Source organism: Sebastes fasciatus, chromosome 19 (genome assembly GCF_043250625.1).
Source record: "Sebastes fasciatus isolate fSebFas1 chromosome 19, fSebFas1.pri, whole genome shotgun sequence".
NCBI classification, from domain to species: Eukaryota; Metazoa; Chordata; class Actinopteri; order Perciformes; family Sebastidae; genus Sebastes; species Sebastes fasciatus.
The window spans coordinates 8,826,362-8,958,345 of record NC_133813.1 but is presented as its reverse complement, the minus strand read 5'-3'; the positions used below and the strand labels follow the sequence as shown (position 1 = coordinate 8,958,345).

Sequence of the window (131,984 nt, the reverse complement as noted above, 5' to 3'; positions counted from 1 at the left end):
ATACATGTGTAGTACAGTATGTTTGTATGCATTGAAAATATGGAAAGATCCATGGATTACAGTTTATTTCTGTAAATGACTTGCACTGAGTCAACTAATCAATATCATAATTACAATAATTTGATGAAGGTCACACTGCAGTTGACACCTGATGTGTAATCAAACATGTTTGACATGAGACTACAGCCATGCTAGTTGCTCTGCTAGGTGAACTTGCTTTAGTATTAGCGTGTCAGCATGCTAGCATTTTCTAATTAGCACTAAACACACAAAGCAGCTGAGGCTGATGGGGATGTAATTAGTTTTGCAGATATTTAGCCATAACCAAAGTACTGGACAAATTGAAATTTTGACTCCATGATGGCGATGAAAAGTTGTTTTATGTATAACTATTATGCTGATTTTCAGGTGCAGGCTTGTATTTTGGGTTTCTAACTTTTTACTAGAACATGATTACATGTTTTAATGTAATAAAACAAAACACTAACACTATTTTTTACCGAACTCTGACTGTCTGTGTGTCGTGCATTTGGGTTTGAGTCCGTTCTGTGGCACAACAATAATATTGTTATAAAACTTTATTTTCATCCCTGCTGTTGTTCGTTTTCATTGATTTAACATTTTACTATTCCAGTTTATATTTTTTATCTGACCGTTTAAATGTTCAGGTTTGTGATCTGTGCATCATCCTTTGGAAGATAACATTTGAAGACAGTATGCTTATTGAGGTCTACCTATATCATTTGCAGAGTAGAGACACAGGTTTATGGTGTATTCATCCTATAGACTCAGGTACGTATTGTTATCCTTTTCGAAATTGTCTGAGTGAATCAGTTGACAGAGCAGTCTGCATGAAGTCATGTTGAAGTTGTGGATTTATACATTGTGTGGAGTACATGTAATTTACCACTAGATGAGGCTATTGATTGAATTTCTCATTTGCTGTTCTTTCCCCTTCATGTGAAAGCCTCATCGTTTTGGCCTTGTACTCCATCTGCCACCAGAGGACAGCATCTTCCTCTTCAGCCACGGCTCCTATAACCCTCAGTAACCCGGTCAAACATTACATGGAGGCTGAATGAATATTGTTACTCAGAATTTATTGTTTCAAAAAACATTATGTTTCTATATTAAGACAATAACTTCACTTAGTGTGAACATGTTTTAGATTCAAAACACAACTTCACAGTGTAAAGTTCACAAAGTGTGAGGGGACTTTTTGACTTGCTGGAAAGTTTTTTCACCGAGGTTTCCTCCGTCAGTTTGATCTTCTCCCCCTCTCTCTGCTTATTTATGATAAGTGCTGAAGAAAGTGAGAAGAAAACTGAACAAGAACATGGAAATGTGGGATAATCTGGGGCAAAGAATGCCAATATACTAACACAGGTTAGTGTGGTTTTATGTAAAATAACACTGAAACTTCGCCCAATGTCGGCTGGGATCGGCTCCAGCCCCCCCCGCGACCCCTAACGGGATAAGCGGTTGCAGATGGATGGATGAACACTGAAACACAACTCAAACTACAAAACACTCTAAAACAATACCTATATTCACATTTTTATGCAGTTAATCAGTGTAAAAAAAAAATCATTACTAAGAAGATTTATTCATGCTGTGACGCTTAAAACTTCTAAGCATAAATCTGATGTTACACCAGTGGCGGCCGGCCAATAGAGGGCCACGGGGCCTGGCCCCACCCACCTTGAGCCACCAAAAAAAAAAAAAAAATTATAAAATTATTAATTATAAAAATTCTAAAAATTCTAAAAATTGTCAATATGTGTGTTTTTGACCTATGGAATATACCTGTAATATTTGTAAAATAGGATAACTGCGCCAAATATCTGCTTTCCTCCTTGAACTCTCTGCTAGTGCACCTCTCAGCTGCTCTGCTGCACGTGCACTTTCTGGGGCCAAATGGATTTGGCCCAAGGAAGGCGGGTCTAATAAGCAGTACAGCCAATCACTGATTAAAGATATATGATTACAAGCATGAATGACATACAATTCATCCAATCAGCGCCGTAAAAAAGACTTCCGTGAGGGCCAAACTGATTTGGCCCATGGTGTGCGCGCGCACGTTCACGTGTGTCTCTCTCTGTTCTCGTCAGGGCTCATGTCAGTTCTCGCGGGATCAAGACCTTCCTGAGAAACACCATGACACAGGATCGCCTTAATGCTCTGGCTATGCTCTCCATGGAGAAGAAACTTGTCAGGAACATGCCTGACTTCAATAAGAAGGTCATTGAGAGGTTTGCCACTCAGAAGGACAGAAGAGCAAAGTTCCTTTATAAATGATCTGTCGTATGTTATATTAACATACTGAATTGTATGAATAAGATGTCCTTATGTCAGTGTTGGAATAAATGATAAAAATGTAACTGCAAAGTAGTAATGCGTTTTTGATACCTTTGTTTGCATTGAATCGTACTAGGATGTTTGTTGAAATTGATTGGCCCTACCCAAAAAAAATCCACCAGCTGCCACTGTGTTACACTGATGTTTAATTCATGGACTCATGCAAAAAAATGTCTGCCTTTATGGTCTAATATTTGAAGATTTGAATTGAAGATATATTCAGGCTAATAAATGCCACACTGCCTCACTTATACCTCGCTGTAAAGAGAGTTTAAAGTTCAAGGTTATTTATTTGTCATTTGTCAATTCCAGCAAAGCAATTCTTAGCAATGAAAATCTTTGGTCTCAGGTTCCTTCAACAATGCTCAAAAAATATATATACATAAATAAAAGGGGAAATTAAACAAGTAAAAGTAAAAGCCAAATGATAATCGAAGGCATAAAATAGTGCAGTTAAAATATAGGGCTTAAATATAAACACAATATAAAATAGTAATGTAAATTTGTAATTTTGTGGAAGACAAAATTATATTATAATATTTCAGATGGGAAAATTTAATGTAAACAGGATGTACAGTATATGCCCGATGAGAAGTAATGTACTGTATGTACACAGAGGTGTAAACAGTAATGTGGTATGTAATAACGGGAAGTACTAAAATATATATATATTTACAGAGGCGTAGACAGGAATTGAGAATGAATCATTATGTATACATGCAGAGGTGTGTAAAACATTATGTAAAGTATATAAAGGTAATTTTTGGGGGGGGAATTTCGGATACAAATGAGTTGTAAATGCGAGAAAAAAAACATTTTATCTTGGTGTTGAGCCTTTGAAATGTATTTTTTTTATTTTATGATTTGAGCACCACACAAAATTAATTTGCCTGCATTGTATTCAGGTGGAAGCAGAAGGTGGGCGGTGATCGGAGGTGGACATCTCTAACCCTCAAAGAAACAAAAACCTAAACTGTCTGCATGGCTACCAAGGAAGTACAGCAAATGAGTAAACCAGGGGTGTTTCAGGTTACAGTAAAAGTTCCGAGACAAACAAAAAAAAAGTCGGACAGGGTGCATTTTGAGACATACCAAGACATAGGAAAAAATAAACTTTCAGAAAACAGAAAGTTACTGAGGCAGAAAGACAGAGAGCGAGAGAGAAAGAGAGCTGGAAGGGCAGAGCATCAGCCAAACAACAGAAAGGAAGAGATGAGTCAGAAACCGAGAGACAAAGACACTGAGTGAGAGTCGACTCGGATCGTTGGTGTGGTTCAGCATGTTTCCTGTCAGTGATAATAATAGCGCTGTGTGTTCCTCTCTGCGAGAAGCGTGGGAGGAGTGGCGATGTGACACGTGGGATGGCCGCTTGTTACTGTCACTACAGGGGAAATAGCAACATCCCCTTTAACACACACACACACACACACAATACGTTCACACGTATAGACACACTGGCTCTCTGCTCTGACGCGCAAACCAACATTTATTTTAATGCAGCTTCTTTGGAATCCCAGAATGCTCATACGTCAATTAAAGGACCAATACACAACATTGGCAGAGTAAAAAAATACTTTTTGGTAAATGAGGTCAAAGAAGTGTCATTTAAAATCATGCATCGATGTTACCCAGTTAGGTCCTTTTTTGTTAAAGTCCCAAAAATTATATTAATGCACCTTGTGTGATTCCCATACTGAAACTACTGTCCATCTGTTCTGGAAATGTACAAAGTTTTACATTCATAAATGCAAATTTGCAAGAGTTTTAAACCTCATTTAAATTTGTTTAAGAAAGAAGTGGAACTATATATTAAGACTATATCTTCTGCAAAACAAAAAGGCTTGTAAAACGATGAGTTTGTGCTCCCATTTTAATGTTTTTACTTAAGTTACTATTATTTTATTTATAGTAACCCCTGGCATGTTTTGCGTTTGTAACTACAGAAGTCACTTTTTATATTTTTTAAATATATTTTCTGCATGTATGAATTCACATACTCTATTCTGTGAAACAATGAACGGATCGATAAAGACCTCAGTTGTCAGAATGTGACTCAGCCGACATTTTTACAGGAAGTCAACAGTTCAGTGGTTATTTTGGTGCCGTATGTCTTCTTGTGTACACGGAAACACACACACACACAGACATTTACATATATCAGCCTGTCCCCCCTTTCTCCCCCCACCCACAGAAATGGCCTTCACAGAACCAAGTCAGCACTAAATATACCTTGAAATTTAAATAAAAAAACACTTTTGAAACTGATTCAGACGTCATCACTTCCAGCCGTGTGAAAATATTGTAAAACTGAAGGTGATATTGAAAACATGCTGTAAATTTTCCCTTCAATCCAACTTTGAGGGGACAAAATGATGCTTACTAAATTTAACTTTCCATTCAGTTTTCTTCTTCTCTGTCTTCAACTCGATCCAGTTTAAAGACTTTAACTGAACTTACAGGAGGGGAGCTCAATGAGCAAAGTCTCTGCCCCCAAAAGATGTTTTGTTAAATCGAAGAATGGTTAAATGTTGTTAAGAGACTGATCAAAAATTGCCTTAGCTCTGAGAAGTTTTGCAAGCCATCGACACTAACGGAAACATCCAGAAAACATGTTCTATTTTTGACAAACAACAAAAATAGTAATATTCTGAGAATTCAAATATAAGAAGTTAATAAGAAAGATGGACATCTGACAAGCTGTTCTCTTTTTTCAGAAAGCTGTGCTTTTGCAGTTACAGGAAGATAGATTTGTGTTTTTTCCAATACAAAATGACTTGCTCCTTAGTCTCCTTAGTTGCTTTATTAGTCAACGAGATAGATTTGTGTGTCATCTGCGTATTAATTAAAATTACTAAGGGAGCGGTATGTGGTATGAGACAACTGTGGAAGCACCCAACATCACGAGGAAGCAGGTAAGAGTGACTGTAGACTCCTTACTGTGACCTTACTATGTAAACGGAAAATTCTTAAATTCAACCGACAGCTAACGTCAGCAACCATTAGGCCTAACGTTAGCTAAAATTAGCTGTTACACTGCTTGTGTTAGTTAAAGATTACTTTATTTTTGTTATTATATTCATAGAATACTTCATGCCGGTGACCCTGCATTGAGATCGAAACAAAAAGAAGCAATGAAACAACTCATGAGAAACAAATACCCCGTATTTAGAATTACTAATAACATGCATTGTGCAATAAAAATAAAACAAAATTACGGACGGATAAACAATCATCATAACCACAGAGATGACAGCATAATCACATGGATGACAGCGCATTGTTTCCAACTCAAGAGGTCAAATTACGTTCAAGATCCACATGTTGCTGAAACTTGCCTGACAGGGAGGTTTGTTCATGTTTGTACTGATGAATGCCAAAATTCACGACACACAATCATCTTAAGAATGGTAGAATGCCATTTAGTGCTTGCAGATATTCCAGCTGAGCTGAGTGATTTAAACATATTGGAGAAGCATCTCATTGCCAAATGCATAACATTTGCAGAAATGATCCCACTTCCCAAAGGTCAACAAAGAGCCATTCATGGCAACTTGGTATGTGTCCCCTCTGAAGAGCAGGCCTTACCTAGACTTAGAAGTCAATCTCAAGTCGTGAGAGTAAAGCTAAAGAGACGATTGTGCTATAAAGGTCATCAGCTCATCCAAACTGTGACCTGGTCTAAACTATCACAGATAACGCTGAGTTATGTGACCTAACACTTCCTGATAAGGAAGATGATGATACTGATGAGGATGACAAAACGGATGATAGTGATTATAATGTAGAAGATCTGATGGATATTGACAAGTTTGAGAATGATGCGCTTTCCGTGGCAGAAAGTTATCCTGAAAACGATGATTGATAGTCAATCATGTGATGACCATCAACCACAGGAGCAGTCTGACCTCATGGAACAGGATGGTGATGAACCTAATGGCGGTAATGGTCTTGAGTCATGTCTACAGCCAACTGATGTTTCAGAGGAGATATTAAGTTTTAGTGTGGGAATCTACTCTGTTGCCCCCGCTGAAGGAAACAAACCAGTACGGTTTTTCAGAACACCTAAAAACGCACTAGATGAAAACAGGCCTATTAAATTAACACCTTGCAGTTATTTCAAAACTAGGCTTTGTACTGTCGATAACCGTTTTGCCAGAGATACAAACTATTTGTTCTTTGCGCAAAAAACAGAAATACATGGCCAATGTATGTACAATAGATGGCCGCAGAATAAACACGAGGAAAAAACACAAAAGATCTCTTTGCTATGATCAGACGGTTAGGAATTCCCACGTTCTTTTTTACATTTTCTGCCGCCGAAAATGCATTACAGAAATTAAGACTCAACAAGGTGAACAAGTGAATTTTGATGAGCTCAATTTGTCCTCCAAGTGCAACATATTACAAAGCAATCCCGAGACAGCAATGTGCATGTTTGACAAACAGAGGTTTGATCCTGTCACCTGCACAACCAATTGGCAAAGTCATCGAATACTTTTGCCGGTTGGAATTTCAGCATCGAGGGAACACCAAAACAGCTCCGGGACCAGTGAAAGTGGTCCACACGTCAATAAACTTGGTCTAGAACTTGTCAATAGAGGTAATGTAGGTGCAGCCGATAATATTGTGTACATACAATAGACAGAGAGGAGGAGAATGTAAAGCAAAAGGGTGTGATGTGCAGGCAGTTTCACATAAAGCTTGCATTTGCATGTACATTGCACAAGTTTCAAGGTATGACAACTCCTCAGCAGTAGTATCACTAAAAAGCATCTTTGAACATGGCATGACCTATTTAGCTCTCAGTAGAGTAACTTCTCTTAGCGGACTACACATTCTAGATATGGAGGAGTAAACATCACAGCAGCATTTAACAGGCCGGACTCTCTGACAGTCGTCCATTTTACACAGAAGGACTTCCATCTCATATCACTGACATCAAAAGTCACCATGAACTGCATCTCGCGGATGTCTTATGTCTAACAGAAACTCACCTCCAAAGGCCACCCCTTCTTTTTTCTCTGAAAGTCTCCATCTAGAAGGCTACAACATGTTTAAACGGAATAGAAATGTTTGCTACACAAATACCCCTCACATGGCAAACACAAACGGTGGCGGACTCGCTTTCTATGTGAAAAAACATATCCGAGTCCGGAGAATGCTACTGGTAAACATGAATGTAAGTGTCCTTGTAAAAGCCTTCAATTTTACATGAATCCATTTAAAATACATACTCATCCGTGTTTATTATCTACGCCAACCATTTATGTAAGTTACTACGAGCAACCACGGACAGTTAACACGGTTAGCAGACAGTAGAGTCACTACGACTTGCCGCTAGATCGCGGAACAAACAAAGCGGTTGCCGGATTTGTCTGTACCTCTTATTGTTTATTTCTTTTACTTCCTCTATTTCCCTCTAATTCTGTCCTTATGCTTCTGCAACAACCAAATTTTCCCACTTGGGATCAATAAAGATTTATTTTATCTTATCTATGTACACAGCATTCAATATATACGTACTCCACAACACTTATCATAACCCTTTCGGGATTAAAAATCATGCAGTTGAAACAAAATTAAAAAAGTCACTCATCTGGGCACCTGGGTTAGCTCAGTTGGTAGAGCGGGTGTCCATGTATTAAGGCTTGGTCCTGACTGCGGCGGCCCGGGTTCGAATCCGGCCTGTGGCCCTTTCCGCATCCACTCTCTCTCTCCCCCCTTTCACGACTCTATCCACTGTCCTGTCATAAAAATGGAAAATGCCCCCAAAAAAATAACTTTAAAAAAAAAAAAAAGTCACTCATCTGAGCTAATAATTTAACTCTATGCTCTAGTTCGGTATTGTAATTTGCATTTTGAAACCTGCAAACAGGAGGAATTGTAGAAGTTTTCAAAGTGAATGAAAGGAAATGTGTCCCGACATCCTCTTGCAGCACAGACAAGGTTATGGTTAATTAGGTTAATTATAAAGAAATAGCTTTTATAGCCTGTCTGAAATTATTTAATATTATTATTAGCAAAGATTAAGACAGGTGGAGCGTTTGCCATCCTGCTTTAAATAGTCTGAAATGAAATGCTTACTAAATTGTATGGATGAATAAACACAAAAGGGCATAAACCATCATACTGTACAAAGGCAGTCCCGAAACATAAAACAAATGTCAGACATCATTTGTTGAATGATGAGAAACCTGAGCAGTTTCTAAACCCATCTGTTGTCTTACCTGTGGTACCGCTACATAACACCCACCTCCCCACATTTACCCACCACATATTTGCACATACACCTACAGTACATCTTTCTTATCTCCCTTCTACAGACGAGAACTGCAACATGCAAATCAGTTATTGCTTGGTAACTCCCACACAGAAGTAAAAAAAAAAATTATTTCAAGCACAATATATTTGAATATTGTTTGGCTATGTTGTAGACAAGCAAGGCCAGGCAACAGTTTGAAGTGACTGAGGGGGCTGTTACATTTTTTTTCGTAAAATAAAATTTCATAAAAATAATTGATTTAACCATGCGATAGCCTCAGAAAGACAAATTTACATTTGGACCGTAGTTCAACCCTTAGTAGTTTAAAGAGCGAAAAGAGACACACTGGGCCGGAGGGTCCAACAAACACAGACTTTCATCCAGGAGACCGCTGTTCGTGTCCCGTGCGTCACGTTACAATCCGCTGTTCGTTCATGTCCGATGTTCACAAAGTTCAGTGTCATTTTCACTGTCCAAATGTAGTAGTTTTAAGTCCAACCATGTAGTTATTTTTTTGATGAAAATCAAATTCTCAGTACACTTGAATAGGCAAGGCAGCTTTATTTGTATAGCACATTTCAACAACAGGGCAATTCAAAGTGCTTATTTAAATCATTAAGCCCTGTAAAATGCACTAATAGCCAAATCCAGAGTTATTTTCATGCTGCTGTTCATGTGAAGAGACCCAGACCGAGGCTGGACCGCGGCCTGGGATGTGGAGTTAAAGGAAATGGTACTGCGCCTGCTCTATGGATCCAATGGATGCGCAAGATCGCCGGATGATCCGGGTAATTTATCACTCGGCAGTCGAGCCATTTTGGCTTCATGCACCACTGAGCAACTCTCGTAGGAATGAACGGGAGCCCGCCTCCAACGCAGTATCCAGTTCTCTTTATACATCCATGTGTACAACGTACACAGTCAAGAGGCCGTGGGGCTGTGTGTCGCCAATTGCTGTAAAAACCCCAATTGAGCCGCATAATCCGAATGCGCTGTATACATGTCCAAAGACTGCTTCTCAAACTTGAATAATATCGGCATATCCCACATGTGTCATCAAATTCTGAGTAATAATGGAATATTAGTGTGCATGTAAACTTAGTCACTGCTATCAGTTTCACAATGAAACACATGCACAAAAACATGCGCACCTTCCAAAAGAAAAACACATAGATTTGCCCGTATATTATATTAACATCAACTATTAGATAACAAACTGGGTTTTGATAAATTTGCGGTACTTGAATAGGACTCCTGTGTGGGAAAACCTTTAAAAATAATTAATAACCCTGCAAAAACAGTAGGTATAGTCTGCATATTTGGAATTTCCCTTAGTGAGGACGAAAGTCGGCCCAAGTGTGCGCTCTTTCTTGCTTTCCCATCGAGGCTCATTGCCACAGCAGAGAGAGCTCTGCACGAAAGACGGGGAAACTAAATAAAACTGAGAGGCTTGTGGGTTACCACTTTAGTTCTGACGAAGTGAGGTTCATACAGTGGAATGGAATGGCAGATATCACTGCAGAGCTATAGGAAATATAATAACTGGTTGTAATGCCATGTGCTGTGTCTACTCTGGTTACTCAGGCTGGTTCTGTTGTGTAGCTGGATGCTATTTTTGAAATGGAGGAACGAAAATTAAACCGGTCTAAAACCACAGCATTTCATAGGGATTGTCAGTAGTGCAGAATTGTTGATATTCTCCCACAAAGAAAACAAGATAAGTCCAACCAGAACACATTTGTGACAGGTATCTGCAGGTGAGATCATGAATAACATTTTGAGGTGTACTTTGCTCTTACTTTTACCCATTTTTGTCCTCTCTTTATTGCCCCAACATTTCTGAAACGGCTGTGGTCACCAGGCTGTATTCATGGGCGTGTCTATGGTTTTCTCTAAAAGTCTCTGGCTTTCTGTTAAAACCAAGCAGCTACAGAAGGCAGGAGTTTAAACACAGCAAGTCTGTATCACCACATGTTTGCTCATCCAAAGCAAAGGTATTTAAAACTCTCATTTCAGCTTCATAACAGTTAGGATTGTGTGTGTGTGTGTAAGAGAGAGAGAGAGGTAAATATTACCAGCTCTACTTTTTGTTTAAATCTCAGCACCAAGATGGAGTGTTTTAGAAGATGGATTTGTTTATCTTGTGGCAAAGTGATCCAGACTACACAGACGCTGCAGGCAGACGCGCTGCGGTGGAGGAGGGTTCGGTTTCATTCACTGTAGCTGCCATACAGTCACAGAGACGGTGTGATTACTCCCTGTGCTCTGACAAAGAAGAGCCGCAGTAAATATACTCTTCCTGTCGAATGACTGATGTTCAAATTCTAGAGTGACAAAAATAATACCCCATAAATGCTACTGCAGGATGAGCAGTCTGCCTTTTAGATAAACAAAACCGTTGACAATACATGAGACAGTAGAGATGATTGCTGAAAGCAGGCCTAAAGCCGGATTCATGGTCGACGCAACTGGTTCAAGTTACTATGCGGAACTTTTAACTGGTTATGAAACAGTTTCAATTTCATACTGATGACTCTGTATGATAAGCAAATGAGATCACCAGCGAGACTGTATATTTTTTTAATTCTTAATGCCTATCATCAGTGCCACCGGGTCATACTCCGCGCAAAATCAGACAAAATCATGCAGGTTCACCGGAAACTCCTTCGGCTCAGACTCCGCGGACAGACCCAGCAACACGTTCTCATCCCAACTCGTCACATACAAAGCAAGCCCCCCAGGAAGAGCGCCGGTGGTACTACAACTTCTGTGTCCCGTCACGTGATGCCATTGGGCCCAAAAATACTTTTTCCCATAGACTTACATTGGGAAAGAGACGTCTGTAACTCGGGGTGTAATTTTTTTTTTTAGGTGAATCACCTTTCTAGTACGAACACTTGAATAGCTCTTATTTAAATCGTTAGCTCCTAAAAGTTGTAAAATGCACTAATAGCCAAATCCAGAGTTATTTCCCGTCCTCCGTTCATGTGACGCGGAGTTAGTAAGCCGTGACGACAGCGTGACGGCTGTGACCGAATCCAAACATATGTCAAATTGCATTGGAGTCTATGAGATCTTTGGTTTTCTATCCCCCAGAAGAGGGCACGTGCTTGACTTTTTTTCCAAAGTACCTGTATGTGCTGGTCTGATATATGGCAACAACAACAGTGGCCAAATACGTGCAAGTTTTTTACTTTTTGTCGAGGGAGCCCGTGCAATTCTAACGTCTGGGTTGGCCTACAATAATGTGTTAACCCTGTAGCACTGAGCTATAGCAACACATCCACAACAACATGCTCATTCTCTCCAACACTTGGATGTAATAAACACTACCTGGAGGGTATTCAGACTCTTATTAGTCACCGTAAACCACACTTAGTTAAATAGGCTACAGGTTAACTATTGTGTGTGTGTTTGTTTATCACATAATTGCTGACCAGATGTTAGAAGGAGTGGTCCGTCTACACTGTAAAGGGGAAGTCATGATGATCTGGCTGCAGTCATACAGCCAGTGAAACTTGATACACTCATACATAATGGTCTCACGATATTGTGATTTCTGGTGAGGATTCAAGCAACCCAACTACCAAAATGCGGCAAATTAAGGTTAATGTAACACCATAAAACGGTTAATGCAGCGAAGGAGTGCTGTTCGGCCATGTTTCTTGTCTTTATATTGGCTTACTGGTTTGTGTGTCTGCCTGTCTGTGTTTGTATGAGCGCTGCAGCCAGTTTCTCTTGTGGTTGAAGGGAGGGTGTCATGACACTTTATACAGTAGCTCTGAAGCGGCAAGCCAGGAAGTGAACTTAACTGGGCTGAAGCGGAGCAATGCAGGGCTCAAACCACTGATGACAGACAGAGGAGCTACACAGCTGACGCAGCACTCCATGGGTGAGTTTAATTAAAACATTTTAACAAGACTTTATCCAAGATGTGCGCTTTTATTTTCTATTTGAATGGATTGCTGCTAGGTTTGTTTAAGCACTTGTTGTGTTTAGCTTGCTCTCTACAGACATGCCATTCAGATAACCTTTTTGTGGTTTATATGCTGAGTTCATTTTCTGTTTTTGTTGGTTTTAATGGACCAACTCATGAATCAGAGAGAAAAGCTACGCAACCAGTTTAGCTCTTATGCAATGTGGTATGGAAACTCTGAATCCCATCCAGAGTAGGACAGAGCCGTTAACGTTGCTTTAAACTTTGATATGGTAGCATCTGAGACCGTGTTAACACGAGCTTCCACGGTGGATGTGCCAGTCCAGAAGGCTTTACTTAACCTCCCCACATAATGATGTCTTTAGCTAACAATATGCCAACACAAATGCTGCCTTCAAATGGGGTCGTGTTTACCGTGTTCACTAGTAGAGTCCATATGGACGCACCTCTCTTGTGGTATTCACTAACTCGTAATTTTCCACTTGTGCAATTTTGTTAACAGTCTGTTTATTGTCAATACTGTATATACTGCACCTATTTTTATACTTCCTTCTATTTAAATGGTTCATATTTTGTTACACTTTGTTTTACTGTGTTAGCTGATGCTTCTTGTTTTTTGCACTATCCCCTTTGCTGCTGTACACTGCAAATTTCCCCACTGCGGGACTAATAAAGTTGTATCTTATCTTAAGTGGAAAGTTTCTGAAAGCTCAGAGTTTACGAGTTGTGACATGTTTGTTGATGTAGTCAGAAAGGTCATTTTTCGGTGCACAATAGGTTAACATATTGTAATTTTAGTCGTATATTGTTTTGGGTTTTTTTTGTTGTAATTTTACACTATGTCTGAGGAAAATGTTGACATTCCAAACGGCCTCATCTTTTTCCTCTCATTATGCTTTTGCATTTCAAGCATTACCTTACCTGCTTGCTAGCTTGCTAAATTGTTAGCCTCTGTGGCTTCCAGACCATGGATGTATTAAAAGAACTGGCTACAGCGTTGGAGGCGGGGCCCTGTATTCCTATGAGAGTTGCTCATTGGCGTATGAAGCCTAAATGGCTCGACTTCCGTCTGGAAAAGTACCCGTATCTTGGCGGATCTTGGGCAACTGGTCACGGGGTCCCAACGTCACGCCGTCGTCACGGCTTGCGCTCCAGCCTCGGTCTGGGTCTCACTCACATGAATGGAGGAAGGGAAATAACTCTGGATTCAGCTATTAGTGCATTTGACAACTTTAAAAACTTAATTTTTTAAATAAGGGCTATTAGAGTGTTTGTACTGGGAAGTTGATTCACCTCAAAAAAAATGATCCGCTGAGTTACAGACGTCTCTTTCCCAATGTCAATCTATGGGAAAAAGTATTTTTGGGCCCAACGGCATCACGTGACTGACACGGAAGTTGCAGTACCACCGTTTGGCAAATACGAAAGTCTGGATTGTCGACCGGCGCACTTTCTGGGGGCTTGTTCCTGTAGAATGGAGAACGGACACCAGCAGGAGAAGAAACAGTTGCGATTTATTCTCTGCAACACCAATGACTGCACTGCCAGCTCACACTGATTTCAGATAAGTGTGATATTAGTCACTACAGTATGGGCAGTAAACTGACTCAGTCGTTGTTGCATGGTAAACAAAAGGCCTTGTGGTGTCAGACTGGGCAGATGACTCACTGTTACAGGAACCAGTAGTCCACTCACTAATATAAATATCATATGTCACACAAACTATATTGTTACATCATATATAGAATCTGTAGTCTGAACTAACTAACTAACTTGTTTATCTTTATGTTTATGTTTTTCACACTTGACGGATCTGCAAAGACATTTTTGTCTTTTATGTAATTCCATTTTCTAATATTTTTTACTTCACAAAGATATAAGGTTCCAAGACATTGTCATAAATTGCTGGTTGGGGCTTTGTTTCACCTTTTGATCTGAATGATCACCATTCCAGACATAACATACGTTAAAAAAAAAGCTATAAAGCAATTATTTTTCAAATATGGAATCATTTAATTGATCTTGGAAAAATAGGTGACTGACAGATCAACCCCCTCCAGCTCCAGCACCAATCGTAATGACATCTAACTGGAGCTGAGCAGGGCGATTAAGACAGGATGCAGCAAACACTGGGCACCAGCCTCCTCTTTAGCATTTACCGATCAAACTTCCTCTCGGTCAACCACCTTACACAAATACATCACAGTGGCTTTCTGCAAATTTGCAGTTGACCAAGTTCATTTGTCAGCCATGTGCAAATCAAACTATTAAACTGTGTAAGTTAGTCACTCAAGATGATCTTTCCCAGGTGTTAACATGACAATCAGAGGTTCAGTGGTGTTATGCTCCAACATGTGTTTAACTTCAGCTTCCAAACATCCATGATTCCCTGCACTGTCACAATAGAAACATTGTTGGATTGGCTAGGCATCAATCTCTATTAGCAGCCCGTCGCACAAAAAGGCATATGAATGGCGTACAAGATAATGTGCAAGGCATTTAGCGTACAATAAGACCGTTGTTTCTTGCTTTTGGTGTGTCATGTAGCCTGTGATGACCGCTAATTAAACTAAGGCTGTCAACGATAACGCGATAAAGCAACCATGTCATACTAGCTTGTCGCGAAGGAGGCTAAATAACGCTCCAAACTTGCGCTACATTTTAGCAAGGAAAAACTGGCATGGCTATTTTCGAAGAGATCTCTTGACCTCTGACCTCAAGATATGTGAATGAAAATGGGTTCTATGGGTACCCATGACTCTCCCCTTTACTAATCACTGATCACATGCAGTTTGGGGCAAGACATAGTCAAGTCAGCACACGGACACAAAGAAAAGAAGAATATCTTTGTCAGATTTATCAGTTAATTCCTCTTTCTATCATTCAAATGTCCAAACAACATCTGCAAATGATTGTGAACTTAATTGTTTAATTGACTCACCAAAAAAGCAGCATCATGTCCCAAAGATAATCGATATTGGATGGGGCAATGAGGCTTCTAAGACACCTCAATCAATTTCACCATCAATACCCTCCTAACAAACAAGGCCACCTGAGTGAGCTTTTTCTATCACATAATTGTGTTCAGGAAAATTGCAGAATTACACTGAAAAGATGCTCAAATTGAACGTAAATTACAGAGATAAAACTCTATCTCTCAGACAAAATGTTTCTATCTTTAGCACAACGATCGTACAACTGCTTCATTCTAATGCTGTATGGTGCCAGCCTGAACCCGTGGACATAATCTGTCAAGTGTTACTGAGTACGGAGGACTGTATACCATCAGATACACAGTCTCTGTTGACCTTTAATCTTAAACCCGTTGATGCAGCAGCAGCAAAGAACCTGCTCTGTTGTTGGTTTCAAATTCTAACTTTAGTGTAACACCTCACAGTTTTAGCTGGGAAAGTGGTTAGAAGTTAGAAGGCCAGTTGTGATGGTAACTGTGTCAGAGTTGCTGTCTGCAAACTCGTGAGACTCTTGATTTCTTGCTGCTTCTCTCCTCTTCTCCTCTAATGGCCTTTCTTGACATTTTCCTGGATGGACCAGGTAGAGGATATTCTTCAGCGCGTTCAGCACATTTGACTGGACTAATTTCAGTTTTCCTGTTGAAACCGTCACAGTTGAGCTCACTATTCTTCTGTTTGTGTTCTTCCAGCTCAGACAGACAGGTTTTCTTCTTTCTAGCGCAGATGCAGGGCTCAGTCCGTAGCAAGTGTTCAGCCCATTTGACTGCTGTTGCCATCTTCTTTGTCTCCACTCTCTGCTTCTCCAGCTCTTCTTCCACCTTCTCCTTGTCCTTCTGCCACTGGAGCTGTCCAGTCTTAAGCTCCTGCTGAGCTTTTAACAGAGCAGCCAGGAGGGTGGTATTTCTCTGCGTTTCGCCTCGCTATCCTTCAGTTCACATTTAAACAGATCTTCCTGTGAACTGAGATGGTAATCTTTTGAGGGGTTTAACGTCCTTGGAATCGAATTCGGTGTATTCCAACATTTTAGCTGTTTTTCTCCCCTGTCAATGTTTTCGCTGGCAAAGTGCACCTTCTGTTGTCACTTTCAAACTTCTCCGAGGGAAATGTGTTCCCTCAACTGTGTTCAACTGTGTTAATTTTAGACTGGATTATGTGTTTAACTTCTTCGTATTTGTCTAATATAGTTCGCTCTTCCTTTGTAGAATGTGCCGCTCTGCCTGTCTGTCTGCAAGTCTGTAGACTTGTCCATGTCTGTGATTGGTCAAATGCTGCAAACCCCGCCCCTTTTTTATGTGAACACGCAGGACCGTTCAGCGGGATCGCAGTTGTTAGGGGGTGGTTAATAAGACGGGAAGATATCCCGAGTATGTTGAACTCGCTTCGTAGTACAAGCCTCAGGAGACATTAATGAAATGATTCAAACTAATCTTTCAAACAGGAATTTGTAGTAGGGAAAATACTTCACATACCAACTGATTCTTCCACTTTACAACCCTAGAGAATGTGTTTAAGCTGAATAGGAAGATGTTAACTGGTCTACAAGATGGATGCAGGATCTATATATGGTACATATATAATGTAAAGTGTGTATGAGGACATATAAGGACACAGGAAAGTAGTCTGCAGTCTGCAGTAGATCACTTGCATTTACACACTTCAGGTTTTACAAAATAGAAACTTCTCCTGCGACCCAACACAGGAAGAGTTACGTTTTAGATCGTGTTTGTGGCCGTGTCAATATATGTTTATGTGTGCGTGCATGTGTGTGTGTGTGTGTTTGACCTATGTATTGTTCCAGTCTTAAGAGATGGAAATTCCCCCAGCCTCTTTCTCAGGTCCTGTGTGTCCGAGTGTGAAGCGCGTGTGTGTGTGTGGTGTGGGTTGTATCCGGCAGCCAATCACATACTAGCTCTGAGGAAGCAGGAAGCAACATGTTGCAGCCGATCGACCAATGAGAAGCCGGGTCTGGAGGAGTAGCCGACCTCAGGAAACCGCTGGCAGAGTATCAGGGGTTCAGACCTCCAACAGACTTCCTAACCAACACGACTGATTGTTCGATCTTCCCGTCCGTCCACTTCTTTCGTTTATTTTTTCTATTTACAGTCACTCTATTCATCTTTCCCTCCATCTTGTTGTATCCTTGCTCTGTTCTTCCAAATCCAACCACTCCTCTAATCTTGAATCGGCATCTCTATCCATTCTGCCCTCCATCCGTGCTCCGTTCGCTCCACGCGGTTGAAAAGTATGGTGGTATTTTGCGTCGTTCTGCCGCCGTCATGTCCGCCGACATGTCCGCTCAATCCTTGAGGAAGACGAAGTCATTTGCACGGAGCTCCAAGCCGAGCGTCAGGATGTGTATTCGGGAACAAAGGGATGTCATGTAAGTTCTTACTTCGCTCTCCCGTTAGACTTTGTGTTGTTGGCTCCATCTTCTGATGTTCGTCTCGTCTCTGATGTCCACTTTTTGTTACTTAATGTGTGGAATTGTCCCCAGATAAGTTGTCTGGAGATTGTCCTTACCTGCCTTTGTTTGGTGACCCGTTAAGACCTGTTTGAAGGAGTGAAGGGATATCTTGTAGGTTGTCTCTATCTTGGATACCTTCTGGCATTTAGTGGTTCTTTTCATCAACTTGGTTATCAAGTGTGCTTTGCAAAACCACTCCGCTGCAGGTTTACATCCTCTGTATTGGTTATGGTTTGATTTGGTAAAGTTTCTTCCCTGTTACAAGAAGTCAATGAAGCAACTGAGGGATTTCCTGTCTTTGCCTGTTTATTGGAGTGTGAAACCTGCAAATTGTAGTTTGAGAGTCTCAGTGAAGTTATTTTGTACATTACTTGTGTACTGATGCGGTTAATGTACAATTATTCATCTGATGGCTGCTGTTTCTATCGTGGCACCTTTCAGTCTGCAGTATTGAGAACCAGTTAGGAAGTGAAGAGGTCAGAAGTAAACACGTATGCATTTTCTCACGACACATCTGAAATAGTGGCATTTTGACAGCTTTCACCGGACGTGAAACTTTGAGTAATGTCCATTTGAAGCAGGCTGAAGTGCAACACCTACAGCAGCAGCAGAGACACATACTTTACTTTATATACTCCGTCACTGTGCAGTCAAACACACTGCAAAGAAACAAGCACATGGTCAAGTACACTCAAGTTGATTTAAGTCAACCTTTGTTCCAAGAAAGAAACTCCTCATTGAGCGAATGGAGGAAACAGTTAGGTGTTATGGCGCCATTGATACAATATCTACTGCAGCAGAGCGGAAAGTCAACACAAACACAAAAAGGGGAAGGTAAGAGGGAAACTAACCTGGTAACTTTAAGGTTGTTATGCTGAATGAGGCCTGATTACAGAGGCCGAATATGATATAACCACATTGCAATCTACATTATTACGCACACAAGCAGCAGCTTGTGCAGTAGGTCACGTCCTATTTTTGGATTATCTCGGATGCTAGTTTTATCCAAAGGGACTCTTTATATTATGGGGACATATCATGAAAAACTCCCTTTTTCAGTGCTTGTGCACACACATTTGGGTATCTTGAGTGCCTACCAACCCACGAACTGTGAAATAAGACAACCCAGTCAGTTTTTTGTGGGCTGTCTGGATCAGAAAATATGTGATGCAACAAGCCATTCAGATTTGGCACCCCTACCTAGGTCACATGACAACACAGTCTCGCGGCAGTTCGTGAAATAGTCACGAAATTGAACCTATTTGATTCGTGTACATACACACAAATTTCTCTCTTTTTTTTCGTGACGCTCAGCACGATTTTCATCTGCGTATTTTATATGCGTTTTCCTAAGAAAGTCAAGCAACACGCTCCAGTCTTTTCAAAATAAAGTCGGCACCGGTTCACAATTACGTGGATTGCATACGAACTGATTTTGTGCTGACATCACAAAAAAATTTGTGTCTGTGTAAACGAATCAAAACATTACATTTCGTGACTATTTCACAAACTGTTGTGCGACTGGGCTGCACATGCAGGCTCATTAGACTGTATTTTTATAAAATATTTTTCTCGCAAAGTCAATCAGAGCAGACACTTCAGCTCAGAGACAGGCACTAAAACAGAGCGTTTTAGACAGAGGGTGAATACAGGTATAATCAGACAGACAGTATGAGAAAAATAATGTGTTTTTTGAACATTAAAGCATGTAAACATGTTCTAGTAGAAACCCAAAATACAAATATGAACCTGAAAATGAGCGTGATATGTCTCCTTTAAGACCCTAAAGGTGAGAACATATGTCTGAGTAAAGTACAAAGTGCCACAAATGGGGTTTGGTTTACATATGCAGCAAATAGTTAAGTGACACATCCAGTTTTCACCAGTATTTTATACTCAACACTTGAATATGTAAACAAAGCCTGACGCAATCATCAGTCACAAATCACATCTGCCTGGTGGTTTTTCTCCTCAGAGACACACTCATTTTGTTATTTTCCAGTGGAGATAACACTCCATGATGGTGCCCCAGTCATGTCAGCTGTCAGTTGCAACCACGGTAATTCCTCAGCAAGGTTCATTTACAGGAAATGTGTTCTCATTGTCGACCACGTGTCGGGGGGGAGGGAGGGTGGGCATGCAGTCAGAGCAAAATCTCAACGCTCTTGCTGTCTCTTCCTGCCTCTGATTCTCTCTCTCTCCCTCTTTACATCTCTGTCTCTAATTCACTGCCTGTGTAGTTTTGTTATCTTTGTGGTTTTTACTTCAGAAAGGAAATACGCTACAGTTTTTGAATATTTGAAGTGTGTGTGTGTTAGTCTGAGAGGAATCCTTCCTGTAGCCGTTATGGAAGTGTGACAGTTCCTCTGGAGTGGAATTGCCATATTTGGACACAGGAAATGATGCATAGGAGAAGCCACAGGTAGAGAAAGAGGACCTGGTTTTACTATTTCAGCTTACATTAAGCCAACTGCTGCAGCTGTGTGTGTAAAGTAAAAGTCAACTTTCTGTTTCTGTTCTGTTTTTGTTTTTTGAGGGGGAACCAAAGAATCCCACACTGTGCGTCACTTGTAGCCTACTCATTTTATCAATGGTCTTTGGACCTTCATCAGGTAGAATCCATTCAGTCAAACAGCACCAGCACCATGCAAACTAATTGTATTTCCAAACCAAGTCAAAATTTACGTGCAACATATTGCTTCTTACACATCAGAGACGCGATTTTGGGCAACAGAAAAAAAAACTTTTGGAGGTGTTTTGATTCTTCCAAAATTTTGCTGGCACAAACATATGGAGGCTGTAACCTCGTAAAAATAAATGCATAAATAAATAACTCAATTTATAAATAAATATGTAATTAAATGTAGCAAAAAGAATATTAAAAATAAATATAGCCATTAATTAATTGATAATTTGCTTTTTTATTTATTTATCTTTGTATTAATCCCATTATTTATTTACTCTTCTGTTTAATTTTACCTTTTATTTATTTATGTACTTATTTTGATACATTTTTAAATAATTAATTTTTGCATTCATTTTTAAATGTATGTATTTATGCATTTATTTATTTATTTATTTATGATTTTCCCTTTGCATTTCACCCTTTATTTATTTCCCCAAACTTATTTATTTCTTTATTTCTTTTTTTATGCATTTCTGCCTCATAATGCAAATTAATCCATAAATAAATAAAAGGGAAAATTAAACAGAAGAGTAAATAAAGAAGGGACGTAATACAAAGATAAATAAATAAGCAAATTAAAACAGGAATATCAATTTATTTCACATTTCATCAATTCATTAATGGCTACATTTATTTTTTTATATTTTTGCTACATTTAATGGCATTTATTTATTTATTGAGTCATTTTTTTATTTATTCATTTATTTTTTATTTTGGCAGGTTCCGTCCTCCCTACAAATAAGCGTGAAATCTGTCTGTTTAAAGATGTTATGAGACTGTTTCTCAACCCACATAGTCAAATCTTGTTTTATGAATGATCTGACTCATTACCACAGGCTGAGATCACCTGCAACAACAACAATCAATAATGGTATTTTCAATAACGCTTAAATTCAAAGTCATTCATCTGATTTTATGGCGGTTTTCCTTCAATGTCCTCAGTGTGCAGACATTCTGTCACAACCTCACAGTTAATCATCCATCTGGACAAATAAACCAAAATGTAAGAGCAAACACTCCAGAACCCCTCAGTTTATATTCATGTGTTCACTACTACGTATGAAAGTGGCAGTGAAAATGTGCAGCTGAACAGCAGCGGAGGAACCGTTGTGGTCGGTCGTCGAGGGGAACAGGAAGAAAACGCATCTACGTCTACTCTGTATGACGGTTTCTGTTTCCTGTGCTGGACGGGAGTTTCTCTGCAGCTCGGACAGCGGTTTGCGTGTGTGTCTCGGGGAGGCGGTGGGTTCTTGATGATAACACACACTTTGTTCACTGCACAGAAAGGGCATTGGTTAGCCACACACACACCTGGCAGCTGTTGAACATCTGTCATACCATCACAGATGTTGAGGTAGCATGAACACCTGTCAATTTAAATTTATTTTGGTCCATCAATAATTGCACAAACAATCAGGCAATGCCGTTCTGGGCTACTGAACATGGCAGAGGACTCGCTCCCTATGTAGATAGAAACGACTCATTCTAAGCTAACGAATACACAACAATTCTTCGTTTCAGGTGATTAAACACAAAAAAATATATACATATTAATCGGCCTAAATGTTACACATTTGTCATTTAACTATATGTCTTGTAGGCTATTCTCCTGCCACTGTCATGTTGTCATGGGGGGAATTCAACAGGAATATTGTCCTGTGTCATTCATCTGGGGTTTTCCATCTCACCGCCGCACTAGTTTCAATTTCAGTTTCTCTGGTCAGTCTATAGTTGTCAGCCTGCTCTTCAGATTAGAGGTTTACAAACTCAGAAGAGATACTTCCTCAGAAGGCCTTTTATTCACTATATAACAGCAGTGGGTTGTAAAGTGCCCCCTGTAGGATCTTAGGGATGAGGACATGTTGTCAGCAGTTGAGGATCGGATTTCTGTAGTCTAGCAGCTTCCTTGCTGTCTTCTCAAAGGTGTCAGTTTTAGACTTTCTTTGGTTCAGATGATAACACCTTATTTTCATGGAGGACGGAACCTGCCATAATCAAAAACAAATGAATAAATGAAATGATTAAATGCAAAAAATACATAAATAAATACATGCATTTAAAAGAAATAGAAAAGAAATAGAAATAGAAATAGAAAAAATAATTAAATAAATATAAAATTAATTAATTAATTGATAAATAAATAAATAAAATAAATAAACACATTTTGACAATGATAAAAATAAATGAATAAAGGAGGTAATTAAACAGACGAGTAAATAAATAAGAGAATAAATACAAAGATACATAAATAATACTTTTATCAATTAATTAATTATTTATTATTATTATTATTTATTTTTAATATTATTTTTGATTAGTACATTTAATGGCATTTATTTATTTATTTACTGAGTCATTTATTCATTTATTTATTCATTTATTTTTTATTTTGCCAGGTTCCGTCCTCCAGATATTTCAGCATTTAAAAAGTCCAGAAGATTATGCTCCCATGTTTGTCAAGTTCCCACCCTAAAGCTTACCCGTCATTCCTGACGAGCTGTCATATTTCTATTCTTTCTGAGCATGTTACATTTCACCTGTAGTTGATCTGACGGTCTGCTCTACAGCCACTAAAATAGTTTTTCCATAAAATGGATTCAACATCACAGAGATACAATCTTAAAAATGAACGCCACTTTAAAACCCAGACATTGTTTTACGTTGTGTGTGTGTGTCCAGGGAGGAAATGTGTTTGAATGAGTCTGGCATGTGCTTCCCTTCCTGACAAACAGCTGCTCTCTGATTAGCATCTCTGGCTCATAAACGTCAAGTCAGGATGGAGAACTTAAAAAAAATAAAAAATAGTGGGGGTGACGGGGTTCAAAGCCTCAACACACTTTTATTCTCTTTAAATACAACATTAACAAACCATGCTGTATTTTAGAGCAGTGTACACAAGTAAATGCACCAAAGTGTAATGAGTCATTTCTTAATGTTGGAGTTTCTCAGCATATTAACAGTATTCTTGTCATGATGATGTAAGGAGAGGTAATGGGACCTGCGGAAAGTATAACTCACATGCGGCAACTTGTCATGTTGGTGGCTTCATGTTGCAATGAGAGGAAGTTGTTTGGGTAAAACCTTAACACCTAGAAATCCTGTAACCCATACTGAGAAAGTTTGTATTTCACTGTTTCATTCAGCATTTCCTCTGAGAGGAGGAAACAAGTCATTCACGCAAACAGAGTCACATTCACAGGATCCATTTTTCTGTGTCTTCTCTATATTTTTTTCTAGTATTTGTTAGTTTTATATATTTATCGGGGGAAAAAATGTATATTCTATTAACCCAGGTGTTCATTGTGAAACTTGAACAAAACTGCCACAGAGCTACAGAGCCCCTGTTTTATGTTTTGAGGAACAAAAATCAATAAAATTGTAATTTCAGCTTTTCGTCATTTTCTTTTTCTGTGATAATTACCTTTTTGTAAAAATAATTACCTTTTTGTTAAATTACACCTTTATTTTTATAATAGTATAACTATCAGGGCCACAAAAGAAAGAGATTTTGAGAAAAAAAAGTTGAGAGAGAACAATAGAGTTTCAAAATATTACACATTACACAAAATATATTATGACTTAAACAACAATATTCTCGTAAAATGTAATAATATTAACATGGTGAATAATACTGTTATATAGTAATATTATTAATAAATAATATGAATTAATAATAATTACAACTTAATTCTCATAATATTACTTGTTTCTCAAAATATTACATTATTCTTAAAATAATTCAGATTTTTCTTTACAAACAGGGACTAAAAACATCACACAAAACAAAACAGATAAAATGTCAGATGCAGAAAATGTGTGTCAGTGTCAGTTGAAGCGCTGAAAGGGTTTGAAGTGTAAGAGCCAAAAGAGGTTGAAATCAGTTAAAGTGTATTCACGGAAAGCATTTGGAATTTGCATTTAAAGGTTATGTAAACACTGAAAGAAGTTGAACTGTAAACGGTGAAAGAAACTGACATTGCAGTTGAAATGTAAGAGATAGTGTGTGCACTGTAAACAGTTGAAGTGGCAGTTGGTACGTAAGCAGTGACAGCAGTTGAAATGGCATGTGATACGTAGACTTTCAGGCCATTTCCTACAGAAAACATGAAAGTGCAGAGTCAGAGTTGCTTCAGTTTTTACTGCTGGCTGTGTGGTTGCTCTGCTGTAGCTGAAAGAGGACTTCAGGAAATCCTCCTATCGATGATAAGCAGCTGGTGAACATTGACCTCATGCAGACTGAGATGAGGTTAAGTTAACTTTAGTTTATCTGTGTGTTGCGGCCTGTGTCTGCCGGTTATCAGTAAACATTACATCGGACAATCAGAAAAACAAACCACATGAGAGCCTTTGCGGGTCTTCTTGAAGTCCTCACACACACCAACAACAGGTCACTCAGGGGTCAGCAACAAGCAGCAGCTCCACCCCGCTGATTTATTGTGTCTCTGCCTGCTCTTTCGGCTCCGTTTTTTATCAGCTTTCCGTTCTCACTCCCTCCTTCTGTCCACACTCCCATATTTCCAATTTTTTTTCTTCTCTTCTTTAATTCTTGAAGCCTGACGTAACATCGCACTTTATGCCAATAGGGTAATTTAAGGAGAATGTTTTGCACACATTTTTTTGAGCAGGGTGTGAGAAAGGTGACATTGCTTGTTTACTGGCCTTGAAATGTGTTGTGAATATAAATGGTCTCCAGAGGATGATTCCAAATGATTTATATAAGTGCCCCAGTGATTTAGTATTAAGCCCAGTCACTTCTGAGCAGCACTGTAAAGTTCAACATGCTGGTGTTAGTCAGTCATAGTAGCTAGTCAACTGTCAGTTAGCGACTAGCTACTGTAACTAACCGGACGATAAGTTCAAACAGTTCATTCACTAGACGTATTTGTGCCATGGACTTGTGTCTCTTAACTGTTTGCAAACCTGTTTTGTGGAGCAGTTAATGCTCTGTCAGTGGAGGTTAAATAAAAGTTGATGGTAGGAGAATGTCTGGTTTGGGGACGTCAGAATTGTGTCTCTGCTCTTTGCAGATGATGTGGTTCTGTTGGCTTCTTCAGACCGTGCCCTTCAACACGCACTGGGGCGGTTTGCAGCCGAGTGCTAAGCGGTGGAGATGAGAGTCAGTCAGTACTTTCAAGTCTGAGGCCGGAAAACCCCCAAGTGAGGGAGTTTAAGTTTCTCAGGGTCTTGTTCACGAGTGAGGGAAAAATGGAGCGGAAGATGGATATGCGGTTCGGTGCAGCGTCTGCAGTTATGCGAGAGCTTTACCGGACTGTTGTGGTGAAGAGGGAGCTGAGTCGGAAAGCAAAGCTCTCGATTTACCGGCCCATCTACGTTCCAACCCTCACCTATGATCATGAGCTTTGGGTAGTGACCGAAAGAATGAGATCTAGGGATACAAGCGGGTGTCTGGGCTCAACCTTAGAGATAGGGTGAGGAGCTCAGACATCCGGAGGGAGCTAGGAGTAGAGCCGCTGCTCCTTCGCGTCGAAAGGAGTCAGCTGAGGTTTGATTCGGATTCATCTCATCAGGATGCCTCCTGGATGATTACCTTTGGAGGTTTTCCAGGCACATTCAACTGGTAAGAGGCCCCGGGTTAGACCCAGAACACGCTGGAGAGATTGTATATCTGGTCTGGCCTGGGAACGCCTCGGGGTTCCCCAGGAAGAGCTGGAAAATGTTGCTGGGGTGAGGGACGTCTGGAATTCCCTGCTAAGCCTGCTGCGCCGTGACCCAGGCCCGGAAAAGCGGAAGCAAATTGGTGGATGGATGGATGGAACATAGCTAATAAACTATGATGTATGTTATACAATGTCAAAACTGTTTACTTTCTGTGGTGCAAATTTGCATGCTAAGGTTAACCAAAGCGGAACTCTGAAAGATTTGCATTTTACAAGCAAATCCACTGGTTGGAGTGATTCCATTGAAGTAAACAACCTTTCTACTTTCTTGTAGTACAGTTGGTGGACTTGCAAGAGTCTGATTAAAAGATAGATTGCTCAAATTTGAAGCAGCAGAGGTTGAGATAACATGACTTTTAGTCCCTAGTGTGGAACAAATTCAACAACAGTCTTGCACACCAGGCAGTATTATTTACAGGTGTGTCAGATTCCTCAGATCTTCATCAGGAAAATGCACTTCAATCTTGAATTTATGACGGTATGGATGCATGCATAGAACAGTTTGACAGTGGAATCACTGGTTGCGTCTGACAACTTTTGTATATTTCCGAAGTTTTGACAGCCTCGTTCATTTGAAACATACTGAGGTCTTATCCATGACAGAAATTGACTTTGGCATGAAGAATCAATGGAGTGCAATCATATCTAATGTCAGCCTTCCAAACGCTGCATGTCAAGGTCACTTCACACATGAAGCAGGTGGTGGAGGAGGCAGATTAATTTCAGTACACTGAGTAGACAAACAGCCATTCCTGCAGCTTTATCTCAGTGAAAGGGAGTGGGATTTGGCAAGAAATCCTGGTAGAAATGGAGTTCTTCATTCCTGGGCTTCACACAAACACACACACACACACACACACACACACACACACCCTCTGAGGTCAGTAGATGCTGTTGATAGACTGGAAGTTGCACACAAACACATTAGAGGATGAAGAACTTCACTTGGGATGTTTATTTTGACTGCTGCTCTCTATCACACACACACCCAGCAAAATTACTCAGGACATGATGTGTTTCCTGTCTAAACTGAATGTGTGTGTGTGTGTTCATGTAGAAATACTACACTATCTCAGTTTGAGCCTGTTTATGTGAAAGGGAGGGCGAGAGAGATAGAAATCAACAAACCAGAGAGAGAGAGAGAGAGAGAGCGATGAGCAGAGACTGAGGAAGCATCAGAGAGTGAAATGAAAAGAGAGTGTGATCAGAGGAGTCAGAGAACCAGACAGACACATCCCTCTCAGTTTGGATCTGATGAGGCACAACAGTGAATCCACTGAGGACAGAAAGAAAAAGGAGTTTGATTCCAGTCGGCTGTCTGTTCAACGTCTCTGTCATGGACCTACTGCCAGCGTTGGCGTCCACGGCGTTAGCCTCCACAGTCAGCCTGCTGAGGGAGAGCGCTGCCGTTCAGAGCATCAGCAGGAGGCTCAACAGGAGGTAGGCAACACCTGAGAAGGTCACACCTGACGGTGTAAGAGGACGACCTTCTAAAGATACAAAGATTTCCCAGATTGAGAGAAAAATGAAGATTGTCCCACTTTTAAGAGGATTATGTTGTTTCTCCACATGGATATGAAGTAACTGTTCATAGCATCCGTTCATTATTGCCCAGTCGCACAGCAGTTCCTGAAATAGTCACGAAATTGGATTCAATTCTCTTCAAATACCTCATTTGTATTTATTCTTAAGGTACAGCAAAACTAACTTCGCCACAAGGAGTCTGAACAAGAACAGGGTCTATTTTGTTGTTGTTGTTTTTTGCTGGGATTCAGTCCAACATTTCCATGACCTTGTGCGAGTCCTAATATGACTGCCTTCACTGGTAGATCTGTCAAACAGTATTATAATAATAATAATAACAACCTCCTCTGTTTTCCTCTCTGGTAGAACCATGTCGTCTCCAGAGATGTGCTGGCCGGTGCCGATGCGGGCCATCGGGGCTCAGAACCTCCTCACCATGCCGGGAGGAGTTTCCACTTCAGGATACCTGCACAAGAAGGGAGGCAGCCAGTTCAGCCTCATGAAATGTGAGTTCATAATGAAAGGAGTTTCTTCTCTTTATTGATCCAGCAGCAACTTTTACACCTCAGTCAATCGTTCAGTTTCATGCCGCGGGTGGATGGTTGGAAACGTTCTTAATATCTGTTGTCTGTCTTGCAGGGCCACTGAGGTACATCATCATCCACAAGGGCTGTGTGTACTACTTTAAGAGCAGTACCTCTCCTGCACCACAGGGGGCGTTCTCTCTCAACGGCTACAACAGGTCAGTGAACATTCTTCAGCTGCTTGACAGTCCTCAATCAGTAATCTTGTTTTCTCACAGTTTATATGTAAGGTGTGCTGAGACACCTGGTTTGTGACTGTAGTGTAGCCTACATACAGTACATTCAAAATATATCAAATTGACTTGACTTGTGCACAGAGTTTCAGGCATTTGTATCACAAGCAGGGTCTGTAATTATCACCCGCCACCCGCCAGATGCGGGTAAATTGTTGGCAGTGGCGGGTGAAACCATTAGGACATCCGCCACTTTGGCAGGCAGGGAAAACGCTAGTGATGGGAATAGAGAACTGTAGTTGTCTGATTCCTTGGCATGTCATGCCTCCGTGACTATCGATTCCTCTTATTGATGCTTTTCGACAGTTAAGCATGCACAATGACGCATACGCACGCTGTATCATGTTTCAGTTTGTTTGGGACCATTGTTTCCCTTCATGAGTAGGACGATTTCTGAGCTTAACACATGTATCGTCTTCCACAGAGTGATGAGAGCAGCAGAGGAGACGACGTCCAGTAATGTGTTTCCTTTTAAGATCGTCCACTTCAGTAAGAAACACAGGACGTGGTTTTTCTCTGCAGCCAGCGAGGACGAGAGGAGGGTGAGCTCAACCACACATGCACATATATACATATATATATATATATATATACGTATATATATATATACAGACACCTTCTGAGAATTATTTTCAATTGCTACTTTATGCCTTTTAATATTAATATAACTATTTTTCAGAGCATTTCACACATAGAATTTGTTCATCTTATATAGTAAATTTAAGTGTAGGTAATTGTAATCAAGAAGAGCTACCAGGTTTGAATTCCAATAGTGTTTTATAGCCATATATGAGCTCATATATTGGCTCACAGAGTGTATAGTGGCCTCTCATCTGCCAAACTTCTTTACTATATATTGTTTTTTCTTTTACAGAAATGGATGCGATTGCTGCGGCGGGAGATAGATCACTATAACGACAGAAAAGAGTCCCATATTCCAAGGTAAATACAGCAAATCAAATATTTCCCTGCTGAATAGACTGTCATACTGTAGCATGTGTGATATAGATTATATTTAAATTAGGAGGTGGAGGTGCCTTTATCAGTGAGACCTTGGTCACCTTCAACGTTTGACTGAGAACTTTGCAAACTAATCGTTGTTAGGTTGCGACAGCCAGGTGCAACTTTTTCCCAGCAGACTAATGGCACCTCCAGTTTTTCCCCAACAGAAGCTAATTCTGCTGGCTAATTTATAATTTATGTAGGCAATTAAAATGGCCTCTTGTTTTTTGATTACCAAGCTACCAGCCTGGAGTTACTTAATTCAGAACACATACTGTTATTGGGGACTGAGAACATTAGCAGCTCTTTAATAGCTTTTTCATTATAATGAGTGTTGCCGTGTTGCTCAGGGAACCTGATAGGAAATTGATTTACTTATATGAAAACAAAGTCAGGTTTACCTCCCTAACCTTAACTAAAATCATTTTTTGTAATTCACAGAAATACAAATTTGTTTAAGTGGCGTAAGAAAAACTTTTTTTTTGTAGGATATGATGCCAATTTGTTTACATTTTCTAATAACCTAACCAGCATTAATGACTACGAGAGTCTCATTGTTGGAGCTAAACATTAATAAGTGGAACAACGCAATAAACAGAATCATTTTTCTGAATATTATGTATTCATAATAACATTTTCTTTGTTGCCATAGCGACTCAGATTCAGATGCCGACAGTTTCTACGGCACGATTGAGAAGCCCATGGATATTAAACACTCCGTCCATAACGCAGAAGATGGTAAGATCCCCCTCAATGAATGCATACACGTGACACACACGTTATACCGGTGTGTTATAACACTGTGGGTTCTCTTTCTGTCTGCGTGTAGATTACGTTGAGGATGATGATGATGACGATGAGGAAGACTATCTGAAGCCAGACAGCGACTGTTCGCCGACATCGACAGGTGACGCCCCATCCAGCACACACACACACACTAGCTGACTTATATACAGTCCGTTACGAGTACAGTGAACTTCAACTGTTACATCGCTGGCATCAGAACTGATAATAATGAGGTCAAAGGTCATATCCAGAGACCCTGCAGTTTCTTTGTTACTTATCATGTAAACTAGGAGTTCCTGGAAATGAAATACAAGCCGATGTGAAAGCGACAAATAGAGGAAAATAACTAGGTTGAAGGAAGCGGAGACAATAAAGGGAACTGCAACTAGAAGTGCACATGCACACATAAAAACACTCTGATAAACATTCTGAACATTTTTCAGTGAAAATTGATAAAATTTGGAAACTTCTTGAGCCTTAATTGTATTTAGTTGCATTAAATTTGCAGTTATGTATGTATGTAGTATTAACAATTTCACATATAGTGAAAAGTTTGACAAACATATAGGGAAGCAAACATTAACAAAAGAATCTTTATCCAATACAAGAAACCAGTCTGATTTCTTTTTTTTTTTTTTACCTCTTCAGGTCGACCCACGGGTCCGCCCCCCTCCTACCCGCCTCCCCCGGTGCCGGCAGTGTGCCAGCTCCGTCAAGACTCCAGTCCAGGTTTCCACAAAGGCCCGCCTCCTCCCATTCCACCGCAACACAGAATCCCATCCAGCCCGCTCCCCAAAAAGCCTCCGCCCTCTTTCCCCCCTCCCGCCATACTGAAGGAGCCTAACAAAGGCCCGCCTCCTCCTCTCCCCTTCGCCCCCCACCTACCCAGGTCCGTGTCCCCCACCCCTCCGCCTACTCCTCCCCCCAACGCCAAGAAAACTCTTCAGAGCAGGGCGACATCCGTGGGGGGGATCGACAAGAGAGACTGGAGGCCTGTGCCGTCCCTATCGGTGCAATACCCCGCCACTCTGCCCTTCTGCGACCAATTAGAGAGCAGGATGGTCTTAAATGGTCCCGCCCACTGCAGCCTTAATGCTGGAGGGAGCCAATCGGTGGGCTTCAAACACCAGGGGGTGATGAGCAACCACCGCAGCAAGCCGAGTCTACCTCCTCAGTATAATACTGGAGGGTCCAACCTCAGACCTGTGATGTCAGACTCCCTGTCCCTGAACAAGACGTTCCCCAGTCACCCACCACTGCCTGGCCACCCTCCGCACTCTCCTCTACTTAAACTACACAATAAGCCAGCGATACCCAAACCTCCACCGCCAACAGTCAAACCCCCGCTGCCTGCACCCAAGTCCAAGCCGCCAGGAACCCCTATCCAGTAAGTCATTCAACACAGAATACTGAAGTGTCCTCTGAAATAACAGAAAAAGTCAATTTGGATGAACCCAACTCACTAAGACGCATTTTCTCCCCAGAAGAGCATCTCCAGACGGCCAGAGCTTCCGCTCGCTGGCAGACGAGACGCCCACAGAGTTCAGGAGGAAACGAGACAAACATAGCGGAGGAGACGATTCTGACGACGACTACGAGAACGTAAGAGACGCTGAAGTGATGAGACAACTGACACTGCAGGCCTCTTAGTCACTGTGTATAGACGTTGTCATGTTGACATGTTGATCTCAGACCAGGTGTACTGATTTTTTTCCGAGCACATTTCTCAATCTAAAGATATTAATGACCCTTATTAGAGCCAATATCACTGCTTCAATAAACACATTGTGTTTAGCCCAGTGGGCTACCTCCGGGTCTGAAAAGTGAAGCCAATGCTGAAGGGCCTTAAGCCTGCATTCTTCCTAATAGCCAACAGGGGGCGACTCCTCCGGTTGCAAAAAGAAGTCTGATTGTATAGAAGTCTATGAGAAAATGAGCCTACTTCTCACTTGATTTATTACCTCAGTAAACATTGTAAACATGAGTTTATGGTCTCAATCGCTAGTTTCAAGTCTTCTTCAATACAGCATGATGTTCATCTAGTAAATTATGGTCCCATTTAGAGTGAAATAGACCATAAAGCAGGGGATGCTTTAGGGCGTGGCTACCTTGTGTTTGACAGGTCGCTACCGCAGCATTGTCCGGTCTGGTTGTCCGTGTTTTTTCGTCTTAGAACTTTAACCCTTTCACAGTGTGTTTTCAGTTCATGAAAGTTAATTATAACCTTTTTGGTCGCCTAAAAATGTCTTATTCAGCGTTCGGTTATACTTAGCTCCACCGTCTTTAGTCACTTCTGGTTGCAAAAAAACAAGATGGTGACGGTTAAAATGCTGAACTCAAGGCTTCAAAACGGCAGTCCACAAACTAATGGATGACATCACAGTGACTATGTCCACTTCTTATATACATTCTATGGTTTAACCAGGTGTTTTCTGTCTGCAGGTGCAGCTGCCAGACTCTGTCTTCATTGATACGACTGAAACCAGTTTCATAGAAAAGTAAGACTGATACACTTTTTTTGTAATGTAGAGATAATAACTGAAATATTCCTTCCACATGCCACAGCTCTGCTGCACTGCAGAGCATTTCTGCCCCCTGGTGCATAATTCCATGCAATTATTTGATTGACATTGTCTTCATTTCCTTTATTCATGAAGTGGTTATGTAGTAGTTGCTACATCTATTCTTCTTTATTTGTAGCAGAAGTTCCCTACAGTTCAAAAGAGACACACTTATGTGTGATGATGTGTCTCTATTGATAACCTGTGATGCTGTTTGTACCTGCAGGTTGTTCAAAGAGTGCCCCATCCCTCCACAGGACGGACTGTACTGCATCAGAAACTCAGGAACCAAAACATCAAAGGTAAAACTTAAAAAGCTGCTGTGACTTCAAAATGATAATAATAATAATAATAATAATAATAAAGTTTTTCCTGTCCTCATACACAGTTAAAACATTTCAGATCTTATCATTAAATAAATAAAATCATGTTGTCCAGGTGCTGGTGGTGTGGGACATCAGTATATGCAAAGCCAGAAACTACCGACTGTTTGAAGAGGTAAGAGGCCTGCTGCTCTCTGTCAGATTTTAACTATATATATATATATATATATATATATATATACAGTTATGATTAATTGTGTGTAGAAATTAGGCATAACAGCAATGTCACATTTAAAGTCTCCTGTTGACTGTGGGTGTTTTGCCAGGTGGACCGCGTGTTTCTGGACTCTGAAGTCTCCTTCCCCACTCTGGCAGCTGTGATCGAACACTACTACAGCCATCCTCTTCCTCACCACGGCTCACTCTGCCTGCAGAAGCCCTACGTGAAGAGCTTCGGAGAGTCGGGGCTGTCGACATCCATCTCCGTCAGCGACGTGTGGAGATGAGCTCACTGTATTAGAACAGATCATACCTCTCACGCAAGTGGACGCTTCATGTTAAACAGCAAGGACAGTAACCTTTCCAGACTGCTTGGACACCAGAAGAAAACCCCCATTAGCAATCAACAGTTAATGGAACATTATTTAACGTACTTTAAGACAAACTACACTCTTATTTCAACACAGCAAGCCTTCCAAACCTTCCTTGGTGCACTGAAAACATTGGTTACTGTAAATACACGTCAGTTATTAAGGGAAGATTTTAGTCACGACGAAGATAAACTTGTTCTACGATTCTAGGAAACTCTCTAAAGGACCTGAAATCTTAATAAATTCCTGCTGCTTTATGCAAACTGAAGAACCGGTATGAAATGATAGTGATGAAGCACAAGAGCCAGAGTGGCCAGTCAGATGGATGTCATGTATTTTGTCCACAGAAGGGCGCTGTGACACCAAATGACAAAAAAAATCCATCCAGCTTCATGTGGGATCCTGGGGATCTTACCTGCGGTTCCTTTCGGTGTGGACACAGTGAGACCATCCCGACACTCATGACAATACACAGCTCAGTTGAGCTCACATGGTTTTATTTTTTTTTTTTTCACATAAAGGACAATTAAGAATCAACCATACAGTTGAATCATGTTATCTGTGTTATCTTTAGAAAAGGATTTCTCTAAATCTAAATTTTGCAATGTCAGATATGTGCCATTATGCTAAATCCCATAAAGATGAATAGATTTGTGACATTAAAGAGGACCTATTATGCTTGTTTCCTTAAGTGTGTTATATAGTTTTGTGCATGTAAAAGCTCTGTGGAGCTATAAAGCCCAAATTCCCAGAAAACCCAGAGACACTGCTCCTGAACTGCCCAGAAACGCCTCGCTTGAAGCCCTGCGTTATCTTCCGTAACATGGTGATGTCACCAAGTAACACATTTGTGTAATACCTGCCTAGCGGCTAGTTTATGCACAACCTCAAACAAAGCTAGTTAGAGCGGAGCTGTAGCAGAGTCTGAAGAGTATGCACAGCCGGTATGAGAAAAGTTAATTGTTTTTGAACATTAAAGCATGTCAACATGTTCTAGTAGGAAACACAAAACACAAAGATGCACCTGAAAATGAGCATAATAGGTCCTCTTTAAGAGATAACCCTCTCAACTTTTCTATGTCTGTTGATAATTGGCAGTCCTTTGTGGGTGCATTACTGCCAAAAACTGGACCGGTGTGAGACTGTGATGAATTGTGGGAGACACCTCTGAATACCCCTCTGAAGCTGTACTAGAGTAATGTGCAGACATGGAACACACTTGCCTACTACCTGGTGGTGCATGGCAGGAGCTTAAGTGTTCAGGACTAGCAGTGTGGGTATTGGGACAGTTGTCTCTTATCTTCTCATCGTGTGCCCCAAAACGACTAAAATCTGGCCAGTTTCAGGACCAAAGACGTTTCATCCCAAACAGACGCATACTGAAACCTTAAGGGCGAGAGCGTCTTGATATATTTCACAAATCTTTGTCCAGACTTTGTACCCCTATCATCTCTGTGTAATCAATGAAAAACATCTCACTTATTTAGAGCGCAGAACACATGCACCAAGTCTAAAAACTGCAGTTGTGATTTATGCATCCCAAGGACTTGTAACGCTTGAAAAGGTTGGACTTTTTCTTGCAAGTCCTTGGAGAGTAGAAAAGATCTCACTTATTAACAAGGAATAAAAGCAGACCACAACTGGTGCAAAATGTCAGACTGAACATTAAGAAATTCTCATTTTATTTCTTCTCAACTGCAAAAATGTTGACATTCTGCACTGACTTTAATGCTGTAAATCACTCTATATTTATATGTAAATGCTGTATGTACTGTAAAAACATGTTTGTAAAAATGTAAATATATTCTTTTCTACAGAAATATATGTTGTTTATATATAGTGTATAAAGGATTACTCAGAGCTTCCTGTTGTTTTGTCTTTTTAATTTCTGTATCTAAGCTTCCTGAGTAGTGTGATGGAATTTTCTATTAATTCCTCTCTTATTGGTCGGGAGGTCAGAGTGTTTGTCAGAGTGTCCCTGTGTTGACATTATTGGGTTGGAGTCCTGTCTAGAGGAGCCACCGTTATCTGTACAGCTGTGTCTGTAGTGGGGACCGTAGAGCCAGTCGCTGGGGCAACCAGGGTCAGAGATGCCAGAAGAACGGAGTAAGTCAAAACATGATAAGGGGTAAGACACTGAGCACCAGGGAGGAAGGACAGAGTTGTGAGGCCTTCACGCAGAGAGCACCTCAATGGTGGAGACCTGACGATTGATCCTTGATCAAGCTTCAATAAACCTTCTGTGTAAGACATCAACAGCTCCGGGGCCTCTTCCTTCCTTTAAGTTAACTTGTGTATCAAATATTCCATCACAAGTAGTGTCCTGTAAAGAAAAAGTCACAGGATTGAGCATCATAGCACACATCTGGCACCACTAGTAACTCACACAATGTAAAAAAAAAAAGAAAAATAAGAAGAAGATAAATAGATTATTATTTTGGTTTATAATTAAACTGTACTTTTTTTATTAATCAATTATTCATTTAATCCAAAAAATGTCAGAAGGTTCACTTCAAAAACAGCCCAAAGATATTTGATTTACAAATTTACAATCCTCACATTTAAGAAGATGGAACCAGAGACGTTTTGCTTGATAAATGATTTTATTTGTCAAAATAGTTTCTAATAATAATAAAATAGTTTCCTGTTGATTGACTAATCAATCTATTATGTATTTATATACATACTTGATATGCTTCCGTTTTGATAAATTCAGTGTTTTCTTCTTCCTGACGCTTGGCCATTGTTCTGTCAGTAAAAGTAGCAATAATGCAGTGTAAAAATACTTTGTAATAAAAAAGTAAATAAAAGTCCTGCGTTCAAAGTCTTATTTAAGTAAAAGTTCAAAAGTATTAACATCAAAATATACTTAAAGTATCAAAAGTAAACATCCTCATTATGCAGAATGGCCATTTCAGATTTTGAATTGAATTATAATTAGTGATGCATTAACCTGTGGTAATACATCATAATGTTTTTTGATCGTCTATGAATAATCTGAATAACTAGTAGCTAAAGCTGTCAAATAAATGCAGAAGAGTAAAAAGTACAATATTTGCTTTCAAAATGGAGTGGAATAAAAGTATAAAGTAAGATAAAATGTTGCTCAAGTAAAGTACAAGTACCTCATAATTGTACGTAAGTACAGTACTTGAGTAAATGTACTTAGTTACTTTCCACCACTGGACTACAGTCATTGTACTTTCCCACGTATTGTAAAATAACATGTACTTTCATTATTTCTGTGGTCAATCCTGAAGCGGCTGCTGCAGCTAAATATTCAAAATGTTTTTACTAAATCAGCCTGGAGTCTGTGTGAAACAGCAAAACCGAGTGATATGTATAGAAATCTCTCGGGAGGTCTTAACAGGCCTCATTGATGAAGTTTCAGATGCTTCAGTGGTTAGATGTGGACTCGGGTCTTTAGCTGTTTGGATGAAACTTTAGATCACACAGGTGAGACGTCACTGTAAAATCATGTGTGCACTAAATGGACATTAAGGATTCCATGGTTGCCATGGTTTCCCTCCAGGTGCATCATTTATAGAACAGCATTATTTAAACACATAAACCTCTAACCGAAGAAAAGTTTCACTTATCACTCGAGTAGTATCACTCGACGATTTCTTGCAAATTAACGCATCAACTGAGGATTTCTTGCATCCTGAAAAAGACTAAAGACTCTCAGAGACTGACGACAGCCACACAACCAACTCCCATCATGGAAAATGTGAGATTTGAACACTTTTAAAGTTTCTGCATGGGAGAAGTTTTTGCATTCAGGGTTTTCAGGCAGAAAGAGTTTATTTGAACCCAAAACATTATCTTTTATCTAAACCAAACTAAAACATAAGCAGATTTCTGAAGGTAAACTTCTCCCATGTGAGGTGTTTTCTGTGTATTTTACAGTCGAGGCCTTCAGAGCCCTCATGATAGATTGTTAACTGACTCTGGGGTCCCATGGTAGGCCTACTTGTGATTTCATGTGCCAAGTTTTGTTAACCTAAGTAATTCTCACGTGAAAATGTTAATTTCACATGTGAAATAGTGATTTTTATTTTTATGTGTCATTTTTGTAACATTTGACATATCTGTATATTACAAAACAGAGAAATGAATAATGGCGATTCGGCGACTAACAAAGTTTTTCTGATGTTTGAGTTAAAGTGAGTCACTTTGATGGTGATGGCAACAATAGCATACATGCCAGTATCTTTACTAAAGTGAATCAACTAGTGATGAATACATGAATCATACGTCAATAATAGCCTAATTTTACGCATTATTCATGATGATGAAGATACAGAAAATATAAATGCGTGGCAAAAATAGCATATTGTCAATATTTCATGTTATCAGGGGAGCTTGTGTGTTATTAAGATGAGCCAATAAACTCCCCCTGGCTCCTCTATAGGCCACGTCTTGAAAGTAATCTCATTTTCTAGAGGAAAGTTGAATTTTTGCAGAAAATTTCAGAATGAAGTTCACATTGTACAGTTGAATTTCTCATTCTAACATGAGTGTGTGTTGTTGCAGTGTGCTGATCCGATCGCCCTGCGGGATCACGACTACTGCAGTAGAAAAACAGTCTCCGAATGCCAGGCAGAGAGAGCAGGAGACGACCAGGTCGGACATTTGATTTTCATATTTTGGATAGAAAAAATGTCCCAAAGTGTTCACAATGTAATCCTCAAGATCTTCTGCAGTGCATCTGATGTGTTTTTCTGTTGTGAGTTAACTGACATCCTCTCGTGTGTTGTTGACCTTCAGGTGCACCACCACTCTGCTCCCACTGCCAACCCTCCCTCCTCTGCTGAACATCCAGAGGTGGTGAATTTTCTTCCTAGTCCTCAGTCCTCCACCTCAGCTGCTGACATGCCTGGGCTGCTGGATTTGGTCCCAACATCTTTTGCGACCATCCCACCTGACGAGCTGCCGCTGCTCTCCAAAGTGTCCCCCATCCCCCAGTCCTCCTCCGCTCCACTGCTCCATGACAACGACCCCGTTAGGATCCACAACCACTCTGTGGAAGACTACCAGAAGATCTACCATGAAGTGGTAGACAATATGCTTCAGTATGTCTTCAATAATTGCTACAGAACTATCTATCCATCACTGATTTTTTCCCATTTTTAATCACATGAATCATTATGATTAAATGTCTGTTTCTTCCGTCTTTCACAGCTACAAGAGTGGCCGGGTTCGTCCGTACAGTCTGGAGCTTGGACGTTGTATAAAGCAGAAGCTGTGGGAGCGACTGAATCGTCCCTCATTCACGTCCTCAGTCGGTGAAGACGGGCTGGTGAGTGTGGACGCGTCATACGGGGTTGGACTCTATCCTCCCCTGTATGATGTGGACACTTTTGGAGAACCAAAGCCAAAGACGTCACCAGCAAAGAAACCTAAGACATGTTGACATGTGACAGTTCAATAAGATGAACTCTGTAAATATTATTGAGATTTAAGAAATGTGTAAATAATATTGTGATTTCAGGAAATGTGTTAATAATATTGTGTTTTTAAGTGATCGATCCTCCACCAACAGCCTGTTCCAGCAGCTACAGACCGAAACTCTGCCTTTATACTACAGCAGCCATCTGCTGTCCTACTGTAGCCTCCACCTGCAGACAGTTGGAGACGCATGCTCCACCTAAAACCTCTTCTGGTCACATTCCAACATCTGGTCCTCCGCCTCTAACAGCTAAACCAAAAAAACGTCCAACCTCTGTCAACCTCCACCTGTAGCCTCTGCCAGCAACCTGCAGCCGCCTCCACCTGCAGATTCTGGTAGACAGCTACAGCCAAACCTCCACCAAAAGCCTCTGCCATTGACCTACAGCCGAGCCTCCACCTGTAGCCTCTGCCAGCAACCTGCAGCCGCCTCCACCTGCAGATTCTGGCAGACAGCTGCAGCGCGAACCTCCACCTGCAGATTCTGGCAGACAGCTGTAGGCCAGACCTCCACCAAAAGCCTCTGCCATCGACCTACAGCTGCCGCCTCCACCTGTAGCCTCTGCCAGCAACCTGCAGCCGCCTCCACCTGCAGATTCTGGCAGACGGCTGCAGGCCAAACCTCCACTAAAAACTTCTGCCATCGACCTACAGCCGCCTCCACCTGTAGCCTCTGCCAGCAACCTGCAGTCACCTCCACCTGCAGATTATGGCAGACAGCTACAGCGTGAACCTCCACCTACAGCCTCTGCCAGCAACCTGCAGCCACCTCCACCTGCAGATTCTGGCAGACAGCTGCAGGTTTAACCTCTACCCTATAGTATTTTACAGGAACCTGCACCGCCACCTCTACCGGACGATTCAGACAAAGTGCTGCAGCCCGAACCTCCACCTCCAGAATCTCCCAGCATCCTGCAGTCTCCGCCTGTCATCCCGAGAGCCTTTGGAACATCATGAAGACGGTAAGACACACATTTTAAATATTTGCAAGGTGAACAGAAATGTATTTCATGCATCCTTATTAATGACTAAAACGCAAATTTCCTCTTCAACATTTACAGAGAAAATTAGCTATTTTCATCATGCATGGAGGTGAGAAGATTATCTGCATACTGATAATGCTGAGGAGGAACTATCCAATTTCCATGTAAAGACCTAAGTGGCAAAGCAGAGGCCAGAGACACTCTCAGTATGGTATATATAACATTTTAGATAACATGCAAATAGATAACTGTGTAATATTTCTACTATTGACCCTGACTGTAATGGGATATTTTAACGGCGGTTTGGAGCTGTATGATATTTTCACCTGACACATTTTCTTTGTGGTATTTCTTCAGGCCCTGGTGGACTTCACAGACGTCCTGGAAGAGGATCTCTCCTCTGGTTCTCTTCCTGATGTTTCTCCCACATTTTCCCTGTTAAAAGGTTTTTTGGGGGGAGTTCTAAGATAATTCTTTCTACGAGAGCTGTGCATCAGAGATGCTTGTTCCTCCTCCTCATCCTCCATGTTCACCTCCAACTGGTGCTCTTCTCAAGGCTCAATAAAAATCCATCAATCTCTACATTTATCAGATCAGTCATTTGATTCCACAGAAATTAGTAGAAAACAGATTCTTTAATGTTTGACATCTTTTTGTAATAAGGTTTCATCAGTGAGGGACTTTTAGGGAAATTACAGATGCTGATCAGCCTTCAATTCCAATTTTTTGTTTTAATGGTTATGACATATTTTTAAGAACGATGAAGTGTCGGCTGCTTTTCACAGTCAATTCTGACTAGAAGGTTTTAAATGAGATCCTTATGACAATAGAATAGAAATAATTTTGTTTTACGTTTGTACGGCACATTTTAGGCAAACGTTTTATTGCCGTCCAGTAGTCGTTTTCAGTCCAAAATGGCAGAAGCGTAGCTTTGCTGCTGGGTGTTGATGTTGCAATGGAACCAAACAATTGACTTTCACTTCTTGGCAATATACGTTCTTTGTTAGCGGCTAGTTTGGCGCACTCTCAAACAATGCTAGATAGAGAGGAGCTGGAGCGGAGTCTGAAGAGTTTGGTTCAGTTGACCAATCACAACAGGAGGAGCTCAAACAGAGCGTTTCAGACAGAGGGTGATAAGAGGTGCTGCAGCACAGCCGGTATGAAAAAAGTCACGTGTTTTTTGAGCATTAAAGCATGTAAACATGTTCTAGTAGAAACCCCAAATACAAGTATGCACCTGAAAATGAGCATAATAGGTCCTCTTTAAGTGAAATACATTCAATGTTGTGTTTCACAGCTCATTTTGGACTAGATGAATCATTCTGGTGTGGTATTAAGACACAACAGAACCATCTCTCCCTTCTCTGTCGCTTTATTTAAGGGCTAAACAGAGAAAGAAATAATCCTAGAGTGGACTATACCAGCGCTCCTTCACAGAGAGATAAAGAAGCCCCCCCCTTTGGCAACAAACATCTTCAGAAACCTGGCCCAGATCTGGGCATGATTAAATATCTGCTTCCAGCCAGTGGTGAGAGTCCCCGCAGCATCCTGGTGAGACGAGGATAAAGCTGTTTGGTCAAAGGAAGTGTTGATATCTGTAGGCTGTGTGCAATTCTCTGCCGTATAAGTGTCACTTCTCTGCTGGATTTTAACATGATGAGATGAAAATGGAAAAACCCTGCCGGGGCCCGGTTTTTATAAACCATCTGGAGTTCCTTCAGTTATTTCTCCCTTTTTGTTCTTGATGAATCTCTGTTTTAGCTTGTTTTCATATAACTAACTATAAAGCTGCTGTTTCATTGCACTGCTGGACGCTTACTTAACATTTCTCCCTGCTGTCCTGCTGTGAGCCGCTCCACATGGGCAAGCATTTTAAAATTAAATGTGCCAGAGTGATTACGCTTAAAGCCTTAAAGGGTACCTTCGGTATATTTCAACATGGACCCTATTTTTCAATGGGTTTGTGTCTAACTGACTAATAGCGACAACAGTTTCTGAAATTGGTCCAGTATTGAGGCAGAGCGCTGCAGACGGCAGCTGCTCACATGCTGCCATATGGTGCCATTGGGGCAAGCTGGCATCATCATTTATGTCCACTAAAATTGTGTGTTTTTGCTACAACAGGCTCTGATTGGTATAATGTTTTACTGATCAACAGTCAAATCACATTTTCTTCGACGGGAAACACGTATTATTTCTTCAAAGCTCTAATCCTTTCTGGTATTTATAGAGCTGATTATCAAGTGAAATAAGGAGAGCTAATGGATTTAGATTTTTGGAGTCATCTTCACTAATCAGGTCCCGGCTGGTGAGCCTGCAAATAATGATTTTCCATGGTTGTATTTCATAAGAGACTGGATTTACAACCGTTAGATCTTAGTGTGTGTTTGGGGGTGAGATACTGACAGTCAGAGTGAAACAGAGACACTTCCTCATACAGAATTGTACAGTGGTTTGCGTGTGTGTTTTTTTCAGGGAATGTAAAAAATCTGGGACAGAATGAGCCTTGGGGTGTATCAGCAGCCATCAGCCATCACTGAAGATGAGGCTCAGTCCTCTGATAAGAGCTGATGGGAGCCTATGAAACCTGGCATCACGCAGCCCTCTGGAAAATCCACAGGCCCGCTGATCAAAATGGGGAGAAATAGCTTCAGACAGACAGAGGGAAGAAAATGTAAGAGATGTAAGATTTGGCATTCAGTCTTTGAAAAATGAGACACCTGCTCTTACAAAATGATCGGCAATAAAACCCCAAACTAAACATATGGTGCTTTTGAACTGATAGCTATATACTCTAATTCTTTGGTTGTGAAAATGATGACACATTTGATCTTCTGTAATTTTGACATATTGAATGATGAGCTTCAGGATATTTGGATACCTGATAAAGAACAAAAAATCAGACATCAGAGAAGCCTTTAGTATGGAGAGCACACATGGGTACAGTCTCCACCAAAAAAAAGTAAACTCTGCTTACATATCGCGCCATAAAGTATGGAGGAGGTACAGTGTCTGTGATGTTGTCATCCATGCTTATTCTGAAGATGAAGCATCTCCAAGGTCTTCAGCTTATACCATACAGCCCGAGCCTCCTCACACAAAGTGTGCCAGTAGGTCAGAGAATCTTGGGAAATGTAGGCTATAGAAAATTTAATGTGACATTGTCCTGTAACACTTCTGGTCACAGTGGCCATTGTTTAGCAAATACGCTTACTTAGTTTTAAATTGTGGATTTTTTTCAGTTTAGAAAGGAACTAAAGTCATTAACCTTTTGAGACCCACAATAGACCCGTTTTTGTCTTTTTTTAGGGGGGTCCAGGGGTTCTTTAGGGGGAGATAGCAGGTCAACAGTAGATGTCACAAAGAAGTTGTGTACATCATCTGAAAGCTGGAACCAATTTATTTTTCACTCGATCAACTAATCGATTGACTAATTGTTTCAGCACTAATTCGCATCCTTAAACTTAATTAGCCTTATATTAAATATCTGATATCAGTCATTTTGCCCTGTTCCAGGACTATTTATCGCTAAAGTGAAAAAGACGTGGTTTGTATTTACTGTAAATTGATGAGGCCTTTCTCTTTAAATAGAAAGGTTTTAGTGAAGATGCATGTGTTTGGGAGGTAGTGAGCATACTACTGGATAAATGAGACTTGGATTATACTGCACGAGTTGTGAGTTTGTAAATGGATGTTTTGCTGTAGTTAAGCTTGGCCCCCTTTGCAGTGCAGCATTACAGATAGCTTCACATTTGAGAACCTGGAAGCAGCAAATGTTTGGTGTTTTTAGCTTGATGAATAATTACAATGTTTTTTATTAAAATTGTTCAATTGTTTTTAATTGGCTCAACTAATCAATTGACTACTGGTTTCAGCACTAACTCACATCCTTAAACTTAATTTGCTTAATTAAATAATCAGATTTCTGTATGTAAATAAACTCTACATTATCAGTTCATTATTATTCCATGCGGATAGTGAAGGGTTAACAATGTTCCAAGACGTACTGAAGGAGGAAAAAAAAGAAAAACCCTCCTCAGCTGTGACGGGCTCTGTGTGTGTATAGTAGAGCACCACCACTACCAAACCGGTTACCGGGGCCGCTCGTTACCGTCAACTTTTAGTGAAATGGATTTCAGCTTGAGAGAGGAGTGACCGGCCCCCACCACGGCGCGCGGTTGTAGATCAATCAAAAGGGGCGCGTGGTCTGCTGCTCTGACGTTCCGCCTCCTCTCCGTTCCATTCCATTCTTTTCAGTTGTGTGTGTGCAGCGCGTGCTGCTGGTGTGAAGCAGGGAGCCAGCGCGAGCCAGCCAGCAGGAAGGAAAGGAACGGCAAACCCGCGAGCGCTCAGCAGCTAGCAAACCGTCCACTGCTTGAGAGAGATGGTCACGTCCACACCGGGGTTCCTCCTGCTGCTGCCGCTGCTAATATGTCTCCAGCACTGCACTGTTAACGTCCACGGTAAGTCTTTTTTCCCCCTTAATAATGTGTGTTTGTTATTTGGGAAAACACGCACCGTGTCCCGTGGAGGAGGAGGTTTAGGTTTAGCTATAGCCGAGGAGCTGTACACCTGTCTCGGCTTCTCCTTGACGGAATGTCCGTGCGTCATCGACTCTACACCTTTCAGTTTAGCAACGAAATTAAAAAAATAACGTCTTTTAACGGCTGGAAAAGAGCCGTTTACTGGCTTTGTGTGCTTGAATTGTATTTATAAACGTCTTTTAAGTCGTTTAGCTTGAGTGTTTTAGCTCTATATGGGAATAAAAGAGGGGGGAATGGATGGAGAGAGAGGAGAGGTTAGTTAAGCTAGCCGAGGAGCTGTACACCTGTCTCGGCTTCTTCTCCTTGGCGGAATGTCCGTGCTCCGTCGACTCTACACCTTGGAGCTTAGCAACGAAATTCAAAAAAGAACGTCTTTCAACGGCTGGAAAAGAGCCGTTTTCTGCCGTTGTGTGTGCTTGAATTGTGTTTTATAAGCGTCTTTAAGTCATTTTAGCTTGAGTGTTTTAGCTCAATATCTTGTCTCTGGGATTAAATAAAAGGGGGGATGGATGGGGAGGAGATGAGAGAGGAGGCCTGTGGTTTCACAGCAACTGCCTCGTCTCTGTACTCATTCACGGCCAATTAGCCCTGCGGTCAATTAATTTTCACCACGCGAATAAATAAAACCCCTCTTTGCTTTGCTCCTCCTTGTATTACTGTGAGTCTGTGTCTGTGCGTGTCTTCCTGCCTTCACCACCACCACCAACCCCAGCGAGCGAGCTTGGTAATTTATTTATTTATTCCTGAAGTGGGAAGCCGACAGGGAGAAGAGAAAGGGAAGGGGGGTTACAGTGGATTGATATGGAGAGATGAGACAGTACATGGGTATAGGCAGAATAGGAAGCAGTAAACCCGGTAGAGGAGCATGCAGCTGAGGGTGAGGAGGGTGAAGGAGGAGCGACCGCGGTGATTACCAGGTGATCCCAATGAGGGCATGATTATGAGAAGTGAGTGGCCACGGTTAAGTTATTATTAACAACTGGGGGTAATTGTAGAGCAGTTTGCACCAGTGCTGCAGCTATTGATACTTTCCATTATCCTTTAATCACAAATAACAACAGATGATTGATGATTGGTCTATAAATTGAGTGGAATGATCCCAAACTACTTTGATAATAAAATACAGGTAGTGGATACCCATAGAACCCATTTTCATTCACATATCTTGAGGTCAAGGGACCTCTTTGAAAATGTCCATGCCAGTTTTTCCTTGCCAAAATTTAGTGAAAGTTTGGAGTTGTCTATGTCTATCTGTCTGTCTGTCTGTCTATCTGTCTGGCCAGGGTTATTATTACCTACTGGTGGTAATTGTAGAGCAGTTTGCTCCAGTGCTGCAGCTATTGATACTTTACTTAATCATCAAAATGCACTATATCACTGCACTATATATGACTAGTTGTTGGTGCAGCCCTACAGATATCTTCACATTTGATAACCTGGATGCAGCAAATGTTTGGTGTTTTAGCTTGATTAATTACAAAGTTATTTATTAAAATTGTTCAATTGTTTTTACTTGGATCAACTAATCAATTGACTACTGCTTTCAACACCAACTCACATCCTTAAACTTAATTTGCTTAATTAAATAATCAGATATCATCCAGGCATTTTGCCCTCATCCAGGACTATTTATCGCTAAGTGAAAAAGTTGTGGTTTGTATTTGATGTCAATTGAAGAAGCCTTGCTTGGTCAAGTTAAATCCTGATTTTTAGTTACTTTGCACTCACCTAATGTAATTTTTCCCTTTCTTATGGTTTGCTAAAAAGATTGGCTGCAATCTAATGAGTTTATTATTACCGTAACTCATTTTATGGGCTGTTCAGTTTCTCTTTCTCTTGGAGATAGAATTGCAGGTCCATGATACGTAGTATGACAGTCCTGGGTCAGGCCTAGCTGCTGACATTGTGGGACTTTCTTTCTGTACCCAGGTACATAGAATATGTATGCACATAACTTTGGCATAGTATTTATGCAGTCACTAATCATTTCAGCAGTAGTTTGCACGCAGGCTAAATTATAAAACAGCTCAGAGAGGCAGAGAGCTGTGTTTGGCTGCTTGTGCCTTGCACAGATCTCTCTTACCTCCTACCTACTGTGAAAAATGTCCTTTAGAGGAAACGGTGAATCAAAACTAGTGCTTGTAATGTGCACACACTAGCATATACCCACCACCTCCTGCTCATTCTCCGCTCCAAACCAAACCCAAACACACACGTACACACACACACAGATTGAGATTGTGCGAGCCTATTTGAACAAGACGTAACGCAAATTAGATGGCGGCAAGAGCAGCAGCAGCAGCAATGCTGGCCTGATTAAAATGGATGTATTTTTCCTCCACGGTTACTGTGATACCATGCTAGACCCAGATCCTAAGCTACATGAGGGGGGGGGCTGTGTGGGGGTGCGCTTGTTTCTTGAAGTGGGCGGAGTGGTGGACAGGGAGGAGGAGGAGTACACTGCAACCATTTCTGTTACTGGGGAAAATTGCATTACCGTGACCTCCAGTGTGACAGCATTTCTATAGCGCACAATGATCTACTATTTTGGGAGGTAGACTGTTCATTGCAGCTCCACGCCTGTTGAATCTATGGTTTCAAGCACATGGGGAGTACTAGCAGGTGAATAATTCTCATGTGAAATAATCTGCGGTTTTAAAATTGCAGTTAATATCAAGATAATTGGTTCTTTAAGTCAATATAGACTTCTGATCAACACATTTGTATGCATAACAGTGTGTTGAACATTTAAGACTGTGTACTAGCATCACTGTCAGGAAAAGAGTAGGGCTGTCAATCAATTAAAATATTTAATCACATGATTGTCCATAGTTTATTGCGATTAATTACAGATTTTTTTTTATCCGTTCAGAATGTACCTTAAAGGGAGATTTGTCAAGCATTTAATAATCTTATCAACCTGGGAGTGGACAAATATGTTTGCTTTATGCAAATGTGTGTATATATATATATATTATTGGAAATCAATTAACACAACAATGACAAATACTGTGCAGAAACTGTGCTGCATTTAGCATAAAAAATATGCTCAAATCATAAACATGGCAAACAGCTGTCAGTGTGCGGCCTTGACTATGATTTGCCCCAAACTGCATGTGATTAACATAAAGTGGGCAACCCATTTTCATTCACATATCTTGAGGTCAAGGGACCCCTTTGAAAATGGCCATGCCAGTTTTTCCTCGCGATAATTTAGTGCAAGTTTTGAGTGTTATTTAGCTGAGCCTGCTACAACCTAAGTTGCGTTTGTGTTAAAGAAATTAGTGACATTAAAACAAATTTGCGTTAAATTATTTACGCACACTAAATGGCTTGTGCATTACCATGGCATTTATAAACCTTTTCGTGCGAACGGGCTGAATATTCAAGCCTGTTTTCTATAAAATTCTGGATTCACTCAATAATTTTTAGCGCACGTTTTTGCGGTTTGCACTTTCTAAATGCAGCCACAGGAGACGTATTGCTGTATCTAGCTCCCAAAAATCTTTTAGTCATGTGTTCTTGGTCATCATGAACTAATCTTGCAATAATTTATGCAAAACGACAACAAAAAAAGCACACAAAGAAGGATTTTGAAGGCTGTTTGCAAGACAAAGTGGTGAAAGCTTCCTCAGTCCTTTTTATTATATGGTAGCAGCGTACAGTTTGGTGAGTTCCGACTTTAAATGTCAGCTAAAAATTGAGTCCGACACTGCAGGGAAAAGGAGAATACTCTTGTACGGGTTTATATACTTCAGGTTACTATTGAAGTCTGTTGTTGTGCTGATTGGATCAAAGTGCAGGGTGTGCAGTTTTGCAGACAGCAAGTCAATGGGTTTGTGTAGAGACACTAGGATAGTAACCCCAGAGAATACACCCTTAAAGAAACGAAACACAGGAATATATCATTTTCTGCAGCTTGGGTTCTTGGTTACAGTGGCTTTGCATGTTGCACGCTGTTTACTACATCTAACATTTACTTTACAGCAAACCACTTTGCAAACTGTGCTGTTGTATTAGATTTATAGATGCATTTTTCAGTACAGGGTGTCACCCAGGAAATTACTTAGTAGAGGTGTTAAATGCCCTTAAAGTGGCAAAGTGACATTAACATCATTAGGTAATGCTAAATAGCCTTGAGTCAGTTGCAACTTAACCCTCTGAGACCCACAATAGACCCATTTTTGTCTATTGTTATGGGGGTACAGGGGGTCTTTAGGGGGAGATAGCAGGTCAACGGTAGATGTCACATAGAAGTGGTGTACATCATCTGAAAGCTGGGAACCTGAAGATTCATTTGAGATGCAGAGCATCAGCGCTGTGTCAAGTTATTCTAGTCATAAATCAGAAAGAAACATTCATTAATAATTCATTAATTTAAAAAAAAATGTTGACTGTATAAGGGCTTAGAACATGATGATATAACTATGCTGGTCATTCTCATGCTCTATTATGTCTCATAAGTTTAACATTTGAGAACTGGCTTTAGTTAAATGCATAAAAGTGTTGTAAAAAAACACATTTGTTGAAGTAAGTTAACAAAGTATAGCTTAGGTATTTGTCCCAAAACTCTGGTAAGGTATTGGCACAGCTCTATAGCTGTCCTTGTGAATTACTAAAACAAACATGGGTGAACACTGATGGATGGACTCAGAAAAATTAACTATATTTGTTTCATCTGAAAACCCTGCTGTATCTTTACGATACTTCCGTGGTTCATATGGTGATTTGTTTTTGATCAACAGAGGACTAAGCAGTCACTGGGCGCCTGAGGCTCTCTTTATATCATCATTATCGCTTCTGCTCTGTCAGCATTAAATGTTCGTCAGCAGTGAGCAGTCGGTCAGGCTGATGCAATGAGTCAGGACTTTTGCGTTTTGATATGAACTTTTTCCCTCATGATGATGACTGGTGTGTTTACTTCTTATATATTTTAGAGTTTGCACTTTTGCAACACAACTGGAGTGAGTGGTTTAAAAGTAAATACTGTGAAAGGTCACACCAATCTGAATGGGTAATTTTGTTATGAAATTACTGTGTAATTTGTAGAATGGAATGCTGCAGGGATGACGTGTTTGTGTAGGCAAACCAGGAAGTTAGCATCGCCCTGGTTCCCTCGACAAAAAGCCAATGGGATTTTTTACATTAGTATAATTGCAGAAAAAAAGCATATGTCTCTTTTTACATTTTGTTCTCTAGGATAAGAGTTTGAATTGTGGCATATAAGTGAAATGTAGATTGCCTCTGTAGTAGATCATTGAGCTGGTTCCCAGTGTTTCTGGCATCATGGCAATCCTTGTCTGAAAATTACAAGATATACCAAATTTTTAAATTGGCCCAGTGTGTCTGGAACGTCTAGATCACGGTACAATCATAACAAGGTGCTGGACAAGGTCCAAATTGCATTAACAGTGGGATACTCTGATCAAAAGCTTGCAAAACTGTACTTCAGTTCAATTAATGCAACATTTTTGTCTGGCAATGATTTTAACATTTCAGTGAATTCCCAGAGCACCTTTGAGCTCAATCTACTGTATGCATGGCAGCAAGCCTCCCAAAGCACTTTATTTAATGAGTTTTTTTCTTTTTTGTTTTCCTGCTAATCTGAATCATCAGAAAAAGAAGGAAGTTTTGTCATTCCTTGACTCATTTGTCTGTTTCCTCTTTCCCCAGGAAGTGTCTTGATCATGGTCAGATGTTTTTTGTTTTTTCTCCGATCATTTACAAAACATCTTGATGTTAGTAAAGTTTAGAAGGAGATCTTGTGGTTGGAGGAATCTGTATTTTGGCTTATTTTCAGGGTCTGAAATCAAGTTGTTTTTTTTCCTTACCTGCCACGTCACAGTTCACTGAACATTTCTACTGGCCGCTCAATGTTTCTGCCACTTGGGAAATCTAGCCTATGTACAACACTGTAGAATTGTAAACTGTTGTAACAGAGAAGTAGAAATATGGAATATATCATGTAACCTTAATCTTGGAGTTCTGAATAAAGGGCATGCAATAGGCAGGCAGCTATCTTTAGCTGCAACTTTCTTACTGAGGAGCTACGCTTGTTTCGTGTCCCTATTATCTGTCTGTCAGTGGTTCTTTGTTTGATGGGTTGATGTGCTCATTTTCTTCTGATTAAAATGCAGGTAGGAACGCTGTGATCCATTATGCTTTGATTGTGGTGATTGAAATGGTAATGTGGATGAAAGGTCAGCGTACTCTCTATTCTCTAACATGACTGTGGTGTACAGCTGGCGTAGGCTTGGTTGAATAAAAGTCTGCAGGCTGTTGGCACTGTTGGCTGTATATTTACCTCCTCCCGTGCTGTAAAGTTATAGGACTCGTATCTAAGCTGACCTTGGCCAAAGAAATTCTTAGTCGACTAACATTCATACGATTTTATCGACTAATCGATTAGTTGATTTTGTCCACAAAGAATTGCAAAAAAGCACCACTTTAAATCTTACGTTCACCAGAGATGTGCTCATAAGTTCAGGGCTCAACAATAAGGATTGCCCGCTTGCATGGTGCAAGTAAAATGCCATATCGGGCTAGTAAATTCTAGGGCTCTGTATTGGCAAGAATCTGGTTATACGCATCATGATACAGGAGTCACGATTCAATACATTGCGATACTGTAAGCAAGGCGATATATTGCTATTTTTTAAATATAATTTTAGGAAAACTGTCATAGTATAAAGAACACACCACCATATGCATAAAATCTGAGTAAAGGTGAGTCTACTTTTTTATGCAGTCAGGAGGTTTGTTAAATGCAAATATACATCCCACTGTTCTAGCATGACTTTGAGAGGACACATATACAGAGAGGTTGCATATCTTTGCAAGTGTGGGCTTTTAAGGTGGACCAGCTATTCTCCTTTAAGTGACTAGCCGCTCCACTGAGTTTTGTTCAGCTTTTTAATTATTATTTCTTTTAACCATTTAACCTATAAAAAAAATTCTTAATGTCGGGTAACAGTTAATTATTACATCCATAGTAGAAGCATTCATTCATGCAGGTTTTCATTGGTGTGTTGCTGCATCAGTTGAAGGCCTGAGGCTCCTCAGGTTCAAATCAAAAGGAATTGTTTCTCTTCCTTAAGGAGCTGCTGACCCACTTAAAACATTTCCCTTCATAATGCCGTTTCAGTGACTAAATGCAGTTTTTAGAGGCTTTTTCCATCTTGACAAGGATACAATTCTGGTGTAAATACCTGCAATCCTTTTGGCCTGAAAATGTGGTCGTTTTTTTAAATTGTCTTCTATTTTAGCAAACGCTAAAAGTTTTTACAGGGACACTTGTGACCTTTTAATGAAAAGTAGTTGATCTCTCAGTGGCAAATCGAGTCAGCGGCATCTGCGACCCCCTCCTGGGCTTCTATCATCACTGTGTGCTCCATTTACCCACCTGGACAGACACACAGTCCAGACTAAAGCGACCGTCAAGGTCAGACTATGTTATTTTAAGACCTGGAGTCGTCTCGTCACTACCTCCAGTACGACAGACTTGCTTTTGCCGTGCAGAGTTTTTCTTGTTGAAGGGTAATTAAATCTTGGAGCATTTTGTTTCCACTGCAGTTTCAGTATTCACCAAACTGAGAACTGAATGCAGATGCACCCAGACGTCAGCACATGATGCTGCTTTGACGGATATCATGATTTCTGTGATAGCTGTCTACTCTTTCTCCCTCCTCGAGTTTCTGTTTTAATCTCTTCACTCTCCTTAATCCTCACTCTTCTACCGATGTACTTTGTTACTCTCTCTGTGCTGTCCATATCATGTCAGACTTGCTATTTTTATTTTGGAATGCAACCTCGCTGTTTGGATGGTTTGTGTGATCTGTTCCTCCAGTGTTGCCAGATCTCACGGGAGATACAAGCAATCAGGTTTATAGAAGCAACTCTCCCTCCCAAAAGAAGCGACCTTACCTACTTACCACAATATGAGAGAGAGGCAGCCACTTGATTACCTGCATTTCATTTCATTTTTGCATCCATTCTTAGCTTGTAACTTTACATTTTTCTTGTTATAAACTTACTTACTTACTTACTTTAAAGAAGTTGAACATTTAATTTTAATTTGCTTTTCGTTTTATTTTTGTCAAGACCGTGAATCCAATGTTGGTAAGCTGCCTTGAAGAGGACAGTGCTGCGTTTCTTTTATGTTTTTCAGTGCTAGCATGTTGAACCAGATCGGCATGATGTGTGTGTGTATATCACACTTACAAAAATGGCAAACGTTGTACATGGTTTTGGATAATGGGAAAGCATTCCTAGTAGGTTTCGTTTTTTTTTCTTTTTCCTCTACATCACTTTTTCTACATCGAATGTCCTTCAGACGACAGTTGAACAGATGTTATCCGGTAGATATATTCAGGATGCTGAGCTTTAGTTCTCCACTAAATTATTTATGTCACTTCATCTTCAGTTGCAAACACGGGGGTGTGAGTTCAGACATCAACGGCGTGAGTGTGTTTCTGAGTGCTCAAACACAACATTATTCAAGGAAGGTCTTTCTCTCCCGTTCATCGTGTTTATAGAGCTGTATAGATGACACAGCAAACAAGCCAGGATGAGTTGCACAAGTGGAGCTTGATGGAAGATATTTCACCACAATTCCCAGATGTTGTGGTGGTGGTTAGCAGAGGTACAGTTGGGAAAATGTAAAGCAAGTTTGTCAGGAGGCAAGAAGAACTTCAAGTGGAGCTGGCGTATCTCCGCGGTGGCTCAGTGGTGGCTGAGATCTGCTCTGACTGCCAGCTAGTTCTGTTTAAAGCAATTTGTTTCATAATTACAGCACTGCAGGGAATCCTGCCAGGACTAAACAAAAAGCAAATTATATCTGAACAAACACTAAATGATAATTATGAAAACATTTGAGACTATAATCACTTCCTCATACCCCTCTGTGTGTCTGTTTTCCTCTGTAGGTACTAGGACAGAATGTGAGGCCAGCCAGTTCCAGTGTGGGAACGGCCGCTGCATCCCGTCCGTCTGGCAGTGTGACGGAGACGAGGACTGCACCGACGGAAGTGACGAGAACTCCTGTGGTGAGATGCTAAACACACACTGCTGTCACACACACATACTGTACTTTGAGCACAGAGAACTGCATCACTGAGACACACATACATATACACCATACTCCATTGTTGCCCAAAAACTATTAAAAACACATCAGTGAGCCTGTTTTACTTTACTTTGTGACGGTAGTTTTGGTACGCTAATGTTGAGCCGGCAGCTAGCTAGCTAGCTAGCTTGCAGAAGCTAGTTACGCAAGTTACGTAAACAAACGCTATAAAGTGGGCTTCAGAATAAAGTAGTGCTTTCAGAGTTTATTTTCTTAGCGACCCTGTCTTTGAACAGTCTGAATGAGGCAGCAGAGGAGGAGAGACGGGTGATCAGTGAGGGGAGAAGACGGGAGATGGGGAGACAGTCAGCTGGACTCAGTGCCTGTCGGAGGGCTCTTCCAGTGTCACTATAGCCAGTGCTGCAGTAACTTACTGATCTGTTTCAGCAGCAGTTTATGAAATGAACTGTTTTGTCCTTAGTTTTAACATTGTAAAACTCATCTTTACATCCAGGAACAATACAATAGTGTCCCCCCTTTTGTTTCCTTATGTCCTGTGTCTCCTCAGTCTCCGTCTTTCACGGTCTCTACCGTTGTATCTGTGTAACTTAGCCGAGCTAACCATTTTTGCACACAAAAAGATGAAACCTCTTCTTTTTTCTCTTAAATGCTGACATTTGTCATGTTTTTTTATATAATAGTTCATTAGAGTATAAATCCATTTAGTAAACCAGCTTAACTTGGTTGAACGTTTCATTTCCTCTTTAAAGATTTACGTCTTCAGTAGGAACCACAGGCAGGGAGAAGTCAAAGTATTGAGAGAAGGACTAACACATGTTGGTTTTGGTCATTTCATAGGATTTTTTTTTTGACAAGAATGATGAAATATAATAGAAGCCTTATCCTTTTAATTTTCATCATAAATGCCCTCCCTTTCTTACTTATTAGCCTCTTAAATGTTGTGATAATCCATGCTTCTTAGGATGTTATTGTTTGTGCTATTCTTTCTGTGTGGATCAGTTGCCATTTCCATTGCTGCAGTGCAGTACGTGGGCTGGAAATTTATTGTATTTACACTGTTAATGTGGCCTTTGATGGGAGTGTGGGCGAATTGGTGACAATTCATCTCGGTTACAATTGAGCATGGTTTCCTGAGTGCCAAAGTGAACAATATGTAAATTAAGTTGGAAATGGTGTCTAACTTGTATCTTGAAAGGTCACCTCACAGGGTGCCAGATAAACTCTTTACATTGGTGGGACTGATGCCAGTAGTTCTTCTCTCTCCAGTTTATGGAGCAGCATAGGGTAAGGGTATTTAACTGTAGCCTCTTCCTGCACAGTTGTTATACTGACTAGCAGATACAGTCAAGTAAAACATACTATTTTTTTTTTTTTTTAATGTGCCCACAGAGTATAGACTAGATGGCACATGTTCCCACTTCTTCACATTTACACACATGTCACATGACATTCAGAATCAGAGCCTGCCATGTTAGCTTGGCCCCATCAGGAGACTTCCCAGCATCCCTTGGGACAGGATGACCCGGTGATGGGAAGGTAGCAGATAGAGCAGAGCTAAATATGGATACGACAGAGGTTTGTGTGCGTGTGCATGTCCAATACATTTCAGATCTTTCCATTTTCTCGTGTCCCTCGTCTATCTGGGTCATGTGAGACTGGGAGGGAGGAAAGAACAAGCGACGGGAATGAGTGAGGAAAAGGAAGAAGGCAAGGGATGGAGGGGGAGAAAAAAAAAACAGCTGATCCTACTGCAGGGTGATGTGAGGGGAAAAAAATCCTGATAACCAGAAGACCCCCTCAGATATAAATATACAGGATTTCCTGCAGGGAATTAATACTAGTTGGTAACGGATGAATTTGCTGTACTGAAGCTCAACACTTCTTGCAGATTTTTCAAAATAAAAGGCTGCCAGAAATGGGAGGGAATGTACTCTTTGAGTAATTAATGCTGTGGAAATGTACATTATACTTAATTTATCTAGAGGTTAACACGGATAATGTTCTGCCAATCAAAACAGTGGCTTTTCTAATGATGACAGTGACGCGATGATGGACCAAAACAGATTGTCTTTCTCTGTCCATAATCCGTTTCACCCCCTTCACTCTCTCTCACATCCGCTGACATTTAGTTACGTTTGAGTCTCTGTCTGTTATTCTCTCAGCGGGAGATCAGAGTTGCTTTGACTTTCAGCCCAGACTGAACTAAGACGTGTGAAATTTGAGAATCCCAAATAATTCATAAAAGAAGGTTGCTAATGAGGCCCGCTGCGACTTGCTGCTCTCGTGGCTCAAATTGTAGTTGGTTGTTTCTTGGGTGCATATTTGTATTCTGGTCAGAGAGACTGAGGAGACGGAGGAAAGGCCTCAAGGAGACACTGAAGCCTTGCTGGACATGGAGGTGCTGAGACTATTGGAGGGGGTTTGTGTTGTGGTATAGATTGTTCTGAGAACCCAGCCATCTTGAAACACTCCATCGTCTCTGCTCCTTACAGACCATCAGGAATACTCTTATCTCCATTGAACCATTTATTTATGTTTTCAAAGTCTGCTTCATTTCTTCCTGGCTTCTTCTTTTTTGGTCTTTTTTCCTGTTCCCTTGATTTGCACAAGACCAACATATCCTGGAGATGGGGCTAAATCATTCATCGTTTTATTTCAAAATTGCGGCGGCAAATTATAATTCAAATTGCAAGAGCCTTGATTCTAATTAGAACTTGCATAATTAACCATGTCTTAATAAGCTGCATGAGGTGAAAGGTTTAGTTGGAGGCCGTTCAGTTTTCGGCTCCATATATATACTGTTAATTGTTCTATAGTCTACTATCCTCACTGGAGTTCAACAACTGCATTATTTAATCTGACTGTATTCATGTAGAAACAAAATGAATTTAAATTGCAATATTGGTCAGAAAAATGGCAGTTGGATATTTTTCTTGTTCAGCCCTACCTGGAGTCGTCCAGTGACTTGTGGAGGGTTTTTCTTAATCCTTTGTTCATCTGCCATGTCCATTTGTAAAGCAAGAATTCACAGCAAATGTGATCTACCTCATGATCAAGACTGGAGTTTTCCTTTTTTCTCACTTGGGTTTAAACTTTATCTGTTAGATGTGTTTTCTATGATCTTCCTCCTTTTGATGGAAAATGAATGCAGCAGTCACATCTCCAGAGGATGGTTTTGAATGCAAATGTGGAGGTTGGGCTTTGCTTAATCAGAAGGCAACAAATTGTAAACTCGTGACCTTTTCACCTGATGATAAAGAGGCTCGGATTGGGCGTACTGCAATTCATATTCATGAGGCATGGCGAGTATGGCTTTGTTCTTTCCCCCCCTCTCTTCCTATTATTCATGAGTTTCAATTTCTTTGATGGGAGATGTTTGATTAAAGAACATGAAGCCTGTCTGTCTTTTCTGTATAATGAATCCATCCCTTTTCTGTCTCTTTCTCTCTCCAGTTAGAAAGACTTGTGTGGAAGTGGACTTTGTGTGTCGCAACGGCCAGTGTGTCCCGAAGCGATGGCACTGTGATGGGGAGCCGGACTGCGAGGACGGGTCTGACGAGAGCGTGGAAATCTGCCGTGAGTACATGGTTTCCTCCCTGACAAACATGACACAGGTTTCAAGTCGGACCATAACAGACTTCAGATATATTTCATGGCTTAAATATTTTTCGATTACAAAATTGACATTAGTACTTCCCAAGAACTTGAGAACTTAGGTTTTGCATTGATTTCCTAGCTTTCAAGCCTTCATTCAATTGAGTTTCACTCATTTCAGTACGCTATGTAAATCCACTTGTTGGAGACTTGAAGCTTGTGTGAGAGATGTCATTTCAGGACATTTTTGTATCTGTAGTAGGGCTGTCAATTGATTGAAATAGTGATTATTATTTTGAAATAGTGATTATTATTTGTATCTGTTCAAAATGCACCTTAAAGGGAGATTTGGCAAGTATTGAATACTTTTCTCAGCGTTGAAGTGGACAATATGCTTGCTTTATGCAAATGTATGTATGTATATATTTATTATTGGAAATCAATTAACAACACAACAATGACAAATATTGTCCAGAAACCTTCACAGGACATGGCAAACTCAAGCCCAACAGGCAACAACAGCTGTCAGTGTGCTGATTTGCCCAAAGTGGGCTTGTCTGTAAAGGGGAGACTCGTGGGTACCCATAGAACCCATTTTCATTCACATATCTGTATGAGTCATGAGATAATGAATTGTGAAAACTGTTTCCTTGAGGCTGAAAACAGTCAGACATACGGTTGATTACTTTTCAGGTTGGCTGAGCAACCAGCTGCAGAGTTTTCGGACCATCTGAGTGCATAGAGATTTCCTGCTGTTTCTAACTGTATCTCACTGTTGCAGAAATTCAGCAAGGCACTTAAAAGCAGGGAAGGGGGGGGTGTCCCCTGTGAGCTTCCCTGTCAAATAAATAAGTTGTTTAAATGGAACTAAGGAGCGCTGCTGAGCTTTAAATGGTATAGCTGTGATGTGAGGCCTTGCCGAGGTGGTTGTTGGAATCAAAGAGATGAGAGATGATGGAAAGTGTTTATACTGAAGTCATTTTTAATGAGAATATCTCGTTTGCGTTGCCTTCACTGTGCCGTTGTAAAGACAAATGGACTAGGGCGTCTCCTCAGGTACAGAGATAAACATCATAGGAAAGATGAAGGCACTTCATCAAACACATGTTGGTTTGATTTTCACTGCTTCCTGAAATCTTCCTGAATGCTGGAAGCATTTTTTTTTAAAGTCAACTAAAGAAAGCTAGAAAGTCTTTCATCCGTGGTACTGTATGTAAATCTATTCCTAACTTGAAGACCGCAAAATGCAAGGATGAAACCAGCATCAGTGGAGGACAGAAGAAAGGCTCGCTGCAGGGTTGATGAGACATTGAGCACTTATTTAAATATATATCTTAGCAGTAGAAAAGACAAGTGTTTTTTTCTTAGTGTGCCAATGCAACATACAGCTAAATGAGTTGACAGCAATTTCAAACAAAGCAATAAATGCTTACTGTTTATACAAAATGATCAAAGAAAAGTCATCCTTGAACACCTGTTTACAGAAAGGTGCATAGGGAGTATAATTAAAGAGAAAAAATCCAGCATTACTCATTGTAAATGTATTAAATAGCTTCAGTACAACCACCTTCATCAGGCATTTAATTTAACAAGTGACAGTAAGCACATACAGTAGATACACACTACAAGATCAACTGGTGACGATGGTTCATACCCAGTAAAAGTTAAAGGATAATAATTTTTTTAGTTCAGTTTAAAAAATAAATAAATATCAATAACCATATCAACAGATATTTAAAAACAATACGTGCAACTTATACGGCACTTTTAAGCAACAAGGCAAATCAAAGCGCTTTACATAAAACATTAAAAGCAAGTATAAAATACGAAAGCAGACTGGAGTCTTGTGTCTGATTTGATGGTCTAAGGATAGAAGAAATTGTATGTTGTACACATCGTAAAGACCAATTTGTGATTTTTGGCTATTTACAGTAAACAACATTGACTTGACTGCTTTGGCACTTTCGATTTATAATGTGAAGTAATTAACAATAGTAAACTACAAGATGGACTATGTAAAATGACAGAGTATATTGAAGGTCTTGGGATTAATTTTGGGAAGTTACCAGCTGGAGATTTGTTGTAGGAAATCTAACATGACTTTTAAGTTCGAAGGAGAGAATGGATGGGAAAGAATTAGAACAAATACACAAATAATACCAACAATTCTTGAGCAAGACCCTGAATATAAAGCAGAACCTGAGTTATCCACACTTCATCTCAGTGTTTGTGAAGTGATATTTGCTGGGGGAGCAGAGGTGTGTGTGTGTGAGAGACAGGGTTATATGCCAGCTGTTTTCACAGAGAGCAGTCCTCTTTGGTTTTTTGCTGCAGTGTGCCAACGCAGCAGGTTGAGTGCTAAAACCTGAAAACAATGCGAAAATAAATTCTTTACCTCCTGGCTGAAAAGAAAACGGCACTTCTCTGAGTCGGGGCAAATCCCTCCTGCACTCTTGGATGGAGATCTGTGGTGCTTTCTGCCAAAATGAGAGCGGTGCCGTTTGGGGAGTCGTTTAAGCACTGGAGTTATTCAAAGCCGCTGGCTGTGTTGTGTTGCCAAGACCTTCCTGGGTTTCAGTGTTAGAAAAACAAAATAAAGTTGTTTGGTGCAAAATAAGTAACTGCTGGATAAGCAATATTTCTATTCTAATGTTCCATTAATATCCCAGATGATGGATGGAGCGTTGGTTTGTCCCGTATCGGCTCAAAACCTTGTGGAGGAATTTGTCTTCTCCTTGAAAACCTCTGTTCTGTGTCTGTCCTGTCTTCTGTCATCTCAATTTGAATGTTTTTTTTCACCTTTAGAGTCTGTTAATGTTTGAGTTTATCACCCTGTCTTTTGTATGATCCACCCTTTGTCACACAAGACTAAGCTGACCCTGCCCATTTGCACGAAAGGGCGTATAAAATACCACGGAAATGAGCAAGGTGTTTAGCATGCAATAAGTACGCCTTTCTTGATTTCCGCGTGACATTTGTACGCCATGTATCCTGTACTGACTGCAATGTAAATGCTTATAAATGCTACGATAAGAGTTGGTGACGTAGTATTAAAAGTGAGAAAGACACTTGTGGTGAGTGGGTGGGTGGGCCCAACAAACACTGGACTTTTAACCAGGTGACTCGTGTTCGAGACCGTTGTTGACCGGTGTTTTGTTTACGTCACGTTGGTGATGTTTGTCACAAGTTTATTTTTGGTTGACATTTGAGCGTTTTTCGTAGTTTTTTTCAGTACATATTGTACTTAGTTTACTTACTTATTTTAAACCCAACCATGACGTTTTCCTTTACCCTAACAAAGAGGGTTTTTGGCGTACAAATGACACTCGAAAAGTCTCTGTACTCATGACACGTGGAATGTCCATGTAATGTCTTAATTTATACACCTTCCCATGAGACCGGGTTGGCTGACCACCTGTTTGGAGCCATTTGGGTCATAAAAGTCCTGAAGGGGCAAAGGATGATGTTTCTTATAATACATCTTTACTAGTTGTTGTCATTTGATCTTTCACTCTGTAGACTTGGCAACTTTCTGACTGCGGTCTGTGCTAGTGTAGATTAAATGGTACAACCTGTGTGTGTGCTCATGTTTCCACTTGCTCTTGGAAGTGTGTCTGCCAACTGAAGGTCGTCAACAGCATTCCAGTTTGTAGTTCATATTGTGTGTGTGTATTTTAAGAGGTTGTGTTAAGTTCCAGTCATAGCTGCAGTGGTGTACGTGCAGTTCAACCCAGCTACTATAGCTGTTATATCATTGTACTGTTTGACCAGCTGCTACACCTGACTTGGCACATGGGAATGGAATCTAAAGTGTGTGGATGCATGCAAACGTCATCTGGCAGTGTCTGTGTGAAGGACACGTGCTGTGGTTGTTTACGTCAGTTGTCTTGCATCAGTGTTGAATTAAGGAAGTGAGCTGCAGCTTTTGTCCACTTAGTCATTGATAAAAATACAAGCAGGATGTCAAGAGTCCTCCAATAACTCAAGTTAAAACCTGGGATTTAGCTGACCACCTGTGTTTTGTTTACACAGGCTCTGAGTCGCTGTGAGGTGAAAATCTTTATCTTGTCTACTTTTATGGAACTGAAAAAAAAAAAGCTACCAAAATACCAACAGAAATGTGTCCATGGCATCGAGTATTGACAAGTAGCGAAAGTTGAATGCTAGTGTCAGATCAGTTTAAATTATGTTTTTATTCCTTGAGTTAAGGTGTTAAAAATAAGTATTGGTCCCGAAGCTCAGGTGTCACATTAGTACCGTATTGAATATTTCTAAATGATGCCCAGCCAATTAATCACTGAATTGGTGTACCACTACAATATGTGACCTTGAATTCATCAAGGAGTATGTATGGAGAATAGATCACTATATGATCAGTTATAATAAATTCGACTTATATAGCACTTTTCAGGGACTCAAAGACGCTTAACAATAAAGCAAGTAAACCAGTCAGAGACATGCTGATGAAGAGAAAGCAGAAGGTTATATATTGCCATACATTGACTTAAGTGTAACGCTGAGAGACGTGCAAGACACCAAACTGGATTCGGAAATATGGCAGCATTATTGTTACCTGGCCGTTATCAACAAAACTACGTCCTCGTAGTCCATAATGCACGCAGCTGTAGGAACCACTTTTCAATTCACCTTCATCTGCTGCTCCACTGAGCAGCTCTTATCACAGCGCAGTCCGATTTTCTGTGCCACACTGCTCGTTATCTCTCTCCACAGTGGAAGATCGCAGGGATAAGAGGCGAATCGGGTCTCGAAGCTGAAATTTTATGGAAACAAGCACTATGGGATGAATATGTATACTGAGATAAAAAGTGGTTGCTAATGATGCAGGAAGATCTTGAGTTTAACCTCCAGGTGACTGATATTAAAGACTGATATTATGTCCCTTATCTCAACAGGATATCAGTTTTTTTTTAAACTTTTTAATTAACAAACCAATGAGACAAAGGAAATATTACAGGCCAGATGGGTTCAAAATAATATTTAAATGAATATTCAGTTGAACTAATGGAAAATATTTACACTATTTACTTGAGAGAAACAATGACATTGTTGCATAAATACAATTTTCCAGACCTCAGCTGTTGATGTCCCAGCAAACTGGATTATGTAACAGCTTGCAGCTTTCTGGTTGTCTGGGCATTGAGTTAACAGAAGTGAGGGCTTTATGTTCACCATCACTCCTCATTATAACGTCTTTCTTTTGACAGGTAACTCATTGCTCAACATCACCCTTATTCTGCCAAAGGCTGCTCACTGTTTCCAACACAAAAAAAAGTCAGTCATGCTGTGTCCTTGTTCTGTCCTCTTGTTATTTTTGGCCCTGCTGACACGGGGGGAAATGCATTCAAAAGGCAACAAGTAGAGCCACTGCAGCTGTGTTATCACACCATACATGATACCACTTGAACATGTTGCTTCATTTTTTCACACATTTAACTGACACAAAAATATGTGGAGGTGACAGTAAGTTTTATAAACCTGCATGTATTTGAGTGAAAGAGGACTAGGACCAATCTAGACAGAAAAAATTTGGTGGCTCATAGTTTCAGCTGGGAGATGTGTTTGAGTGGCGAGTTTGCTACGTTCCACAAGCTCTCTTAGCTTTTTTTTAGTCTGAATTAATCATACATTAACGGTTTGCTTTGCATTTTTGTCCATGCAGACATGAGGACGTGTCGTGTGAACGAGTTTAGCTGCGGCGCGGGCTCCACTCAGTGTATCCCCATCTTCTGGAAATGTGACGGAGAGAAGGACTGTGACAACGGAGAGGACGAGGTCAACTGTGGTAGGTGGACCAGCACACTTTAACATGGGAGGGATATCTGTCCACATGTCTGCCTCAGAACGATCAGTTGCAGTACACAAGGTGGTAGAATTAACTTTTCTAAATCACAACTTAAACTTTTATGTTGGTTTTGTAGTCATGTGGCACAGGAAGTGAGTAGGGAATATTAGATGAGTGATGAGAACGGCAGGCAGCATGTCTTTGCTACTTACTTGTCCATCGGTTGGCTCCACGGCCAGGCTGAACCTTCACATCCTCCCCAAATGGTCCAAGGACCTAAATGTCCTTTTAGGTTTGGTCACTGTAAATTCGAACTTCCAAGTTTATTACCAGCCAGCTGCTGTCAAATGACAAAATGGTAAATGTAGTGGGGAAAGCTCTTGATCACCCATGTTTACAGTAAGGGTTATGACACCTGAGTTTATATCTATCTAGCTTTGATTTATCTGGAAGGCCCTGTGATTAACCAGGACAACCAGTGGAGCGTGGCCCCCATTATTTACATTCTGCTGTGGCTTGTTCATTTGGCCGGATAATGTCATGCATTTTGATTGATTGATTAATGAGCACTTGAAGGTAAAAGACCTAGGGTGACTTACGATGTGGACCTTGAGTTGACAAGGTTTGTGTGAACGGACCTTCAAACAATTTACCTGCCTGTTGGCATCATGGATTATAGGATACTAAGAACTGCAAAAATGCTGTCCTGCAAATTTGAGGCCACCTGTATTGGCTGCATTTGGACATAAGGGGTGTCGGAGTGAAGGAATTTCCCTTGCAGTGATGATGATTGGCTCAACAGTACAATATTAGTGCAACTTTTTTTTACAGATTACTTAATTTATCCTGATTTTAGTGCTGTATAAATAAGCTTTATCGTTAGGCTATGATTCGGTATATTGTTGCTTTTTAAATGACAAAGATGACAGTTTTAAAATGAAATACTTTCTTATTGTTAATGCAGAACACAGAAGAGCAATGAGGCATAGCGTTTTTTTCAGCTGAAACGCTTTGATTTCGTCTGGTTGCTATGATACGGAATATCAAAATGTCGGCACAAGGTAGAGGATTTGCTCTGGATGAAGGGAAGAGAGGACGGACCCGCCGGTCTATGTATTCATTCCTCCCTCCTCCATTGTTGTTGCTGTCCAGCACTTATAGCCTAGATGTAGGATGTGACGGTTGGTCATTGTGGAGTTTTACCCAAAGTTGAAAATTTTTCAACTCTCGACAACCAGAAAAAAAACCACCAAATTTGCAGTGCTCAGCACAGAGTACACGCTCAGCACCTCGTCGCGCTGCTGCTGTTTGTAGCAAAGTGTAAAAATGTGGGGCCCAAAGAATTTAAACTAGAAAAAAGTGAAAATGGCGGTTGTGGCGATTGCTTGCCAACCCCTGCGGTTGGCTTGTCAATATTGCGGTTATTGTGACAGCCCAATTGAACAGTACTTTGAAATGGGACTTTCCCCCCTGATGATGCCTTTGTTCCTATAATGCAGACTTCATAGGATGTGGCCTCTGAATTTGAATGCAGAAACTTCCCTGTAGCATCTGATTCGCTGAATGAATTTCAGATGAAATCATTCTTGATTCCTCCATACAGCTGCAGCTGTGCTATACACCCTTCTGTCTGATTCATATTGTCAAGGACAGACAACTTTTTGCACAAGCACACAAGACTGTTATGGCTTGAAGGAGTGCAGTGATACATTTTTTTCAGAAGTGATCCAAGTACTACTTAGTGTAACAGCTGTTGTCCTGTACTTGAGCGCTGAAACTGTTTCATGGATGTGTATCAATTACTTCTCATCCTCCAGCTGTTTATCTTAAACACTGTGCAGCATAAACACACTAACTGCCCAGGCAGAGCTGCATGCTCTGCGCAAACTAAAATAATTGGATGTGACAGAAGACACTAAAGCAGCCCGTAACATGCTGGTAAATTGTCTCCATCCATCCTTTTTCTAAGCGAAGCAGTCCAGACGCCCCAACAACACTTTCCAGCTCTTCCTGCCAGATGAGACCTATCAATTTTAAATGAAGGAAAAATGTGATTCCAGTAGAATTAAAAACAAAAACGGCAATTTTAACCTTAACAACTGACAGATAATCAGTTAATTAAGTAGTGATTGGATTTGTACACTTGACATTACTGCTGACGATGGAAGATGTTAATCACTTCAATGAATATGACGTTTAATCTATACCATGCCAATGTATTAAGACTGATACCAGTGCTGTAGATAATAGTGTCATCACTATGTATATTTTAATACTCCAGCAGCTGAACTCACTAGATTGTACCATCCTTTCTGGCTGAAGATGCTAATCAGCTGCTTAGTATGAGGAGACATTTGTTAATTGTTATCTTGTTTAACAATAAAGGTCTGTAGCAGGATGCTTTACTGCAGGGTCGTGTGATGCATGTTTTTAGGCAGTGACCTTTAACCCCCCCATACCTCTTAAAGTCAGCTGCTACGGGCCCATAACATCAAACTCTTGCGACCAGCCTCATCCGTTCTCTCATCCTCCAGTCATGTACGACTCCCACTCCCTCCCACTAACACTAGGGTTGTGTTTTTATTAAGGGAGGCAGGGAAGTGCAAACATGGTACCATCATGTTCTCAATATGTCAGTGTAGCAGTAAAGCTATTTTCACACTGCCGAAAGTATGGGGACACCCGGAAACCATGGGTATTTTGAAAGGTTCCCTGTGGAGTTGCTGTTTTTCTATGAGTGGTTCCCTCTTTCGTTTATTCCATGCATGTGCACAAGGACACACATGCACGTGGGTGACAGTCCTGCCAATGCTTTCACGCTATTCTATTAATCAATAATTTACAGACAGATAAAAATGTTATAGTGGATGAATTAGTCGTGTAAATTGTAACCTGTATTAAATACAAGGTTCTAGATACTAGGAACATTTCTGATAGTCAGATAAACAATTGGACTAAAATTATCTTGTAAAACGGCTTTTTGTGTATTTTGTTTTGTTTTTTTAGCGAGTGAGCTATTACAGCACTCTCACATTCACTTCCTCTCCCTCTAACCGCCTCCAGGTAACATCACCTGCGCTCCAAATGAGTTTACGTGCGCCAGCGGCCGCTGCATCTCCCGCAACTTTGTGTGCAACGGCGAGGACGACTGTGGCGACGGCTCCGACGAGGTGGAGTGCGCGCCTTCCTCCTGCGGCCCCAGCGAGTTCCAGTGTGGAAACTCGTCGTGCATCCCGGCCAGCTGGGTGTGTGATGACGACGTTGACTGCCAGGTAAGAGGATTTTAGATATTACTAGTTGTGGACAAAAATGATTAAAAGAGTTTACATTTTTGCACCATCAGAAGATGGTGACAGAAGCAGGAATTTGTCCAGTCATTTGTACATTTCATGGATAATGTTTCTTATGAATCGTCGCCATGCCTTTTTATTTCAGTCATGCAGTTATTAATGCAGCAGACAAGCCTCGTTGGATGGTTGACAATAACAACTGATTACACTAGAATGGCATAGCAAGAAGATGTGGGACTGAATGTCCTGAGCGTGGAAGGGAGCACAAGTCCACTCCTCTTCTGTATACTTTATATTAGACATGGATTGCTGCAATTCAAAGCACTGCACCGCTCCAAATTACAACTTCCCAAGATGTTCTCATCAGTAAACCTGGCCTGTGACCAGTGTGGTCCCCTTGAAACAGAAGCCTTACATACTGAACATATCGCTGTTTTACTTGCTGGATTTTCCACTATGAGACATTGCCAAATGGATGCACTAGCACCTCACTGTTTGCTATCGTCACGTGACAAACTACCTGCAATAAGTTCTTCTTTGCTGCTCTAAAACAGTAGTTGCCAGTGGCAGCCATGATACATCCAGGGTGACTTTATACAGGCAGCACACACAAACACACTCCCTATTTATTTTCTAAGTAGATTCGGCCTCACTATAATTAACTGTCCGGTATGATAGCCATAGGCACATGCACACATACCAGTTCTGCAAGTTCAAGTTTTCACAACACCCTGTGGTTATTGATCTGCCTTACACACACACACACACACACATACTTTGACACTCCCAACACGTTTTCACACACGGCAGGACAAGTTCCACTGAGTCTGCAGTTTACCTGTTAATTGGCTGTGTGGTTATCACTGTGATGGCCTCGCAGGGAAAATGAAAAAAAAAAAACGGACGGCAGCGCTCACACCCACAAACATGTAAAACGCTGTGTTCAATGGGAAGGTCATTGTTATTCACTCTCGTGCTCGCTTACACCCCGCCAGTCCGGCCTCATTGTTAACGGTGCTGGAGCTTCAGACACACACACAAACGCACACACGTTATCACACTCATTAATCTGCTCCCACATGAGTCAGTGACTCTGTGAGATGATGAAAGTGTGAGAAACTCCTCCCGCTGCTCCTCTTGATCCCATTCCGTCTGATTGCCCAGTTTTGATTCAAATTAAAGTGGTAATCATCTGCGAGATCGGAGTCCTAAAAGCTCTATCTGTCATTTTTGCCCTGCACATCTCCCAGATCACCTGTCTGTTAATTCTCTGTTAATGATGTTGGCTCTCTCCTTCGGTGGCTGATATCTGAGCAAAGCCTGGAAAACTCTTGAAATGTGTGTGATATTCAAATGTAAAGTCCTTGAATAGAACATGGACTCTGACAAGACTGCCTTCGATCAGGGCAAAGAGAGCAAGCCTCCTAACACCCCCCCATTGGACATTTTTAATTATTTCACCAAACTACATACTATAACACAGCAGATCCACTTCCCGGTCAACTTGGCTTACTTGTTGTCTTCTTGTATGCATGTGGATTTCTTAGCTTGTGTGTATGCTAGAGAAATAGGGGCGGTAGGAAGTAGGTATCTCGGTGGGTAGAGTTAGCAGGTCGTCCTTTAACCAGAAGGTTGGCGGTTTGATTCCCAGCACCTACTGTCTGCATGTTGAAAAGTTCGTGAACTGAATCCCAAGTTGCTCCCTGGGCGCTTCACAGCAGCCCACTGCTCCTAAATGCTTTGGATGAGTTAAATGCAGAGGTCAAATTTCATATGTTCCTGTATGTATTGTGGAAGTCAATTGATTAAAATATTTAATCGCATGCTTGTCAAGTATTTAATACTCTTATCAACATGGGAGTGGGTAAATATGCTTTCTGTAATTTCATGCAAATGTATGTAAATATTTATTATTGGAACTCGATTAACAGCACAAGTGTGCCGACTTGACTATGACTTGCCCCAAACTGCATGCGATTATCATAAAGTGGGCATGTCTGTAAAGGGGAGACTCGTGGGTACCCATAGAACCCATTTTCATTCACATATCTTGAGGTCAAGGGACCCCTTTGACAATGGCCATGCCAGTTTTTCCTCGCCAAAATTTAGTGTAACTTTGGAGCGTTATTTAGCATATGATGCCAGTATCTTCACTCTAGCTGTAAAACTGAGCCCACTACAACCTAAAAAATTGCAAGTTGTGAAGAAATTAGTGGAGTTAAAATGAATTTGCGTTTGAATGCTTATTCGCTTTCTTGCCAAGAGACGAGCAGATCAATACCACTTTTCACATGTGTACTGTAAATATGTACTTACAGCCAGCGGCCGGTTAACTTAGCTGAGCATAAAGATTGGAAACTGCTAGCCTGGCTCTGTCCAAAGGTAATAAAGTCTGCCTGCCAGCCCCTCTAAAGCTCAGTGTAGTGACTCCGGGAAGTCACTGTGCCTGGTAAAGTAAAAATAACCTGGACTGAAAAATGAGCCCTACTCTGAACCGGTGTGTTAATGTTCTGTCCCACACATTTCTATTCAGTCAGAGGGCCATACCAGGTCAAAACATCATCAAAAAATGCTCTTAGTTTTCATTCTAACTGGTCTTTAAAAGTCTTGTTAAGTAAAATGACAGGCCCCCTGCCAGGAAATGGCTTCAAGGGGAGCAAGTGTTGATAACAACAAGTGAACAGCAAATGGAAAAGCTTTCATAACTGAATGTCTGCTAAAACACAGTGGAGCTAACATTCATTAACATGATTATATTACCTTTAAAGTGACAAACAGACAATTTTATTGCCATTCTGTTGTTATTGCAACAGCTTTGGTTTACTTCCTGTCTGCTACTGCACTAACAAATATTGTAGCTGGGAATACAAAGGGGCCCATTTTTAATGTTAAGTTGTCAGGTTTGGTCTATAGCATCCGTTTCCCCATCCAAACCTGTAAATCTCATAGCGCTAACTCTTAACTGTAGTTTTTCAGCCGAGGCATGATCAAATTCTCGTCTCTGTCCCGTGCAGGACCAATCTGATGAGTCTCCGTCTCGTTGCGGCCGTCACCCGACGCCGCCTGCCAAGTGTTCGTCCAGTGAGATGCAGTGCCGCTCCGGAGAGTGCATACACAAGAAGTGGAGGTGTGACGGAGACCCTGACTGCAAGGACGGCAGCGACGAGGCCAACTGTCGTATGTACACACCAGCTGTCATCAACACATTAAAAATGGAGCGTTTTAAAATCATAAATTTATTTTTTATTACCACAGTTTTTAAACTGTATGTGTTGGTCTTCCTTTAAGGGATAATATTTAAGATTGCCAAGATAAGTGAATGAGTCAATGATGAATATGTTTGTCTGAGATGAGTTTGGGAGTTTAGGGATGTGACGTGGACTTGAAATCAAAAGATACATAGAATTGACATAAATAAAAGCAAATTAAATTCTATATCCTCTAAGGCAAGCAAGTTTCCAGTATTATACAGTGTACATAATTTGTTATAAATCAGATTAAACATGTAAAAATACAAAAGTTTGTCCTCAAGGAAAAGATCAGTATTGGCGGTTGAATTTAAGTGGGTTTTATTCAGAAATGTTTGATTTGTTATCCGAATCAGAAATACTTTATTGATCAATTACAGTCACTATTATATAAACATAAAGAGCTGTAAGAAAATAGAAATAAAAGAGTAAGTAACATGTAAATTATGTATAATCATGTGTAACTCAGGTGTGTGTGTTCTTGGCAGCTGTACGCACTTGTTTAGCGGACCAGTTCAAATGTGACGATGGAACCTGCATCGTGGGCAGCAGACAGTGTAACGGCCTCAGAGACTGCGCTGACGGATCAGACGAAGTCAACTGCAAAAACAGTATGTGCTCTGTGTATGTGTGCGTCTTTACAAATGACTGTTTTTAATTATCCAGAGGGCTTTGTCAGGTGAAGACGGAGTGTACTTTCAGCTCAATCTGTTTGGTTGAATTAAAAAAAAAAAAAAAAAACTCTCCGTCTTAAAATTAATGTGTTTATTTACAATACTGGCACCAGTACGATACTGGTGGTATGGAGTTTGCTGGACAAGTCTTTCCATCAGTCTACTGTAGTTCTACCCAAGAGAGCAAGGTCACAGATAGAGGCGTGTTTGGCTCTTCTGAGCTATCTAGTCTAAGAATGCAGAATCAGACAGTCTGCACCCATGCTGGGCAGAGTAGGTCAGTTAACCATGACAATGCAGAAATTGATATATTTAAAAGTAATGTTTCTACCATTGTTATTTTTCTTATTTTTTTTTGTCTGTGGATCTGTTTCTATTTTTACTTTCCGCCTCAGGCTGTCCTGAAGCTGATCCTGTGTTAGTGTAGATGCTGTGGGCATATAAATGGTCTTTACGCATTTTCCATGTGTTTTTGCAAAGAAAAAAACACATCACGATCCACCTCAGGTTGTGCTCAGGTACAAAAGCGAGAGTGTTGGTTTACTGTGCGTGCTGTGATGTGTTTAGAAGGCCTTTTGTCAACAATCCAATGTGGTATTGTTTTTTTTTGTGTGCTCATCTAGAAGAAAATGCATCAAACAACCACTCCTGGTTTTATCTTGTTTCCAAGACTTTCTGTTCTTGCTCCGGTAGCATAAATCTTGGCCTTGAAACAGACTTTAAAGAGTGACAAGTTTCTGCAGATTCTTCACTGCTGAAAGAGTTGTCACTGTTCACTGCTCAAAACCCAGTGAGGTTTTTCTTGCTTAAAATATCTTGTTTTCCTCACACATTCAAGCCTGTGGATCTCCTGCTGGCTCGCGTTCTGAAGTTTATATGAAGTTGAAAGTTTTGACGCTGTAATGAAAGTGTCAACCTTAAAGGAATAGTTGGATTTTTTGGGAAATTGCAAAAAACAAATGATTTCTTTGAGTGAGATGAGAACATCAATATTGCGCTCATGTCTTTGTATTAAAGGGATACTTTGCTGATTTTCAGCCAGCTCTGTGCCATCTCAGTGTGGGCAGATGAACAGTGTTTGGCTTTCCTCTGTGTTGCCAGCGCCTGGAGCTCCCCACTCATTTGCCAGCAGAGGTCCGCCAGGTGACGCGAAACGGGCGCTAGCGGCAAAGGGGGGGTTTGGGCGCCATTCGTCTGCACACACTGCGATGACACAAAGCCGGTTGAAACTTGGCAAAGTACGGCAATAGATCCGGGAGGCGCTTAGTTTAGCGTAAAGACTGGACTCAGGGGGGAAAAGCTTTTCATGAAATTTTTTTTTTTTCAAAAGAAGGTCTTGTGTAAGCAGTTACTGCCCTTGATGTGTCAAACACTTTGTGTGTCTCTCCACAGTGACTCAGTGTAACGGACCAGAGAAGTTCAAGTGTCGCAGCGGGGAGTGTATCGAGATGAGCAAAGTATGCAACAAGGCCCGAGACTGTCCCGACTGGAGCGATGAACCCATCAAGGAATGCAGTGAGTAAAAAAAGAAAAGCTTTTTTAAAAAGCTAGTTGATTCTTATCTAAAGCTCAGAAACACTCTACATTGAAGCAGGATTTTTGGCGTTGGTGAGGTAACTTCAGGGTTAAGCCTGGGTTTTCCGTCCTACGTCGGTGGTTCACTTCTTACCAGGTAGATCGCCATGGTAACTGATGGTGAACACATGACCTGTTCCGGAGCAACCCTCCCAACTGAGTGGCAGAACAAATGAAGATTGATCAACATGTTTGATTTTTGTATATTATTATTATATTTGCACTAGAATCTGTGTAAATATGAATGATCTTGTAGTTTGAGCTGTGATCAACCTACAGTGTGTTTGCCTACTGTAATCTGCAAATGTCACTTGTTAAAGTCTTGTAGTGTTCCCCCAGCTTGCAGCTCTAAATGTCAGCGACTTGGAACTGTTTGAACTAGATATATTTGAGCTTGAGTTCCCAGAATGCTCATTCTGTACATTGATGTGATACACCAAAGCAAAGAAAGGTCCAACGTTTAGATTTCTCTGGACAGTCCGCTCTGTCACTGTTCAGGAGACAAATTGCTTTTCAGTAAGTTCAGATGTCTTTTCCTGTCGGCAGGAAAGTGTCCTACCTGAAAGAAGAGTTTAATTTGGGCAAACAGGGTAAAACTACATTACTTTCCTGTCTGTTGCACATTGATTTAATCTGATATGTGGATTTTTATATTTTTTACATAAAATTCCAACTCGTACAGCTTTAATGCATTTCAGCGTGTGAGAACGAATCGTGCTTCTAAATAATTCTCTTTCATGGATCAAAGAGCTCGGCCAAAAGTGATTATGCTCTCCACTATCAGAATACTGAACGACCGAGTTTGAGTTGTACTACGCCTCAATCGGAGAAAAAGATTCGCACATCATATAAATGATAAATTTAATGGATCAAATAACTCAAAAACTGAAAATTGTTTTATTTTCAAGTTTAATGTTGTTCAGATGGTGATGAGCTGAATAATCCTGTTTCAAGAATGAACCGGACATACGTACGTGATATCTCAGGAACGCCAGGAAATCTTCAAATTTCGCACTAAGTCCACTTGGACCCAGTGATGAACTGATTAGGTTTTGGTGGTCAAAGGTCAAGGTCACTGTGACCTCACAAGGCACATTTTTGGCCATAACTCAAGAATGAATTCATATCCTTATGACAATTGCATTGTGAGATGTGTCTCAGACATTAGAAGTGCGTACTTCAACTCTTCAACAAAGCCCTGTTTCCTTCATGTGCTTCAGATCTAAACGAGTGTCTCCTGAACAACGGCGGCTGCTCTCACATCTGCAAAGACATGGTGATTGGCTTCGAGTGTGGCTGCACACCTGGACTTCAGCTCATAGACCACAAGACCTGCGGAGGTAGGTCACCTTTACATTGCGTTGTTGTTGTTTGAATGGTAACTTTAAAGGGTATTTTTCAACCTGGATCCTATTTTCACATGTTTTTGTGTCTAACTGACTAAAAGAGACAACCATTTCTGAAATTGGTTCAGTATTGAGGGAGAGCGCTGTAGACGGCAGGAGTTCACAAGCAGCATTGTAAATCCTATCGGGCAAGCTGGGACCGTCATTTACATCCACTAAAAGTGCTTGTTTTTGCCATGGCAGGCTCGCTGATTGTTACTATAAGAATCTGACATTATAGAAAGTGTCTCGCTCAAGGAGAAGTCTTGTTCTGAAATCTGAGGAGATGCCATGCTGCCTGAACACAAATACATATGTATATACAAATACATCCATGGTGGAAATGTGAGTGCCAGAAAGCATAGCTCAGTGTTATCTAAAAGATTTTTAATGGCATGGCTGAATATTTAGATGATTCCAACATTGTGAATGAGGCCATTGAGGAATTTATTTGAGCCAGAGTTTACAGATATTCAGATTTCACAACAAGACTTCTTCTTGAGCGGAACTTGAACACAATAACAAACAGACCGGATCAAGAGAAAGGTAAGAAAAAGTTTTTATTTCTGTAGGGTCTTTTCCATAATATTGTCAGACACTTATAATAACAATCTGAGCCTGTCAGTGGCAAAAACAAGCAAGTTTAGTGGACGTAACGTTACATTAACGCTGCTCACTTGCCCTCGCAGCTCGTTTAATGGCTGCTGGTTATAGCATTATGATGTTATTTTCCAGAGCGTCAGTACTGGCATTACAGGAAAATCAAAAAGCATCTAAGAGCAGCATGTAAGCCAAATCCAATAATTATAATTACTCTAAAACATAATAATCTAAATTTGATTATATGATATTCATGTGTTTTTGATGTTCCTCAAATGTAAAACTTTTGTTTCCTTGCTTTGGACAAACAATTTGTGGACTGTGAAAACAAGATGGTTTTTTTTGAGTGCTCTCAACCTCTCGTGAAATGTTCTTTTATCTAACAGAAGAGCAACAATAAGAAAACATCCCAGAAATCAATGGGTACCAACAAAAGAAGAAAAAAATCATGTATACGAAAAAAAAATAAGAGAATTTGTTTGTCGTGTCTTGCATGAGGCCCTTTGTTGTTCACTGACATGCATTTAGTTCTTGGCAGCCATAAACCTCAGCGGTTTGAAAAGTAGATCAGACAGAACCGTCAGCTTTAAACATCACAAGCACTCAAAATGAATCCCAAATCACAATGTCCTTGTCAGGTTATTGTCCTGTAAGGTTTGAAAAGAAAACCTTTACACTGGAGTGACTGAGTCTGTAGATGTGTTGCTATTTCTGTCTTTCTTAGAAATCACTAATCCAACAGGTTGGGTCATACATACCGTAGGCTGGTACATGCTCTTATTGTGCACGTCTGGCCTCTGAAGGGTTCAGCGTGTAATGTGATTGGCTGTGTTATTTTTTTTTAAGTAGAAATCCTATTGGTTCTGTTCAGGAGGCACTGATCTGACAGTTTTTTTATTGAGCCAATCTTGGCCTCAAGCACAGCTTTGGATATTGGGAAATGGGTATAATCCCATCTGGAATGAATCCCACTGGTTGCACAGGCGCTTAATCTGCTCCCAGGTATAAAATAACCACCTGGAAACATCTGTATAGTTGCGTTTAATTCTGATGAGAGCAGCTTGTTGCTAAAGAGCGTTCTGGGAAAACATCAACAGCAGTTATAGTGGGGTATAATTTTTGGTGTATCCTAAGCACACATCAGTTCAGGAATCATGGGAATGTCTTAGAAAAGTCATTGTTTTCAAAAAAGCTTTTCAATAGTTTTGCAGCAGAGCCATGTGAATCGTCTGATTGCCCAAATTGAAGCATTCAGCAGACTTGATTAAAGTAAACATGTCAGATACCAGCTGTATTCCCTCTGTTTTCTCCCTCGGTGTGCAGACATCAATGAGTGCCTGAACCCCGGCATCTGCAGTCAGATCTGCATCAACCTGAAGGGCGGATACAAGTGCGAATGCCACAACAGCTACCAGATGGACCCGACCACCGGAGTCTGCAAGGCTGTCGGTGAGTCAACAGCTTGGAATACCCAGAAATATCAGTGGTGGAGAATTACACCAAATGTTTACTGCTTTTCTCTCCGTTTGTCTCAGGCTTTTTTGACTTGATTTCGGATCAAGAAAACTCAAAATAGAGTACAATTATATAGTACAAAAATATAGTTTTTAAATGTCTTTAGAAGCACCGCAGTGAACCACACCAGGCTACAGTCAGGCTGTTTGGCTTGACTGAAACTGTATTGGAGACAAAAATGCTGTTGCATTGTAATGAGTTATACTGAGAGGGGTTTCCAATGTTTTTTCCACCGATTTATCAATGTAGGTAGACAAAATATAAAATGGTTTCCAACAAAAACTCAACATCGTGACTTGGGCTGTTGTATTGGACTGCTGGTTTTTTTGCTTGATTCACTAAGCTGGCTGCTGAATGTATGATGCAGCTTCCCTGTCACGAACAAGTCCTGGAAAATGACCCGATATACCAAAATGTCCTGGAAAACGATGTGTTGTCAGAATAGTACTGTTAATTTACTGTCTGGCAGTGCCCTTTCACAGGGATCACAAGCTCGTAAAGTCTATTTTTGTCTGTGGTCAGAGATGAAGTAAAGTTTAAATTGTGGGTCATCTTTCAGCTCAATACTCATCTTGAGCCACTGGACTCATTGTGAGCATAGACCGACCTGATGTATGACCCTTAAATAACACTTTAGATAACACTCAAATAACACACTGACGGATGAATTCACAAAGAATGGATTGCGGCCACTGATAGCACCATGAATTGAGCATCACTTTCAACCTCTATCTGCCCCGTCTTTAGGTCTGATTCACTAAAGATATTGCGCTAATGATATTGCAGTGCAGTAAAGTTTTGCAACCGAGTGCAATTTGCCTTTTTTTGCGGAGCGAGAGGAAAGAAATAATTTGTTAACCTTATTTTTTATTTTTTTTCTTATTTTTTTCCTTCATGTATCATAAAAGTGACATGTAGGGGAGCTTTACATTTATTTTTCATGACACAACTGTCATTGCATCCTGACACTGCATCCCAGAATAAATGAGTTTGAGCAGAGCATCACGATGTCTTCGCCTGGCTACAATCACTGCTGGGCGTGGGCGTGACACACATATATACTACCAAAGCTCTGGAGATTGTCTGAATTGGACTGTTTTTGCAGTGAGGCTCATTTGCATTGAAAGGGGCCAATTTTGTGCCAAATGTTTGCATATTACCTCATTTAAATATGTGCAAGTAGCACAGGAGCACAGAGATGCTATTTGCTTGGCAGCTCAGTTAGGGGTGCATTACACGGTTTCTTTTTGTCTTATTTGTGCAGGTTTTTAGCGGCTGCACAAGGTGCGCAATCCTTTTTGTGAATTTGCCCCATTGCGTTTCTTTGTTGTAAAAAATGTAGATACAGTATGTATTTCTTGAAGGAGACCTGCATAGGCAAAATCATTAGCATTTTATGTAAAAATAAGAATTTGAGTAATGGAGAAAAATGCACATTGGTGTGGTAGACATATCCTTTTTTTGAAATATTTTTTTAACCCACCCGACAGGTTGAGAACCACCGGCCTCATACACACTGAAGTCAGTATTTAACCTGAGGATTAATAGTTTAAATCTTAAATGTGGCCAAGTACATGAGTAAAGTGAACAACAGTCACTCACTGAGAGCTGGCTGAGTGAAAACAAAAGATGCCAGAAGAAGTTGTAGAAATGAAACTCAAATATCTTCATGTGGTTATCATTAAATGATAAACTGTAAGATATCACCAGAAAGGCTCTGGAGTTGTCCTGCCGACGGAGATGCGGATGTCATCCTCTAGTCTGGAGATCACATGCTGTTTGATTGTTTCTGCAGTAAAAAGACTTTATTGTGTTGTGTTGCCTGTTGACAAAGACATCACTGTATCCTTCAGCCTGATGGTTGTTGCAATGATTTGTCATCCGATCCTATAAACTCATATTTATATTATAATTCCTCTTCTATCACACCACAGTAATCCTCATCTTCTTCAAAAATGTCACAAACTCAAACAGATTCTGGGTGACATGAAAGAAAAGAAAGAGCCCACACACTTCAACAACACATTTAAACATTTGATTCAATTAGAGCTGTAAAGATTAATTAAGTTAGTGGTCAACTACTATTAAATTAATCAAAAACTATTTTGTTTAGTCATTTTTTTAAGTAAAAAGTCAGATTCTAGCTTCTTAAATGTGAATATTTTTTACACTTTATAGACCAAACAATTAATCAAGAATATAAACAACTATAGTTGTAGTTGCAGCCCTACATTCAATCAGAGATTCATCATGTCTAAAAGGTGTGAACGTCTCCAGCATCAGCAAGTGGAACAGATCCGGAGGTACATTTTGAAGACATGAGTTGTCCGATTGACCTTCTCTGTGTGTCTCTTATTTAACCATGTCTTCCCTCTCCTCAGGTAAGGAGCCGTGCCTGATCTTCACTAACCGCCGTGACATCCGTCGCCTGGGTCTGGAGAGGAAGGAGTACACTCAGATTGTGGAGCAGCAGAGGAACACAGTGGCTCTGGATGCAGACTTTGACCAGCAGATGATCTTCTGGGCTGACCTGAGCCAGAAATCCATTTATAGGTAGATTATTATTATTATTATTATTATTATACACACACATGTTTTGTGGAAAATAAAGCAGGAGTTTAAACTAATGTGACCATGTGTGACGATTCAACGGTCAACTTTTTCCTCGCAGCACTGTGCTGGACAAACGGGGGGACGTCGGCACTCACAACAAAGCCATCGACAACGTCCAGACTCCCGTGGGAATCGCCGTGGACTGGATCTATAAGAACTTGTACTGGTCTGATCTCGGCACCAAAACCATTTCTGTAGCCAACTTCAACGGAACCAAACAGAAAGTTCTGTTCAACAAAGGCCTCAAAGAACCGGCGTCCATCGCCGTGGATCCGCTGTCTGGGTAGGTGGAAAAGCTTGTGTTTTGGTGTCAAGTGAAAACCTTTTATCTCCACTTGACAATGTACATTTATACAGATCTGTTTTGTTTGTTTGTGTGTGCATGTGTGTGTTGGTCCTGTAGGTTTCTGTACTGGTCTGACTGGGGTGAGCCAGCCAAGATTGAGAAATCTGGTATGAACGGAGTGGACAGACGGGTTCTGGTGGCGACAGACATCCAGTGGCCTAATGGAATCACCCTGGGTATGATCACACACACACACACACACACACACCTACCTGCCTTATGATTGACAGTTCGCTACCACGGAGTTGTCCGTCTTTTCGTCTTAGAACTTTAATCCTTTTACAGTGTGTTTTCAGTTGGTTGCCTAAAAATGTCTTATTCAGCATTCAGTTATTCTTAGTTCCACCCTCTCGTGTCACTTCTGGTTGCAAAAAAACGATGGCAATGACCAAAATGCAGAACTCGAAGCTTGAAAACGGCGGTCAACAAACCAAAGGGTGACGTCACGGTGACTACGTCCACTTCTTATATACATACTTTAATCCTGCTACTACACTTCAGCTTTCAGTATTTAAATTTCATCTGCCACGTACATTTTGTTATTCTTTCGGTGCTTCCATTTACTTTATTACTCATGTTCAAATATACATTTCAGAAGCTCCAAAGTATCAAACCTTTTGGACATTAAAGCACTTTCAAATGTTTGCAATGCAAATTTTTTTAGCTGAAGTTAACACACACACATTTTCCTCAAAAAATATAGCCATTTGTAGTTTTGTATCATTTTCATGTCTCCACTTTCTGAGATACATTTACTAATAACTAAGTTGACAAGACTGAACAACGCAGCCTCAGCACATAAACCTTTATCATTGTGAATACTCCCCCGAGTAATCAGTGAAACCTATTAAAATATCTCCACTCCTGGAATACATTGAAGTATATCACTGTATCTTATAATACTGTTGGGGTTTCTTTATCCATACTACCACCAGATCATATAATCAAATGCTGTCCTTTGTTCGGTCTCTTCCTCTTTCTCTACGTACATCCCCCACACTGGAAAAGTCATCGATTTGTCCTTGTTAATGAAATGTTGTATTGATTTTGATTCTCTCTCTCCCGTCTTCTTTTCTCCTTATCTCCGCCCGCCATGCCTCATCTTTCTCCACTCGTCTTCTGCATTCATTCATCCCTCCCTTCTTCAACTCCCTGCTCTCATTTCCTCTGTCAACACACCTCTATTCAATGTTCATCTGGGCTTCTCCCTTCGATCACTAATTATTCTCTCCCTCCTGTCTTTTTCTGCCCTCTGTCGTCTCTCCACTCTTCTGTTATTTCTTCCATCTCCCTCTTTCATTTCTCTTCTTCCTCCCAGATCTGATCAAAGGCAGGTTGTACTGGGTCGACTCGAAGCTGCACATGCTCTGCAGCGTCGACCTGAACGGAGACAACAGGAAGAAAGTGCTCCAGTCTTCAGACTACCTGGCTCATCCCTTCGCTCTCACTGTTTTTGAGGTACTGCTGCTGTTATACTCTCTCTTTCACACACACGCTCTTCATTCTCTCTGACAATGAAGGCGACACACAGGTTATAATTGCAGTGCTGATGATATTGCTGATTCGGTCTTGATGGATTGGAACGAGTTGGACAGAATTTGTTCCAGTCTGGGTCAGTTGGTGCAGATTAGAGATAACATCTTACACGTTGTTTACGGATTGTCTTCTGATCCAGTCAGTCGTTATCATTCAAATGAATTGTATTCGATTTTTACGACATGTATGTTGGTGGTAGTAACAATGATAGCTGCTGGTTAAAACCTGCACTCTTATACAGTATATATCATTACAGTTTCTTTCAAATGTAATCTTTCCGAATCATAAAATCACGGACATGTGGCTCTCTGGCTGTCTCTCTCACCTCCACCCACTCACACAACTGCTAACTCGCTCTCTCACTCAGACAGATGACACATTTATTCACATGCAGGCACATGTGCTTATGCTACAGCTCATGTCTGAACTCTATAGTGCACAGTTTTAACATTCAGCTATAATGTAACACAATAACAGTATAGTTAAAGTAACAATTGGTAACCGTTTTTATTAAAACCACATTTCGCTTCTTGCTTTTTCCAACTAATAGAAATGTGAACCAACTTATAATCGGTCCATGAAGCGCTTCATGTTCAGTGCTCTCATCTCTCGCAGCTCCTTCATGGGAAAAATCCTCTGCTGCACAGGAAACTACATTTTTTTTGTAGATAAACGTGAAGAACAGGATTAACATGTTAACATGAGAAGTGAAAGAAAGCCAGCAAGTCTAAAGAGACCAAAACAGAGCATCATCTAAATCAGCAGAGACATTAATTTGATTGACAGGTGGTCCCCGCAAAGTGCAGTGCAGGAACGCCACGCAGATGGTCTTCGCACACAGATGGTTGAATTTGTGATGTAGTCTTTCCATCTCCATTTTGCACAGTATTTATGCTCTACAATTCCCTCCCACCCATTTGTGAGTGGGAATCTCAACTCAAGAAAATAATCAAATATCATGTATGTTTTTGAAAGGGGTTCTTTAAAAATACAATACTGGTGAACCTCTGATCAATCTCCTGGAAATTACTTTATTTTTTTGAGATAGGAAAATAAGCTTTGCAGGGAAAAGGCGGTTTAGAGCAGCAACGGCGACACACCGTCCTCATCTTATAGACCTTTTCATTGCCATTTTGTTGTTAGGGCAACAGCTTTGGTCCAAGTTTACTTCCCGTCAGCTGCTGCATTAACAAACATTGCGACAGGAAACACAAAGGAGCCCATTTAGAAAGTTTATGTTGTCAATGTTTGAAAAGGTCTGTACACAACTCTCTCTCCGTTGCTGTTGTAGCTGACCGGGAACCTGCAGGCAGGTCTTCCAGCTCCGGCGTTTAATTTTCGCTCGCCATTGCGTTACTGACTCGCACGCCAATCAGCTTTTTGATTGATAAACGTAATGTTCCACATTACGTTTATCAATCTACACACAGTGTATCCTGTGTGCGGCTGCCTGCACGCATGTTCAGCATGAATACACAACCTGCCTAGTATTTAGATCATATAAATATTAATACCATGGCCACTGAAATTCTTGTTTCTGATTATCAGGATTCTGCTTCAAACTGCTGCAAGTAACCATGGCAACAATACTTTGGTTGGTTAAGCCAAAGATGCTCAGAAAAAGGCAAAAGAAGTTTAACAATGAATGAGTTTTCTGTTTTATTGTTTTCCTTTCTTTGGTAAATGGCCTTTGTTAACGAATTCACTCTGAGGTATCCGGATACAGCTGTTTGTGGCGTTCTGCACTTTGGCCTCGTCTCGTATTTTCTTCCATGGACACAGCTTCGGCATTGTAGTTATTAAAGGGGAGCTACGCCCATTTAAAAAAATTCATACATGTTGTTCCTATGGTCTCAGACAGACAAATTTGAGACTTACTTCTCTGGTTTCTGGCTTTGAGAGAGTAGCCATGTTCAAAAATATTGGTTGAACTTTTTCAGGCCATGGAAATAACACATTGGAATTCTGTCTCTTTCTGTCCTCTCTCCAGGATCGAGTCTTCTGGACGGACGGTGAAAATAAAGCCATCTACGGTGCAAACAAGTTCACGGGCAATGATGTGGTGACGCTGGCAAGCAACCTGAATGACCCCCAGGACATCATAGTGTACCACGAGCTGATCCAGCTGTCTGGTAAGGAAAACCAGCAGAGAGACAAGAGGAACGGACAGACATGACTGGTTGTTGAGCTGGAAAGTCTTCTTATTCATCAGAGTCCTGCAGACTCAGTGAAATCACAGCAACCTCAAGTTCAAAGCTGCCTGTGGAGACTTTTTTCTTCTTTTTTTATGTTAGTTAATGAAGGTTAATGATGAGAAATTGCTGTAATTACACATGATTCGGGTACAGGGAGTATGATGATTATCATTTAAGTTGTAATCATGCAGCCATAATTGATACAAGTCTACTAGCTAAAGCTGTATGGGAGGTAGGAACCAATAGGTTTTTGCTTTTTGACAAAACAATCTTCGCTTACTAGCTTTCACACGGCCACCAGCGTTTAGAGTTTGCTCAGTTGAGCTTGAAAGTTCAACTTTTAAGCCAACACATGAGAAGTCCAAAAAAGTCCAAAGTTTGAGTGTTTACAATTCCATAACAACCAAGGCTCAACAGTAAGGGTTGCCATGTTGCTCTTTGAAACCATTTTAGAACCAAATTTTGGCAACCAAATCTTTGCCTTTGGTGGCCATCAGTGGCAACCACTTTTTAACAACAGAATCAGACCTATAAACACAATCGATAATGGTATCAATAAAATCATGTCAATTCTCATCCCCAGTGTGTTGGTATGTTTACTCGCATGCTCACAAGCATCTGATTTAGAGACGCAAATTTAGTTGTATGACTGTGGGGTGAAAGGTTTGATTAACCCGTCAACATCACAAACAAATGTGCAAGGGTTAGGGTTCGGCAGCATAGCAACCACTTTTAAAAGTTAGTGTTGAGCCCAGACAACAGCAAAATGGCGTGTGATGTGACTAAATGCCTTGGAACAAGCTAGTAAGTGGACCTTGGGTTGAGATTGTTTGGTCAATCTGCTGTTTCCAAGGTCAAGTGAACTTTGTTAAACAATATCAACAGCAGAGGAAAGAGCGCAATTTAAATGTATGTTTCACTTTATTTTAGATGGCATGGATAGCAAAAACCTGTGGTAGTCTAGGTCTGATCACATATCTTAAAGTTCTGTATCTGACCAGATCAGATTTAAAACTTAATTAAATATTTTGGGACAACTTGTATATCATCATGGGTACATGTGAGATATCAGCTCCTTCCAGTACTGGCTTAATCTTATGTGATTGATGATTTCTGTACTACAACCTGATAGCAGATTTTCTATCTATTTTTGTCAAACTAATCAGATCTGATCTCAATCTTGTGTTCAGGCACTAACTGGTGCGCAGAGAAAGGCGAAAACGGAGGCTGCAGCTACATGTGTCTGGCCGCACCGCAAATCAACAAACACTCCCCCAAATACAGTTGTGTGTGTCCGGAGGGCCAGGAGCTGGCTGCCGACGGCCTACGCTGCAGACCTGGTGAGTCACTTATTCATGTGTGTCATGTTTGCACCTGAACCAAGAGCATCAAGATCATTTCTTCACATTCATTTTGACAGGTCTCTATAATCAAAACAAATGCCATACTAGTGACCTATGCACGAGCATTTGAGACCATCTGTAGCTTCCAAGTGGTGTTTCTTATGTATGCAAATCTGAACATTTGAATATTAGTCAAGGTTCATGAGGTGCATTTAGCTGCACGCACAAAGGCGATCCTGTGCATTCCTCTCTGCTTCCTTTCTTCCGTTTGCTGCGCTGCTTTTCTCAAATGTGCCTTTTCTTAAAGAATTGATTTTTTTTTTTTTTTTTCTGAAAAAGGCTAAAGGGAGATAAGCAAAACACAGAATCAATTGTAAGAAACAGAATTAATTGAGTCTAATTCTTTGGGTTAAACTGGCTTTGATGCAAAAAAGTTTCATCACTCCCCCCCTCTTTTCCCTCTGCTTCTCAGCCGCTCAAGCATGTCTCCTTGGTGTGAGTGTGTTCCCGCTGCGCTTGTCTTCTATCTGTATCCATGCCAGCCACAAACCCAGCTGTCTTTGTGTTAGCAGTCACAGCTGAGTCAGTTGTTGTGATCCAGTTTTTTCAGCATCTTCTTGGCAAGTCTCAACACCGTCCTCAGCTGCAAGCTCTGTCTCCTCACCTCTTTGGTTTCAACGTGTCTTTGTGGTCTCATCCTGACAGCTGTGGGTTCCCGAAGTTGTTCCTTCTTCCAGTCGTTCTTGGGCAGCTCTGTCCTCTGGTTCATTTGTGCCTGTTGGCTTCAGTCCTAGTTTGAGCTGCCTTCAGTTCTCTGGACTCGTGAGTGGGATGTGACTGTGTTAGTGCCATGACAGTTGAATTTATGGGGTAGAACACACATATGTGATGAACATGTCATTTCAAAACAGCCTCCAGTATTCTGGGAAGGTTTTCTCAATATTTTGGAACCTGGCTGCAGGGATTTTCTCTCTGTAGCTGGCTTGGCTCGCAGTCGGAGTTCCAGTTCATCCCAAAGGTGTTGGGTGATTGAGGTCAGGGCTCTGAGCAGGACAGTCCAGTTCTTCTCGCCAAACTGGGAAACAATTTCTTTATGGACCTTTCTGTACAGTGGCATTGTTGTGTTGAAACAGGAAATGTATGTCACAAAGCTGGAAGCACAATTGGCCAAATTGTTATTTCAAACATCGGTATCGGCCCAGAGTTTTGCAATCGGTACATACCTTTTCTTTAGTGTATAATAACTTGAAACTAAGAATCGTTGTGTTTTCGTTACCTTAGAATGAGCCGTTTATATTTACATAGCGAGCGGGTCCTCTTCATGGAGCCAGCTGCCATGTTTCTACAGTAGCCCAAAAAGGACAAACCAAATACTGGCTCTAGGGCCATTCATGTTTTCGCGTCTGCCATCGTAGTTCTCCTACACACTTCGCACACGGGAGAAGTTTCAGTTGGTTGTAATCTGCATCCTCACCGCTAGATGCCGCGAAGTCCTACACACTGCACCTTTTAATACTAAATATTTTGTTTGTAATTGAAAACAAGGAAAGGACTTGAGCGAACAGGTCAAAAGCGACAAAAGTACTTGTTTGATAATATTACTTCCAATGTTCTGTTCAATATGATCAAATAAACTGCTTTTTTAAATTAAAGTGAAGCCCTGCCCTCCATCAGTTTTTGTCTTTACTGCGCAAAAGGTTGCTGGGAAACGCTGTTCTCTCTCTTTCTCTGATCGACTCTGCCCCAGTTGTTTTTGTCTTTAGCCGCCCAGCTCCTTTCTGCGCTCCCACAGATTAGCCTTTTCATACTGAAGCGGCGTCGGATAGGAACCTGACAGCTGAATTCAGTGCACATAGTCTCCTAATTGGACTCAAACTGTAGACCGAGACACTGGTGTACACAAAGTACTGGAACATCTCCCTGGCAACTCTGTGCACCATCGTCCTCCTGCCCTACTGAATGAGAGTCTGCCTAGTTAGCCTGTAGAGTTTTCTCCTCGATTTCCAAGTGAGAACAGTCTGTTTCCAGAGTTTCTTGACAGTTTGTGCAGCCTGTCTTCCTTTTGAAATATCTTCTCCTGCTCCATTTAAATCTACCTCAAATGTGTTTGTATATTGGTGAAATGGGCAGAATTTTCGGGTGTTTCTCTTTAGTAAATTAATTTTGACCATCCTCATATGCAGAGAAAATGTAGACATTACTTATTTAAAATAAACAACATGGGGCTTATTTTTGTAAAGAAGCTGCAGTAGCCAAGGTTTTACTGAGGAAGAAAAAAACTTAAAACACCACCTTGTTGTCCTGAATTATAAAGAAGAGCTGCAGAGTTAACTGATGCTCTAGCTTGACCTGATTTATACTAATCAAATTCTCACAGGACAAATCGATTCAAGTTTGGCTTTTACATGGTTCACAAGTTAAAAATAGGGCTGTCAAAGTTAACATGATAACGCAAATTCGTTTTAACGCCACTAATTCCTTTAACGCATTAACGCAACTTGGGATTTTTAGGTTGTAGGGGACTCAGTTTTAAAGCTAGAGTGAAGGTACTGGCATCACGTGAAATCAGAAAACCTAAGGAATCCATTGGTACCAACCATGTCATACTAGCTTGTCACGAAGGAGGCTAAATAACGTTTAAAACTGACATGGCCATTTCCAAAGGGGTCCCTTGACCTTTGACCTCAAGATATGTGCACACATAGCGGTTGTGGCGGTTCCTTGCCATCCCCTGCGGTTGACTTGTCAATAGCAATATTGCGGTTATTGTGACAACCCTAACCGACACCATGAGTCTATAACTGCATTGATTTGACCACAACACCTGACCTATTTGAATCTTTAAAAAAAAATCCCAGATATGGGTGGCGATAGAGGTGTGTAATCAGAATATGATACGGTAGGATGAGATGAACTCTCTGCACCAATAACAATATGCCAGCTCTGTAGCAGGTCTACAGAAGGTTTACAGCCTGCCTGCTCTACAGAAATGTAATGGCCTTCTTATAGTGAGAGTCCCTGCAGCCTGATTCGCCTCCTCACGGGCTGTTTGGGAATCTAGAGCTGCCTCCAGGCTCTTTACAGCCGCTGTGATAACTGAATGTACCACCCAGACTGTGTGTTTTTTTTTTTTTCTTTTCACAATTTCATGCAGCTTGTGGGTGTCTTTATTCCTGCAGTGTCTGTGTATCTGACGGTGTTCGTGCAAGTTTTCGTGCATGCTCAGGTTGTCTTGTGAGTGTCATGTATGTGTTTGTACAACTGTGTTTACACGCCTGTCTGTGTTTCTGGTACACTTTGAATACCAGAATAGTGTGGGAGGGGTTAAAGCGGGATGCCTGTCACTCCCTGAATGCTCCTCCACCTTCCTCCTAGTTGGGCTGTAGCCAAAGGCCTCGCCGCTCTTTACTAAACCGCCAGCTAACATATTTATCCCATTTTACAGCCGTTGCAGCTGAGACGAATAGGAACTGTAGAGCATTGTGCGGTTGCAGCTTTGACCGGCTCTAATCTCGTTAGTGAAAGAAAGTAATAAGAAATGCTCTTCTCTTCAGGGGTTGAACCTGAAACTACCACTAAGGGGTTTATATAACAGCCTTTAGAGGCAGCTGAGGAGTGTTTTCCTTCAGGCTGAAATACAGGATGTCGTTGGGACTCCTCTTAGTTCCACACTTTCTGTTTCCTAGGGTATTATTCATCTTTAGTCTGACCTGTCTGTAGTTTCAGATTGAGGGTTTTACCCTTACGGTTTGTCAATATTTTATCCAAGGTCTGAATCAAACATGCTAATCAAATACAAATCCTTTCCAATCCCTTATTTGATTAATTTAGATTTAGCTTTAAGCAGTCTTCAAGGTTCCCTGTGAAGTTGTTATTGTGAACAGCTATGTTTGCACACGTTTCTGTACAAAAAGCTTTAGCCACATTCAAAGGTAGGGCAAAAAGCCCACCAGCATAACCTCCTCGTCGCTGCATCTTGCACCCCCCCTGGTGTTTCTCCAAGAATTTTGTGCATTTTGCTCGTCTTTGTGGTCTCAATTTGATGAATTGTACAAATTTTGCTAACAGCAGACACTTTTAGACAGTCTGTTCTCAAAGACATTCATGGTGTTGCAGTCGGTTGCACACGTGAAAAGTAACAGAAGTAGGTTGTGTGAAGAATGAAAAGAACAGTCATGGATAATTGTGGGTAATGTAGGCGCCAGGTTTTGACAAGGAAGAAAGACTCTGTAAATATCTCCAGTTCTGCTGCATCGATTTTGATCCTTTTGTCTAAAACTTTCTACTGTGCATCCACAGTGCTAAATTGGTGGAGTACTCTCAATGTTTTTGCTTGAAAAATGACTTAATTGATTAGTAAAATTGCCATAATTTTCTGTAGATCAGCTTACTGATCAATTTTTTCAGCACTAGTATACAGTAATGTCCTGTAGATAAAGGCTGTGGATACTGTTTTAGTCTGAATCAGACTGTGCTCACTGTTGTATTGTTTGGCAGCAACATGATATGCATCCATTATCAACTCCTACACAGGAGACCTAACAGTAAACACAGCAACACTCTGCTGCCTCTGCTAATCAAGGCTGCATTGATTCTCCTTTAAGGATTCTATTGTAGCTGCAGCTGTCTGTCCTGGTTGTACAGATGCAGATAGAGACGTTGTAATAGATGCAGTTTACAGTGCGATGTGGCTTTAAACCTCTTCAATTGCTTCTGAATGTCGTCCCCTCACTTTTCCAGCCTTTGTGTGCATCTGGCTTTAGTGTGAACTGTATCACAGCAGGAAACCCATAAGGATTGTCTTCATGTAAATATGTAACGCTGCTGCTGTTTGTGTATATTGTCTCTTAGCTTGGTGATGGCTTGCTTCTTTCTCTCCGAGCAAAAATGGATCCCGCTTTCATCCATCGAGCGTCTATTTACTAGTTTAGTCTCCTGAGGTCTGGTCTATTTTCAAAGAAGGCCTACTTTGCGTGTGTGCAGTTTAAAAATAGGACAACTTGTGCAGCCTGATGTTTTGTTTTCAAAAGCATGACTCTTGGCTCTCTGTGACAGACCGTTCTACCAAAGGTCCCTCAAAGGATGATGGGAAAGCTCTGACACAGCCACCCCCAGGTAAAGCCATCAGCTGCTCCCTGCTCTGCTGCCTGCCTCTGCTGACTCGCTTTAAAGCATGTTTGTTAAAAACTGAATTGTTCTCATCCCTTACTGTGGATTCAGGAGGTGTTTTTCCATTTTAATTGTTAAACTGGACATCTGTCCTTTTTAATTGTTTTTTGCTTGCAGCCTTCATTGCATTTCATTTGTCTTTTCCTGCCCACATGTGCTCTTGAATCAGCCTTTTTGTTACTCTACTGCATAATTAAATGGTAAAATCCCTTCTTGTGTCCACGGTGCCGTGTAGAGCTTTTTAGCATTCTGGGTTTAATGTCTTTTTCCTGCCAAGCGTATCTGTAATGATGGCTTCTGTCTGTGCTTTGGTGTTTGTTGTTGGGTTATGATGCACATTCAAATGTGTTTCAGGCCCCTGTGTATTTCAGATAACTGATTTAAGTCTGTTTATACTTAATTTGTAACACATGGTCAAGTAGCCTGAGGTATTCAAGGGGTAATTCCATCCCAGCTGTCCTCTGGTCTGTTATTTAGGCCTGAATGTTGTGAGCATAACAAAATAATTCAGTAGTTGATTATAAGATGGGTGTATAAGTGTAGCCCACGTTACTCTTTAGCTGTGTCCAAACCAATCCCTTGTTCACTCATTCACTACCTTCCAGATAATAGACACTCATAGTTGAGTCCATAGTGAGCAGTAAACTGAGATTTTAGGCGCACATAAATCATCATTATACGTCATAATTGACAGGGTTTATTGTCTATTATCAGAAAATAGTATACACACCATGGACACTACTTTATTTGTTCCATTATTGGAATTGAGGGCAACTTGTAGTGGATAAATTACACACTCGGGTCAATGTAATGCAGTCTGACACAGCCACTGACTCCATGACATTATACTTCCTGATTACATCAGCCAAAGAATGATGGGAACTGTAGTGCCAAAACTCAGATCAAACACTCAACCTTGAATTCTTTTGATTCATTAACAAATATTTCAGCACAAAATGTTCTCTTCATCATCGCTTCTAACTTTGATTCAACCTTTTGACAACCTGTGGCTGTTAGTAATCTTTACTGGTGTGCTGTTTTGCTTTCCGATAACAGATTGTCTTGTCCTTTTTCGATTTTACTCATACAGTATGTTTGCTCAGGCTACATTTTCTCCTTGTTTGTTGTGGTTTTTGAGATTTATTGTCTGTATCTCAGTGCACAAATGTGTTTCCTTTCTTGCTTTCTACGTGTTTCTCATTGGATTTAATCACAATGCATGTTTAATCTACTCACAGATAAAAATCAGTAGATTATAGCTCTACATTCAATTTTGTGAATCCAGTACATTTCAGGTCTTTGTTGCTTTTTTCACAACTATTTTGCCAACCTTGGCGTAACCTATGTATGTGCTTCGTGTCTGTCTTGGGTCAGATTTCTGGCTCGACTTCAGCTTTATGTGGATTTTGCCACATTGCTCAGTCCCGTCAACGTTTCAGACTCACATGGGATCGGTAAACTTGTGCTAGAATGAAGTGTTTGCTCACTACCTTTGTCCTAATCCTCTGAAAAATGCAGTTGGTGAATGAGTTTAGAAACAGGGACTCTAATCAGAAACACAGGGTTTGCTGATGAGCTCTTGCTTGTTTCTGATTACAGCGCTGGTTCTCATGACTTTTTTTCTTTCAGTTAGTTTGACCCTCGATTTTGTGTTTAAGCCCATAATGTTGGTAAAAGCTGTCCGCTCTCTTCTCCCTGCTACTGATGCTGTCGAGTTCATCTGCACAGGGTGTGGAGCATTTTCTATGTTCTGATCCTTTGCTACTGTAGAACGAGTTGGTGAGGAAGGTTATCTGGATATTAAACCACAGATCAACATCAAACTTTGCACTAGCAGATGTTTGCGTGCAAGCACAGCTCAGGAGCAGCACCTATTGGCAGAAACAAGGAAGTACAACCTCATCACCAAAACCTATTGCGGATCCGTGCAACTTCCATTATGGTTATAGTTAAATGGAAGTGAGATTGTTGCATTACTGCACACACACAGGGGTTATGACTCAAATCCTTCTGGAAACTGGAAGTTATGCAAGAAGAAGTGGAAAATGATGCAAAAGAAAATGAGTCTGAGACTTGCTGATGTGCAACTCTGATGTCAGCTTTCCAGGGAACACAAAGAATGTATGCCTACACCAGACTTGCAGTGTTTTCTTTCCCTCCTCCATGGAAACTCAAAATACAGCCCCCGATTAGAGCATTGTCTGCAAAGTATGACACAATTGGGTTGTAAAACAAATCCTAATCTTTTTTATTGTCGACAAACTCCAAAAAGAGCCCAAAACAAGCCATGAACTGATCCCACTAACAAGTATCAGTGTACCCAAAGCCTAATAATTCTTCTTCCTCTGTCCAATAGAGCTCCATCGTTGTCCAAAAACTATTAAAAGCACATCAGTGAGCCTCACTGTTGTACTGGGTGACCTGTTCCTTCATTACCATGAACACACACACTGTAGTTTATTGTGATTCAATCCCACCATCCTGCTGCTGGAAATACTCCCTAGAGCACCAAATGTGGGTTAATCCGCCACTGAAAATAGCCCCCAACAAATGCACTGTTTCCTCCTGTTTGAGCTACGTTTGATTTAAAAACTACAGTGCCCAGCTGTTTTAGGAAATTATATATTTGTGAGCGGTTTTGTAAAGATTTACAAAGCGAGTACCACAGATGGGATGGAAGTCGAAGTGTTGAGAGGCTGACTAACACATTTATGGTTTTGGTATTTTCATGGTATTTGTTGACAATATGAAAAACTTGACTGATTGGCAGAGGCATACAACTGTGAGGTGGTTATTCTAGTTTTTAATGCATTAAATGTTGTAGTATTTAAAATGCAGATGACTAAATTATTGTGGAAGTAGAATTTCTGGTGTATTTGTACAGTTAAGATTTATTGTTTATCATTAGTTTGGCCAGTCGCTCTGTGTCTTATTCATTTTGTGGCTGAGAAGCATGTTGATGACATCACCAAGCCAGTTGGCAGCAGAGCAGACTGACTGGCAGGAAGAACACGAGTTAACAAACCCTGTTTTTTTTTTTATCTCTTTGTCCTGAAGTCTTTCAGCCGAGCTGTTTGCCAGTCATGTCACTCACTCGTCGCTGTCACCAAAACACACGGCCTGCTGGATAATGTTGACCCAGGGGAAAGAATAAAACCATTCTTTACACAGTGATGTAACAGAGTTTTAAGCTTTAGAGTTTGGAGCCAAACTGTCAAACTCGCAACTTCAATATCGTGACAGGATGTGAAAATGAGATTTACGGCAGCTGACATTTTCTCAGAATGAAACAATTCAGTGTTTGTACCCAGAATCTTTGTTTGCTCTCTCTTCTATTTTTTTCTTCTTGAACCTCCCAACCCCACTCCACTTCACTCCACCCCCTGACCTCCATACCTCTCAGTAGAATATGTCAGTCTAACTTCTGACTAAACCTTCTTCTATTCAACATGTTAACATAAGTGTGCAAGAAGATGTCCTGAAAGTGTGTGTTGGGTTTGAAGTGTTGAACTGTGGTTTGTTTCGTCTTTCAGAAGCCAACGTGAGCACGTCGATCCAGGTGGACTCCACAGCCAAAGGGTCTGCTGCTGCCTGGGCCATACTGCCTGTCTGTACGTAGAAATCACACACACTCACTCAAGACTATCGTATGTACTGAAACAAACACAGCTACCACGTAAATGTTGTAGTTACATACTAACATCCAAGCTTCCAAGCTTAAAATGCACTTATGGTAATATAACTGGATCTGCTCTTTAGCTGCCGCTGTGGAAATTACTTTTAATTTGAGGGCACAATCTATGAATTACACATTTGGGAACTACAGCCTCTCAGCCCTGATACTGAATATTATGGATTATCTGACTGTTTGTGTCTGTCCTGTCTGCTCAGTGCTGCTGGCAATGGCAGTGGCGGGCGGCTACCTGATGTGGAGGAACTGGCAGCTGAAGAACCAGAAGAGCATGAACTTTGACAACCCCGTCTACCTGAAGACCACAGAAGAAGACCTCAACATCGACATCACCCGGCACGGCGCCAACGTGGGTCACACCTACCCCGCGGTGAGTAAACACATCAAACAACCTCAGAGCGTAGGGCATCTATGTATTGAAACCTTCCTGTCGATGTTTTGTCTCCTTTCTTGCTGTCACAGTAATATTTTCCTATTTCTTCATTACTTCATATACGGTTCGTTTCACAGCAAGATTTCTCGCATAGATTTTGTCGGTAGCTTCTTGCCACATCTTCTGCTTGTGCGTATTTTGTTATGGCTGGGTTTAAACCTCTCCTCTCACCCTGACCCTGTGGCCTTTATTAATCCTTAGTGCATTGAGAGCACGTCTCTCTGTACACAGATTAGAGATTAACCTAAACCCCCGGCCAGAGCCACAAGACGGACACACACACCTACTGCTGTCACCCTCACAGCTGCAGCGCACACAAAGCAAACTAACAGGTTTTATTATGCCTCCGTGCCGGCGACAGCCATGGCCTAATCATGACAATTTCACACTAATGTCTAACAGGATAAAATGATGAAGTGATGACATTTTGAACAGACATGGATGTAAACTGCAACTTGACTGGTTGGCGGAGGCAATACAACTGCGCGGCAGTAATTCTAGTTTCCTTTTGTTTGCAAATGTAACAAACGAGATGCAACGTGTTGATTTAATGAACTTTTAGAGGTGTTTGTAGCTGTGTTTTTCACGTTGGACAGACCCTTCCAGTATTAACTCAACTCTAAGACAGAAATAAAACATTTGATTAAGCCAACTCTTTCTCTTCTCTCCTCCCTCTCTCTGTCTCCAGATTTCGATAGTGAGCACAGATGACGATTTATCATGATCGTCTTGGTTTTTTGGGGTGTTTTTTGTTACGGCAGCCCGTAAGCGTTGCATGGCGCCACCTCGTTCCCATGCCGACGGTTGTCCGTAGCAGCAGCAGCCCTTACAGTACGACCACATGCCTTCTGAAGTGCATTATGTCATTATCTGTGGAGAGGATGACTTGATGAAATGTTATTTATTATGTGAATACTACAATGAATTACGTGTCCATAACGGTTTTCACTCCAAAGTATTAAGGATTTTTTTTTTTTTTTTTTCATTTGGTCCTTATTATTTTCGGGACACAGCTTCCGGTCTTTATTTTTGCCCCGTCCTCTCAAAGGAGTCCGACGCCATCTTTATACAACGGATGAGAGAAACGCGGTGAACTTCCACAATTTGATCACATCTGACGAGGTTTTCTGTGTTCAAACTGAAGTGGAAAGCTGATAGGAGGACACAGTATTTCTCTCGACAAACAGATCGACTCTGCTGGACAGGATTTAAAACAGGATCTGAGCTGTCAGTATTCAACGTGTTGAAGATAGCGCGGGACTACTTTTTGTCATTAAGAAGTGAGGCGGAAACTTAATCCAAACTTTATTTCTTGCCTCCTCTGATCCCCAACAGTCTCAGATGTGTGAATATTTATGTACGATCATGTTTTGGGCAGTAATATCCAAGATGTAAGTTTTCTTTTATTTGCTCAGCTTTATTTTGTTATTTTTATGTTTTCTGTCCAACGGTACCTCCTGGAGTGCATTCTTACAAGCTGTTTTTTCAGTCAGTGTTTATTATTATTATTAATATTATTATTATAATAGAAGCTGAGTAAGGATCACCACGGTTACAGCATTTGTAAACATTGTATATATTTACCCGTCATCCCTCAAAGACATGACCGTCAATCAGGACTCTCTTCAATGCACTTTGATCAAATGTTCCTCGTGTAAATAAGATTGTATACATTTGACTTGAAATCAATTTTTTGCTATGGTTGGGCATCGTACCAGGGTTAGAGTTCAGATGTATTTAACATGAAAGAAAAAGCTAAAAAAAATGTAAAAAAAAATAACAAACAACACAACTGAATTTGGTAAAACCTATTTTGTATGTTTGTGTGCTGTTGCTGTGAACTTTTTCTAGCCTTGTACAGTGAGGGAGGAATACTATTAAAATTTAAAAGCTCTGTATCTGTGAAGAAACTGATTTGAAAATCACCTGAGAATTAAAACCTAATCCACAACGTTGTTCAAAACATGGCTTCCTGTCTTTTCTATCATGCATGCGAGTGTATGTGAGGATACGCTGTATAGACAGGGGTGTGTCTACATACTAGTGTAGTTTTAGACTGCGGCTTTTTTTCATGGTCGAGGCACTTTAGTTCAGTAAAGGGAAATCTTAATACGACAGAATTCAGTGATATATTTTTGACAAAAGTGTTTCCAACTTCAACCAGACGATGCCCCCATAGGTGTGACGGCAAGAAGTACTCATATATGGAGGACAGAACCTGCCAAAATCAAAAATAAATGTCATTAAATGTAGAAAAAATAATATTAGAAATAAATGTAGCCATTAATTAATTGATAAAATGACATGAATTGACATCTCTTTTTTAATTTGCTTCTTGATTTATTTCTTTGTATTAATTCCCTTATTTCTTTACTCTTCTGTTTAATCTTCACTTATTTATTTATGGATTTATTTTTATTAAATACACAAATAAAAATTCCTCATAATGAGGCAGAAATGTATACAGAAATAAGTCTGGGGAAATAAATAACAGGTGCAATGCAAAGGGAAAATCATGCAGAAATAAATAATTAAAAACAAATACATAAATACCTACATTTCAAAATAAATATAAAATACATAAATAAATAAATACATTGAATAATAATGAAAAGACGTGAGGGGACCCAACGGGTGGCCTTCGTCGCTGCTAGTTCTTAGTTATCGGCTCGGTGTGTCCCCAGCTGAAGGACAAACAGGAGGAGGCATGTTTGTCCAGTGGGTTGAGACGGTGTGAGAGCTGTTGATTTGTTTAATTTGGAACGAGTCCGGCTCCATCCGTTTCATTATCCCTGTTTAACTGCAGTAGGGATTAATCTCCACCTATCTGACTGCTTGAGTCATCAGTTGGACAAAACTACGTCATACACACACTTGGATTAAAGCAGAGCTATCAGATATGTAGGTCTAAAGAACATATAACAAAGGACACGGTGACAGTCTGCCTGCATATTTATATTTCGGCCTCTTGTGGCCAAATTGAGTATTACAACAACAAAGACAAAAAAATATTCTGACGGGGGGAAAAAAAATCACCTGCCAAATTTTTGATTTAGTAACTTATAAAGATTACCCTTTTTTTCTCACTTGCCTCTCAGGGCTTCCATACAACCCTGAATATGTTTTTTATTTTAAATTTTTTTTATCAAATATCTCCATATTTCAGTCAATGATTTCTAAAGTGTCAGAAGCTGCAATAAGTAACTAGTGAAAAGATGACCAGGAGCCAACTGCTCCAGCTGTTTACTAAATTCAGATTTACACGCCACTTAACTAAAATGGGTTGCATCCCACAAGCTAGTTCAAGTTCTTACCTGCGGTTTGATAACAACCACTGCACAATGAGTACTTTCACTTTTGATTACTTAACATTTTGCTGATAGTACAAACTAGAAATAACGGCAGAATACTTTGTGTTAACATGCTAACACGCTCAGCTGAAAAACATTATTTGACATTTTGAAATATTAATTTGACAACTATATGGGATAAACAGATTTGTAAAGATGGTTGGAGTAAGTGGGAGGGGAGAGAGAAAGAGATCAAGAGATGGATAAAAGAGGATAAGCACCCAGATCATCTCAGTCAGCTGCATTAGAGGATGAGAGTCACTTCCTACCTCATTACTGTGTTTGTGGGTCATCTGTCTGAATGTTGACATGGTTCCTTTCAGAATCAGTCTGAAAACATTTCCAATCTGTGCATGCATGTTTACTCATTTGTACATCTTGTGTGTGTGAGATCAAGGTTGTGTGCAGGATGCCAGCTGTGTATTTGGTGTTGAGAGTTGCCAGGATGTCTCTCCGAGCAGGGTAATTGATTTTAGGTTCAAGCACGTACGCATTCAGCAGCACCATGTTGACCCACCTCAGAGCCCGCAGCAGGAGTTTGTTCCCCAGCTACAAGCCCGGCAGCCGGACTGAAGCCCTCGAAGATCCGGTTGACTATCTGGACTTCACCAACACCTTTGTTAAGCCATGGAACTCCATGCAGGTCAGACACTTTATTTATTCATGTTATGTGTGTTGTTTTTGTTCATTTGTTCTATTTGTTCTTTCTCAAAGCTCTACTGCTCTTCATTTTACAGGATTTTGTTTTCAAATGAGAATAAAAATCATGTCACTTTGTCAAGGTTAATGTAGTTTACTTGAATAAATTAACATTTTAAATCTTCAGAGCAAAATACAAAACTGTACACAAGACTGTTATTGTTGATGTGTGAATGGATAAATCACAAAACTGTTTCAAAATCAACACATTTTTACTGTTCATTGGTTAGATATCTGTGGGGCTACTTATGAATATTTTCATAATTATATTAATGTTCCAGAGCCCAAGTTGATGTCCTCAATTTGTTTGTTTTGCCTAACCAACAATCAAAACACAAAGATATTCAATTTGCTATAATATAACTCAGAGAAAAGCAGCAAATTCACATTTTCTGTCAACATACTGATCAGTTAATTTACTAATTGATTTAGCAATTCAATTAGCAAATCAGCAGCAATGTTTGTTGTTATTCTTTCTCTTTTGTCTTGGATTTCTGTCTGTAATTATTCTTTAGTTAGTATGATTCTCATATTTTGTCCATTTCATACCCAGTATTTGCATCCATTTTTTCAGTTTTATTATGCTTAGTTTGACCTTTTCTTTATATGGTCTGATTCATCTTGTATTCAAACTTAAAATGCTGAATTCATCAACGTTAAGTTGTTGTGTTATTTTTGAAGGATCTGGGCAGAGACATCTACGATCTTTATGCCGAGTATGAAAATGAGGGGGAGGAAGATCGACTGCCGGTGTCTCCCTCCCACCTGCTGCTCTCTCCAACCAAACACTTCTCTCTCAACATCAACGTTGGAGGATCGGTAACTACTCAACTTCTACCAAGAGCATACTGTTCAGCTAGATGTGTTGAAAACCAGATTGATATAACCTTTTTATCGCAACTCACTCACAAACTCACTCGTTCACATTTAGCAGGCTGCAGATTCTCCACCAGGCGGAGCTGTTCAGTCACTGTCACAGCAACTCGGCACCTTCCCGAAGGGTTGTGAGGAGTTAGTTATGTGTTTATTTGTGTTTTAGAACATAACCGCCGTGAAAAAATCAGAGAATAACGTTTTAATTCTCTGATTCACTGCTTTGTTCTCATTAACGCCGCTCCCTCTCTTCATTCACTCTATAGCTCGCTCCACCATCGCTACTCTCTCTCTCCCCCTCACTCGCTATTTGAGCCGTGGAAGAGTGGCTAACTTTTTATCACCCTCGATAATCATTTTAAAAGCCTTCTAGTGTGTCCCAGCGTCATTCTCAAAATGTTTCAAATTCTTTTACTTGCTATTATACACATTTATTTATTTATTTTATCTGTATTTCACTTTATTCTCTTAATTCTTCCTCTTCTCCAGGTGTACTACTTGCCCTACAGGTTAGCTGCCAGGTATCCGAAGACACGGATTGGCCAGTTGGCCACGTACACAGACCACAGCAGGAAGTTGGACCTGTGTGACGACTACCTCGTCCATAGCAACGAGTACTTCTTCGACCGGGACCCTAAAATCTTCCACAACATCTTCAACTTCTACAGGTTAAAATAAAATACATTGTAGTAGTGACTCTCCCCCTTCTTTAGATGATTTCTTGGAATAATTCTGGACCTCGTTCTGCTGTCTCCGTCCTCTCCATCAGAACTGGAGTGTTGTGCATTAAAGACGATCTGTGTCCCCGCAACTTCCTGGAGGAGATAAACTACTGGGGCGTCAGGATCAAGAACAGCCAACGCTGCTGCCGCATCTCCTTCGAAGAGAGGCAGGACGAGCTGAACGATGAGCTGAAGATACAGAGAGAGCTGATAGCAGAGGTGGGTTGGACATGTGTGTCTTATAGTTTAGTAAGAGACGTAGGGACGGATGGTTCTAGATCTCTGAATCATTGTCAACATGTCCACACATTTGTCAGTAAAACCTCAACTGGTGTTCTGGTGAATTTCCCCAGTGGAGAAACAACTGACATAATCAGAGCGTTCGTGAGAGGCAATAAAGTTTGTGACATTATTAGTGACACCTTAAACACAGCATTAGTTACAGTCATCAGTTACAGCTTATTTAAAGGGCACATATCATGCTCATTTTCAGGTTCATCCTTGTATTTCTACTAGGTTCACAAGCTTTAACGTTAAAAAAACACATTCTTTTTCTCATACTTTTTCTCTCTCTGAATAGGCAGCCCATTCGCACGAAAAGGCATATAAATGCCACAATAATGCGTGTTTAGCAGGCAATAAGTACGCCTTTCTTTATTTCCGCGTGTCATTTGTACGCCATGTATCCTGCACTGATCGCAATGTAAACATATCCGCATATTAATGCCACGGCAAGAGTTAGTGACGTAGTATAATAAGTAATAAAGACCAGGTGGGGAGGCAGATGGGTCCACAAACACTGGACCTTTAACCTGGAGACACGTGTTCGAGACCGATGTTGACCGTTGTTTTGTAAGTTACGTTAGTGACGTTTGTCACATGGCGACGTGTTGTGTTTTCTGTAGTTGCTTTACCTTGTTTTCGTTTGTATTTTCTTAGTTTACTTACTTATTTTAAGCCCAACCATGACGTTTTCTTGCCTAAACGTAACTGTGGACGTTTTGTGTCTAACGTTTGTGTGGCATACAAATGACACATGAAAAGCGGCATATAATAGACACTCAAAAAGGCTAAAATGCGTACTCATGACACGCGGAATGTCCGTGTAATGTCGTGGTATTTATACGCCTTCCCATGAGATCGGGTTGGATATATACCTGTATTCACCCTCTTGTCTAAAACGCTCCGTTTTAGCGCCTGTGTCTTTAAGACCCCCTCCTGAAAAAGCCCAGTGTGCTCTGATTGGATTGTGAGAAAAAAATATGGTGTTAAGGCAGTTATAATGCATGTGACATAGGAAGGGGAGACCAATCTGAATGTTTTCTGATCTAGGCAGCCCAGAAAAAACTGACTGGGTTGTCTTATTTCACAATTTGTGGGTTGGTAGGCATTCCAGATACCTAAATGGATGTGCACAAGCCCTGAAAAGACAGTTTTTCATCATATGTCCTCTTTTAAAAGACCTATTTCTCCCTTTAGGCTCCATATGTTTAAAAATACTGCAAATAAATATGTCAAGTTCAGCAGTTTATGTTTTGATATTTGTACCTGTGAGATTTAGTTAGTAATCTGCTGGCTGACTCTGTTTCTGGCTGACCTACATTATAAATCACTGCTCCGCTCCGCCGTCTTAACAGATGGAGAGCTGAGCGTAAGCGTTTTCTTGGCACAGATTTAGACAGATGTTTCCATCACAGAGGTCTCACTCTGATGCAGTTTGTTGTACCAGTTTCTTCCCTGTTGTGTTTTCTTAATATTTAGTTTTTGCTTCTTTACGTTTTAGCGATTTGGACAGTTTGGTTGTTTTGCTCTGCCCTCATTTAAAATTAGATGTTTTTTATAAACCTTTAACTCTCATTTATTGCTTAAATACATGCTTAGTGTTTACCTACTGTACTATCTTACACTTAAAGAGTGTTCTGTTTTGTTTCATCCTTCATAAAAATTACATATTCTAGAAAAGAAAATTCATTTTAATTTCTATGACTGGCCACAGTTGGCCACTTTTTAAAATATAATAAATAATAATAATAAATATTAATAATAAATGTAATTAATTAATTTATATATAAGTTTATTTATTAATTTATTTATTGCCATGAAAAAGACCTTTCCTCCTGTTTCTGTCCTGTGACTGGGATGTATTTCTGTCCCGTGTCGCCCAGCTGGAGATGGAAGAGAACGAGGTGTTATTCGACGGCTTGACCTTCGGGTCGACCCGGAGGAGCATCTGGAACCTGATGGAAAAGCCGTTCACCTCGGTCACCGCCAAGCTGATGGGCGTCGCCTCCTCCATGTTCGTGCTGGTCTCGCTGGTCGCCATGACGCTCAACACCGTGGAGGAGATGCAGTACAAGGTGTGTGTTTTACTTTAAGTGTGTGTGTGCTAGAAGGGTAAGAAAGCAAATGTGTTCTGATCAGATTAGCAAGAGTGATGATCACACAATACTCTTGTGAATGTCACTTTAACTTTATATTAAAAGTTGAGCTGTCAATTGATTCAAATATTTAATCGCGATTAATCACATGATTGTTCATAGTTAATCGCGATTAATCGCAAATTAATTGCACATTTATTACAGTTTATTCAGTTTATTACAGTCCTGTGACAACCACAGTTTACAGAAAACAATTACATCATCAGCAAACAGTCGAAAACAGGATTAAAAAAAAAAATTAATAACTATTATTTTCTCTTCCAGACGGCGTCGGGCCAGCTCAGCGGCAGATTCTATGGCGAGTACGCGGAGTCGTTCTGCATCACCTTCTTCACCCTGGAGTACCTCCTGCGCCTGCTGTCCACCCCCGACCTCAAGTGTTTTGGACGCAGCGTGCTGAACATCGTCGACCTGGTCGCCATCCTGCCGCACTACCTGCAGATGGTCCTGGAGCGCTTCGAGGACGAGGACATTCACCCACACTCGGGGGACATCGAGAACGTGGGGCGTGTCGGGAAGGTAAAAGAGGGGGCTGATGGGAGAGGTTGGGATGAGATGATCAGATTTATTTGTCTCTCATTGGTTCTTCTTCTGTGATTTGTCTGTCTATCTGTAGGTGGGTCAGGTTCTGAGGATCATGCGCTTGATGCGAATCTTCAGGATCTTGAAGCTGGCTCGTCACTCGACGGGCCTCAGAGCCTTTGGCTTCACGCTGAGACAGTGCTACCAGCAGGTCTGTCGAGGAGGAATAACTTTTTCTTGCATTTTGTGTTCAAGTATCCACCAAATATAGTGAGAATTAAAAGACATTTGTAGGAGATTGTTGCAAATGTTCAAAATGCCTTAGAATCTGTGAGTAGAAATGGCCATGGCCTGTATGGATAGATACTAATGAAGACTTCTACACCTCACAATTATGAGCAAAAACATGAAGTTGACATAAGGAGTAAATACAAAATAAAACGTGTTTGTTTGTGTGTGCAGGTGGGCTGTTTGCTGCTCTTCATCATCATGGGCATCCTCATATTTTCAGCCATGGTGTACACTGTAGAGCACGACGTTTACAACACCAACTTCACCTCCATTCCACACGCGTGGTGGTGGGCCGCTGTGAGTCAACACTAACATTCAAACAAACTGTCAATCAACCCGCTTTCTATCTGTTCTCCACCCGCTCTCTGCGTGTACAATATAATACAGCAGCCAATATACTCACTTTAAACAACACATGGACAAGAGGCTGCAATGTGAGCAGCATTCGTCACATCTTTCCTGCGTACTTTGTGTGTTCCTGGAAGATTCAAAAGTGAATCCACTAGGGGGCAAATCAGTGCTGAATCATCCCTGACTAACACAAATACCTGAATTTTGACTTGAAGGGATAGTGTGGGTGTTTTGAAGTGGAGTTGTATGAGGTACTTATCCATAGTCGGTGTACCAACACCGGAGCAAAGCAAGAGGCTTGTATCAGATGAAGTGCAGCATCCCATTTCTGGAGTTAAGTCTTTATATTTTCTGTTTTTGCTCTTTCATCCTCCAGGTGAGTATTTCCACGGTGGGCTACGGCGACATGCTCCCCGAGACCAACCTGGGCCGCATCTTCGCCTTCGCCTGCATCTCCTTCGGCGTCATCCTCAACGGCATGCCCATCTCCATCCTCTACAACAAGTTCTCCGACTATTACACCAAGCTCAAGTCCCACGAGTACGCCGCCGTCACCAAGGCCCGCGGGAAGGTGCAGTTCGCCAAGAGGGCGGCGAAGAGGTTGGCCGAGTACTGCGAGGACGTCGTGCAGCCGAGGACGTCACACCTGCAGTGTGAGCCAGGTGTTAGATATCCACAGTAAGATTTGTCTGGAATGTAGGAGGGACAGTCAGGGATGGGAATTGAACCTGTGACATTCTGGACAGGATATTTTACCATTAAGTGGCAGAGCTGGACTGCAGGAGTCGTGGCGGGTATAACCTATAACCTGCTGGGAAATCTCCACCTGTCTGGACCTCAGTTTAAAATGTCAGGATGGTATTTTTCCTGAGGGGACATTTAATTACGCATCTTTTCATCCATCCGTCCTCCATAGCTTTATATTCTTGTTAAGCCTATCCCAGCATGCATTGGGAGAGAGGAAGAGACACACCGTCTGAGTCAGTGGGGTTTGGACTAGATTGAAAGACCACATTTTGGTACATTCTTTCTTTTCTTATTTTATTTTTTATTGCCAAAACGCTATAAACTCATTCTTATATTCTTTTTAATCTACATACTGTACATCTGCGCTAAAGCCGTCCGTACCACCATCATCACCGACCGCTCCTCTTCCTCCATCCACACTCTGTCCATTAGTCCCTAAAGCTCACAAGTAATCCAGGATTCAGGAGGCAACAGAAATAAATCATAAGTTGAAGACCCGACATCTGGACGATGGATATTTGACCTGTTTATCTTCCTCGTGCGTCTCTCTCTTTCTAATAATAAACCTATGTCTCTTTATCTTGTCGTCATAAAGCTGTGCAGCTCTCTCTGAGTGTGTGTGTGTGTGTGTGTGTGTGTGTAAAGGTAGTCTAACTAGAGCAGGAAATGCTTAACACTGAATCCCCGAGCTGAACTGATTATACTAAATCATCAGTGTCACTGGATCAGTAGCGTTGCAGTTGTTGTCGGCTCTGCTGTAATAACTTCCTTCCTTTGTTAATGGTTAATAACTGGTTTGTAAACCATCCATAAACATTATTTGGGTGTTATTAGCAACTGATGATTATAATACCTTGTTAAATGGTTAATAAATACTTTATAAAGCATCTATAAACATTATTTAGATAGATAGTTTATACTTTGTCAATAGTTAATAATTAGTTTATGGTCCATCTATCTATTTAATGTTTAAAGATGTTTTACAAACTATTTCTTAAAGGTTTACAAATCATTTGATAATGAATAACAAATTCTTAATACAATATATAATTTAAAAACTAATTATTTCATATTACACTAACTAATGATAAAAACGCATTACTAATAATTAGTAAACATAAGTTATTTTACTGTTTACAATGAAATTAACTAAATTCAATTAACCATTTATAAATGATGGTTATTATAAGGAACATTATATAATGAACGTTTATATATAAACATATCTTATAATGAACGTTTTTAATTATTCACCATCTGGTTAAAGTACAAGACACACTTAAGTACTTACAATAATGTTTATTTTTGCAAACATGTTAATAGCTGATACAATTAGCACTCACAAGGTACAAAATCTTAGAACAAAAATCTGAAACTGGATGGCACAAACAGTCTGGACTACTGGACAGCTAGAACCTGTACAGCCCTCGTTAAAGGGCCAGTTCACTCAAATTACCACAAGAAAACCTTGAGGGTGTATGTTGCCATGGAGATGGTTTTGGTTTTATTTGTCCAGGTTTTGAGATTATCTGTCCGTCTGTTTTGTACTGAGCTACAGGAACTGAAATACCGTTATTCTGTTATAGAATTAATCGTATTTACTTTGCTGTTATTTTTCATTCGGTGTCAATGAAACTCAACACTTCCTTCAGATGTTTAAAAAATAATGTGTTTTTTGAACATTAAAGCATGTTGTAGTAGAAACCCAAAATACAAGCATGAACATAGTTCTTCTGTTACCATGTAAGCTTTTAAGTGAAAGAAATGTTGAGTTTTACTGAGTGCAGCTTGACCGTGATAGAAACAAAAATGGCAAAGTATATTATATGTTGTACGTTTACGTTATGTGTACTGTTGCTGCTTGCACACAAGCGGCATCTGTGTTTTCTCGTAGCATCACCTCGTCCACAGAAACATCTTTATTTCATTATTCACAGATACAATTTCACGTCCATTTTTCCATCCGGGACGGTCATGACATAACGGTGCTCCAGGTTGTATCCACTTCCTGGAAACGGTCCCATTCGCAGTCTCGTTGGCGTTTTCTGTGAAAAAGACCCACTGCTGCTGCGCAGGAAGTGATGCGTTTACCATCACCAGTCTGTTTGGAATAAAAAAAGTCTACTTGTTCAGATTCTCCAGCAGGATTTCAGCTCCTTTGTTGTTGCTGATGCTGCTGAGCTCTGATTTGATGGTCTCCAGCGCCGCCTTCACCTCCGCGGCCACAGACTTGTCGTAGCTGTTCAGGAGGCTGCGCACAAAAACACGGGCAAAGATTTCAAAAAGGTTATTATACAATAATATTATTTAAACTATTTAAAATGCCAATCATTTATCCATGTCTCTTGGAACATGTAAACAGTGCAGCTCATGTGATGTCATGGCTTCTAGGTTTGATTTGGCTGTTAACCATTTCTAGTTATCGAGAAACAGACAGGAGCACCGGAGAAGGAAAGGGCTGTCTGACGGCAAGATAAAGTGGTGAAAATATTCTAAATATAGCATACACTTAAACGGATATCGTTCTTTTAGGTGGCTACAATAAGTTGTTCTGCCGTCCACAGCACTGTATTGCTTTGCTCCAGTGCTCCTGTCTGTTTCTCGATGCTGGGGGCGTACAGACCGTCATCTACTGTAGGTAATCAACCTACTATGGATAAGTACCCACTTCAAAACACCCGAAGCATCCCTTTAAGTAACAGCAGTGTATCGTGTAATCAGACTGACCTGCAGAGCACCATGGCTCCTCTGTTGACTTTGACCCAGCTCTTCAGTGTCTCTGTCCCAACTGTGTCCACCAGTATCCTGCCGAACCGCTCTGAGAGGACAAGCGAGGTAGACGTCAAAAGGGGGAAGGATAGAGAGAGAGAGAGAGAGACAAGGTATAGTTATAGATAATTTAACTTCTATTTAGCCCAAGGAGGTTCTGTTTCTGTCACCTTTGTCTTGAAAACTTCATTGATTTCAATGCAATTTGGTGGAAAGTTGGACCATGGGTCAACAGTTTTTAGTGCCCTCTTGTGGCCGTTAAATCATTTTACACTTTCACATAATCCTGTTTGTGTGTGAGGCATACAGACAAAGCTCTTTAACTTTCTTTTTAGTTTCTCATCAGACATGTTTTCTTGTGATTCTATTTTCTATCCCAGTTGCCGTACATTAAGTTATTTTGTGAGCGTCTTTCAGCGCACCAGAAATTAAATTGACTGACAGAAAAAGTCTTCAAGTCTCTGTAGGTTCATTTTCACAGCATGCTGACATCAAATTGACATTGAGAAGCAATGTTTACCTTCCTTGCCGGCCTCTGCCAGTTGCATGTCCTGCTCCATGAGCCATTTCAGCACCAGGTGTCCTGCTGGATGCTCCGCCATGTGAAGCTGTGGCAGAAACAAAAACTCAGAGTGAAGAACTGCCCTTCTGCTAACCATCCTACCAATAACACACACACACCCACACACACCCTACCTGTCCATTGGTCCCTCCTGGCACCAACTCATGATTGGCCAGCAGAGCCACGGCCGTCATGGCGGGCCGCAGGTCCCCGCAGGCCGACGCCAGGATGTCACTAATGGTGACGCTGGACGCCTTGTCCGTTACCATGGTGGCGGCGTTGTCACGGAGATGGTCCAGCAGCGGGGGGGAGACGACTTCCAGCAGCTCCCTCCTCCGAACCGCCATGTCCTTTTTACTGAAGAGAGGAACACGGAGCTGATCTCACTGTGGTTCATTTGGGCCTTAAACAGTTTGTCACCATTTACATCACTCTCGACTAGCTGATGCAGCAGATTTATTTCCTTCAAGAGGCCGTTTGATTCAGGTCATTATAAATATTTCATAATGTCTCATGTATTCATTTAATATTGAACATTTTGGAGCTTCATCATTTTTCAGTGACTATGATCTTTTTGTGCTTCATGGCTGTTAACATTGTACCTCCTTTCCTTTCTTACTGACAGCTGTCACACCTTTAGTTTCAACAGGATTTGTTCGGAAGGTCGAGTCTATCAACACACACACACGTGGTTGTTACCTGTGAGTGTTTCCGTCTCCTCGCTCCAGCACCTTGATGATCTCCGGCAGCAGGTGAGCGGGGTCTCTGGGGTTCAGCAGGTACAACAAAACCTTCTTGCCGTATTTATTACCGATGACCTCATCCAGAGACAACAAGATCTCCTGAACAGGTGAGACAAGATGTTTCTTTAACATTAACTACAACTGTTCTCTTTTCACATCATACTTCTTTTATTTTTTTTAGGAAAAAGTGCAGTCACTATGGAAATAATCAGGATTATCATTGAGTATCATGCAGCATCATCAAACCACATGACATCAGACTTACTGAGAGCACGGCCTGTTTGACCAGCTTGGTGTCGTCCACGCAGTCGAACATGGCCAGAAGAACCAGGTGACCAAACTCTCCCTGTGGACAGATAACAATCAGTCTGAGGAGGTTTAACAGCTGACACATGAACAACAGGAGTTTAGAGGAAAACTTCAAGATCTGACTGTTTGGACTGATGATTGAGCTCAGATATTTCTACACATGTTCTCAGCTGGTAAGGTAAACCTTTAGCCTCGGTTGAGACCACTTCTAATAATAATCATTTAGTTTCTGATCGTCTCTAAAATCTAAAGAGCAAATAAAGCATTGACAGCGTGTTTCTAGAATGAATGAATGGAGCAGCAACTCACCGTGGCAAACTTCACCATGTACGTCTTCATAGTTTTGATGATGACTTTTCTGTCCTGAAACGTGGAAAAATAAAACGTTTGCTCAAAACAAAGACACTTTGCACCAGACATTTATTCTACTTTAATACTTTAATTTTCCTGCCATTGAAAGGCTAAATGTCCTCATCTTAAAGGTACAGTGTGTAGGATTTAGTGGCATCTAGTGATGTGGTTGCAGATTGCAACCAACTGAGTACCCCTCTGCTTACTCCTCCCTTTCCAAGACTGAGGTAATGTAGCGAGTCAAAATTGTTGTCATTGATGTAGTCCTGTAATCTGTGTGGTTGATCCAAACTAAATTTCCTTCTGGACAATAATAAAGTTAAATCTTCATTAAAAAACAGAGTGTGTTGTCTGCTCTGTGTGTGTGTGTGTGTGTGTGTGTGTATACACACACCTTGGCCGTCCCGTGCCACAGACAGTGCATAGCCACTCGTGCTCCGTCATGTGTGTGAGCCATGTAGACGACCGACTCTCTGATCGACTCGATCATCTCCTGCTCACATCAGAACAAACACAAACCAACGAGAGGAAACATGTCAGTGGTAAATACAGTCAGCACTAAATACACTTATTAACCTGTCTTTTATTTTGAAATTCATTCATGCTCCTATGAAACTAACATTTGTCTTCTTCATAGGTCGAATATCTGCACATTTTGTTTTGTTTTCTTTACTTCTTTAATTTTCTTTAGTTGCATTTTGTATTATTTTACAGAGAGATGTATTGCTGCTCAAATATTTACAACATTATGTGAGATGTCAAGGACCTGCTTACCGTTCTCGGTTTTTCGGGTGCTAACAGGAAGAAGTCCAGGAAGACTTTGTGGACCAGAGAGTGTTTGATGACTTGTTCTCTGAAACACAACAACAGAAGTTGTAGTTAGATGGTTTAAATTCTGCGCATTAATAAAATACAATCAAAGTAAGAGAAAAAAATGATAGAATATTAATTCAAATGGAATTAAATCAGATAAGGAAAAGGGGGAATGAAAGGAAAAAGTAAAACAAAACTGACCAAAATTGTGTTCCAAACTCATTCAAAGCAGCTCTAGTTCTGACATTAAAGCAAATGTAATTTTCACATTAATCCAATCCTCAACTGAGTGAATTTCTCTTCTCTTCCTTGTCGGTGATATTTTACCTGCAATTAACATGATATCGCTTTGTTCTCTATTTGTGTTTCTATTCTTTTTTTGACGTAGCGCTGCAGCTAACCATTATGTTTCCCAAATAAATATTTAACAAGACAGATAAAATGACAGAAAACAGGGAAAATGGTCATCACAAGTGCCCAGAACCTGAGGTGACGTCTTTAATGATGTGTGATGAATGTGTGATTAGGTTTTTGTTTTCTCGTCTTACTTCTGAGCCATGGGCGTAAGACTCTGCTTCATCTCATCGATGATGTTGTTCAGCTTGTCCGGGTTCGCCTCTGCAACTTTCTCGATGGTGTTGCACACCGTCGACTGGAGGCACAGGCAGAGAAATGTTCATAGTTAATCCAATACAAATATCCTGGAGTATAATAATATCTGGAAGCGGCCCAACACTATTGCACGTGTGTGTGTACCTTGCAGATAGTGAAGGTGTTCCCGTACAGCCCCTCGGTGAGCATGAGTCTCTGTGCGAGCACGGCTTTGTCGTTGTAGGCGTACTCGATGATGGACGAGGCGGCGGCGTGGCGAAGCATCGGCCGCACGTGACCTTTAAATTTGACCATCACAGCCGCCACCAGCTCCTTGTTCCTGTGTAGAAAATACAAACAAACAACTCGTTCACACATGTCCACACACAACTGAAACGTCATCTATATCTTTCAACTGAACCACATTGAAGTCTGATGTAAATATGGACTTCTGCTGATTCTGAGCTGACTCACCCGTACATCAGCATTTTTTTCACCACGTGTTTGCCGTACTGCGACTTACACAAACCGATGATGTCCTCTGCGGGAAACAACAAAGCACAGACGATTAATGTTTGTTAATAAGCTGTTCTTCTCGTAGTTTATTTATCAGCCACAGAGGAAACTCTAAACACACACCAGGCTGATCACTCTAACATCATCATCACAGAACAGGACACAAAACCTGTCTGCTCACCTTTGAGCTCCTCCAACACTTCCTTTCTCTGCTCGTGGCTGCCGAACTGGATGAAACACTGCAGCACTCGCACCGAGTCGTGAGCAAACGCCATCTGGAGGCAGGAGAGCACAGTCAGAAATTAGGCTTCTGGTCTGACTGCTCGTGTTTCTTGAACCTTTAGTCCTCTTTATAACAGTGTCTCTGTGTTCCCAAACATGAGACAGAGTGAGACTCACCTGTTTCATCTTCCCGCGGATCAGGTCATGGAGGTCCTTCATCAGTTTCTTCTTCAATTCGTCGTCGCACTTCTTCCTGTTGACACACACACACACCGCCATCATCTGTCAGTGAGCAGGCAGCAGCGCGCCATTCACGTTACATTTGTACTAGTCAAATTACCACAGCAAACAGTTCAAGGACTCTTCTACTTTATTGTATGTCTATGTATACTCTTCTAGTTATTTGTTTTATGAGTCTTTGTGCATGTGGGGCGAGTTTTACTACACATATATGATCTGTTGTGGAATGTTTCAGTTCACTTTCTTTTTAGTTTAAAAAGGTAAAAAGGGCAGAAATACCTCCTGAGGTCTCCCCACACTTGTTTGCACTGACGGATGATCTGGAACATGTCCTTCCTCTCCGCCTCCTGTCTGCTATTCTTCAGGTCCTTCTTCTTCTGCTGCCTGTTCTTCTCCTCAGTCGGCTCCTCATTCGGCTTAAACTCGCCTTTATTCATCCTCTTAGCCATCGGACCTGATCGCGCGCACACGCACACGCACGCACACACACACACACACAGACAGAGAGAGAGAGAGAGAGAAGTCACTCACAATGTTTCACACTTCAGGGATAATCATCAAGAAGAGATTCAGGCTGAATCCAGGCAGCGAAGGAACAGGAGTTAAAGACACAGTGAAACAGGCAACCAATCGCAAGTCTTGAATCATATAGCATTTGATGAGGGCTAATTGTGAATCCAGGAGGAACACAGACACATGAAGGAACTGTGAGTGAAAACACTAACTTGTTAACATGTTGAGTAACGATGGGAAGTAAAAGACTGAAATATGCAAAACCACATTTTGATCTGACAGCAAGCAGTTGTTTTCTCACCTTCACCCTCTTCTTCTTTATTTTTCCCTTTAAATGTCATTTTCCTCTTCTGCGGCCCCGTCCCGCCTTTGGAGAAAGCAAATTTGCCGCCATCTCCACCAGGTCTGCCTTTCCTCTCTGCGTTGTTGTACGGCTTGAAGGGCTTTTTACCACCCGGCTTACCGCCTGGTTTTCCACCGAGTTTGGTCCCCATGGAATCTGGACAGAGTGAGACATGCCGGGTGACAAACCTGGTTGAAAGTGATGGTGTACATAGCTGGTTTATGTTAACTAGAGTTTACCTTTTCCTTTCTGTGTAAACTTCTTCCCATCTTTAGGAGAAAAGGGTTTTTTGGATTTAGCCTCCATCCTAAAGTGCGACCCAGAGAGAAACGGAGATGAGGACAACAGCAGAAAGACATACAAGTAATCAGAAATCTGGGCTCCTCTGGTTAGCTGGCCTTACAGCTGCAAAGCGACTAATAGCATGCAGATGGAAAGCTCCACATTTTGTCAATATACAAAGATGGCTTCTTGACTTCATAGATATAGCAGGTATGGAGCACTGGGCTGCAAACATGCACTTGACAAAAAGAATATATCACATTGGAAACAAGCAATCACTACAATTAAATCCTTCATATAATTGTTCTCCGAGTCCCCAAGGTCTAGTGTTGGTGGGATGGGAGGGACCCAAAGGGAGGGACATAGTTCTAGGTGGCGCAGAAGTTTTTATTTAAATGTCTTTTTGTTGTTATTTGTTTTGTTTTTTTTCTTTTCTTTTTCTGTAGCTGCTTGCCAATTTTGTAATGATTAGTACATGGACATTTGTGATTATATTCTTTTACTTTATTGGTGATCTATCAATTTGTAACCCCACCCCCCTATATAATTCTGCTTAAATACCAATAAAAAAATGGATCACAAAAAAAAAGAAATATGGGCTCCAAAACATTTCACATACCAAAGTCCCACATATTTCTAGGACTAAAAATCACAAAACAGCAATACACTAAATTATCGTATTCACACTTTATGAGATTTTGACAATTCAGAGGGCTAAGAGTTACTTTGCAAAGTGAGGTTTTAAACGCAAATAATACCAAGTTCTGACAGTCAAAGAGTCAGACCACAGACAAGAAAATACCTGTCTACTGATGTTAGACCCATGAATAAGTTCACACTGACTAAACTGTTTCATGACTTACTCTTTTGATACTTGAGCACATTTTGCTAGTAATACGTTAACATTACGTAATTCCACATTATACAATTAACTTATTTCTATTAGTTTTACATTGTGTTGTCGCTACTTTCACTTGGACAACCTTAAAGGGCTAGAACTAGTTTATTATGCTATTAGCTATCTTAACCTAGCTAATATCATAATAAACAACGGGTGTCAACAACATATTATTATACTATAGATAACGCTACACACTTCTGCTGTTTAACTGTACTGTTAACGTGAATAAAAACATGATATATAGCATTTATATTAGAGTAACTCACATTACAGAGTCTCTCACACGCTGCTCCAGATCAGTCCCATGCGTTCAGGAACCAACACGGTTTACGGCACAAAACCGTCCAATCAAACTGAAGCTTCACTGCCGTAAAACTTCTTCTTCTTCATCTATGGTGTTTATTGGCGATTGACAAACCAGCTTAGAGGTGCATTACAGCCACCTACTGGACTGGAGTGTAAAGCAGTAGATTGGCAGGAAAAAAATAAAAAATAATAAAATAAAATACAAATTTATAATAATAATAATTATTATTATTATTATTTGATATATTTACTGTATTGTTATTGTTGTTATTATATATATCTTGTCCTAGTTGTTTTTTTTATCACTATTATGTAGTCATATTATTTCTTTATATTAATCTTGTCTCTAGGTGGAGGCTTCAGATAAGATAAGTATATTATTCATTTATTTTTTTTGTTATGTTGTATAGTCTTAAATTGTGCAAAACAAATAAACAGAATGAATATGATATGTGCCTTTTTGACTGTGCAATATTTTTCTCCCTAGCATGGCAAAGGCATGACCCTGAGATAAAGCAACTCAAGCAGACAACTGCAATGAAGCAAAAAAAAGGCTAAGAACTACATTAACCAGCAGGCTTTGCGGGGGGAGTGACTCTCCTTGTTGCATGGCAACGCCTCGCTCCAAACTAAAAACGGACCCGAGGAGTCAGAAAACTACAGAGACAAATATAGAAGGTAGCAGACATTAAATATGAGTCAAAGTTAACTTTAAAACGTTTTAGTAAGTATTAGCTTGATACTGAATAACCGAAATCTAACTTTAAGTAGTTGCTAACGCTGTATTTTACTTTGTTATCACATTGGTCAAGTTGGAATATATATTATACTATAACCTTTGAATAATAAATTATGCTCTTTATTTTACAGTAACAGCAGAAATGTCTGAAGAAAACACAACTTCGGTTGGGGAAGAGGCTGAGAGCGAAGAGACAGCTTCACAGGAACACACTGAAGGTAACTAGAGAGCAGAGTATGTCTATGATGAGGCATCATCATGTAAGCAGAGTATGTACTGTCTATGATGAGGCATCATCATGTAAGCAGAGTATGTACTGTCTATGATGAGGCATCATCATGTAAGCAGAGTATATACTGTCTATGATGAGGCATCATCATGTAAGCAGAGTATGTACTGTCTATGATGAGGCATCATCATGTAAGCAGAGTATGTACTGTCTATGATGAGGCATCATCATGTAAGCAGAGTATATACTGTCTATGATGAGGCATCATCATGTAAGCAGAGTATGTACTGTCTATGATGAGGCATCATCATGTAAGCAGAGTATGTACTGTCTATGATGAGGCATCATCATGTAAGCAGAGTATATACTGTCTATGATGAGGCATCATCATGTAGCTCAACTGGGAGTGGGAACCGCGGTGCATTCTGGGACGCGCTGCCATGTTTGAAGGCAGACTGTCATCTGGACAAAAATAAGCTGGCTAATGTTATGCTGACAGAATACTAACAAAACCTCAGTTAAAGGGACTATTTGTAACTTTCAGAAATGCTTCTTAACAGCGACACCTGTGGCCGTGAAATCAACGAAAGTCAGCGTCGGGCTCGCGCTTGCTCGCTCTAAATAGCCATGAACGAGCATCGCTCAAAACAGTGAGGCGACACACGTCAGCTAAAACCACAATATCACTCTATATTTCAGCTGCTTGGCAGTAATGTTAGCTGACCAGACGGAGGTCTCTCCATGAACATGATTTAGATCTGATCCTAGTGTTGGCTTTTCCTGCCTAAGTGCAGGCTGAGGCAGCGGCGCTCTGCAGCGTGTCTCCTCCGCTCTCTCCGCCCGCAGCCGGAGAGAGCAGAGGAGACACCGGCACCCGGTCGGTAACGAGAAGACAACGTAACTCTCTGCACAGCTTGGTCACTTCACAAGACACGGAAAACCTCTGTTGGTCTGGAGGAGCTGCAGCAGTTATTTCTGCACAAACGTCCCCTGTACATTCACTAGATATTCTCACAGCTGAACTAACTCTTCTGCAGTGTGGAGTGAGCGCGCGTTCACGTCTAGAGGTGGAGCGAGCTGAGCTGTCTGAGTGAAGGCAGGCAGGCAGAGGAGGAGGGTACAGCGGCTACACGCGAACGCGCATATGCGAGCGCGCATGTGTGACGACCCGCTACATTTATACGCTTACAAAGTTACAAATAGTCCCTTTAATATTGCATATTTAAATTCAATTCAAACTTTATGGCAGACACAAGTTCCAGATAAGAAAAAACAATACGTTACATATAATACATTACAGCACTAAAAAAAGTCATGATTAAAAGATATTAAAAATATTAATATTAATATAAATATATACATACATCAATGCCTTACAAATAAAGAACTATACCAGTGCCTCCACAGCTGTGATTGGTACCGTTTAGTGCTAAATCTGATAACCGCAAGATTATGTCATTCTCAGAGTGATTAAGCCGGCATATAAATTTGTACATGAGATTTCTTAATACAGTTTGAAAAGTATTTATGCCTGCAGACACAAACATTTCACTTGCACTGGAACATCTTGGTCTTTTTAATAATATTCTCATTGCATCATTAGCTATATGCGACCTGAAGTCTCTGTAAGCTCGCTTTTTTATAGTTTGACCACAAATGGGCTGTATACAGTGGTGTACAATATGCTCTGAACAGACACATCTTCACTCTATCTGAACACATACTAAGCCTTTGAATAATAAATAGTACTCTTTATTTTACAGTAACAGCGGAAATGTCGGAAGAAAACACACCTTCGGAAGGTGAAGAGGCTGAGAGCGAAGAGACAGCTTCACAGGAAAACCCTGAAGGTAACTAGAGAGCAGAGTATGTCTATGATGAGGTATAGCTAATCAAACTTAATTTCAGACTCAAGGTCCAGATAAGAAAAAAAAGAAAAACAACAACAATACATTACATATAATACATTACAGCACTATAAAAAGCCATGATTAAAAGATATTAAAAATATAAATATTAAAGATATATATACATACATCAATGCCTTACAAATAAAGAACTATACCAGTGCCTCCACAGCTGTGATTGGTACCTTTTAGTGCTAAATCTGATGTTAGACAACCGCAAGATTATGTCATTCTCAGAGTGATTAAGCCGGCATATAAATTTGTACATGAGATTTCTTAATACAAAAAGTATTGAGTATATAAGTATTGAAAAGTATTTATGCCTGCACACACAAACATTTCACTTGCACTGGAACATCTTGGTCTTTTTAATAATATTCTCATTGCATCATTAGCTATATGAGACCTGAAGTCTCTGTAAGCTCACTTTTTTATAGTTTGACCACAAATGGGCTGTATACAGTGGTGTACAATATGCTCTGAATAGAGACATCTTCACTCTATCTGAACACATACTAAGCCTTTGAATAATAAATAGTACTCTTTATTTTACAGTAACAGCGGAAATGTCGGAAGAAAACACACCTTCGGAAGGTGAAGAGGCTGAGAGCGAAGAGACAGCTTCACAGGAAAACCCTGAAGGTAACTAGAGAGCAGAGTATGTCTATGATGAGGTATAGCTAATCAAACTTAATTTCAGACTCAAGGTCCAGATAAGAAAAAAAAGAAAAAACAACAACAATACATTACAAATAATACATTACAGCACTATAAAAAGTCATGATACAAGATAATAAAAATATAAATATTAAAGATATATATACATACATCAATGCCTTACAAATAAAGAACTATACCAGTGCCTCCACAGCTGTGATTGGTACCTTTTAGTGCTAAATCTGATGTTGGACAACCGCAAGATTATGTCATTCTCAGAGTGATTAAGCCGGCATATAAATTTGTACATGAGATTTCTTAATACAGTTTGAAAAGTATTTATGCCTGCAGACACAAACATTTCACTTGCACTGGAACATCTTGATCTTTTTAATGATATTCTCATTGCATCATTAGCTATATGCGACCTGAAGTCTCTGTAAGCTCGCTTTTTTATAGCTTGACCACAAATGGGCTGTATACAGTGGTGTACAATATGCTCTGAACAAAGACATCTTCACTCTATATGAACACATACTAAGCCTTTGAATAATAAATTGTGCTCTTTATTTTACAGTAACAGCGGAAATGTCGGAAGAAAACACACCTTCGGAAGGTGAAGAGGCTGAGAGCGAAGAGACAGCTTCACAGGAAAACCCTGAAGGTAACTAGAGAGCAGAGTATTTCTATTACTGTTTTGAGCGATGCTCGTTCATGTCTATTTAGAGCAACCACAAGCGCGAGCCCGACGCTGACTTTCGTTGACTTAACAGCCACAGGTGTCGCTGTTAACCATTTCGGATTCTTACAAACAGTCCCTTTAAGTTGGAGTTTAAATATGAGATAAGCTTGAATGAAATGTCAATAGAAGTGTCACTAGACTTTAAATGCAAAAGTAAAATAAAAAATCAGATGCACAAGTTAAATCACTGCTGGAGTTTTACCTCTTCAAATGTTTCCTCCCTCACAATTAAGTGATGCAACAGAAAGCTGAAGAGGGATCAAAAAGGCAGCTGTCTGTAGAAAGGAACTACAAGTATGAGGAACTTCACTCCAGACCGTCCATCACCCCCAACTCTGAAATCCCTGAGAACCTCCTGCACCTCTCGTATCCTTCTTTGGAAATGAAAAAAGATCTCCTCTATCGTTCTCTCCTCATACTCAGTCAATAAGTATGATGAGAGAACATAATAAAGTAATCTAAAGCAAATCTTGGGTGAATATGATCTCGATCCTTAATTCCCCCTGCATTCAGTCACTCCTTTGGCTATGACAGTGGGCGCAGGGGGAACCTGCAGCTGCTGGATGACCGAACCCTGATCTTCATAGCAGGCAACCTGCTCGTCCTGCTGGACGTTTCCACCAAGGAGCAGAGATACCTTCGCTCCTGCAGTGGAGGAGGAATCGGCTCCATCACGGTAAGATGGCTGACAAACTGCATGTCATGTAAGTGAAGAGTCAAACATGAAAAACTATGTTTTGCATGTAGCTTCTCGCCTTAAGTAAAGGTTCTTGTTTTTATTATCTTTCGGGCATTTATGGCTTTATTATTATAGAGCGACATATATAAAAAAGTTTTATTTTTACTCCTTAACCATTTAAGGGATATACTGTATTTACATGTATGTGGAGAAAAAATGCACTACTGATATTGCTTAAAAATGTCTTAATTTCTGTGTGTGTGTGTGTGTGTGTGTGTGTGTGTGTGTGTGTGTGTGTGTGTGTTTAGACCCACCCCAGCAAGGAGTACTTTGTTGTAGCAGAGAAGGGAAACCAGCCCAACATCATCGTATATGAATATCCCTCGTTACGACCGTTCCGCATCCTCAGAGGTAAATGGGACCAAGATGCATTGAGTTATACCTTTTTTTTCAAATGTATTGATGACCATGTTCATGCTTGTAGGCGGTACGGAGCAGGCGTACAGCTTTGTGGACTTTAACCGTGACGGGAGTCTGCTGGCCAGCGTGGGGAGCGAACCCGACTACATGCTGACGCTGTGGAACTGGAGGCAGGAGGAGGTGAAGCTGAGGTGCAAGGCCATTTCTCAGGAGGTCTACCGAGTCAGCTTCTCCCCATACAACCCGGGACTGCTCACATCATCGGGATCTGGACACATCAAGTAAAGGACATGTATACTGTATCCTCCTCAACCCTGTAACCCTGTTAAAGCACTGCTATGAATTATTCCCTTACACTGATATTGAATATGTTTATATTACCTTCTCTCCGTCTCTCTGTCAGGTTCTGGAAAATGGCCAGCACATTCACTGGTGTTAAATTGCAAGGGCTTATGGGACATTTTGGGAAAACTGCAGCGACTGATATTGAGGGCTACGTGGAACTTCCGGATGGAAAGGTCTGTGTCCTGCTGTTTTAACAGGTTGGGTTTGTGTACAAAATGTCAGGAAAACCTGGAAATGTATGAAACTAGAGGTTTGGAAAAAGTAAAATTATACAGAAAATCATTATTTTCTTTTTTATTTCATATGTTTCTGATAAAAACAATCTCACCCAGTAGCTGTTCTGGCGCTTTTTTTGAGCATTTATTGATAAAGAGTGTGTGATACGATCGAAAGCTCCAGGACAGCTACTGGTTGTTTTTGTGAACTGCTTTTTGCACGGTCAAACTTAAAAATATTTTGGTTTAAAAAATCCTCTGTAAGACTCAAGAGAACAAACAGTTACTTCTGACTATCGTCGCCCTTCGTCTCCTCCTGTCAGGTGGTGTCCGGCTCACACTGGGGCAACTTGCTGCTGTGGGATGGGGACGCCATCAAGGTGGAGATTTGCCGTAAAGAGGGACGGAACTGCCACGCTGGGATGGTCCAGCCGTTTGCCCTGGAAGACGGACAGCTGATGACAATTGGCTCTGATGGAGCGGTCCGGGTAAGACACTCACAGTAACACCGCCTCAAAATTATTCACTTGTAGAATATGTACGTCAAATTTGTCGTCAGATGTTTTCACAAAATGATGTTTTGACTGCTTTCTTATAATCAGTATGACTTTGTAACCCCCACACCCTGTGCCCTCTGCAGGGCTGGGATTTTGAGAGCATCGACACCGCCGACAGTAGCAGCGGCAGCAGCAGGTTTGAGCTGGAGCCCATGAATGAGCTGATGGTCGGACACAACGTCTGCCTCTCCTCTGTGGTGAAGAACTCCGTGCCTGACTCCTTCATCTGTTTTGCTCAGGTCAGAGGGCGGAAGGTCGAAGGTCACTAACTAAAACAATTTGTTGTATTACATGACTTGGCCTTTACTCAATCAGAACCTGATGTCTCCACTATGTGGTCTTGTAGGATTCCAGCGGATCCATCTGGAAACTGGATCTTTCATTCACCTATACGGTGAGTTTCTCACACTTATTTTTTATAGAGACATTATGTGTACGTTACACATTCTATAATGCAAAGTGCTCCATTCTTGGCCAGCTACGGTGTCACTACTACCAACACTTCTATCAATCTATGATGGATGTAGAGAAAACTCTTCACATCACGGTAGAGTCCATATAACTAGACTGTTCTGATTCTTCTACACAGGGAGGTTGACAGATGTGCACAAAGTGTTCCTTACACAATCATTGATTTTACATTGAAATATTTATGTAGAACTACTACTACTAATGATAATTATTATTATTAACTGAAGCCCTAAATGGACACGATTCAAACATTTTTTTTAATGCCGTTATCTCGAGATCACAAGTTAATTATGTTGTTATCTTAAAAAAATTAGCTTTGTTTTCTTTTATTACTTATAATGTTTGGATCAAATCAGTTGAGGGTAAATACACTCCAATGGACCGGATCGTTTTCAAAATAAGGTGTTAACAAGGGTACATACAATATATAGAAATAAGATTAACGATTAACGATCAAGTAGAACAAACAGGTGAGCCAACAGGAGAAAGGTATGGTTACATTTATTTTTATTGAGGTGTATATTTGTTATGGTGATAACCAATAGTCCTAGTTCTAATGGAAAATACATTGCAAACCATATTGTATCATCACATGTTGTAATAAATGACTGGAATAACACAGTGTCCTCACCCAGTGAAATAACAGTTGCTGTATCGTCTGTGTGCAGAGTCCTGATCCAGAGTGCCTATTTTCCTTCCACGCCGGGCCGATCCAGGGCATGGAGGTGTCCAGGAAATCCCACCTGATGGCCACGACCGCGCTAGACCGTGAGTGTTGCGCACTTCCACACCTGCACACATACTGTTCTTTGCAAATACACGTACACTATAACAGGTACTCTGTCTGCGTCTGTCCCTGCTCTCCAGGTTCAGTCAGAGTTTTTGACTTCCTGGCCAAAAGAGAGCTGACCACCTGTCGCTTCAATCAGGGAGGAACTGCTCTTAGCTGGGCTCCACCTTTGGTAAGTGTGAAAATGTATCATGCTACCACATGGGATGTGTACTGACAGGACCTCTGAGGCTCTGGTGTTTTGTCTTTAGGTGAACCAGAGTGGGAGTTTACTGGTGACGGGCTTTGAGGACGGGGTGGTCCGCTTACTGGAGCTGTACGACCCTCAGAGGCTGAATGTAGTCACCGGGCGCACCCCCAAAGGAGATGCCGAGCTGCGCCTCAAACAGGCCTTCAAACCCCATAATGGCCCCGTAACTGCTGTTGCCTATGAACGAAATGGAGAGATCTTAGCCACGGGGGTAAGAGGTTTTCCAAGAAAACAATGCTTTCCACTCTGAGAGCCAAAGGAAATAGCAATTTGGCAAAATGCTTGTTTACTTTAAAGGTGCTCTATATGATATCCAGAGCATTAAAATAGCATCAAACAACTATTTGTTATGTAAAGATATAGAGGAGTGATGTCTACCTGAGCAGAGAATGAAGTCACTCTCCCTCTGTGTGTGTTGTAATCAGAGCTTCTCCTTGCTTTGTTGACATAGCCGGGCCGGCCGCGTGTGCCTTTTAGTGCATGTTCGTGCATGTGAGCATGCCCCACTGCACTGCTCTGCACTGCTTTCTTACGACGTACCGAGCCCACGGTGTCGTCGCAGACGCAGAGCAACACCCTCCGGTTTCTCCCCAAGTTAACACTGTTAGCACTCTTAGCACTGTTAGCACCATTAGCACGTTATCTGCGAGTTTGGAGCGTTATTTGACCTCATTCACGACAAGCTAGTATAGCATGGTTGGTATCAATGGATTCCTTAGGTTTTTCCAGTTTCATATGATGTCAGTATCTTCACTCTAGCTTTAAAACTGTAGCACTGAAGATCATTGGTAGAGATGTGTTTGAGAAGTTTCTATAGACACTTTATTAGTCCATAGTTTTGTTTTTTTCCTTTTTTTTGTTATCCGTCTCACCTTTCTGACCTCTCACCTCCACCCTCCTGCTCAGAGCTCCGACAGCACTGTGTTCTTCTTCAGTGTCGAGGAAAAATACAACCCCATCGGCTTTGTCCAAGTTCCCGGGCCGGTGCAGGCGCTGGAGTGGTCACCTCATTCCCACGTAAGTCTGGTCTCCGACCCACTCGCGTCCAAATATCTCTGTGATGGAACATTTTTGATTCAACTGATTTCTTTTATGATTTTTTTCTCAGAGTGAAAGCAGGCTGCTTGTTCTGTGTCAGAGCGGTCACGTGGTCGAGGTGCACAGTCCTGATCCAGAGGCCGAGAGGCTGACCAAATCCTTCCAGCTGCCTGAACTGGCCAGCAGATCTTTCAGGTTCAGGAGCATCAAATCTCGAATCAAGGTCTGGGCTTTGTCTTTCTTAGCTTTAGTTTTGTAGGGTTTTAATTGTACACGTCCCCTTTTATGGCTGTATAACATCATACTATATGTTTTGTTTATAATATACACCAGAATTACTCGCTGTGTGTTATCCAAGTATTTTTCTTTCCTTCATTATTTAAAGGGGGATCTGTATGATTTTAGTGGAAATAACCAACTCCATGTCAGTTTTAGACCATTTGTGTTTTCATTCGCGTGTTTGTGTATTTCAGAGAGAGGAGGAAATCGCAAGACGTCAAGCTGTAAAGGATAAGAAGAAGAAAGAGAGAGTAAAGATGTTGAAAGAATCAAATCAGCCGGACTTAGAGCCAGAGGAAGAAGAGGAGGAGGAGGAAGAGGAAGAGTTGCCCCGTATCTGCATCCCCGAGACTCCAAGTCCTCTCTACTGTGGCTTCTACTCACAGCCTGGCCAGTTTTGGCTCTCCATGGTACACCCACGCACACACACACTCACACAAAAGCAAAGCCGGCGTAATGGCGGAACTTCTTTACGGCAGTATTGCGTAATCTCTGTGTAAAAGGGGCAACTTTCTCACCTTGACGTAAAACCCACGGTTCAACACAGCTGAGTATCGAACCTCAATACAGTCCAATACCAAAAGTATTCAAATGTTCGGTCAGATTTGTAATCTTAACTTCACTTATTCTTATTCTAAAGATTGAATGAGTTTCTCTCTTTTCTCTCTCCTGCAGGGTGGCTTTGACTCAGGTTTCCTGTATCACTGTAAGTTCTCTGAGAAGCAGGACCAGGATCCGGCCCAGCGGCAGGATGAGCCCTTTTACTCCCTGCCTATCCACAGCACAGACGACGACTCCATTCGCTCCGTCACCTTCAGGTAGCCGGAGGACAATCCAACAAATCAATATTCTTTATATCAACAATGATTCAAAGATCAAATGACTGAATGTAATGGGAAAATGTTGCTTGAAGTGCTGAACCCACAGAGAACCAGACAGCAGACAGACAGTTATTGAATAGCTGGTGAAGAAACAGCTAGAAAGAGACAGATATTTTTCACAGGGAGTTGGTTTAGACCAAAACAGAGCTAAAAGGAGAGTGAATATTGGACTTACATTCACCAGGTGGTTGCTCTGTATGTGCTAGATGTGTAAAAAAAAGCACCTGGGTGAAACTGCCAGATTGTTTTGGAGTTTTTCCGCCATCTCGTGGCCACAAATCATTCACTGCCGCTTTAAATCTATCAAGAGAAAATTAAAATACCCACTGTAGCAGAAAGAGTGTGAAATAAGGCCAGTAATTAATTAAATTAAGGAACTCTTTAGGAGGTAAACTTCAGAGCCTCCTTCACATTGGAACCACAATACTATTACCTGTATAAAGTTTCCCTCCTGGTGTTTTGGTGTGTAGCTCCGACAGGCGACTGCTGTTCTGCGGCATGCAATCAGGCTTCATCAGGGTTTACCCTCTGCAGCCTGGCGACCACAGCCTCACCTCCATGCAGGCCTACTGGGCTCTCAGCGTCCACGACAACCAGTATGGACACCTGCGGCACATCCGCTGTAGCCATGACGACCACTTTGTGCTGACGGCGGGAGATGACGGGAACATCTTCTCCTTCAGCCTGCTTCCTCCAGAGGAGCTACAGAAAGGCCTGCAGAGGAAGAGGGCCAAGGTTCCTTCACCCAGGGTCAGTGCACATTTTATTCACACTTTATGCAGCATATATCTATGAACGACAAAGTCATGTTACTCATTGTTTACAGTCCAATCATCAACTTGAGATGCGAGAATGGAGTTGGGAGGCGACGTGTACGACCGGATTGTTTCAAATGTAGCCAGATTACAAGCTCATTTTAAACTTTTTGGGGAGGTTTGGTGCAGATTGGCCAAATGGATGGTAGTAAGAAAAAGTAATATAATCTTGTTCACATGTTATTCTAACAGGTGGGTCTTGAGAATGAGGCGTTAGCCGAGGACATTGAGGACCCAGCAGCCTACAGGTGAGTGTGAATAATCTAATAATCTCTTTTTCTCTGTCACTCTATTCTTGTCTTCTGTGTATCTGTCACTTTTCTTATTTATGAAAGGTATCTCCACACTAGAAGACTGTATTGACTGTATTTTATTCCTTATAATTTATTGGAATATCTTACATTTAGCTACAGTACATCTATATTTAGGTGTCAGTGTTACTCAAGAAAATCATTAAAGTTCTATCTCATCTAACTCCCTAACCTCCGCCCCCACCACCCGTCCAGCATAGAGACGGCCAACCAGAAGCTGGCGAAGGATCGTCTGCGTCGGGAGGTCGAGCTGAAGAATGTGGCGAAGCGGAAGAAGCTGGCTATGCTCCAGAAGAAGTTTGAACTGCTGCTGAACGACAACCAGAGACTGCTGGAGCATGTTCGCCTGACACCTGCGGTACACACACACACACACTCACCTGGGTCATCCACTGTCATGTGGTTTGACAGTTCATGTGGTTTGCCATTGCAGCTGCTGTATCTGGTTTAGTTTTACAATAAAACTAAAAGTCGCACCCAGAATTCACACCAGAAGCGAGACATCAGTGGTGCGTAAGAGCCTGTTCGTCTTATCCCCGTCGACCCTGACCTCCACTACGACCCTCACCTGTCCCCTGTCCTCTGTCCAACTGTCCTCACAGGATGACTAACAATATGAATCTAGATTCTGTTACTATAATGCCTATTTCTCTCCTCAAATGTTTTCAGAAACATCTTATAGTGTACTGTTTAGCTGTAAAATGAGAAAGTTTGCTCCGGCAGGTCGGCGGTGCTTGGTTTTGGCTCGACTGTTCTCAACATGGCGGCCGGGTAACAAACTTTCTCATTTTACAGCTAAACAGCTATCATTAAGGTTTGGACAAGTCTCAAGGAAATTAATGCATGTCAGGACAATGTTACCTCAGTTATGTGTGTGGTGTGTGTGGTGTGTGTGTGTGTGTGTTTGTACGTGTAGGATCTGCAGCTGGACTGGCGTTTCAGTGAGCAGGTAGAGAGGGTGAAGGCCCAGCGGGTGAGGGAGGTCAGAAAGCAGATGGACTGGGAGGAGGAGCGCTGCAGCATAGCACTCAGCAAACTGCAGGACTGGTACTGACTAAACACACACACACACACACACACACACACACACATACACACAGACGTGTAATTAATCAAATCATTAGATAGGTTAAAAAAATGCTGATTTAGATGTTTGATATTGGTATTTGTTATTTAGTTTTGTTACTACACGTTTAAACTAAGTTAAAGGTGCTAAATGTGAGATTGGGAGCATTTCTATTGCATCCGCACGGCTCTCAACATGGTGATGGCTGAGCCGGCGGCTCGCAGCCAACAACGCTAACAGTGAAAACGGTGTTAACCTCAGGGGGAACCGGAGGGTGGGCGCTGCGCTTTAGCGACGATGCCGTCGGTCGGGACAGTGTTATCAGCTGTAAATGCCGTATGAGAGCAGTGCAGAGTGGCGGCAATGAGTGAGCCAGTGGGGCACGCTCACATGCACGAACTTGCACTAAAAGGCATTTGCGGCCGGCCCGGCTATGTCAACAAAGCAGCTCTGATTACAACATAGATAGAGGGGGAGGGACTTCATTCTCTGCTCAGGTAGACATTACTCCTCTATATCTTTACACATCAAATAGTTATTTGTTGTTATAATAATGCTCTGGATTTCTAATAGAGCAGAGGTTCTCAAATTTTTGGGGCCAGAGACCCCTTAAAGGGGAGAACATTTTCCAAGGACCCCCTCATAATCGTATCACCGATTAAGCATATTGCTCCCTACCATTTTTGTCATTGGAACTATGTGTATTCTGAAACCTTTCAACCTAAATACTTCAGACCTGTTTGATAGTGATAAACAGAAACACATTTCAATTTGAATCATGTTAATACCACTTTGTTTTGGCCAGCTTGGCTGGCCTCACGGCTTCGTTCGCTAGCACCTGAAGACACGTGACGGATTTTGGTCTCCTGTCGCCGTTCTCAATAAAACCAAACTCGATATAACTGTCGTCATATTTTCTCAATTTAGCTAGTTTGGGCTTAGCGTCACTTGACAATATGGACTGACTCAAATATTTCTCCATGCTCGCCAGCTAAGCTAAGTAGCAGCAGGAACGGTTTGTTGCGCCCTGAGTGAAGTGACTGATTCATGACAGATTGACGTGATGTGTCACAATCATATCAGAGTTTCTAAAGCTAACGTGGGTGGGAGTAATGGATACAATAGGCTTGTTCTATTGGTGCAAATGGTCCCTATCGGTAGATATGTACTTTTTAATGATACAGCACAATTTTATAATTTATAGCAAATACTTTCGCGGACCCCCTGACAGAGTGCCACGGACCCAACTTTGATTGGGTTTGACTCTTTTAAGAATGGAACAAAAAGGTTTTATTCCTTCTTCGGAGTCAACAGAATGAGAGGACTTACTGAATATTTACATACAAGTTTAAAATATTTCACCGGACTGCCATCCTAAGAACTTTTCATTTCATTTAGATTTTGCCCCTGTAGGTAGGTAGGAGGAATAGACCACCAGCCTCCAGAATGAAACCCTCACATCTTGTGTTTGTTTTCAGGTTCAAGGACTCTCTGGAGGCCAAGGTCACTGTGGTCGCCATTTGCACCGACCACAGAATCTCCACCTACTGTCTGCCGGCGCTCGCCGAGCCTTCATCCCCGCTCAGACATCAGAAGAGACCCAGCTGGACCAACGGAGAAGGACATCTTGCACTAGGACGCAGGAAATCCAGATTAGATCATTCAATAGACAGCAGCATAGTAGAAGGTAGGAAAGTGTTTGTGTGTTTGTTTCACCTGTCAAAGACATGCTGGACCGACCACCTGTGTGTGTTCTCCAGAGGAGGAGGTAATGCTCCCCAAGCCGGCTCGTCCAGCAAGGATACAGCTGGGAGATCGGCAGGTCGAGAGGCTCCAAAAGGCTGCAGAGAAAGCTGAACAAGCTCGAGCCAAGATAGAGAAGAGGAAGCAGGAATGGGCCCAGCTGTGAGTGTCATGTTCAACAACATCACCCTAGTCCTCTGGGATCAAATTAGATTTACGTTTACATTTTCAGATTTTGTTTTATGGTCATGGTGTTTCCATGAAATCCATTAAAAAATGCATTGCCAGATTGATGTAACTATGGCGGTGCTGGTGCAAAACTGTGACGGCTTGTTGGTATCTCAGTTACGCAGAGAAGCCACAGGAGGACTGCGAGGATCCGCTGGATGTGCAGGCCATCTGCGAAGCCAAAGAGAACATCGGAGACTTAAAACTGAAGTCAGCCAAAGACTTCATGGTGCCGAAACACCTGAGGATGAGCGTTGAGACGAAGAGAGCAGAGCGGACAGGCCTGGAGAAAAATGTACACACAAACACACACATACTGTATATGCTAATACAATAGATTAATGAATGATGGTTGCATACATAGCAGATTCATTTAACGACTCCCAACAGATGCGTGAGAAGCAGACTGAGATGAATAGACGGATCGTGGCGCTGCGGGACTCCAAGGTCTGCCTGGTGTCTCAGTTGCGCGCTCAGGCTCAGCAGGTCCAGAAGGTCCAGCAGCGTCTGGCGGCCTATCTCTACCGCCCTCCACCCGCCATGCCCGCCATACTGCCAGAGGAAACCCCAGAGAAGAAGCTGCGGTACAGCCGTGCCACCCTGGAGCGATACCGGCTTCTGAGGGAACAGAGGTACAAAAGCCGGGTTTTAGTTTGATTCAAGACCAAGTCTAGACTTAGACAAAAGTAAAGAGAAAAAACGTTCTTTTCAGATGTAAAAACTAGGACTGTCAATCGATTAATTGCATGATTGTTTGTAGTTAATCACAATTAATCGCACATTTTTTATCTGTTCAAAATGTACCTTAAAGGGAGATTTGTCTATAGTAATACTATAATAATAATACTCTTATCAACATGGGAGTGGACAAATATACTTGCTTTATAGTGACACAGCAATGGGGTTTAAGTGTTCATGTGACATTAAACCAGACAGCACAGATTTAAACCTGTCTTAAACCTGAAACCACAGCTAAGTTAATGACAGAGCAACAGCCCCAGAATGTTCTGATTAGCCACTGATTGTTTAATTTTAAAGGACTATATCTACTTTTTTTATTTTCAAACAGGTTCCAGACCACGGAGCAGGAGGGAGCCGCAAGTTTATTGGAGCAGCTGGAGAAAAAGGTGCAAGGAGAGGAGGACTCAGATGAAGAAGAAGAGGAGAGAGGAGAGGAAGGGTCTCCCTGTGTGTCAGCTTCATCTTTAACTAGAGAAGAAGAAGACGAGACAGAAGTGGAGCTGGGCGATCTGGAAGAGGAGCTCCGACTGCTCCACCAGCAGGACTCTCTGCTGGAGCAGGTCTGCTTCTCATTAAATGATCAAATACGAGGCCTTCATGTTAGAATATATAAGTAATTATTAAAAATATATATATCTTATGGAATGTATAACATTGTAATGTGATCCGTGGATTTATTTTTTAATCATCAGATGGAGAGTTCGGTGTGTCAGTTTGACGCGGAGCTCCTGCTGCTGCGTCACCAGAAGCTGCGTCTGGACTGGCAGCTGAAGATGGCCGACCTCCGTCAGCTGACGCTCCACCAGGAGCTGCTGCTCTTCAAGGAGTTCGAGATTAGGGAGGAGAGCCTGCAGGAGAAGCTCGACGGACACATTGAAGAGGAGATCAGAATCACGGTGGGAGAGAGTATTTGTACCTGTTGACTTTGGTGTAAACTATTGTATGTTTTATTCCACTATAGTTATTACTTAGTTTTACAGAAAAAAATCATATAAGAAACATTTAAAATCTTGTGTATTGTTGAAGATCAAACCAGTGGTGCCTTAATTGAATTACAAAGCAACAATAGTACAAACGGCACTGTCGCCTAACAGCATGTAAGTTTTAGTTCTAAAAGTTGAGGATTCATTCAAATGTAAATGAATGAGTTTTAAAGTAACACACAGTTTGATTTTAAACTTGATTAACAGACCTGGGACACTAGCGGCATGTCTACACAAGAGGCTTTTCAGCCTCGTTTTTAAGTCGTCCGTCTCACACGCGTCTGATGGAACAAATGCGCTTCGATTTGAATCAATGCAGCTGTCTACGCAGGCCCATGTTTAACTCACACAAGCAGATGTTTCCACTTCAAGGCTATTTGCGTCCATTTTACGCAGCCTACGTAACTACAGCGATTGTGTGTAGGGCTCCGAGCACTGCCAAAACACAGGTGACCTAGACTCAATACTGCACCTGAACACATCCTGTGCAGACGGAGCACTGAAGCTGCTGCTGTATAGACACGGTAACACCATTAACAGATCCTCATGTACTTATTTGATTCATCCTCTCCTCTCTGTCTCTCCTCTCAGTCTAAACTGGAGGAGAGTGAGGAACTGCTGGAACTGAAGCGGGGAGACATAGCCAAACTGCATGAGAGAGAGAAGGCTCTGACCGCCACCTTCAAAGCCTCGCTGGGCGAAGACAACAAGTTTGAAGACTTCCTGACCAAAGTCTTCAAGAAGAAGATCAAACGTGTTCAGAAGAAGGAGCAGACGGGGAACGAGGGTGAGAGGAAGTAACACAAGCGTACAATGTAACAGGTGTGATGCTGTGTGTGTATCAATATGTGTCCTTTATGATCCAAATGTGCGTTTGCAGAAGAAGAGGAGGACAGTGATGAAGACTCTGATGAAGACGATGACTCGGATGATGATGATTATGACAGCGGCTCGGAGGAGGGAGGAGGTGCTCTGGATAAAAGTGTCTGCCCTCGAGGTCAGTATTGTGGTGGAAAAAATATTCAGACCCCATAAAACATGCAGGTTGTGCAACTAACTGGCAACCAGTTGTTGTGAAGTGAATGCAATGGGACGGAGGGGGGAGAGTGCGACATCTAGTAGCTGAATGTTATCCTTGTTATCAGTAGCACCTTTACCTTTAGCTTCAACTATAAATATGAATCCGTGTGTGTGTGTCAGGCTGTAATCCAGAGTTGTTCGAGAACACACTGCAGCTGCGTGAGCATCGGCTGGACCTGGAGGAACTGTTGGTGGAGGAGAAGAAATGCGCTGAAGCTCTGAAGAAGGAGTGCGACAACCTCGCCAAGAAGGTCACACTCTGCTTTTCATCTTTCCGTCTCCTCGTCTGACATATTTTTGTCACCCTGTGCTAATTTTGTCACTCGCATCCTGGTGTGTATGTGTTGTACCTACTCGGCTCTGCAGGAGAAAGCGGCGGAAAGCACTCTGGAGGCAGCGGAGGACGAATTGGAGTTAGTCAACAGGGAGAAACAGCAGAAAATTAACCAACTGGATGTGGTGGTTCCTCTCAGACTGCACCAGGTAAACAGCCCTAAACTGTGGAGGTTCGCTCAGTTTCACATTCAATTTTATGCTCATTATTGCAGCGTTATGGTTTTTTTCTTTGGTAAAACAACGTCTTTAAGTTTATTAGGCACTATAGAATTTTGACTTCACTTGTTACATTTTATCATCTCCTGCAATTCCTCTTCTCTTCCCTCCACCTTCTCCATTCCTCTACCAGATTGAGTATGTCATTAAGGGCTCTGTGTCGTCAGACCTGAGCCCAGGGTTGGTGCTGGACATGACGGAGCTCAACAGGCTGCAGCAGCGCATCAAGCAGCTGCAGGTGGAAAAGAGCCAGCAGAGAGATCTGTACTGTGAGGCGCGCAACCACCACGTCAGGCTCCTACTTGACCGCAAGGACATGGACGTCAACATCCAGAGTAAGACCCACACAGGCCAACATCTGGGCCTAGAGGAGCGCCAACTCCCATCTGGTTTAACCTGAAACCTCTTAGATTATACAACGTGTGAAAATCAGATGCCACATGAGTGATTATTGCCAGTGCCAGAAAAGGACATTCTGGGGACATTCATAGTGATCTGTGTGTTGGTGCAGAGCTGGAGAAGAAGTGCAACCAGATGATGATGGTGAAGTTCGGGAGGCTGGTGGATCTGGCGGTTCTGCAGACGCTGTCGGGGAACATTAAACTGGAGGAGCTCAAGCAGGACAAACTCCTCCGAGAAGCTGGATACGCAAAGGAACTCAAAGAGTGGGATGTAAGCTGACCTGTGTGTGTGTGTGTGTGCGTGCGTGCATGCGTGTGTGTGTTTGTGTCTGCGCTGTGTGTGAGATTCTGTTCTCTTTAAACTTCAAGTTTTTCATTTTCACATCATTTTTAAAAACAACTTAAATTGGAGTAGGTCCATTGATATTTTTTCTGGATTTGTGTGTGCGTGTGTGTGTGTGTGCGTGTGTGCGTGCGTGCGTGCGTGTGTGTGTGTGTGATATTCAGCTGAAGGTAGAAGAGGTGCGTCAGGCTCAGATGGAGGTGACCAGGTGTAACACAGAGCGTCTCTTCTGCATGAAGAGCAGTCTCGACCAGAAGATGGATCTGGAGCATAAACTCAACGCCAAGCAGAAGAAAATGGTAATTTCTGTGCATTGAATTTATTTTATATGTCATATTAACGCTGGTTTCCACAATGTTAATATGGTAGTATTAAACTTCCCTTTCACTGAGGCCACAACCTCTGTTCACACAGGATTTTAGTTACCTCTTGAATCCACAGCTGGTGACAGACATCACACACAGTCATTGGATCTACTGTATAATATTTCACATGTAAAAACGTGAAATAGTAGAGAAGTCAAGTAGCAATCAACAGGTTTTGCAGGTGACATTCACATCCGTTTGTGTGTCTCCAGGGCCGACAGTTCCAGGATTACAGGAGACATGTGACCCAGGATGAGATCCCGAGGCTCCAGGGGCTGTTGAAAACCCAGTCGCAGCAGGCCGAGGCCCTCAGGAGAGAGATCGGCCTCCTGTCCCTTAAAGGAGGCCACGTCTTGCCCCCCTGCTATGCCCCGCGGCCCCCACTTGCTCCGTTGCCCACCCCCGCGAGCCGCACCGGCCAACCAGGACGTCCGTCCAAACAGCTCAAAGTACAGAACTCAACCAGCAGACAGGAAGCTAATTAACAGAAAACACCTAGTCCCTGTATAGTAGTGAGAGAACTCTGCTCACTAGTAGCACTTTCTTATGAATATTTATTATTATTCTTAAGGTTAAAAATATAGTTTGTTGACCACTGTTCATAATCTAAACCCTTAAACTCTCTTTATTGAAAGCTACCCTGCTTATGTTCACCTCTTTGAGCCTTTTC

General features: G+C 41.1%; 7 protein-coding genes across 16 annotated transcripts in view; 5 read left to right on the top strand and 2 right to left on the bottom strand.

The window, feature by feature from the left end:
* Positions 1-10,542: 10,542 nt before the first annotated feature.
* On the top strand, positions 10,543-35,820 carry sh3bp2 (SH3-domain binding protein 2). Of its 7 annotated transcripts, none has more exons than XM_074617481.1 (14): positions 10,543-10,614; positions 12,349-12,512; positions 28,248-28,387; positions 28,521-28,623; positions 29,123-29,240; positions 29,573-29,640; positions 30,353-30,438; positions 30,530-30,607; positions 31,135-31,873; positions 31,971-32,088; positions 32,929-32,984; positions 33,274-33,349; positions 33,486-33,545; positions 33,697-35,820. In XM_074617481.1, the coding sequence occupies exons 3-14, from the start codon at positions 28,252-28,254 to the stop codon at positions 33,874-33,876; spliced, it is 1,818 nt and encodes a 605-aa protein (XP_074473582.1). In that variant the 5' UTR covers positions 10,543-10,614; positions 12,349-12,512; positions 28,248-28,251; the 3' UTR covers positions 33,877-35,820. The 7 variants fall into 7 exon arrangements, with proteins under 7 accessions (XP_074473582.1, XP_074473581.1, XP_074473584.1 ...); XM_074617483.1 differs by having other exon boundaries at positions 10,576-10,614; positions 12,371-12,512; XM_074617480.1 differs by lacking the exon at positions 12,349-12,512 and having other exon boundaries at positions 10,554-10,614.
* Positions 35,821-37,516: 1,696 nt separating this feature from the next.
* Positions 37,517-40,978, top strand: LOC141757618 (uncharacterized). 2 transcript variants are annotated; one of them, XM_074618205.1, is made up of 6 exons: positions 37,521-37,690; positions 38,497-39,035; positions 39,145-39,262; positions 40,233-40,373; positions 40,473-40,605; positions 40,752-40,978. In XM_074618205.1, the coding sequence occupies exons 1-5, from the start codon at positions 37,682-37,684 to the stop codon at positions 40,560-40,562; spliced, it is 897 nt and encodes a 298-aa protein (XP_074474306.1). In that variant the 5' UTR covers positions 37,521-37,681; the 3' UTR covers positions 40,563-40,605; positions 40,752-40,978. The 2 variants fall into 2 exon arrangements, with proteins under 2 accessions (XP_074474307.1, XP_074474306.1); XM_074618206.1 differs by lacking the exons at positions 40,473-40,605; positions 40,752-40,978 and having other exon boundaries at positions 37,517-37,690; positions 40,243-40,373.
* Positions 40,979-44,445: 3,467 nt separating this feature from the next.
* vldlr (very low density lipoprotein receptor) lies at positions 44,446-94,996 on the top strand. Of its 2 annotated transcripts, XM_074617056.1 has the most exons (20): positions 44,446-44,857; positions 53,863-53,982; positions 57,477-57,599; positions 63,298-63,420; positions 66,484-66,692; positions 69,725-69,887; positions 70,447-70,569; positions 72,025-72,147; positions 73,428-73,547; positions 75,516-75,641; positions 78,089-78,260; positions 78,379-78,603; positions 78,724-78,842; positions 79,985-80,124; positions 82,193-82,334; positions 83,588-83,737; positions 88,796-88,855; positions 92,443-92,520; positions 92,801-92,970; positions 93,722-94,996. In XM_074617056.1, the coding sequence occupies exons 1-20, from the start codon at positions 44,779-44,781 to the stop codon at positions 93,755-93,757; spliced, it is 2,601 nt and encodes an 866-aa protein (XP_074473157.1). In that variant the 5' UTR covers positions 44,446-44,778; the 3' UTR covers positions 93,758-94,996. The 2 variants fall into 2 exon arrangements, with proteins under 2 accessions (XP_074473157.1, XP_074473158.1); XM_074617057.1 differs by lacking the exon at positions 88,796-88,855 and having other exon boundaries at positions 44,448-44,857.
* Positions 94,997-96,407: 1,411 nt separating this feature from the next.
* On the top strand, positions 96,408-103,610 carry kcnv2a (potassium channel, subfamily V, member 2a). Its single transcript, XM_074618136.1, has 9 exons — positions 96,408-97,026; positions 97,764-97,901; positions 98,445-98,623; positions 98,725-98,896; positions 100,843-101,034; positions 101,380-101,634; positions 101,732-101,848; positions 102,100-102,225; positions 102,656-103,610. The coding sequence occupies exons 1-9, from the start codon at positions 96,889-96,891 to the stop codon at positions 102,959-102,961; spliced, it is 1,623 nt and encodes a 540-aa protein (XP_074474237.1). The 5' UTR covers positions 96,408-96,888; the 3' UTR covers positions 102,962-103,610.
* Positions 103,611-104,310: 700 nt separating this feature from the next.
* Positions 104,311-112,573, bottom strand: pum3 (pumilio RNA-binding family member 3). 2 transcript variants are annotated; one of them, XM_074617444.1, is made up of 18 exons: positions 112,448-112,573; positions 111,238-111,305; positions 110,957-111,154; positions 110,422-110,596; positions 110,080-110,155; positions 109,862-109,955; positions 109,639-109,705; positions 109,330-109,504; positions 109,122-109,225; positions 108,535-108,613; positions 108,155-108,253; positions 107,719-107,772; positions 107,366-107,446; positions 107,057-107,199; positions 106,492-106,714; positions 106,316-106,403; positions 105,754-105,844; positions 104,311-105,277 (listed from the first exon to the last, which is right to left on the bottom strand). In XM_074617444.1, coding segments are annotated over exons 1-18 (1,947 nt in total). In that variant the 5' UTR covers positions 112,450-112,573; the 3' UTR covers positions 104,311-105,147. The 2 variants fall into 2 exon arrangements, with proteins under 2 accessions (XP_074473545.1, XP_074473546.1); XM_074617445.1 differs by having other exon boundaries at positions 111,238-111,310; positions 112,455-112,518.
* A 788-nt stretch (positions 112,574-113,361) lies between these two features.
* The window catches only part of cfap44 (cilia and flagella associated protein 44), a 19,044-nt gene continuing 421 nt past the window's right edge, over positions 113,362-131,984 (top strand). The window contains exons 1-37 of the mRNA XM_074617097.1: positions 113,362-113,444; positions 115,219-115,305; positions 115,918-116,004; positions 116,597-116,683; positions 116,995-117,127; positions 117,275-117,437; positions 117,749-117,851; positions 117,925-118,141; positions 118,264-118,378; positions 118,744-118,908; positions 119,061-119,216; positions 119,324-119,371; positions 120,117-120,216; positions 120,316-120,410; positions 120,490-120,699; positions 121,395-121,505; positions 121,597-121,749; positions 122,000-122,215; positions 122,481-122,623; positions 123,157-123,436; positions 123,694-123,749; positions 124,008-124,170; positions 124,729-124,859; positions 126,357-126,565; positions 126,639-126,783; positions 126,967-127,144; positions 127,240-127,481; positions 127,919-128,150; positions 128,283-128,486; positions 129,165-129,360; positions 129,454-129,570; positions 129,774-129,904; positions 130,020-130,136; positions 130,339-130,540; positions 130,717-130,877; positions 131,114-131,248; positions 131,527-131,984. The exon at positions 131,527-131,984 is cut by the window's right edge and continues 421 nt beyond it. Coding sequence (XP_074473198.1) covers positions 113,369-113,444; positions 115,219-115,305; positions 115,918-116,004; positions 116,597-116,683; positions 116,995-117,127; positions 117,275-117,437; positions 117,749-117,851; positions 117,925-118,141; positions 118,264-118,378; positions 118,744-118,908; positions 119,061-119,216; positions 119,324-119,371; positions 120,117-120,216; positions 120,316-120,410; positions 120,490-120,699; positions 121,395-121,505; positions 121,597-121,749; positions 122,000-122,215; positions 122,481-122,623; positions 123,157-123,436; positions 123,694-123,749; positions 124,008-124,170; positions 124,729-124,859; positions 126,357-126,565; positions 126,639-126,783; positions 126,967-127,144; positions 127,240-127,481; positions 127,919-128,150; positions 128,283-128,486; positions 129,165-129,360; positions 129,454-129,570; positions 129,774-129,904; positions 130,020-130,136; positions 130,339-130,540; positions 130,717-130,877; positions 131,114-131,248; positions 131,527-131,799 — 5,637 coding nt within the window. The 5' untranslated portion in view covers positions 113,362-113,368 and the 3' untranslated portion in view covers positions 131,800-131,984. The remainder of the gene's footprint in view (positions 113,445-115,218; positions 115,306-115,917; positions 116,005-116,596; positions 116,684-116,994; positions 117,128-117,274; positions 117,438-117,748; positions 117,852-117,924; positions 118,142-118,263; positions 118,379-118,743; positions 118,909-119,060; positions 119,217-119,323; positions 119,372-120,116; positions 120,217-120,315; positions 120,411-120,489; positions 120,700-121,394; positions 121,506-121,596; positions 121,750-121,999; positions 122,216-122,480; positions 122,624-123,156; positions 123,437-123,693; positions 123,750-124,007; positions 124,171-124,728; positions 124,860-126,356; positions 126,566-126,638; positions 126,784-126,966; positions 127,145-127,239; positions 127,482-127,918; positions 128,151-128,282; positions 128,487-129,164; positions 129,361-129,453; positions 129,571-129,773; positions 129,905-130,019; positions 130,137-130,338; positions 130,541-130,716; positions 130,878-131,113; positions 131,249-131,526) is intronic.
* brcc3 (BRCA1/BRCA2-containing complex, subunit 3) overlaps positions 131,253-131,984 on the bottom strand; it is a 2,813-nt gene continuing 2,081 nt past the window's right edge. Inside the window, exon 1 of the mRNA XM_074617099.1 lies at positions 131,253-131,984. This exon is cut by the window's right edge and continues 2,081 nt beyond it. The gene's annotated coding sequence lies outside the window, so the exon portion shown is untranslated.

Excerpts from the sequence above, each read along its gene's own strand:
- sh3bp2 (XM_074617476.1), top strand. The coding sequence starts at position 17,806 with ATGTCCGCCGACATGTCCGCTCAATCCTTGAGGAAGACGAAGTCATTT. Across the intron at positions 29,241-29,572 it reads CCAGCGAGGACGAGAGGAGG|AAATGGATGCGATTGCTGCG; the intron begins GTGAGCTCAACC and ends TTTCTTTTACAG. Across the intron at positions 31,874-31,970 it reads CCGCCAGGAACCCCTATCCA|AAGAGCATCTCCAGACGGCC; the intron begins GTAAGTCATTCA and ends TTTTCTCCCCAG.
- LOC141757618 (XM_074618205.1), top strand. Across the intron at positions 39,036-39,144 it reads GTGGTAGACAATATGCTTCA|CTACAAGAGTGGCCGGGTTC; the intron begins GTATGTCTTCAA and ends CGTCTTTCACAG. Across the intron at positions 40,374-40,472 it reads TTTGGAACATCATGAAGACG|AGAAAATTAGCTATTTTCAT; the intron begins GTAAGACACACA and ends CAACATTTACAG.
- vldlr (XM_074617056.1), top strand. The coding sequence starts at position 44,779 with ATGGTCACGTCCACACCGGGGTTCCTCCTGCTGCTGCCGCTGCTAATA. Across the intron at positions 53,983-57,476 it reads AAGTGACGAGAACTCCTGTG|TTAGAAAGACTTGTGTGGAA; the intron begins GTGAGATGCTAA and ends TTCTCTCTCCAG. Across the intron at positions 78,261-78,378 it reads AGCCAGAAATCCATTTATAG|CACTGTGCTGGACAAACGGG; the intron begins GTAGATTATTAT and ends TTTTCCTCGCAG.
- kcnv2a (XM_074618136.1), top strand. The coding sequence starts at position 96,889 with ATGTTGACCCACCTCAGAGCCCGCAGCAGGAGTTTGTTCCCCAGCTAC. Across the intron at positions 97,902-98,444 it reads ACATCAACGTTGGAGGATCG|GTGTACTACTTGCCCTACAG; the intron begins GTAACTACTCAA and ends CCTCTTCTCCAG. Across the intron at positions 101,849-102,099 it reads TGAGACAGTGCTACCAGCAG|GTGGGCTGTTTGCTGCTCTT; the intron begins GTCTGTCGAGGA and ends TTGTGTGTGCAG.
- pum3 (XM_074617444.1), bottom strand. Across the intron at positions 107,447-107,718 it reads ACATGGTGAAGTTTGCCACG|GGAGAGTTTGGTCACCTGGT; the intron begins GTGAGTTGCTGC and ends ATCTGTCCACAG. Across the intron at positions 107,200-107,365 it reads TCAAACAGGCCGTGCTCTCA|GAGATCTTGTTGTCTCTGGA; the intron begins GTAAGTCTGATG and ends TCACCTGTTCAG.